The sequence below is a fragment of the Bos grunniens genome, chromosome 8 (genome assembly GCF_055505025.1).
Source record: "Bos grunniens cultivar Pamir isolate PY7600 chromosome 8, Bosgru_T2T1.0, whole genome shotgun sequence".
In the NCBI taxonomy this organism is placed as follows: Eukaryota; Metazoa; Chordata; class Mammalia; order Artiodactyla; family Bovidae; genus Bos; species Bos grunniens.
The window spans coordinates 6,398,205-6,520,100 of NC_141172.1; the positions used below are offsets into that span (position 1 = coordinate 6,398,205).

At 41.5% G+C, this 121,896-nt stretch overlaps 2 protein-coding genes and 1 long non-coding RNA gene across 3 annotated transcripts; 1 reads left to right on the plus strand and 2 right to left on the minus strand.

The window, feature by feature from the left end:
* Positions 1-5,728: 5,728 nt before the first annotated feature.
* LOC147366603 (L-threonine 3-dehydrogenase, mitochondrial) lies at positions 5,729-23,626 on the minus strand. Its single transcript, XM_086414219.1, has 9 exons — positions 23,430-23,626; positions 15,045-15,244; positions 13,104-13,146; positions 12,386-12,456; positions 10,069-10,218; positions 9,794-9,966; positions 8,790-8,880; positions 6,821-7,090; positions 5,729-6,223 (listed from the first exon to the last, which is right to left on the minus strand). The coding sequence occupies exons 2-9, from the start codon at positions 15,226-15,228 to the stop codon at positions 6,084-6,086; spliced, it is 1,122 nt and encodes a 373-aa protein (XP_086270345.1). The 5' UTR covers positions 15,229-15,244; positions 23,430-23,626; the 3' UTR covers positions 5,729-6,083.
* Positions 23,627-23,641: 15 nt separating this feature from the next.
* On the plus strand, positions 23,642-52,450 carry LOC147366604 (uncharacterized). The gene is made up of 3 exons (XR_015168863.1): positions 23,642-23,806; positions 40,855-40,962; positions 51,770-52,450. It is a non-coding gene; the product is annotated as an uncharacterized LOC147366604 (long non-coding RNA).
* On the minus strand, positions 47,249-115,844 carry MTMR9 (myotubularin related protein 9). The gene is made up of 10 exons (XM_086414218.1): positions 115,270-115,844; positions 87,334-87,442; positions 83,145-83,270; positions 61,484-61,657; positions 59,587-59,804; positions 58,624-58,785; positions 56,278-56,419; positions 53,574-53,794; positions 51,237-51,388; positions 47,249-48,134 (listed from the first exon to the last, which is right to left on the minus strand). Exons 1-10 carry the CDS (start codon positions 115,449-115,451, stop codon positions 47,971-47,973), a joined length of 1,650 nt encoding a protein of 549 aa, XP_086270344.1. The 5' UTR covers positions 115,452-115,844; the 3' UTR covers positions 47,249-47,970.
* Between the last annotated feature and the right edge of the window lie 6,052 nt (positions 115,845-121,896).

Sequence of the window (121,896 nt, forward strand, 5' to 3'; positions counted from 1 at the left end):
GTTTCCCTGATAGCTCAGTTGGTAAAGAATCCACCTGCAATGCAGGAGACCCTGGTTTGATTCCTGGGTTGGGAAGATCCCCTGGAGAAGGGATAGGCTACCCACTCCAGTATTCTTGGGCTTCCCTTGTGCTGCAGCCAGCACAGCAGGTAGGGATCAAGAGTGGTTGATGCACAGTTTGGGGGAAAAAAAACTAGAGACAGAATTAAAGTTTTAAAGATAGGACCAGAGGACTCAAGACCTCTTGGATCAAGAGCCCTGTTCCTCAGAGCCACATCACTTTTATTTAGTGTCTTGGCAAGCAGAGAGTATCTGTTGTGCTATGATGAAGTCAGCCTGCTATGATGTGTCCCCAGTCACATCTCCCATTTTATTGATTCAGTTCAGTTCAGTTGCTCAGTCGTGTCTAACTCTTTGCGATCCCATGGACTGCAGCATGCCAGGCCTCCCTGTCCATCACCAACTCCTGGAGTTTACTCAAGCTCATGTCCATTGAGTCAGTGATGCCATCCAACCATCTCATCCTCTGTCATGCCCTTCTCCTGCCTTCAATCTTTCCCAGCATCAGGGTCCTTTCAAATGAGTCAGTTCTTCGCATCAGGTGGCTAAAGTATTGGAGTTTTAGTTTTAACATCAGTGCTTCCAATGAATATGCAGGACTGATCTCCCCTAGGATGGACTGGTTGGATCTCCTTGCAGTCCAAGGGACTCTCAAGAGTCTTCTCCAATACCACAGTTCAAAAGCATCAATTCTTTGGCACTCAGCTTTCTTTAGTCAAACTCTCACATCTATACATGACGACTAGAAAAACCATAGCTTTAACTAGATGGACGTTTGTTGGCGAAGTAATGTCTCTGCTTTTTAATATGCTGTCTAGGCTGATCATAACTTTTCTTCCAAGGAGCAAGCATCTTTTAATTTCATGGCTGCAATCACCATCTGCAGTGATTTTGGAGCCCCCCAAAATAAATCTGTCATGGTTTCCAATGTTTCCCCATCTATTTTCCATGAAGTGATGGGACCAGATTCCATGATCTTAGTTTTCTGAATGCTGAGTTTTAAGACAACTTTTTCACTCTACTCTTTCACTTTCATCAAGAGGCTCTTTAGTTCTTCTTCACTTTCTGCCATAAGGGTGGTGTCATCTGCATATCTGAGGTTATTGATATTTCTCCTGGCAATCTGGATTCCATCTTGTGGTTCATCTAGTCAGGCATTTCTCATGATGTACTCTGCATAGAAGTTAAGTAAGCAGGGTAACAATGTTCAGCCTTGACAATATACTCCTTTCCTGATTTGGAACTAGTCTGTTGTTCCATGTCCAGTTCTAACTCTTGCTTCTTGAACTGCATACAGATTTCTCAGGAGGCAGTTCAGGTGGTCTGGTATCCCCATCTGTTGAATAATCTTCCACAGTTTGCTGTGATCCACACAGTCAAAGGTTTTGGCATAGCAATAAAGCAGAAGTAGAGGTCTTTTTGGAATTCTCTTGCTTTCTTGATGATCCAACGGATGTTGGCAATTTGATCTCTGGTTATTGATTACTTTAAACTATTTTTGTTATTTTCTTGTACAAGGGCTCTCACCTAGCTGGAGGTCATAGACCCGCATATGCCTTGGGAAAACATCTTAGTGTGTGCACAAGCAGTGTTATGAACTTGCACTGACCCAGCGTTCCGAGGTCCACACTATGTTTCTCCTTAGCCTACAGGGAATGACAACCCCAACTGTTCAACCCAGTGTGCTTTTATTTGGGTTATGCTGTATTGCTATTATTTTGCTTTTATTCTTTTCCCATGGTGATTTTCTCATGGCTTAGCCAGAGCAACAGGTGGCTGACTATTAATCCTTGTACCCTTGTGGCTCACCTGGTAAAGAATCCACCTGCAATGTGGGAGACCGGGTTTGATCCCTGGTTTGGAAGATCCCCTGGAGAAGGGAATGGCTACCCACTCCAGTACTCTGGCCTGGAAAATTCCATGGACTGTATAGTCCATGGGGTTGCAAAGAGATGGACATGAGTGAGCAATTTTCACTTTTCACTTTATCTGTGCATATGACAATTCCATTGTCCTATTAACCTAGGAAAGGCCTTCCCTGGTGGCTCAGTGATTTAAAAAAAAAAAAAAAAAATCTGCCTGCAATGCAGGAGACAGTTTCCATCCCTGGGTTAGGAAGATCCCCTGGAAGAGGAAATGGCAACCCACTCCAGTATTCTTGTCTGGGAAATCCCATGGACCGGACTGAGGAGCCTGGTGGGCTACAGTCCATGGTGTTGCAAAAGAGTCATAACTTAACAACAGTAAGCCAGGAACTTCTGAAAGAGTACCTTGGATCAGGGAAAAAAAGATAGTAAACATGCACCCAACTTTTAAGGGAAAAGGGGGAAAAATGCTAAAATAAGTGTTTTAAAATTTCTACTGGGGATAGGAGAGGTATAAGTGATATATGTTTTTAATTATGAAGTCAGTCTGGGTTCCCTGATATTTGTTGTGAAAAATGGTATTAAATAGCAAAAAAGAAACACTCACTAAAATAAGTATTATTATTATTATTATTAATCAGTGCAAAGGAATCTTCCCAGGGAGTTGCAAACCATCTTTAAACAGAAGTGTTGAAAGCAGTTTGCATACAATTATACAAAATTCAGTATGAACAAGGACATTTTTAAAATCTTTTACTAAAACAGAAAGATTCTTAAAAATCATTTCTCCCTTTCAAACAGAATCCCATCTGTTTCAAGACTGAATAAATACATCAGCACAGCAGTTCATTTCCAGAGTTTATTTCCAAACATTGCAAAATTAGTATCAAAGCATATGGAAGATACTTAGCAAAAGTTTCCCGCACCCCCAAACTCAATGACTTAAGCAGAAAACTAGAAATTGTCAAACTGTTACAATATTTATATTCTACCTCTTTCACTGACTGGAAATGTGCAATTCAGCTTTACATAGTCCTCAGCGAGACAACCAAATAATTTTGCTTTAATATGAATGTGCTGAATAATTTTAAGCAAAGTATTCTTTAATTAAGGTATTTTGATAATATACCTTATCAAAGGTATATCAAAGGTATATTCTCCAGAGGAGAAGGACTGGAAATATTGATTCATCTTTCACTAGAGCCTTAATGTCTCACCAGTGACACTTAATGTCTTAAGTGTGGACAGGGAGGGAGGCGGCCTGTGAGAATGGGTGGTCCCTGAGCACAGTTGTGGGGTTGTGGCAGTTTTGTTTTTATAATTTTTGTTGGAGTATAGTTGATTTACAATGTTGTGTTAATTTCAGGTATAGAGCAAAATGAATCAGTTATATATATATATATATATATATATATATATATATATTCACTCTTTTTAAGGTTCTTTTCCCATATAGGTCATTACAGAGTACTGAGTAGGGTTCCCTGTGCTGTATTATAGGTCCTTATTAGTTCCTACTTTGGAGAAGGCAATGGCACCCCACTCCAGTACTCTTGCCTGGAAAATCCCATGGATGGAGGATCCTGGCAGGCTGCAGTCCATGGGGTTGCTAGGAGTCGGACACGACTGAGCGACTTCACTTTCACTTTTCACTTTCATGCATTGGAGAAGGAAATGGCAACCCACTCCAGTGTTCTTGCCTGGAGAATCCCAGGGACAGGGGAGCCTGGTGGGCTGCCGTCCATGGGGTCGCACAGAGTCGGACACGACTGAAGTGACTTAGCAGCAGCCGCCGCAGCAGTTCCTACTTATATATAGTAGTGTGTATATGTCAATCCCAATCTCCCAATTTATCCCTCCTCCTCTTATCCCCCAGTGGGTTTTCTTATACCCCATAAATTACATGTTTACAGATATGCTTTCAAACATACCCAATGTTACTTTTTCAGGAAATGTTTAACTATGGTCTTGTTTCTAGTCCCCTGATTGAAGCCACAGCCTTGGAAGTCAGGAAGCTGCAGCCAGGCTCACGCCATTTCTCACAGGTGAGGAAGCGGAGACTCAAGACAGGAAGTGACTCGGCCAAGATCCACAACCTCAGGGAAAGTGACAGCCAGAATTCATTTCTCCTCCAGGTGCAAAGCTTTTCCCCCAAATCAGACGCCCCTCAAAAATCAGATTTTCACATTTTGTACTTATTTGGAAGACTTGTGGATTTCCAGTGTGCCAGATAGGCTCATGTTCAAGTTCAAAAGTGTCACGAAGGAAAGACGGGAAACATTTAAAGTGTCACTGCCTATTGGCTAGGCAATCGGTCTCCTTTAGGTCCTTGGATTATGAATCCTGCAGACCTAGCACTGTCGGCAGGCTTCAGTGCACTAGGGGTCAGGGGAGGGGGCACAGCATAGACCCCCCTCCCCGCAATGGGCGAGTGAGTATCTCTGAACAGCAAGTGAATGCCCCTGTAGAGTGATGATGGGAACACAGGCCTCCTGCCCTTTCCATCTTCCATTTGCATTTAAGTGTTTGTTTGTTGCTTAATCACTAAGTCACGTCCAACTCTTACAACCTGCCAGGCTCCTCTGTCCATGGCATTTCCCAGGACAGAATTTCCCAGGAAGAATACCGGAGTAGGTGGCCATTTCCTTCTCCAGGGGGTTTTCCAGGGATTGACTCAGGGATCAAACCCACGTCTCCTGCATTGCAGGCAGCTTGTTTACTGCTGAGCCACCCGAGAAGCCCTTCAGAGGATTAGTGGAGCTCTTTCGAAAGCTCATCTAAGAGTGCATAGAAAGGCTGTTGTAAGGAAGTCCTCTTTAGAAAATCATGTTTGGAATTGGTCTAAATTTGGGGGCCCAGTGCTAGAAAAGAATAACCCATGGTCCTCTGAGATTCCCATCTCCAACAATTGAGTCCACCTGAAGGCATGGAGCCCCCAAACCTGTACATTTAGACAAGCTCCAGGAGAGTCTGATGTGGCAGGTAAGGGATCAAAGTCCCGGTCATCAACCCCCAGCTCACCAGTAGGAAGGCAATCAAAGTAAGAGATGCTCCTCTTGACCAGTTACTACTACTACTACTACTAAGTCACTTCAGTCGTGTCCGACTCTGTGTGACCCCATAGACGGCAGCCCACCAGGCCCCGCCATCCCTGGGATTCTCCAGGCAAGAACACTGGAGTGGGTTGCCATTTCCTCCTCCAATGCATGAAAGTGAAAAGTGAAAGTGAAGTCGCTCAGTCGTATCCGACGCTTAGCGACCCCCTTGACCAGTTAGATCATCTCTAATATTCTTAGTTTCCTACCACTATCGTATCTTCGAAGAGAAGGCGATGGCACCCCACTCCAGTACTCTCGCCTGGAAAAATCCCATGGACGGAGTGCCTCGTGGGGTGCAGTCCATGGGGTCACTAAGAGTCAGACACGACTGAGCGACTTCACTTTCACTTTTCACTTTCATGCATTGGAGAAGGAAATGGCAACCCACTCCAGTGTTCTTGCCTGGAGAATCCCAGGGACAGGGGAGCCTGGTGGGCTACCTTCTATGGGATTGCACAGAGTCGGACACGACTGAAGTGACCTAGCAGCAGTAGCAGCAGTGTATCTTCTTAGAAAAATAAATTGGAAGTGATCATTTTTGACAGGTTAAAATCTGTTGAACATTGTGAACATGGGATTAACACACAGACATTTTTTTAGACTCTGATGGGATGTAAAGAATTCTTTTAAATTTGGAGATTATCTTTGATGGTCTTTAAAAAGTAATCTTTGGTCTTAGTCAAGGGAATGATGGAGTCTTAGGAGTGATATTTAAATTAAGTTTAATTTAATACAAATGTCACATATCTTCCTGAAAGTGGTCACTTCATCTTAATTAAGGAAACGGAAATGATTGTGACTTAAGTCTTCATTCTGTGATTTGGACAAGTTTAGGCAAACAGCAAAGATTCAGAAGGGCTACCACCAAACCTACAGCATTGAGAAGACACTACAGCCAAGTCATTTCTCCATGTGGCAGTTCAATATGAGCTGCGAAAATTCAATCCAATTAGTCCTTCAGCCCCACGTCATCTAAATTCCTTGGGGTCTGGAACCTCACGGTTGTTATAGCTTTCCCTGGACAGCCACCCAGGACTCATGAGCTCTTCCTCCGGCCCCTTCAGTTAGCCTGGGCAACTCTGCTCTCAGGACCGTGGAAGTTCAACATCGTTGTCACCAGCTCTGGGAGGTCAAAATTGTGCCTCCATCCCCAGTCCTTCCGAGCGTTGCTATCATCAAAGTTCATTGGCCAACTATCCGCTAGGATAAGACATAGAAAAGAAGCTTAAGTTATTCAGGCTGTAGGTGTGCAAAAAGGTCTAGAACACTTTACATAAAGGTCAACATCCCATGAGAGAAACGTTCTATTTGAAATCTCCCTTGAGCAGAGCAGAGCAGCCATTACAGGCACACACAGTCACCTTCTCAGACTAGAAGCCTGTATCTACTGCCAGGCACTGTGAGTTACCACCTGCTAGGAGAGTCCCCTGCAGGCTTGTAAGGTGGGACTGCCATGCTCAGATGGCATGGCACTCACACAGGGGCACAGTCACAGCCTCTGAGAACCCAGGGCTGCTCTCATACTATGTCTGTTTGTTTGATATTTAAACTGGCAAATGGTGAAATGCTGACAAGCGGTTTATTTGGACAGCTCGAGTCCACCCATTTTGGACATCATTTCCCAAAACTGTGCCACCTGCCAGCTCTGGTGCGATAGCAGCTCCTTCTTCAGAAGGTGTCGGGCCCCTGGGAAAGGCACTGCACTCTCCTTCTCCTCCACGGTTTATGTCCTCAAGGACTCGTGTGGCGGACTGCAGCTTGACTTTGGTTCTGAGGGAGAGGCAGCGGTCTACCCACCTATGGCCTGTCGGACAGGATCCACACTGTAGGTGACCTGGAGCTCCGGGACATGCTTGAGCACCTCCTGGGCCAGCTCCTCGGGGGTGAAGCTCATGGCGCTGATGTTGTAGGTTCTCATGGACAGGGACTCTGCTGGGGCCTCCATGACCTCCAGGGTGGCCCGGAGGCAGTCGTCAATGTACATCATTGGGAGCCTCGTGTCGGGTTTCAGGTTGCACTCAAATCTGCCATTCTTGACAGCTTCATGGAAAATCTGGACCGCATAGTCTGAAAGAGAAGCTTGTCTGAGGGACATCTTATAACAAAAATTATGAGTGAGCCTCTCGAATTAAGGCAGTGGTTCTCAGATGTCTTAGTCTCAGAAACTCTTTGTGGGCTTAAAAATCACCAAGGACCCCAAAAAAGGTTTTATTAAGGTGAGTTATAGGAGCCTGGAGGGCTACAGTTCATGGGGTTGCAAAGAGTCAGACATGATGAGCAACTGAGCACATATACACACACAGCAACATCTACTGTATCAGAAATTAGTAACATCTACCATATCAGAAATTAACTGGGAACTTTTAAAAAATATTTTTATGCTTAAAAATGATAATAAGCCCACACATTCATATGTATGATATTATATGTGAAAAAAAGAACATAGATTCCAAGTAAGAGAAAATTTAGTGAGAAGAATGGTATGTTTTTCATTTTGAAAATCTCCTTATTCCCTGGCTTAATTGGAAACAGTAAGAATCTCTGCTTCTGTGTTCAGTCTGCTATGCTACATACATCAGGCAGCCTGTGAGAAACTCCACGGTATACTTGAAAAGGACGTTGAAGAGGGCAAATAATATCTTAGTATTAATATGAAAATTGTTTTGACCTCCTGGATCCCTTGAGAAGGCCTGACTCAAGGATCCCCAGGGATTCCTCATGCCTTCCTGGAGAAGCACTACATTAGGCAATTTTTTTTTTAAGTAACTAAACCCAAAGGCTCTTTGAAAATCTCTTAAAAAAATGTCCTCAAATTTCAATTGAAGATATTCAAAGAAATGGAAAGAAAGCCCATGCTTTTGATTGAAAGAATTACAATAGTATTGTTAAAATGGCCATACTACCCAAAGCACTCTACAGATTTAATGTGATCCCTGTAAAATTACCTATGACATTTTTCACAGAACTAGAACAAATAATTCTAAAATTCATATGGAACCACAAGAGACCCAGAATTGCCAAAGCTATCCTGAGGAAAAAGAACAAAGCTAGAGTATAAGCCTCTCAGACTTCAGACAATAGTACAAAGCTATAGTAAAAATCCCTCGGATGTTGTCAAGTATCTTTTATGTTATATCTCAGAACCCCTCATAAGGGAAGGATCTCTGATGTGAGAGTTACTGAACATAATGCACACTCAAGTCCAAAATGATAACAATGTGGAAAACTATATGGAGGTTCCTCAAAAAACTAAATATAGAACTACATATGACCCTGCAATTCCACTCCTGGGTACATACTCAGAGAAAAATAAAACACTACTTTGAAAAGATACACTCAGTCCAACATTCACTGCAGCCTTATTTACTATAACTAAGACATGGAAGCAATGGAAATGTCCATCAACAGATGAATGGATAAAGAGTTGGCTAATGTACACACTGGAATACTACTCACTCATAAAAAAGAATAAAATTTTGCAATTTACGACAACATGGATGAACTTGGAAGGTAATATGCTTAGTGAAATTAGTCCGTTTGATTCTGGCACTGTGGGTGGTAAATTCCATTGGATTTACAGCACTGGTTGAGCTGCCCTGAACAAATTTAAGTCAATAGAGTTCAATGAGCTTCTCAGATGCACTTTTCAGAAAGGATACAAAGACTCCAGCCAGCATATGGCTGAAATGACAGCAGATCCATCCCCACTGCACCAGGCAAATAGAAAGCTAATTTTACATAAAAAAGAAATAAAAAACAACCCTACCAGTTGTTCCTCCTCCAGGCTGGGAGTCAGCAGAAATGATTCCAGGATATCTCAGGCATCGAAAGTCTAATCCATACCGGTAATAATAATACTACGAGAAAGAGAAAACTTAACTTTAAAAAGAATCTTTTAAATCAGGTAGAGCAATGCAAAGAATTAACAGCCTTTTCCTCAAACATCTCCCCGTACAGTCATCTTAAAATCCTCCTCGAGGAAATGAAGACCCTAGAATTGCCATTTTTCTTTAACAAATAACCCTGAAGTTTGTTATCATCAAATAATTGCCATTCTGGTGATAACATCGTCAGACAACACAGTAAATAACAGATCAGCTGACAGTGGGGAGTTTCTGCCTTTCTTTGGAAGGAAGACCCTGCTCATTGTGCTGAACAAATCTCCATGATCCTGACCTAGGAGGTAGTGTTGGGACAGCACAGGGAAAGATGGTCACTGTGATACGTCAGTTGAAGGGTCAGACACTGACTAAAATGCCCTTTTATGGACATTTTAGTCAAGTAGTTAGGACTCTGCACTTTCAATGCTGAGAACCCAGGTTCAATCCCTGGTTGGAAAACTAAAATCCCATAAGCATAAGCTACGAGTCATGACAAAAAAAAAAAAAGATGTGCTATGCAGAGATACAGTATAAAGACAAAGTGTATTAAAGAAGAAAACCAAAAGGGCACTTGAAGTTATTTTAAAGTTAGCTCTTATAATAGTAATATCAGGAGCCTGAAAGAATAGTGCAGTACAAGCAAGATGCGCAGCAAATGAAGGAGGGGTGCCACTCGAGGGGCATGATTGAAGTGTTGAATGTTAGCACAGGGCTGAGGATTCTGTTGGAGCTATGGGTACAGGGCACCTGGCAAACACAATCAGTCCCCAAGCATTTCTGGGGGCAGGGATTGGAGGAGGGAAGAAGTCCTCTCCAAGGATGAATTAGCAGGTGTTTGAGACAAAAACAGAAAAGGAAACACTGAGTCACCGTGCCAAGTGATGCCTACCTCGCCCATAAGCTCAGCGTGGACCTTGGACACCCCATAGATGGTCCTGGGTCTCTGGATGCAGAGGTCAGGGGTTGGGTTCCGTGGAGAAGTAGGTCCAAACGCCCCGATGGTGCTTGGCACAAACAATCGCAGACCGTGCTCTGCGGCAACGTCCAGGACATTGTGCAGTCCTGAAACGAGCAGCCCTCGTAACCTGGGAAACCTCTTTCCAGGATTCCCCAGGAAGGGCAATCCGGCAAACAGGGCATCCGGGGCACGACTCAGAGACTCACCAGTGATGTTCACGGCTCTGGCCAGGGACACGTTTGCTTCTCCCACTGCGCTGAGCAGGGCGCTGTAATGGAACAGCCACGTGATGCGGTTGTTCACCACAATCTCCCGAAGATTCTTGTAATCCAGGATGTCGGAATAAATAAACGGGCCTGCAAGGAGCAGTGAATCAGGCAAGTGAAGGAGTTCAGGGCTTGAAAACTTCAACAGGTTTTCCCATTGATTTTGAATTCCATTGCTACCAACTTGGTAACAACTATTCAGACACAACTCAGCATTTTTCTTATGCAGAATACAAAGCCCAACCCCCAGGTGATTCCCTGGTAGCTCAAATGGTAAAGAATCTGCCTGTAATGCAAGGGACCTAGGTTGGATCCCTGGGTCGGGAAGAGTCCCTGGAGAAGGGAATGGCTACCCACTCCAGTATTCTTGCCTGGAGAATCCCATGCACAGAGGAGCCTGGCGGGCTACAGTCCATGGGTCACAGAGTCGGACATGACTGAGCTACTAACACATACACTCCGTGGTTAACAATACTTTAAGTCTTACACAGGACTTATACCTGCTGAGTGCTATTCTAAGGGCTTCCTGTACAGGAAATACCCTACATAGGAACAAGTTCATCCTGAGAGCACGTGCATAAGTCCATTTGTTCATGTGTATCCAACTCTTTGCAACCCCACGGACTGTAGCCCACCAGACTTCTCAGTCCATGGAATTCTCCAGGGAAGAATACTGGAGTGGATTGCCATTCCCTTCTCCAGAGGAACTTCCAAACCCAGGGATAAGTCCAACAAAGTTAGCCTAGGTACCCAACTAACACAATCGGCTATATAGTACTATACTGCAATAGGTTTATAGAATTTTTAATGCAAATCATACATACATAAAAACACAAACAAAAAATCAAACATTTTTAATCTGACAGTCTAGCACCTTGAACAGTACAATAGTACAGAACAACAGCTGGCATACAGAGGCTCGCATGCACGTTCACACCTTTGAAAGTTTGCAACTTGAAAGTAGGGGACTTACTGTATATTTAACTCTCAAACAAACTTTGAGGTGAGTATTTTGTTGAGGAGGAAACTGAGGCCAAGAGAGGTTAAGTAACTTGCCAGAATCAAACAGAATTAAGATTAAGAACTGGGATCAAAACCAGGCAGCTGGCTTGAGCCGATGCTGTTCACGCCACACTGCAGGCACCTGGTGATTTCACTCTGCTTAAATAAGCTGCATATTTTAAAGGAATAGATAACATGGGTTTACAAAAGCCAGAAACCCACCATGATATAAATAACCCACAAGTTGTGGGTTCAACACACTTGGTTAGGCTAGGGGTAGAGCCAGATTTCTGCAATGCCAATTTCCCCTACTCAGCACATTAATGCTCTTCCCCAAGGTGAACCACGAAAGACTGACATGGAACCAGGAGGGCCTAGGAGATGTCATAAAGATATTTTTGATGAGGAAGTGATCTAGGAAGCCAGCGCCATCTTCCCTGAAGTGTCTTGAGGGATCCAGCTCTCCCAGACATCTTGTGTTCAACCCAATGAAATGAGTTTTAATTTCTGACCTGACCTCTAGAACTTTAATTTCTTAAGTCACTATTTTATGTAGGTTCGAGCAACAATAAGAATGCAATGCACATATTTATCCAATAAAATATGTTCACGGGAACTTCAAAAAAATAAAAAGTACGTAAAAACATCTTTGAGGTGGTAAGCAGCTCGACTACAGGAGTCTGAGATCCATGTGCATGCACAGGTGTTTAAGAGCAAGTCCATGCTGAAATAGGAGGATTAATTTCTCCAAAACTTAAAGTTCCTTTTCCTCACTTCAGAACTTGATTTTTGTGTGCTTTCTGAGTTAAGTTCACTAAAAACTCTGAAAGGTAGAACCCAAATTTTTATTCCACAGATATGGCTGCAGATTATATCCGAAGATATTACTCCACAACTTCACATCAAGGGCTAATGAACTCCCCTGTCCTTGGATCACCTGAACAAGCAGTGACTACACCAATGACATTTTACAGAATGAATGAGGACAAAAACACGAAACGTCTTTTCCTTTTTTGGCCACACCCCCACAGTATGTGGGATCTTAGTTCCCTGACCAGGGATTGAACCCATGCTCCCTGCACTGGAAACATGGAGTCTTAACCACCTAATGACCGGGAAATCCAAATGCAGGAAACATTTTTAAGTAGCACAAGTGTGCCTCAAACACTCCTCCTCCTTTAATTCACAAGCCTGGTTATGAGTGATGATACGAATCCTACAAGCTGCCTCTCCGACTGCTCTGAGAGCCTCTTACCACTAAGAAAGACGTGTTCCGGGGGCTTCCGAATGTCAGATAGAATCACATTGTCCTTCCCAAATCGTTTCCTAAAGGGAAAATTAAACATACGAGACGGTACATTTGAGGACACACCAGGTCCTATGAAAACCATCCTGCCCAGAGAAACTGCCATGTACTGCCTGCCTCCAAATCCCACCTTTACACATGAGCCCTTCTTCCTCTCCATCCTCAACCAGCATCCCTGCGGTTCCAGCCGCACTTGGGGCTGCATCTCCTGCTTATGCCTTACCCCATCATTGTCCGTGCCTGTCACCAATGTCCTCCCAGGGCCCCGGAGTCCTTCCCTCTTCCCCCCTGTTCTTCTCTCTTTATCTTTTATCCCGCTTTCTCTAAATCCCACCTTGTTCCCTTTCAGTTTCTACATGTTCTTCTCTCAGTCCCCAAACATCAAAAAACTGACTGACCCATTTGGAGGCAGGTCTTACTTTGCCTAACCTAGAACAGGCAGAGGGCAAAGGACCAGGACGGGGGACACTGAGTCAAGGACCTGAGACAAAGTCTGTGATTCTAAGAGGCACAATGAAATGCATTCCAAACGGTCATTTAGATACAATATCGTAAAAGACTCAGGAGCAAGAGGGGAGAGGACAGATTTAGGGGTTAAACAGGAGCAAAGATAAGCTTCACATACCCCCAAACTCAGATTTTAAATTTCAACTTCGAGAGCTCTTACCTCAGAAAGCTAGCAAGACCCACTCCAAGCTGGCCAAGACCCCCTGGATAAAGAAGAAAAAAGTGAAACTTTAATTTAAATTGAACCAGTTCAATTATTCCCAGGATGTAGTAACAGAATAAAACTCCACTGGTAATCTTAGCTAATTAGGTGAAGCCCCAGGATGGCCTGATGGAACTGAATCACCTTCTCCGAGCTAGGTCAGAGATCAGATCAGATGAGTTTCAGAGACAAAACATTCTCCAGCAGAAGGGTGGCTAAGGGGAAGCCAGGGAACAGGAAGAGAACAGTCACAGGAGAGCAAGAACATCGCCCAGCCAGGAACTCACTAGCAGCTTTGGCTTTGTTATTTGACGGGCTATGAAGCTTATCTCCTATGGGTACCAGAACACTTAAAGTCACATGTAATTTTTTTTTTTTTTTTTTAAGAAACTTTTTATTTTGTATTGGGGTATAGCTGATTAGCAATGTTGTGATAGTTCCAGGTGAGCAGCAAGGGGACTCAGCCATACATATACATGTATCCATTCTCCCCCAAACTGCCCTCCCATCCAGGCTGCCACACAACATTGAGCAGAGTTCCCTGTGTCATACAGTAGGCCCTTGTTGGTTATCCATTTTAAATATAGCAGTGTGAACACGTTGATCCCAAACTGTCCCTTCCCCTCATCCTTCCCACCCTACCCTGATAACCATAAGTTTGTTATCTAAGTCTATGAGTCTGTTTCTGTTTAGTAAATAAGTTTATTTGCAGATACAATAGCTGGATATCAGCCTCTGGTGGGATTATCCAGAGCACCCTCCTCCATTAGACCTGCAGTGGAATAGGAATGGAGAAAGAAGGCAAAAACCAAAAAGTCACCCAAAAAAGAGTAGATAACTGGGTGGGTTAGGAGGTGCTAAGAACATTAAAAAAATGATTACGGCATCTTAATCTGAATGCTTACAAATGCCATTGCTGGACATGGGAGAGCTGGGGGTCTAGGAACACATTTAGGGGAATACAACCCTAAATTCCATTTTGGGAGAAAGTAATCAGGCAGGAAGATGCAGACCATGGGATTTCCTGTAAACTCGTGTAAACATGTGACTGAAACCAGCGCACTGACAGTAGCACCTGGAGGGTGCTTTGTTGGTGGCGGGAGGAGGGAATCAGAGACACGGACAAGATGCTGGGAGAGTCAGGGAGGGAAGTGCTGAGGGAGCAGACCTCACTTGAAACCCATTTACAGTGGAGGAGGAGGTGGTAGTGAGAGAAATATGCACACACTGAAGAATGTAAGATGGATAATGACGTGAAGTCAAGGCACGAAATTCTGGCAAATTGAAGACAATAAAAATGTGCTAATCAATCAGCGGTGGGCTTGGGTCAGCTGGAAGGACTTGTGGGCAGACGGTCAAATTTGCAGTGAGCAGATGCAGAACTGGATGTTGGGTGGACACGAGGTGAGAGGGGTTGGCGAGCCAGTCTGTGGACAATGAGACACAGACTCCATGAGGTCATGGCGAGAAGTTCCCTGAGCCCCGGGCAGGCCCTGCCTATCTGCTCTGTCTCCAAGACACAAATATGCAGTAACTGCCTGGCCGGAGGAGCCTGGCCAAGGAAAGATGCGCCAGACTCCATGGTCCACGTTTTGTCCACACACCTTGGATCTCGAGCAGGAAAGGGGAACCAAGCCCCAGAGTAGCTTTTTCATCCCCAGGTTCCCAGGTCCTTTCTTCAGATGATAGAAGATTTGGGCAGGGAAACCAAGCCCTGTCAACATCGACAAAATAAGCACCAGGGATTTGCACAATTCAGGAGGAAGCCAAGAGTGGAAAGGGAGTTTCTGAAGAATACATGTTACCTGGTGGTATGTTAGACATTCCAAAAATGAATATACAGCCACACAAAGAAAATAATGAAGCCACAAAGGTGGGAGAAAGAAAAAAAAACCCAACCTGTAATTAAGACACGTTGCTGGTCTGCTTCTGAGAATGAAGTTGAGTGGAAGTTGGCATCCGTTGGAATCTGCCGAGGAGAGGTCCCCAGAAACCGGCTGGGTAGGACAGGAGCCCGGCAGCCACAGGCTGGGCTCTGCAGCATCCAGCAGGCGACCCGCCGCAGCACCCGAACAACTGGCATGGTCTCTGTGGCACACCTATAACACAAAAGGAGCGGAGTTCAGAAAAGACACATGCATCCCAATGTTCATGCAGCACTATTTACAGTAACCAAGACATGGATGCAAGCCAAGTGCCCATCAACAGATGAATGGATAAAGAAGATGCGGTTCATATATATACAATGGAATATTACTCAGCCATAAAAAAGAACGAAGGGCTTCCTGGGTGGCGCTAGTAGTAAAGAAGCCACTTCCCAATGCAGGAGACTGAAGAGATGCAGGTTTGATCCCCGTATCAGGAAGATCCCCGGAGAAGGGCATGGCAACCCACTCCGGTATTCTTGCCTAGAGAATTGACAGAGGACAGAGGAGCCTGGTGGGCTACAGTCCATAGGGTCACACAGAATCGGACACGACTGACGTGACTTAGCGCTCAGAAAAGAATGAAACAATGCCATTTGCAGAAACATGGATGGACCTAGAGATTATCATACTATGTGAAGTCAGTCAAAAAAAGAAAGACAAATATTGTATGATATCATATGCAAATCTAAAATATGATACAAAAAAACATACCTACAAAACAAAGACAGATTCACAGATATAGAGAAAAGACTTCAAGTTGTCAAGGAAGAGCCGGTAGGGAAGGGAAGGAATGGGAGTTTGGGATTAGCATAGGAAAACATCTTACAGAAAAACCGGAATGAATTTTTTGGCCAACGTGATATTCTATATAGGACAGATAAACAACAAGCTCCTTCTGTATAGCAGGAACTATATTCAATATTTTGTGACAAACCATAATAAAAATGAATATATATATATGTATATATATATTACGTATGTATAACTGAGTCACTTGCTATATAGCAGAAATTAACACATTATAAATCAACTATACTTCAATAAAATTTTAATAAACAAACAAAAAAGCAGAGGTCAGCATGTAACTGCTTACCTTCCAGACCCCTCAAAACACAAACAATTTAACCACAACTAACACTAAGATCGCCAGCTCCCAAGCAAAGCCATGCCCTGGATTCATGAACCAAACTAAAGAGACTGCTGAGCGCGGGGACAGGGAGCCAATCTAGAGACGACCGTGAGCCCAGCCCGGTGAAAAGGGATAAACGTTGCTCATGCAAAGTTCAGGCAAACAAAGGCTGGCTGAGATTTAGAACTGGAGCCACACAGTGCTGATGACAACGGGCTTTAAAGTCTCAGTGGAGGTTACTGTGTACAGAGCCGTCCATGCCAGGAACACCAAGTCACGGATCCAAGTGAAAGCCTCCAGTCTTCACAACCACTACCATCTGTCCACGTACCACTGAAGCGCAAATAGGCTCCGGGCTAAATAACACAGCACCCTATGAAACTAACTCAGACTTATCTTAAGGCTGATCCAGACTAGAAAAGCAGATCGTTAAGGTAAAAAGGCCCCCAGCAATACTGAGTAAGCCGTGACTAATTTCCGTTTCACTGCCACCTCTTAAGAGAGGATAATTAGAAAGCCATTTTCTCCCCTCTTCCCAGATCATGTATATTTTACTGCAGTCCAGCTCTTCTTCCTCGCCAACTTTACCCAAGGTGAGCATGTCACAAGAGTAGATCAGAGTGCAGGGCTTACTCTGCTGGTTGGAACAGCAACCTTCCTGCCCATCCTCCCCAAGGTCAGGTCTTTGCTCTCTGCACACTGCCCTGTGGCCTCCACCTTGGTCAGCTGTCAGATTTCCAACAGCACTGGTAGATGAAACTTCAGACACTGTATGTTAGTTTAGCAATGTGGACAATTCATGACTGAGTTGGTTCTTATTCTACAACTATTACTAGCTAACATTTAACGCTCAATACAGGCCACAGGCCCATGAATGCCCTCCTGTATTACAGCATTTAACCATCGCAACCACCACCTGTCTCAGGGAACCCAGTTCTTAACCATCAAGCAGCACTACGGTCCCTATTATGGGATGGCTTTGACTAACAATGCATATACATTAAAAACAAAACCCAAAAGCCCTCCACCCATCTACAGCATGTAGCTTTTCCAAGTCAAGATTATTATCTTGCCATTTCCAAGTTCAGTTGAATGCTTTTAAGGTAGCAGCTCTCACATTTTCTGGTCTCAGAACTCCTTTTGCTGTTGTTCAAGTTGCTAAGTCGTGTCCGACTTTCTGACCCACGCACTATAGCACACCAGGCTCCTCTGTCTAGTGTTAACATAAACGTATTTTATGAAAATATATTTTCCAAAACAAAAAGCATACTGCCACTGTTTTACATTTACTCATCTCTTTGATGTTTTCCTTAATAGAAAAACAACTGGATTTTTGCACCTGCTTCTAACTCAATCTGTGGCTTTGATTGAAGTAAATGAAGAAAATCCAGACTCACAAAGCAAAGCAGTGAGGAAAAGGGAGCAGTATCTTTAAAGCCTTCTCAGATAATTCTGGATACTTGCCTTTGATATCCAGAACTCAACACATGCTAGTTTCTTTAAAAGTTAGCTGCAACACAGAATCTGAAGACATTATCATGAAACTGTTGTACCTGTAACATTAGAACCCACTAGTATATCTAATGCTTTGAACAGGTGTTTTATTCCTGTATGATTTTACAATTCTATGCATTGGTCTTTTGGAAAATTTCGTTCAGTGAGTAATGCAGAGCTTCTAACTGCCAACACACTTGACAGTACCATTCCTCAAAGTTATACTAGTTAACATCACTGATCTCATCAGAAAATTCCTAAGTACTGGGATGCGGTCAGGTTCACAATGGTGGATACATGTTAACCTGCATCAGATACCATTGGTTGTTTCCTTGACAGGCTCGCTAGGTTTATCTATTTTATTTTTTTTAAGAAAATGTTTGCCGATTGTCCAGGTATGAATAAGCATAGTTGGTCAGTCATTCTTTCAGGTAAAACTAGTACTCTATGAAAAAAAAAAATGACCAGTGCAGCTCACAATTCAATCAAAAAAATGCTTAATCTCAAAACAACCATCATATTTTGATACACAACAAATACATCCATTTACCAATGATACACTAAAAAGATACATCTCAAGGCTCAAGGTTTAATAAAAATTAATCACTTTTTACTGTTTGATACTTTTGAACGGTGGTGTTGGAAAAGACTCTTGAGAGTCCCTTGGACTGCAAGGAGATCCAACCAGTCCATTCTGAAGGAGATCAGCCCTGGGATTTCTTTGGAAGGAACGATGCTAAAGCTGAAACTCCAGTCCTTTGGCCACCTCACTCGAAGAGCTGACTCATTGGAAAAGACTCTGATGCTGGGAGGGATTGGGGGCAGGAGGAGAAGGGGACGACAGAGGATGAGATGGCTGGATGGCATCACTGACTCGATGGACGTTGAGTCTGAGTGAACTCCGGGAGTTGGTGATGGACAGGGAGGCTTGGCGTGCTGTGATTCACAGGGTCGCAAAGAGTCGGACACGACTGAGCGACTGAACTAGACTGAACTGAAAGGGCATTCTTAAGTAAGGGGCTTCCCTGTGGCTCAGTGGTAAAGAATCTACCTGCCAACTCAGGAGACCTGGGTTGGATCCCTGGGTTGGGAAGATTCCCTGGAGAAGGAAATGACAACCCACTCCAGTATTCTTGCCTGAAAATCCCAAGGACAGAGGAGCCTGGTGGGCTACAGTCCACAGGATTGCAAAAGAGTCAGACACAAGTCAGGGACTAAACAACAAGAGTAACAACAGTCCTTAAGTTTTCTATTTTTTATTTTTTTACAGGAAAGCATATGGCAGTGAAGAATCCCGTGACTTCTAGTACCAAGTGGTGCCACTGCCTTGATTTCTGCAAAGGAACCAGTACTTTTAGCCACTGCGGCTGGTGCACTGTCAGTGAAAATTCAACAGTTGGTCCAGGATAAACCATGAAATTCAAAAAAATAATTCTATACCAAAGACTGGCACTATTTGTGTTTGCTGTCAAACCTTCACTAAAAAGCTAGTCTTTGATGATTGGTTTGGCATCGACAGTGCATGAAAACAAACAGAATGATCAGTCCGGCCATGACCACAGATTCTTCCACTTGCAAGATACACACTTCTGCTGTCAGTCTTCACGTCTGCAGCTAAGTCTTTGACAAGTTACTGTCACAGCGGCTGTGCTGAGTGTTTTCCATGCTTTTTCATCCAACCAAGGCTTTACTGTTTCTCCAGCCACTGCAACTTGATAACCTATCTTGTCATACTTCAATAGTTTTTTCTTTTCTAGTTTGGAAGGCTGTAACAAATAGCCTTGGCTTTTAAAGAGATCATCCTATCTACACTTCATTCATTTAGAATGGTTGGTCTCAGAATAATGGTATTGCCACCAAAATATTATTCAAAATGCTCTGTGGCGTCAGACACACAAGTTAAATTTCTAACATCTGTAAAACCTGAGGAAAGTGTTCATATTTTCATGTATTATTTAATTTTGTACATTTATCTGGAGAAAAATTCCTCTTTCCATGATTCAGAGGACTCTTGTGTCATTTCTTTTCAGGATTTATACACATAGATGCTAGAACTTTGAGTTGAAGAAAATCAAGTCCTCTAAGCCAATGATGTATCCTTAAATTAAAAAAAAAATTACAATAAACTTTTTGTTATTTTTCCATATAGGCAAAGGCTCAACTTAGAATTTCAAAGCAATGACATATTGATTTTAAAAGAAAATGGGCTCCAAAGATAATAGCAGATATAACAGCATGTAACTAATAAAAATGCACAGAAGTGGTAAGAACAAATGGAGTTTATCTCTGAAAATGAATATATTTATACTTTAAGCCTGCTATCCTTAGAAGATTCTAGAAACACAAGAGTACACAAGCACACACCCCATTAGGTCAGTGGAAAGCTCATTACAAGCCACGTGGCCTCTAGAAGATTCCACCACATATCTGAGAGAGAAACAATGAAAAAGGCAAAAAAAATTCTGAGTATTACTTTAAAAATAGCCTTGACTTCATGGACCTTACAAAGGTCTCAGGGAATCTCAGGGTTATCCCAGATTACACTTGAGAATAACTGTTCTAGAGTAAGACTTGCTTTGCCAAGCTAGTTGTCAAACTTAGAAATGGAAACCATCAAGGATGACTGGAGATCAGATAAAAGTCCACAGACTTTCTCCCCTATGCACTTTGCTTACTTTAGTTCCAAAGGATCAAAGAGAAACAGGCCAACAGACTTTCCTACTTAAATAATTGAGCATCTCCCCTGCGCAAGCCTTACTGGGGTGGTTGTTATACAAACCTTTCCATCTTTGGTATCTACCTTTCTGCCCCAACCATAGCAGAGCTCAGGAAAGCAGTGGCATCATGAAGGGAGTGACAGAAATGCAGACTCTGAGCCCAGCTGGCTGTGATTGTTGGGACACGGAGCAACTGGCGAGGAATGGAGAAGAATAACACGGACCTCTAATTTGGGCATGCGCTTCCTGGAGGAGCAGATCAGGTCAGAAGACAAACGAGCTTGGTTTTGGACATGTTGGTTTTACGTGCCAGGGGCCAGTAAGGCTGCCTCTCCCAGGGAGCTGTGAGTCCCACTGAACAGTTCTTGATGCATGTGAGAATTCAAACACTACGTCAAACAGGCAGGCAGGAAAGGGAAGTATCAGGGGTTTGTCTACACCACAATAAACAGAATGTCCTCTGTTTTCAGAGAACATTACTTCCATTTCTTGGGGAAAAAAACTTTAATTCAGTTGTGATTTCTCTGGAGACAGATAATCCTATTTCAAAAATATTAAAAGAAACTCTACTTTGGAATATTGAAAACCAAGAAAATAGACCTTTTTTTCTGAGGATGCATCATCAGTTTCCCTTAATCTTGTGATCTTCCCAAATCTCTAGCTCTCATCATTCTCAGCCACAGAGATAGTAAATAAGAATGTATTAGGTCATGTCTCTAGCACATTCAGTATGAAGCTACAAGTATCCAGCTCCCAACAGATGAATGGATAAAGAAAATGTGGTATATACATGTGATGGAATATTACTTAGCCTTGAAAAAGGAGTTCCTGTCAAATGCTACAACACGGATGAACCTGGAGAACATTATGCTGACTGAAATAAGCTGGCCACGAAAGGCCAAATACAGTATGATTCCATCCATATGAGTTACATGAGTTATCTAAAGCAGTCAAAAAGCATAGAAACAGGAAGTAGAAATTTAGTTGCCACGGGAAAAACGGAGAGGGGATAGGAGTGCTTAACTAACAGGCACAGCTTTCATTTCGCAGGATAAAAAAGTTTTAGAGATCCATTGCACAACACTGTGAATATACCTGACAGTATCGAATTGTACTCTTAAAAATGGTAAGAGGCTAAATTTAATGTTATGTGATTAAAAACCATAATTTACCAAATTTTTAAAAATCCAGGCCCAAGAAATGGTCAGTGCATACATATATTACTGGGGAGCTAGAAACTTCACCCAGTGTAGATCAATGCTGCCCCAGAGAGCCACGAAACCCCCAGCCAGTTCAAACTCCCAAGCCCTTGGTCCCACCAATCCCCTTAAATGGTTCTTTGCCCTCTGCTTATAAACCTGCTGAAACCTAGCATTCTCATCCAGCCTTCAACCTTTCCTTCCAGTCTCAGGGCTCTCCAGAGTGTTTATACTGCCCCAAACCACATCCCTGCCCCTCGGAGCAGGCCTTCTTGATCCACACTCAGTGAAACTGCTTTCACCAAAGGTCAGTCATTGCCCAGTTGACAATTTCCTGGCCCCAGGACCCTCTCCCAGGGCTGATCATGCCCACCTTCATCTCCCCTGAGTTTTCCCACTTCTCACTCTGATTTAAGGATCAATAACGCTTATAACTGCTTATTTGCAAGGTAGTCTTGGCTTTATATCCTCCCGTTCATTAAATCATAAAAAATTCATATAAATAAATGTGTCCTTTTTTTTTTTGGCTGCATCTTGTGGCATTCTGGATCTTAGTTCTCCCATCAAGGACTGAACCTGTGCCCTCGGCAGTGGAAACGGGGATGCTTAACAACCGGACCACCAGAGAAGTCCCCAAAGGTCTACTCTTCACAGTAATGATCCAACGGGAAAATGTGGCACCTCAACTACCGAGCACAGAGGAAGCATTTGCTCTCCTGAACTCTTATTTAAGCCTCACAGTAACTCTGAAGCTGGGATCTTTTCTCCATTTTGCAGACTGAATTGACCCGCCCAAGGTCAGGCACATAATTAATTACCAAAGGGAAAGGGGTTGCAAACCAGGTCCGTTGAGTTTCAAACCCTCCTGCCAGCACCCCCACTCTTCCCTGCCAAGAGAAAACATCGGGTACCTAAGAGAGGGGACAAGGAGGACGCATCCTCGTGGTGGCGAAGGGACCACCTTCCCCGCTGCCCCTCTCCCCTCCAGCTCGGCTCCTCCTCTTCGCGGCTCCCCAGAAGAAGAGTACCCACCAGCACCCGGGGTTCAAGGCCCTCCCTTGAACCTCACGCCCTCCCTCCGGCGTGAGCCGGCGTACACTACCTCGCCAACCTCAAGTTTCCCCATCCTTAGAAATGGGACACCACATGCTGACAGGATTTAATAAAAGCAATTTATAAAAGCAGTTAGCGAACTGCTGAAGACTCCATCAACCATCTGGTAAAGTCTGGACTTAAAGCGGGGATGATCTGAAAGCCAGGAAGGGTCGGGGGAAAAAATCCTGGAGCTCTCAGCGTGAGCCATAGAGGGTCTCAGAGACAGGCTTGGCCCTGCGGAGCGGGCGCCCCGCACCTTCCCCCCAGTGCACACTGGCCTAGGAGAGGGAACCCCAAAAGACGTGGAGACAAGGGCCGCTCGTGGATCTCCAGCCTTAGCCTTAGCCTCCCACTTTCCTATGGAAAAGTTGGGGGGGGGGGGGCGGTGCTCAAGCTCCAGGGAAGATGACTGGATAAACCGGTTTTATGAGGAAAACCGCTCCTGGCAGGGGGTGCCCTTTCGAAACTCAGGAAGGGCCAGAGCCGAGCCAGCCGATCCCAGCAGTACCCCGACCCTCCCTCGGCCTCCCAGGTCCGCAGCGACAGCAGGGGACACGCGATCGCTCCGGGGAGCTCTGAGTCTGGGGCGCCCGGCCTTGTCACACCTATCGGGCCAGTCGGGGGCAAAGGCGTCAGGCAATCGCGCGGCGTCAGCCTTCGTTTCAAAGAGGCTCAGTTCCCAGGATCAGCCGGGGGGGAACATCCGGTCCCACCGCACTGACCTTCCGAGGCAGCCGCCCAAAGATGCTGCGCCGCTGAGGCGCTGGAGAAGCACGTGGCACAGAGACAGCGCGCAGAGCAGAAAGCCCAGTTGGCCCTGGGCGCACCTCGCCTTTATCCTCTCTGCGCGCAAACCCGCCCCCAGACGCACCAATCTCCTTCTTCGGTCCTGGCAGCCTTACGTCAGCGTAGGGTTACCGCGAGGGAGGGCACCGGTTGCCATGGTAACCGACTGGGCGGCGTGAGCCCCTCTCGCGGGCTCCGCCTCCCACCTTTCTTTAGGAGAGGTCGCGCACTGCCAGCCGAGCTTTCGAATCCTGCGAGCCGCGTCCCGGCTGCAGCAGAGCTAGACCGCACGTCTTCGCGTCGGACTGTGCAGGTGAGGGTAGCTCAAGAGCCTCCCACCGCAAGGAACCTCGACCCTCCTGAGCCCCCGGGCACAAGCTCATTCTGGCGATTAGCCTAGGACTAAGGGAAGAATGGGGGACGCAGAAAGGACTGGCAGAGTACAGACCTGGGGACCAGAGTCAGGAGACAGGGAAGGAAGAGACCTTGAGCGACTCATTTCATCTTGGTTTCCCACGTGGGAAACTGATGCGAAACTGGATGACCTCCAAGGCCACGGGAGCAGCAGACTCAGCATCACCTAGGAGCTTGTTCAGTTCAGTGTGCGCATGGGCAGTTCTTCCTGCTCACCGGGTGGGAAAAGCCTTCCTGTGAAGTATGTCACTTTGTACCTCTCTCTTTTCGGATTGATCAAAGGGATTGTAACCGCCAATGAGACACTTGAGTGGTCATTTATAACGTAAGCTGTACATTTGGGATTATTGCCTGGCTCAATGTAATATTTGTTGAAAAAAGAGATAGTTTTCCTTTTAGACTTCGGATTAGACTTTTGCTGTTTGGGGGCTTCCCTCGTGGCTCAGTGGTAAAGATTCTGTCTGAAGTGCGGAGACCTGGGTTCCATCCCTGGGTTGGGAAGATCCCCTGGAAAAGGAACTGACAGCCCACTCTGGTATTCTTGCCTGGAGAATCCCATGGACAGAAGCCTGGCAGGCTATAGTCCATGGGGTCGCAAAGAGTCAGACACGACTGAAGCAACCTAGCACAACAACTTTGCTGTTTAGTATCTTAACTCTGATAATTTTTATTTTTAATTCAGTTTATGGACTGATACTTAGCAGCATCTACTGTGTATCATGGACTGTGCTTGTTGTTGAAGATGCAGGAGTCCTGGATAGGTTGCTGCCTAAATAGCCAGAAAACAACATTTCAGTTCAGTCGCTCAGTCGTGTCCAACTCTTTGTGACCCCATGGACTGTAGCACGCCAGGCCTCCTTGTCCATCACCAGTTCCCAGAGTTTACGCAAACTCATGTGCATTGAGTCGGTGATACCATCCAACCATCTCATCCTCTGTCATCCCCTTAAATCTCTCCCAGCATCAGGGTCTTTTCAAATGAGTCAGTTCCTCGCATCAGGTGGCCAAAGTATTAGAGTTTCAGCATCAGTCCTTCCAATGAATATTCAGAACTGATTTCCTTTAGGATTGACTGGTTGGGTCTCCTTGCTGCCCAGGGGATTCTCAAGAGTCTTCTCCAACACCACACCTCAAAAACATCCTTTCTTTAGCGCTCAGCTTTCTTTATAGTCCAACTGTCACATCCATACATGACTACTGGAAAAACCATAGCTTTAACTAGATGGAACTTTGTTGGCAAAATAATATCTCTGATTTTTAATATGCTGTCTAGGCTGGTCATAACTTTTCTTCCAATGAGCAAGCATCTTTTAATTTCATGGCTGCAGTCACCATCTGTAGTGATTTTGGAGCTCAAAAAAATAAAGTCTGTCACTGTTTCCACTGTTTCCCCATCTATTTGCCATCAAGGGATGGGACTAGATGCCATGATCTTCGTTTTCTGAAGGTTGAGTTTTAAGCCAACTTTTTCACTCTCCTCTTTCACTTTCATCAAGAGGCTCTTTAGTTCTTCTTTGCTTTCTGCCATGAGGGTGGTGTCATCTGCATATCTGAGGTTATTGATATTTCTCCCGGCAATGTTGATTCCAACTTGTGCTTCATCCAGCCTGACATTTCGTGTGATGTACTCTGCATATAAGTTAAATAAGCAGGGTGACAACATACAGCCTTGACATACTCCTTTCCTGATTTGGAACCAGTCTGCTGTTCCATGTCCAGTTCTAACTGTTGCTTCTTGACCTTGTTAGAAATGTACATTTGAGGCTGCATCTCAGATTTGCTGAGTCAGAATCTCTGCACTGGGGCTCTTTCGAGAACTGTGGTTTCACAAGCTCTCTAGATGATGATGATATGTGCTAAAGTTGAGAAGCACTGATCTGGGGCAGTGATTCTCACTTTGCTGCAGATTAGAATCAAGGGGGAGTGACTGAAATAAAGCAGTTACGTTGTAGTGGGGAGGGGGAGGGGCCGCAGGACATCCAGGCAGGAGTATTTTTTTTTTTTTTTTAACTTTACAATATTGTATTGGTTTTGCCAAATATCGAAATGAATCTGCCACAGGTATACATGTGCTCCCCATCCTGAACCCTCCTCCCTCCTCCCTCCTCATACCCTCCCTCTGGGTCGTCCCAGTGCACCAGCCCCAAATATCCAGTATCGTGCATCGAACCTGGACTGGCGACTCGTTTCATACATGATAGTATACATGTTTTAATGCCATTCTCCCAAATCTTCCCACCCTCTCCCTCTCCCACAGAGTCCAAAAGACTGTTCTGTACATCAGTGTCTCTTTTGCTGTCTCGTATACAGGGTTATTGTTACCATCTTTCTAAATTCCATATATATGTGTTAGTATACTGTATTGGTGTTTTTCTTTCTGGCTTACTTCACTCTGTATAGTAGGCTCCAGTTTCATCCATCTCATTAGAACTGATTCAAATGAATTCTTTTTAATGGCTGAGTAATACTCCATTATGTATATGTACCATAGCTTTCTTATCCATTCATCTGCTGATGGACATCTAGGTTGCTTCCATGTCCTGGCTATTATAAACAGTGCTGCGATGAACATTGGGGTACACGTGTCTCTTTCCCTTCTGGTTTCCTCAGTGTGTATGCCCAGCAGTGGGATTGCTGGATCATAAGGCAGTTCTATTTCCAGTTTTTTAAGGAATCTCCACAGTTCTCCATAGTGGCTGTCCTAGTTTGCATTCCCACCAACAGTGTAAGAGGGTTCCTTTTTCTCCACACCCTCTCCAGCATTTATTGCTTGTAGACTTTTGGATTGCAGCCATTCTGACTGGCGTGAAATGGTACCTCATAGTGGTTTTGATTTGCATTTCTCTGATAATGAGTGATGTTGAGCGTCTTTTCATGTGTTTGTTAGCCATCTGCATGTCTTCTTTGGAGAAATGTCTATTTAGTTCTTTGGCCCATTTTTTGATTGGGTCATTTATTTTTCTGAATTGAGCTGTAGGAGTTGCTTGTATATTTTTGAGATTAGTTGTTTGTCAGTTGCTTCATTTGCTATTATTTTCTCCCATTCTGAAGGCTGTCTTTTCACCTTGCTAATAGTTTCCTTTGTTGTGCAGAAGCTTTTAAGGTTAATTAGGTCCCATTTGTTTATTTTTGCTTTTATTTCCAATACTCTGGGAGGTGGGTCATAGAGGATCCTGCTGTGATGTATGTCGGAGAGTGTTTTGCCTATGTTCTCCTCTAGGAGTTTTATAGTTTCTGGTCTTACGTTCAGATCTTTAATCCATTTTGAGTTTATTTTTGTGTATGGTGTTAGAAAGTGTTCTAGTTTCATTCTTTTACAAGTGGTTGACCAGTTTTCCCAGCACCACTTATTAAAGAGATTGTCTTTTCTCCATTGTATATTCTTCCCTCCTTTGTCAAAGATAAGGTGTCCATAGGTGTGTGGATTTATCTCTGGGCTTTCTATTTTGTTCCACTGATCTATATTTCTGTCTTTGTGCCAGTACCATACTGTCTTGATGACTGTGGCTTTGTAGTAAAGCCTGAAGTCAGGTAGGTTGATTCCTCCAGTTCCATTCTTCTTTCTCAAGATAGCTTTGGCTATTCGAGGTTTTTTGTATTTCCATACAAATTGTGAAATTATTTGTTCTAGCTCTGTGAAGAATACTGTTGGTAGCCTGATAGGGATTGCATTGAATCTATAAATTGCTTTGGGTAGTATACTCATTTTCACTATATTGATTCTTCCAATCCATGAACATAGTATATTTCTTCATCTGTTAGTGTCCTCTTTGATTTCTTTCACCAGTGTTTTATAGTTTTCTATATATAGGTCTTTAGTTTCTTTAGGTAGATATATTCCTAAATATTTTATTCTTTCCATTGCAATGGTGAATGGAATTGTTTCCTTAATTTCTCTTTCTGTTTTCTCATTATTAGTGTATAGGAATGCAAGGGATTTCTGTGTGTTGATTTTATATCCTGCAACTTTACTATATTCATGGATTAGTTCTAGTAATTTTCTGGTGGAATCTTTAGGGTTTTCTATGTAGAGGATCATGTCACCTGCAAATAGTGAGAGTTTTATTTCTTCTTTTCCAATTTGGATTCCTTTTATTTCTTTTTCTGCTCTGATTGCTGTGGCCAAAACTTCCAAAACTATGTTGAATAGTAATGGTGAAAGTGGGCACCCTTGTCTTGTTCCTGACTTTAGAGGAAATGCTTTCAATTTTTCACCATTGAGGATAATGTTTGCTGTGGGTTTGTCATATATAGCTTTTATTATGTTGAGGTATGTTCCTTCTATTCCTGCTTTCTGGAGAGTTTTTATCATAAATGGATGTTGAATTTTGTTAAAGGCTTTCTCTGCATCTATTGAGATGATCATATGGTTTTTATTTTTCAATTTGTTAATGTGGCGTTTTACATAGATTGATTTGTGGATAGTGAAGAATCCTTGCATCCCTGGGATAAAGCCCACTTGGTCATGGTGTATGATCTTTTTAATGTGTTGTTGGATTCTGATTGCTAGAATTTTGTTAAGGATTTTTGCATCTATGTTCATCAGTGATATTGGCCTGTAGTTTTCTTTTTTTGTGGGATCTTTGTCAGGTTTTGGTATTAGGGTGATGGTGGCCTCATAGAATGAGTTTGGAAGTTTACCTTCCTCTGTAATTTTCTGGAAGAGTTTGAGTAGGATAGGTGTTAGCTCTTCTCTAAATTTTTGGTAGAATTCAGCTGTGAAGCTGTCTGGACCTAGGCTTTTGTTTGCTGGAAGATTTTTGATTACAGTTTCAATTTCCGTACTTGTGATGGGTCTGTTAAGATTTTCTATTTCTTCCTGGTCGAGTTTTGGAAAGTTGTACTTTTCTAAGAATTTGTCCATTTCTTCCACGTTGTCCATTTTATTGGCATATAATTGTTGATAGTAGTCTCTTATGATCCTTTGTATTTCTGTGTTGTCTGTTGTGATCTTGGCAGGAGTATTTTTTAAAGCTTCTTGAGTAATCCCCACATGCTGTCAAGGTGCTAACCACAGGTATACCCTAGAGATATACCTCCAAGTGTGGCCCCTGGAGAAAGCAGCCCCCAGCCAGACCTACTGAATCTCAGTCTGCATTTCTAAGGGGCTTTCCAAGTGGTTTTTATGCGTGTGAGGGTTTTGGAAAAACATCTGTAAGGCCTCCTCCAACATTAAGAATCTATGATTTTGTGGAGTATGTCTTTCTGTTTTACAGACTCTTAGAAGGCCCCATTTCTTCACCTTTTTCTCTTTGACATGATCTTCATTATGGGTCTTTAGTGCACTTGAAGTTTGAAATTTTCATTAGACTTTTGGCCTCTCAAGAGACCTAGGAGGTTATCAAGGGCACTGTACCTGTCTGACAGAGGTGCAGCCCCACCTAAACCGGTCAAGAATTCCCAAGAGACCATGGGAACCGTAAAAACTGACTCAGCCACTGGGTCACTGCCGTTTCTCATACACCAAATCATATCATGAGGAGTTACTTTTGGTTTTCCGCAAACGGTGGTGAGGTTGGAGATAATACTGAGCTTGCTTTGAGGGGGCTGGAGACAGGGATGTTTCAGAGTGGAGCAGCCCACTGAAGATGCTGCCAGTTGCTCCTGAGGACAGGGCAAGAAGAAAGGGTGATTCCCAAGGGACTGAAAGGTGAGTGGTTTCTGGTGTGGATGAAACGTTGTCTGCCATATCAGTCAATGAAGGATGTTGCAGTCACCAAGCCAGCAGCCACGGGCAGTTGCCTGGACTGTTCAGCGTGAGGGGACCCAAGATGGCGAAAAGCAGGATGCTGGTCCCAGATAGCTGATGTGCAAATCAAAGGAATGATTTCAATGAACCCAGACTCTCGGATCTTCCCATACTTAGAAAAGCACTAAATTCTTTAACTTGATGTTTGGCTTTTTTTTAAAGTAAACAGTAGTCTTTTGATGTTCTAACTACTGAACTTCTATATACCCTGGCTTCTCCCTCACCTCTTTGGAGCAGCCCCTCAGAGCAATCCGAGGCTGCCTTCTGAGCTTAAGTCCTCAGAAAATTTGCCAAATAAAACATGATGCTCAACTCTTAGGCTGTGCATTTCTTTTAGTCCAGGCTTCTGATGACTACGAAGGGACCCAAACAGACTTCTCTCCTTCATCTGAACTTGATGAGGACCTGGAGCTTGGTGCCAGCAGAGGCCTCTTGGGCCCGTCCACCTCTTCAGAGAGCCCAGAGGAATCTGGGTGAGGGTCTCCTGGTTCTTGAATCTCTTGTTATTGGCTGATGGTCCTAAGTTTTATTCAGTGGTATTTAAATTCTCTGGAGGACTCAGTTACCCTTGAAACTTAGATTCAAGAAGAGGCACATGGGTTATCCTCAGAGAAAGAAGCTGGGAAGATTTCTGCTCAGCTTAGACACCGAGTGGCTCATCCTCAGTTGAGAGACTGGGATGACCTCGCTCAACTGAAAGTCACTGGGCAGCACTGGACCAGGGAATTAAGTGGCATCATTTTCCCTTGAATTGGTAGTTGGAATAGTTTGAACAGAGTTTGTTGAAATAAAAGTGATCGCAACAAACCAACCCTGGAATGGGAAACAAAGCTTTCAAAAGGAAAAGGAACGACAGATTCAGTTTAGTTCAGTTCAGTCGCTCAGTCGTGTCCGACTCTTTGCGACCCCACGAACCACAGCACGCCAGGCCTCCCTGCCCATCGCCAACTCCCGGAGTTTATTCAAACTTAGGTCTATTGAGTCGGTGATACCATCCAACCATCTCATCCTCTGTCGTCCCCTTCTCCTCCCACCTTCAATCTTTCCCAGCATCAGGGTCTTTTCAAATGAGTCAGTTCTTTCCATCAGGTGGCCAAAGTATTGGCGTTTCGGCTTCAGCATCAGTCCTTCCAATGAATATTCAGGACTGATTTCCTTTAGGATGGACTGGTTGGATCTCCTTGCATGCAAGGGACTCTCAAGTCTTCTCCAACACCACAGTTCAAAAGCATCCATTCTTTGGCGCTCGGCTTTCTGTATAGTCCAATTCTCACATCCACACATAGAGTATCCAATCATAGAGTAGTCATCTCTTATTGGGAATCCCTCTTGGGATTATCTGAGTTTTTTTCCCCCACTCATTTTAGAAAATAGAAAACCGATGAAGTCAATTGTTCAAGGTCCTCCTAATCCAGTACTCTTTCTCTTGTACTATTTGTCATATATCAGAATTTTGTGCTGATATGAGTTGGTTTGACACTTTCATTTATTAAAATGAGTAAGATGAAAGGGCGATAGTGAAACCACGGCAGAACTTCATGCATCAGTGTTGTGGCTTCTTTGCTGAATTAGGTAACAGTTTCTGAATACTGGAAAAATGATTCCTTCATTTTTTGTTTGCTATTTATGGTGTAATGACTCAGACATGCACACTTTTAAGTCTGATTCTCTTATTAACACAATCTCTGTCAACATCGTAACCAGAAATTGGCACACTTTTCCTGTGAAGGGCAAGAGAGTAATATGTTAGGCATTATGGGTCTCATATAGTCTGTGTCACGTTTTCTTCATTTGTTTCTATAACCCTTTTAAAACATAACAACTCTTGATTTACAGCATTTGCCCATTTCCATGGTGTAAGTATTTAAACCATGACTGATGTCAGCCTACCAGCGTGCTGTCACACTGCATTTGGATTTGGGGAGAGATGTACTGTGCCACAGGGCAGTATGTCCTTAGGTAATATTTCTACCATAAAGATAAGGCTACAGTAACTAATCTCAAGAGCATACAGAGTAAAATAAAATCTAGTAAAATACATAGGAAGTGGTGAATTTGGTTATTAACTACCTTTGTAATTTTATGTATTTAATTCAGTTCATGTAATTTGATTTTTAATAATGCCTGTATTTAAGAAGCAGCTGACAAAATTCCTGGAAAGTTAATAGTCTGCTTCAGCCCTGGTAGGTTGGTTCAGACCAGCTCCAGCAATGACAGTTGATGATGTTTTTCCAAAGGGAGGCTTCTAGCAGATGGGTTCACGCCGTCATTGCTCTGTATTATAATACTCAAAATTAAGTGCATTATAATACTCAAAATGGATTAGAGTTCTGAAATGTCAAGGTAGAATAGGTTTCATGTCTTTTCTGCCCTTGTTCAAAAAAATATAACTTGAAAGGAATTTCCAGTGTTAGAAAAATACTTTGTTGAACGGCTTCCTGAAGTTCTGAGAAAGGGCATGTTCCTCTGGATCTTGAACTTAAACATAGAAGAGAGCTTTCTCATATTGCTCTAATGACTACGTAGTGATTCTGTTATATTTTGAGGTTTATTTTAAAACAAATCTGAATAGCCTGGTCACATAATCCGCCACTTAGTATGGTAAAGGTTAATTCTATGAATCCCAGCATTTTTTTTTAAGCTTGTGGTCAAATATGTAAACCATAAAATTCATCATTTTAAGCATTTTAAATGTACTCATAAAATATATTCTCACTGTTGTGCAAACATTGCCACCATCTGTCTCCAGAAGTTTATTGTCCCAAACTGAAACTCTGTGCCCATTAAATAGTAAGTTCTCATCACACCCCTCCAACACCCTGGCAACTATCATTCAGCAACTTTCTGTCTCTATGAATCTGACCACTGTAGGTGGCTGCTATAAGTGGAATCATACATCATTTGTCCTTTTGTGACTTACTTCACTTAGCAGGTTTTTGAGGTTTATCTGTGTGTGGCATGTCAGAATTTCTTTCCTTTTTTTAAGAATGAATAATATTCCATTATATGTGTCTATCATATATTATTTATCCATTTATTGAAGGAAATTAGGGTTGTTTCCACCTTTTAGCTCTTGTGAATAAAGCTATACTGTGAGAAGCACCAAGTTTAGTTAGAAAAATCCACCCATGAACATGGATACTGTATGGCACCATAAAAAATTCACTTATTGAAAGAGTGTATATGGATATTTTTCGCTTAGGGTCACTTAGATATTATAATAAAGCTTGGTTTGCATACACTGTGGAATTCCTTCTGTGTTTGAAAATGGAGCTATTTATCTTTTTTGTAAGATTTAAATACAATATGATCAATATTATAATGGCAGTCTAATCTCTCCCATGAGCTTCCCCAGTGGCTCAGCGATAAATAATCCACCTGCCAAGGCAGGAGACACAGACATCTGTTCGATCCCTGGGTCAGGGAGATCCCCTGAAGAAGGCAATGGTAACCCGCTTCAGTATTCCTGCCTGGAAATCTCATGGACAGAGGAGCCTGGCAGGCTACAGTCCATGGAGTCACAAAGAGTCGGACCTAACTTAGCTATTCAACAACGTTTTGGTTATGTCTTTCTAAAATAGTTTCTCCAGATGTTTGGTAACTTGAGTTTTGCTAAGTTAAATTAAATGATGGGAATTCATTGAATTATCCAAGTCAGTTCAAGTAAGATAAAATACCTGAATGTTATCTGCTAAACGAGTCTAAATTGACTTACCTTGTCTCCTTATGAGTGAGTGTGTGTGCTCAGCTGCTTCAGTTGTGTCCGACTCTTTGCAACGCTATGGACGGTAGCTCCTTAGGAAGGGGAAACTAAAGATGTGTGTGTTTGTTAGATACACATCTGGTACCACACTGAAGAAAGAAATTGGTATTTGTTTCTAGAGGTTGTGGAATATTCCAGTTGGGAAATGCTGGCATGGAGAAGACTACAATGACTTGGTGCTTGGCACTTTTTGCTAGAGATTAAGATTTTTAAGGGTTGGAATTGTAATATGTAATTGAAGCTACTAAAGATATTAATGGAAAGATTTCATTATGGAAAGAAAATAGGATGTGGCATTTTCAGCAAAATAAGGTATGAAGAATGGAAAAGCATTTTGTTAGGGGAAAACAATGAGCGTGCCCTAGACTCAGGTATGTGTTTGTTTTGGAGGTGGAAAAACAAACCAATAAGGACACGAAAAGTTGTGACTAGTTCTAGAGAGAGAGCCCTATAAAGAAGTTTTGTAAATGGTCCAGCTGAGACTAGATTAAATGTAGTTAGATAAGTGGATTTTGTTAGAAAAGTAGGCTGATGCAAGACTAGATTTTTGTTCCTCTCTGTTAAGAGGACAAAGTTTTCTTGGAATATAGCTTTTGGTAACAGATCATGAGTTTGTTTGCCTTTAAGACACTTGTATTTGCTTTTTGAAATCTTTTGTCACTTTAAGTGACTAAGTTGCTTCGCAAGGACCTATGATCCTATTGGACCAAGTGTTTGAAAGCTATTTAATATTTTTTGACAAACTGCCTGCCTGAATAGCAAATTGTAACTAAGGTTCTTCTGACCTCCAGCTCACTCTGGGATGCTTCAGAGGAACCCTGGGGGCAACTCAGAGAGGAAAATTAAAATAATTAGGCTTATCTGATATGTTAAATTACTTGAGAAGAACTGTCAAGTGATTGGAGATTAACCTTATATTGTATGGATAATTAACATTAATAGAGATATTCTAAAATTTATATGGAATTCCTAAAAATGTGATATGTACTGATATAATGTTATCAGTCATGTTCCAGTTATCTTAAAATGTTGTATGTCACAGAAATATCCAAGATTCTTGTCAGTTGGCTTGTAATCAGATCTTTCACCATGCTATTTAAGACTTTTGTGGTCTATAGACAATCATTGTTTTACTCTTTTTATAAAATGAAGATCTTCAAGAAAATTCATAAAAGACTTCTTGATACATGTTTCTGATAACTTATGACCATACTGCTAAACTGTGTAAGAAATTACAAAACTCTGATAGAAACTTGACAGCTTCATCCAGATCAACAGGAATGAATTACATGGAACTGAATGAATTGATAAATATGATTTATAATTCTATGATTTTTTCTGAAATATACCAGCTTTTAATCTTTATTTTCCAGAAAAACCTTTACTCTTATGCTATGACTTACTACAAGATGATAAATTGCCCCTTGGTAAACAAAGATGGAACCCATTTTTTTTCTCTTTACCTGATCCTTCCAGAATTTGGCTTCTCCATCTGACTTGATGGTTTCTTGCAATCAGGTTACTTCTTATACTACCCATTGTTTTAACTGGCCCTTTATTTTCAGGGTGTTTATGGTTTGTCTCTCTCTCTACTGGCATATGACTTTATTAATGTAACCCATCTGTATTGCTTATATCCTGTCTGTTTTATAAGACTGTTGTCTCTTGCATTGCCCAGTGTGTATCCAGGGCTCCAACAAAAGAGATGTCATGATAGAGTTCATCATATATACATAGAATCATCGTAATTGTGAAACTCTAGGTATGAGAAAAAACCACAAGGGAGAACATTTCCTGAATCACAACAGCCTGATAAGACAGGCAATCAAGAGAATTTTAGATTATCGATTATCAATAAGGGCTGATCCAGCAAAGATCAGCACACCAGATGGCGTAGCAATAGAGTCTTCACCTGATTAGGAATAAAACTTCTTAGCACCGTCAACAAGATTGGTCATGAAATGCCTCTCAAATGTTAGTTGAATTAATGACCAATGTGAGGCGCTGTGGATGAAAAGTATTGCCTTCCTTATCAGTAAACAAAGGATGTTGGCAGCCACCAGCCCAGCAGCCACAGCAGCCGCCTGGACTGTTCACCTTGAGGGGATTCAGGCTGCAGACAAGCAGGATACTGGCCATAGATACTTAAGGTGCATAATGAAGGAATGATTTCAGAGAGGCCAGACTCTGGCACCTTACCAAACACAGATGCTGCTGCTGCTGCTGCTGCTGCGTCGCTTCAGTCGTGTCTGACTCTGTGCGACCCCATAGACATCGGACCAGCTGTGCTCCCTCGTCACTAGGATTCTCCAGGCAAGAACACTGGAGTGGGTTAACATTTCCTTCTCCAATGCATGAAAGTGAAAAGTGAAAGTGAAGTCGCTCAAATGTGTCTGACTCTTAGAGACCCCATGGACTGCAGCCCACCAGGCTCCTCCGTCCATGGGATTTTCCAGGCAAGAGTGCTGGAGTGGGGTGCCATTGCCTTCTTCCCAAACACAGCAAACCTCTAAATTCATTAACTTGAGATGTTTCCTTTTCTTTAACAGTAATCTTTTGATGTTCTGACTACCTACTTTTGGGCTTCCCTTGTGGCTCAGCTGGTAAAGAATCTGCCTGCAATGTGGGACACCTGGGTTCACTCCCTGGGTTGGATCCTCTGCAGAAGGGAACGGCTACCCACTCCAGTATTCTGGCCTGGAGAATTTCATCGGCCGGATAGTCCATGGGGTCACAGAGAGCTGGACACGACGGAGTGACTTTCACTTTCACTTTTAGGCTTCCCTGATAGCTGTTGGTAAAGAATCTGCCTGCAGTGCAGGAGACCCTGGTTCAATTCCTGGGTCAGGAAGATCTGCTGGAGAAGGGATAGGCTACTCACTCCAGTATTCTTGGGCTTCTCTGATGGCTCAGCTAGTAAAGAATCCGCCTGCAATGTGGGAGGATTTGATACCTAGGTTAGGAAGATCCCCTGCAGAAGGGAAAGGCTACCCACTCACGTATTCTGGCTTGGAAAATTCCTTGGAGTATATGGTTCCAAGGGGTCGCAAAGAGTCAGACATGACTGAGTGACTTTCAATTCACTTCACCTAGTTATTGTTGCAAACCCCCTGTATCCTGGCTCTTTTTTTAACTCTTCAGCACAGTCCTGCATACCAATTTCCTTGTTTTAACTATTTTCCATGACTTGCCCCTTTAAATTTTTGGAGGACAGGCACGATTTCAAGGCCAGGAGTGCTTGTGAATATGATGCTGCCCTGAAGCCACAGTTTCAGGTTGTTGTTGGGACATGTGGCTAGAAGGTGTGAGGAATTCTTGATGCCCAACTCTGGTTTCTGCAGCCAGAGCTTTAGTGGAAGTCCTGTTTAGGCATTGTGAACGAGGGTGGAGTGTGCCATAAGAAACACCAAATGCTTGGGTCTCGTTTGGTCTGTTTCATTCAGTGACTTTTTATCTGGGATGGGAGAGGCCTTGGTACAGTATTGTGTGTCCAGAGTCCTTATCTGTTTCACATACAGAGACAGCAACTCATCTTTCGACTCTGTTCTCATGTCGGTCATTACCGAGTGTTGAGAGAACTGGCCAGACGTGCCTACTGCTACTGCTACTGCTGCTGAGTTGCTTCAGTCGTGTCCGACTCTGTGCGACCCCATAGACTGCAGCCCACTAGGCTCTTCTTTCCCTGGGATAGTGCTTGTCTATTAGCTACTGTACGTGTGGTAGTTTGATACTGTTCATCTCAACATCCTAATTTATTCCTGGCCCGCTTCACTCTCCGCTGGGAAACAGAAGCTTGTTTTTCTGTGGCTCAGTCCGTTTATTGCTTCTTTCCTGAACCAGTTGACGTGTGCATTTTTAGATACATGGATTGCTTCTGACACTGTTCTTTCTGATCTGACTGATTTCACTCAGTGGGATTCTCTGGATTTAGCGATGTTCCTGTCAAGGGCACGCTCTCATTCTTTTACATGGCTGTCATCCTCCATCGTCTTCCTAGACGGCTTCTTTCTGCATTCATCTCTCCATGGACGCTCCGTGTGCTGCCACATCCTCTGTCGTAAGTGGTGCTCGTGGTCCACGTGGGTCATTTGTCTCTTTGAAAACTGGGTTTCTGCAAATACGCCCCTAGAGGTGGGTCTGCCCCCCAGGAACTTGTGTCCCATTTTTTCACGTGGAACACACAGTCCTTGTGATGGGATGTTTGTTTCCAGTGCCCCGTCGGCTGCAGGTGTACAGCATCTTCCCCCACCTCCACCTACATGTCTCTTCTTCTTGGCTCTCTGGCCGTGTAGGTTATCCCAGAGTGCCTGGCTCACCACCCTTGCTCTGCAGGAGGGCCCTGTTTTCTCTGTATTAGTGGCTATGAGTCTCTCCCCGCTGTCTCCTCCATGTCCGCAGCCCCCCTTTTCCATTGTTGACAACCATCCGTTTTGTGTTCTAAGTCTGTGCGTCACTTTCACTTTTGGAACACAGTCGTTGGTGGGTGTGGACGTCTCTCCATTTCACCTGTGATAGTGTGCTGTCAGTGTTCGTCTTGCTGACCTCCCTGAGGTCATTGTTAGGTACAGAAGTTCCTGTGGATAGCATGATGTCCTTCCTTTCCTCCACCACAACAGATTCCCTCTTGTGTGTGCATCACTTCTGTCTCCATTCATCTGGCCATGCCCATCTGGTTTGCTTCCAATTTTGGGATATTATAAATACTGCTGTGGTGTCTGCTTCAGTGCACAGGTCCTCTGGAATTCTTGTTTTCAAACCATACATTCTGAAGAGGGGGACTGCCCGATCACACGGTAGCTCATTGTCTGAATTTCTTTTAAAGGCCGCTGCATCCCACTGTCTTCCCCACTACACCCTGGGAGGGTCCCCTCTCCCTTCACCTCTCTCAGCTTTTCACCTTTGTTGATGTTCTGATGATGGCTGTTTCAGTGGGGCCTCTGACCCCTCCTCCCAGTTTGCTTTGAATGTCTCTAATAAATTGCCATCCTGAACATCATTTTAGGTGGTTTTTTTTTTTTTTGGTTTGTTTCTTTAAATGGTGGGAGTGGCAGTTGCCTGGTGATCATTTCTTCTTCCTACTTTCCCCTGTTTATAATTCTTTTCCATGACTAATCCCTTGAAATGTTGGGAGGACAGGTATTATTTCAGGCTCAGTAGCCCTCATGAATATTAAGTTCTGAGAATCAGTATTGTTCAGGTTGTTGTTGGGCCATAGGGCTAGAAGGCAGAAGGATTTCTTCATCCCTGGCTCTGGTTTCTAAAGCAGTCAGAGCTTCTGGAAGTCATGTTTTGGGATTGTGAAGGATGGTGTAATGTGCCAGACTGAACACCAAATGCGTGGGTCTCGTTCCTCTGTTTTATGCCTCCACCCCCCCGCCCCCAGAGTTGGAGTAACATTGGTATATGGTACTGTGGGACTCCAGAGTCTTTCTCAATTTCACAGTTCCACGAGACAGCTGCTGAACTACTCACTGATTCTTTTCTCAAGTATGTTATTGCTGAGTCTTGTCAGAATTAGCTTTGTGTCCGTAGGTCCTGGTTGATTATCTACAGTATATGTCATGGTTTGTTTCTTCATCTCAACCTGCATGGTGGACCCCTCGGCCCCTTCATTCTCCTTTGTTAATCAGAAGTTTTTCTGTTTCTGTGTCTGTCTGTCATTTCCTGCATGTATTGACGATGTGCATTTCAGATTCATGGGATAGCTTATGATATTGTTCTTTGATTTTGACTGACTTCACTGGAAAAGGTCAGTTTTCATTCCAATCCCAAAGGCAATGCCAAAGAATGCTCAAACTACCGCTCAATTGCACTCATCTCACACACTAGTAAAGTAATGCCCAAAATTCTCCAAGCCAGGCTTCAGCAATACATGAACCGTGAACTTCCTGATGTTCATGCTGGTTTTAGAAAAGGCAGAGGAACCAGAGAATTGCCAACATCCACTGGATCATCGAAAAAGCAAAAGAGTTCCAGAAAAACATCTACTTTTGCTTTATTGACTATGCCAAAGCCTTTGACTGTGTGGATCACAACAAACTGGAAAATAAGAGATGGGAATACCAGACCACCTGACCTACCTCTTGAGAAATTTGTATGCAGGTCAGGAAGCAACAGTTAGAACTGGACATGGAACAACAGACTGGTTCCAAATAGAGAAAGGAGTACATTAAGGCTGTCACCCTGCTTATTTAACTTATATGCAGAGTACATCAGTACTCTTGCCTGGAAAATCCCATGGATGTAGGAGCCTGGTAGGCTGCAGTCCATGGGGTCGCTAAGAGTCGGGCACGACTGAGTGACTTCACTTTCACTTTTCATTTTTATGCATTGGAGAAGGAAATGGCAACCCACTCCAGTGTTCTTGCCTGGAGAATCCCAGGGACGGGGGAGCCTGGTGGGCTGCCGTCTATGGGGTCGCACAGAGTCAGACACAACTGAAGGGACTTAGCAGCAGCAGCAGCAGAGTACATCATGAGAAATGCCAGGCTGGATGAAGCACAAGCTGGAATTAAGACTGCCAGGAGAAATATCAATAACCTCAGATATTCAGATGACACCACTCTTATGTCAGAAAGCAAAGAACTAAAGAGCCTCTTGATGAAAGTGAAAGAGGAGACTGAAAAAGTTGGTTTAAAACTCAACATTCAGAAAACGAAGACCATGGCATCTGGTCCCATCCCTTCATGGCAAATAGATGGGGAAACAGTGGAAATAGTGGCAGACTTTATTTTCTTGGGCTCCCAAATCACTGCATATGGTGACTGGAGCCATGAAATAAAAATGAAAATAAAAATAAAAAGATGCTTGAAATAAAAAGACGCTTACTCCTTGGAAGGAAAGTTATGACCAACCTAGACAGCATATTCAAAAGCAGAGACATTACTTTGCCAACAAAGGTCCATCTAGTCAAAGCTATGGTTTTTCCAGTGGTCATGTATGGATGTGAGAGTTGGACGGTAAAGAAAGCTGAGCACCGAAGAACTGATGCTTTTGAACTGTGGTGTTGAAGAAGACTCTTGAGAGTCCCTTGCACTGCAAGGACTAGTCGATCCTAAAGGAAATCAGGCCTGAATATTCATGGGAAGGACTGATGCTGAAGCTGAAACTCCAATACTTTGGCCACCTGATGCAAAGAGCTGACTCACTAGAAAAGACCCTGACTGAAGATTGAAGGCAGGAGGAGAAGGGGACGACAGAGGATGAGATGGCTGGATGGCATCACTGACTCGATGGACATGAGTTTGGATAAACTCCGGGAGTTGGTGATGGACAGGGAGCCTGGCGTGCTGCGATTCATGGGGTCAAAAAGAGTCGGACACGACTGAGTGACTGAACTGACTTCACATCACATGAGTAGCTGTGGGTATAACTGTGTTCCTGCTGGTGGCATTCTCTCCTTCTTCATGGCTGCGTCATCTTCGGTTGTTCACAGGTCACTTCCTGCCTCTGGACTCGCCTGTCCGTGGACACTGTGTGTGCTGCCACGTGTTCTCTGTTGTCCACGGTGCTGTTTGGGTTTCTCCCAGGACACTCTTAAGAGGTGAGCCTGCCCAATCACCCTGTGGCTGAAAATTGTCAGCTTTTCAGGGCACTTCTCTACTGTTCTTCATACTAGTTGTTACCTCCCAGCTGCCCCGTAAATTAGTTCCCTTTTTTCTCCACAGCCTCTCCACCATTTATTCTTTCCTCTTTTTTTTTTTTTTTGTATTGACTTTTTGATGATGGCTCTTCATATGGAACCGGTTTATTCCTTTTCAAATTAAATTTTCCTGTGTATGGATTCACAATATTGAGCATGTTTCATGGACGTTTTAAACTGTTAACAAGGAAACTAGCATTTACCAGTTGTAATTAGTTTCCAAGTCTTTTCCTTTTGCAAAAAATTATTTTTGATTAGTTGTATGAAAATTATTTGACAGCAGGTATCATTTACAGTCTAGTATTCCTTTTGAATCAAAAGGAATAGGCTTTAGGTTCCGGGTGTTGGAAACAGCCACAAGATGGCAGCACTTCTTCATGCTCCACTCTGGTACTATGCTAATGAAACCTTAGGGTCAGTTTGACTATCTGACTCTACCTTAGGTTGAATATACCAGCTGGAACCACTGTCAGCTTATGTCTTATTACTTTTTTTTTTTTAGTTTTTATATTTCTTGTAGTACATTTGATTTATTGTTGTGGAGGTTGTAGGTATACAGGATCTCATTTAGTTATACACATATACATATCTGTTCAACTGTTGCCTTCTTTTCACATGTGTTACACAGTGTTCTGTTACCTGCTTTCCTATGTAGCTGTTGGTTCCTTGTTGACAGTCTTATATATCAGTGTGATACATCACTCCCAACCTCCTGATGAATCCCATCTTGCCTTCCCCCTTGGTAACCATGCGCTTGTTTTCTAAGTCTGTGCATCTCTTTCACTTTCATAAATTAGTGGATTGGTATCAATTTTTCCATTTCACATACAACTGATATATGATGTTTGTCTTTTTCTGACTTACCTTAGTACTGTATCCCATATTGTCTCCCAATTCATAGGTTACTACAAATGGCATTATTTCTTTTTCATGGCAGAATCCTATTATACTGTGGAAATGTGTCACTTCCTTATCCATTCATTTGTCGACAGACATTTGGTTTGCTTTTATGTTTGGGTATTGTAAATAGTGCTACAGTGCATGCTTGGGTGCATTTGTTTTTGAATTCTTATTTTCTCCTCTTATTCTCTTAGGAATGTGCCTGTCTGATCATATGAGAGCTCTATTTTCACCATTTAGACACACTTTCATAATGTTCTCTATAGTGTTTGTTACCAATTACATCCCACCAGCATTATAGGAGGGTTCCCTTTTCCCAAGCTCCCCACTATACCATTTACTGTCAGCAGCCTTTTTACAGAGAAGGCAGTGGCACCCCACTCCAGTACTCTTGCTTGGAAAATCCCATGGACAGAGAAGCCTGTTAGGCTGCAATCCAAGGGGTTGCTAAGAGTCGGGCACGACTGAGTGACTTCACTTTCACTTTTCACTTTCATGCATTGGAGAAGGAAACGGCAACCCACTCCAGTGTTCTTGCCTGGAGAATCCCAGGGACGGGGGGAGCCTGGTGGGCTGCCGTCTATAGGGTCACACAGAGTCAAACACGACTGAAGCGACTTAGCAGCAGCAGCAGCCTTTTTTATAATTGCTATTTTGACTGGTGTGAGGTGATATGTGTAATTTTCATTTTGCTATTTCACCATAATTGAGTGCCTTTCATGGAATTTCTTTTCACTACATACTGAATAAATAGTATTTTCAATATCTACTCCTCCTTCTTAGGAGATACCTGTGAAGTTTAGGTGGAAAGGTCATGATGTCTGCACATACCTGCAGATGTTTCACCAAAACAACAGTGATGCTACACACACTCTCTCTCTCACACACACACACACACATACTCAAGGGTGTTCAAGCCCATGTTGATTTATAAAGTATTCCACCTGGGTGAACAGTATGTGGGAGATCACTGCACTATTTGCAACTTTTCTACTGATGTGAATGTTTTCAAAACATAAAGTCCAAAAACACATGAAGTGTCAAGTGCTAGTCACTCAGTTGTGACCAGCTCTTTGCAACCCCAGGGACTGTAGCCCGCCAGGTTCCTCTGTCTTTGGGATTCTCCAGGCAAGAATACTGGAGTGGGCTGCCATTCCCTTCTCCAGGGGATGTTCCCCACCCAGGAATCGAACCCAGGTCTCCTGCATTTCAGGCAGATTCTTTACCATCTGAGCTACCCATGTATACAGCAATTTTAATTAAGACACTGCAAAAACCTTTATAAATATTTTGGGAAAAGTCAGCCTATAGATTTAATTTCTTGCATTTGAATGTATTCAAATTTTATTACCATTGTCTATGGATATTTAACACTAGCATTTGTGCAACAGCCCTCTTAGGCAGAGGGGGATCTTAACACACAAATCTTACACACTAAAAATAACTGTACCGTGTTCAACAAGACTGTTTTTTGATTCCGTAAACCAAGCTTGACAGAGCAGCCAATTCAAGAGAAATGATTCCAGGACATACGTGAACTTACCACTTAAGGGAACATTACAGATTATACTAAAATGTTACACAGACTTAGCGAAAGCTCATCATTTTCTCCTAGACGCAGACAGGTTCACCATGTAGACACCTGTACATTACAGCACTCTGAGGTTTTTGCAAAGCGTACATTATAGATACATTTTCCATACAGTGCAATTTTTATTGTCTAAGACATGAGTAATAGTGCACTTAAATCCAACAGTCACATTCAAATATATCAAGAGTAAACTTCAAGTACCTGGTTATTGAAGAAATACATACTGTTATTATTTTTTTAAATAATTTGTGCAAGTACAAGATTTTCAGTGTAGATGGTAATATATCTATAAGGATTCTAAACAAGAGAACGCGAGGAGTATTTGTATAGAATAAACCACCTCTCTAAAAATATGTGCATTTGGAAAATTGAAGCAAATGTCTTGGGCTGACAGGCAGGCAGTGTTACACAACTTTTTATCAGAAATCACACATATAATATGTATACTCACAGACGGTTAAAGAGAACTGCTCTAGAAGACAGTGAGCTCTCATCAGGAACCATTTTCCAGGACAATGTAGTGTCCACACTGAGTCCTGTTATCTTTCATTAATTAAACACCAATGACAGTTCTGCACTGTGGTTCAATTATAGGACATTAGTTTTTGTTTTGTTTTGTTTTTTTGAGGGGATTTAGATAACAAGTTCAGACTTTCTAAAACCTAGCATAGAGTTTCAGAAGGTCTCTTTTGGGCTTCTAGTTGAAAGGAAGAAAATGCTGTGGATGGCAGACTGTAAGGACTAGTGAAAAAAGAAGTTGTTTTTATTTAAGAAACCAAAAATTAGAAAATAACCATTTCCTACTACCTGAGACGAAATATGAGTGTAGCAACCAGTCTTTTACAGTTTTTTGTTGAGATGGTGAATTACACAAAAATACTACTTATAATAACTTAGTGTACATGCTCGGGGGGTGGGGGTGGGTGGGTGGAGTCTGTGTCATGTTTAAGAATAAGAAATGATTCATCTATGTTGTCCTGAGGTATAGGATAACCTGGATCAGATGGACTGAATGACTTCATTCTCTGGAAAATTTCAAAGCTTCCAGAACAGAGGATTAACGATTCCAAATATTGCCCATTTTTTTTGGTCCAGGAAATACCTCTGTGATTAAGGGTGCTCATAATAGACTTGTATCATTTTAATTCATAAAACCTGGATATGGGTAGACACCAAAACTGTGTCTCAGGTGAAGGTCTGACAGTCAGTGAACCTGATGCCCTAGCTAGGACTGACCCTTAAAGCAGCTACCCTTGAAACCCAACAACTACAAGAGTCACATCTTTAAGCGGTTTTCTTTGTAATGCAGCACAAGGTCCCTCTTGTTTTTCGGCTTCAAGTGACAATTACTGGTCAGATCTTTTCCATGATACTAATTTTTTTTTAACTTAAGAAGGACTGAATCAAAGACTAAAATCTCACTTTTATCCTTTAAAATGAAAAGCAGTGACTTATCTATCACCTCTACAAAATCATGCTGTGGAGTTCAAAGAAAAGTTTTAAAATAAGATACATACAAAAGTAAGTATGTATCTTAAATGATTATTGTCTTCCAAAGTTTTCCCCAGAATCACTTTAAAATCTTGCTTCAAAGACCTAATTTTTCTTAGGTTTAAAACAAGCTATAAAATTATCTTATTTCTATTGGGTTTTATAATTTCTGCTTATTTTCTTCCCATTTAATAAAATCAAAACAAAAAATTTGAAACAATTACTGACAAGTCTTAAACCACCCAAAAAGTTTCAGCATTTTGATATAACCAAATTGTTTCTTCTGATTAAAAAAAAATTATTAATTTAAATCTAAAGATCACTGTATTGCAGCAGTCCTTTGTATTAAAATATTCTTTGTGGGGGACTTACTTTTTTTTCACTCCAAAAATGGAAACCAGCCTTCACAACGAATAAATACAGAAGATGCACAATGTACATGAACATGATTATACCTCACTTAAAGCTTGTATGGGGCAATCTGCATCCTCACTAATTGAGCCACTATTCTCTTCATTATGAAAGTTTTTAAAGCCGCCTTTATCAAAGACAGTTCTCCAAACTTAACCTTAAGTATCTTATTAATACATCCACTGTAATTATTCTTTTCATCCAAGGGATGAGTAATTTAATAGTATTACTAAAAACCCTCTTCAAAATTATATTGATAAAACACTTGTCTTTGTTAGAATTCTCAAGTTTGGGAAAACCTTAGTATTTACATTATTAGATGACCCCTTTGAAAGTGCATTGATACAAAAGTTTGTTTTTACGCCCTGTAAACAGAACTATAGTTTGGACAATCCCTAATTATAAATTAACACTAAAACACAAACTTGTCCAAACTGCTTATGATTGCTATCTCAGTAAGAGAAAGAAAAAGAAATGGAAACACTATGTTATCATCATACTCTGGCTCACATGTGAAATGTTCATCAGGAAGACAGGTATAAGCTGATGGCATACAGGTTCTCCATGACTAAGCCTAAAAAAAAAAGCCCTCTAATGTTTCCACCCACAGAAACCTTATGGCCAATGGCCAACCAACATTACTACTGAGAGTCACTTCTTTAAAAAAAAAAAAAAAAAAATCACTAAAAATTCTCTAGTTTTCCTTATGGGTCAGTTAACTGAGAAGAAAAAGGCTCCTTCAATTTTGAGGATCCATTAAAAAAGCTAGAGTGTTTCCTTTTTTAAAAAATTAACTGAGACATTTCACACAGCACACAAATACCTATAGCAAGAAAGTACATCTTTGCTCCTTCCCTCATTAGCCTTTCTTTAGGTGAGGACTTGAATGCCCCAAGATTCTTAACTATGATCAAGAAAACAGGCCAGGAGTAAAACTGAGCTTAGAGGAGAAAGACAAATTTACCAAAAGGAAAGCTCCGACTGTAGATTAGTTGTCTAGCCTTTTGCTCCTAGTCTGAGGAAACGGGGAAAAAGATGTCTTGGCAACTCTTTTGGAGATAGAAAGTGTTCACCGCTTTCTGCAGCTTCTGAATGTGGCCATAGATTTTGTTAGAGTTGATTTTGAAGAACTAAAATTTTAACTTGATACATAACTCTGAAGCTGGGTTCAGTTTTGGTGTGTTTTACAATGAAATGGTTATATATAGATGGGATTGAAATGATATTAAAGATTACCCTTCAACAGTCCTTTTAAGGGAAAACTACAATTGAAAGTATTTGTTAAAACGAGCAGCGCCACAAAGTAGAATGTACACGGAAAGCACCTAATCACGAACTGTTGGAGTTGCAGGCAAAAACCAGCCTATAGCATAAAGTCATCACTGTTTCTATAACACTAAAAACATTTCAAAGTGGCTTCTGAAGTTTAAAACATACCTGAGTCATGTTCATAAACTTCCACTTAAATTATATTTGCCTAATGGACAAACCAGCAGAGTCAAGATAAATTTTCAAAAGGCTCAAGGGAGTAAGAAAATCTTAACCTTAGTATTAGTAAACTTAGAATATTTACAAACAAAACAATCAAGCACACACTTCTGTACATAAACCAGTGCAGTAAGAACTTCAGACAAGGGCAGTGCATCTCTGGTTTAAGGTAACCGTATTTGTAGCTTAATTATAACAAATTAACATCTATTCTAAATGATGGTTTAATGTTACATCCAGCATTTGACACATTTAAAATGTATGACCAAAACCCTGAAGAACCAATTCGACACTACTGACACCTTATCAGTAACAAACTTCTCCTTTATTTCTAAATTGCACATACTTTTAGTGTCTATGGTTAAAATAAATTTACTACTTCTTAATGTAAATACCAGAGAACTTTAGCTGTTGCCATTGTAAAAATAATTTACCTTGAATAAATATTCAGCTTTTGCTTTCTTGACAAACCAGAATGAGGACACGAATTCAGCTCTTGTCAGTCCAAAACTGTTTTAAAAGAAGAAGGGCGATTTTATGTGGCAAAGATATTGGAAATAGCATGTTAAACACAAGTCTCGGTTTACCAGCAATTTCAGGTTTGAAAAATATTTCTATATTTGGAGTGCTTAAAAAGTCTGGTCCTTTTTTAAACTAACAAATATTCTCTAAAGAGATTAGTCATATCCTTGACTGGTCTGGAGCACTGTTTGCAAAGTAGAGGCAGAGAAAAGCTTACAATGAAATGGTGTATAACACAAATGGCATTAAATAGGTCACCTGTTTCACATAGAATGACTAGCACCTCCTTCCTGCTCCCAAAGTGAAGAGCCCCACCAGGCCACGTGGAACATGAGTAATTAGAGTAAGTTTCATTCATAAAGTATTGAGGAGCCCATTACATTAGAAGGTTCTCACTTCTAAAGCCTTACGTTCAAGGCTGAACATGTGATGGTGAACTGAGGGCACAGAAGACAGAGGTGGGCTACCAGTCTGCACGGTCCTGCGAGGGCTGCAGTGGGTAGGATTCAGGGGCTCTCCTGCACCCCATCCTCAGTCTCCAGTTCTGCCAACTGCCTCCTAAGGAGATTTACTTTCGCTTGCAATTCCTTGTTATATTCTATGATGTTAACCATTTCTTCATATGCTTCATCCAAATACTTGGAGGATCTGTTCCAGCGTAAAAAAATACCTATTGAATCCACGAAAGAACAGAAGGGAAAAAGATGCACACCATGGATTAGCATTATACTTGTTGAGGTTAATACATAATCCCATGTATTATAACCCTTTGCTTTTTTCACAGTTCACATCTGTGTTTTATTATACTCTAAAATGCACAGCAATCTGAGGTACTGAAAGAGTACAGCTGAAGAGTGCACAAGAAGTCACCATGTACATGCTTGGTATTCAAAAACCCCTGTAACATTATGAAACAGAACAAAATGCAGTTCTGGTTATATTCAGGAATACAAACTAATCATTTACAATGCCATAAACTTCACACTTCCACAATACAAATACTCTTTTTTTAAACAATTACAGAACTTTATCTGAACCTGTACGACCTCCTATAGGTGTGAAATCACTTCCAGTGGGAAAGTGGCAGTTAGAGCAAAAGCAGAGCCACACAAATTGTTGAAAAAGGCGGAACTTCAGCACTCTCTCCCCGCCTCTGTTTCTAACAGACCGTCTTCCAATTCTGTAGGCAACTGCTTTTTTCCCCAGATAACATTAATTATCCTTTTATTATGGATAAAAGACATTTTCTCCTGTACATACATATATGTTATTGATATCAGCTCAAAGTGATGGCTTAACAATATTCAAGTCAGGAGGTACAAATGCTTCCAGAATGCAGCATGCATGTACCAATAGCAACTTACCAGTAGCTGGTAAGTTCACAAAGATTTTATGAGTTATTAGAACACTTTCCATAAACCAAACTGCCATGCACCCTAGAGACTCCTTCTGTATGCATCCGAATACTACTTACATTCTTATCAGAGAAGGAAGATAGAAACACAGACTAAAGACCGACCTTGTTGATTTTTCTATTGCATGTATTTTTAAAATCCTGCTCTTCGATACAGGAATTACTTACTTTTAATGGTTAACTTCGGTGCAGATATAAACAGCAGAGAGACATTTTAAGGCCTCAGTGGGGTTTTTCTACAATCTATATACTTACCATGAGAATATTTTTATCCAACTTAGAATTTCATCCAGTTCTAAGCTGAGGAGGCACTAAACATACAGGGAAAACTTGTCCTTAATGGAGCAGCAGGAGCACATCCATATAAAAAAATCTTCTTTTATCACTTAATCCCTGAACTTTCAGTGATTTGTAAAAACCAGTTAAATTGTCCTTCAGGAGCCATCTGGCTCTCCAGTTTGCCTTTCCTCCCAAATAACTAGTTTCTCACTTCTGTTATTAAACATGACAGTGGCTATTAGGTAAACGGTCTCAGAATTCCTGAACAAGAAGTACAGCTGTTATCTCTCATTTAAGCAGTGCCTGTGCCTGACTGCACAAGTAAGGAGAAACACTGCGCTGAGGCTCAGAGCCCCAGGAGACTCTAAGGGTGAGGCCACTTTCCCACAGTGCTGAACATGGGACCCCTCGACCGATAAGATTAGAAGCCTAAGCTGAGCGGGAGGAGGCAGCTAATGACAGCTATCCCATGCAGAACAAGCCATGAGAGCTGACAGCCAGAGGAGTGACAGAAATAGGCTCCGTGTCAAACCCAGAAAGGAAAGCAACCTGAGACCCCCTCACACATAGACTTGCCCTTGAGAGTCTCACACAGGAGACCACAGTAAAATAACGGATGTGGAAGGTACTTGAGTTTACCAAACAGCTGCTATTCCTGTGTGTATGCCCTTGTTGTTTTACATAAAGATGACTACAAATGTACTTACCACCTTCAAATTGATTAAAAAGAAATTAAATGGTATGTTATACCCTTTGTGTAATGAATAGATTATATATTTTAGATAGGTTTTTGGTAATTTTTTAAAAAACAAGCTTTAGTATTTAAGGTATGCGAAGAACTGACTCATTGGAAAAGACCCTGATGCTGGGAAAGATTGAAGGCAGGAGGAGAAGGGGCAACAGAGTTGGATGAGATGGTTGGGTGGCATCACCGACTCGATGGACATGAGTTTGAGCAAGCGCCAGGAGTCGGTGATGGACAGGGAAGCCTGGCGTGCTGCTGTCCATGGGGTTGCAACGAGTCAGACACTACTGAGCGACTGAACTGACTGCATTCTCTACTTCAGGAGATAAGCTTCAGAATCTGAAAGCAATGCAGGTAAAAACTCTTCTTCAGATATGAAAATCAAGTCTGGATTATTCCACTTAAACAAGACATCTGCATTACTGCCTTGATGGATGACATTACGTACATTTTATGGAATCTTACTAAAATGGACTAGCTCATTAACCCTTCAACAGCATTTAACAGAACAATCTGTCCTAAAGACTAGCTGATAAAGGGAACAGAAACCATCTCCTAAGAGCTTACAATTTATTCCTGTCCCAACTACCTATCACTTTCTTACACAAAAAGTAATGTACTTTCCCTCACCCCCATTAGGATGACCTGTCAAAGATGGGGGAAAAACAGGAAATAAGTATTGAGGAAGATGTGAAGAATCTGTAACCCTTGTCCACTGCTGATGGGGTTGTAAAATGGTACAAGTGTTACGGAAAACAGTATGGCTGTTCTTCAAAACACTGAACATAGAATTACTGTATGATCCAGCAATTCCAGCATCAAAAGCAGGGTCCTACCTATGAATGAATAAGCAAAATGTATACACAAATGAAAAATCACTCAGCCTTAAAAAGGAAATCCCGTCACACGCTACTACATGGAAAGCCTTGAGCACAATAATTGCGTTCAGTGAAATGACGCAGTCACAAAAGGACAAATGCTGTATGGTTCCACTTAGGTGAGGCAGCAGGAGTAAGCAGAGCGGTGGCTGCCTGGGGCTGGACAGGAGCTCTGAGAAGCTGCTGTTCAATGGGTGCAGAGTCGTCAAGTTACACGAAGAAAAGCTCTGGAGACTGTTTCACAACAACGTGATATACTTGACCATCTCTGTGTACAATTAAGTATCACGTTGGTGAATTTTGTGTTTTTATCACAATAAAAAGAAGTAATGTACCTTCTTATCTTGAGATAATATCTGATATAAACAGCAGTATACACGTACTGTTGTACCCACAGGCAGTCAAGAGAACATCCTGGACTATCAATAAAGGGTTTGCAAAGGATGCATGACTTACCCTCCCACAGCTGAAGACTCTGTGGAGCAACAGATGGCCAGATGACAAGGTTGTTGGCTTCAAAGAGAGGGTTGGTGAACTTACTCAGTTCACTGGGCCGGTTGACCCAGGACCACAGGGACATCGTTTTCTGCTGCAGCTTCAACTTACATCTGATCAAGAAAGAAAACTGCCATTAAACCAATTAATTTATGGCAACCACTATTAAATGCTGCTTCTAATTTCTTTTCTCTGTACATTGGAAGGCAGAACAAAATGCTGTCAAATTGAAATATCTGTCAGCATTTTTCACTGTCAACAATTACCTAAATTGAAGAAACAGAAAATCTCAACAGACCTATAACAAGTAAATAAATCTGACTCCATATTGGATCTGTTTCTTTTACTTTAATTTTTGTATTCTATTCCTTTTGCTACAAGTTAATCACTAAAAGGATGTTGCTTATAGCTTGAGGTATACATAATGGTCCATCTCTGGGAACTCTGCCTCCATGTTTGAATGCTAAGCTAAAATATATTTGTTTTGCTCACAGGAAACATCCTTACCAGGCCCACCAATGAATGGCTGCAGAAAAGAAGTGAACACATCCCCTCCCAAATCTGGCTGGAACCAGGAAACATTTCAAACAAGTTCCTTTTTTTAACTTTACCTCCTTAGCTCCTCCCCTTCTTTGTTTTATAAAAAAAGTACCTAGCCATCCAATGGAGAAGGCAATGGCAATGGCACCCCACTCCAGTTCTCTTGCCTGGGAAATCCCATGGACAGAGGAGCCTAGTGGGCTACAGTTCACGGAGTCACTAAGAGTTGGACACAACTGAGCAACTTCACTTTCACTTTTCACTTTCATGCACTGGAGAAGGAAATGGCAACCCACTCCAGTGCTCTTGCCTGGAAAATCCCATGGACAGAGGAGCCTGGTGGGCTGCAGTCCATGGGGTCACTGAGGGTCGGACACGACTGAGCGACTTTACTTTCACTTTTCACTTTCATGCATTGGAGAAGGAAATGGCAACCCACTCCAGGGTTCTTGCCTGGAGAATCCCAGGGACAGGGGGAGCCTGGTGGGCTGCCATCTATGGGGTCACACAGAGTCGGACACGACTGAAGTGACTTAGCACTAGCATCCCAACCCAGGCAAGACACTTCTTTGGGACACTAATACACCATCTTCCTGCTCTGCTGGCTTTCCTAATAAAGTTGCTAGTCTTTGCCCTGACAACTTGTCTCAATTTATTGGCCTGTGGTGCAACAAGCAGTACAGTAAGACATTTCAACTGGAACAAGTTAATCCTATCTCAACTCCATTCTATCATCAAAGAAAACACTCAGAGCAAATACCCTTGGGATACAGAGCAGTATAAAATATAAACACACCAATTAATCAAACTGATCATGTGAATTATTGGCTATTGTGTATAGCCAAAACACAATGAGAAAAGTATGGTGACAGAATTTTCTAGAGCAAATAGTTCTAAGTTTTCCCCCACAAGAATCTATAAGAAAATCTAATGTTGAAATATTTGCCAATTCAGCTTTAAAGTAAAAAAAAAAAAGAAAAATGTATTGCTTGAATTTTAAATTGGTAAAGATTCAGTGATTCCATTCTTTTGTGAAGACTGTTAATTGTTTACATTTTTATTCAACTACCCGATGCCAGCTACCAGTCAAGAGACAAATCCTATCTCTCACCCAGAGGAAGCCCTTAGATTGTACCCAAATGAGAAGACGACCAGTTAAGCATCTTTTAATGATCATTCTGATATGAATCTTCTATCTAAACCTATACACCTGATGGCGTCTGGGTTGTGAAGCGAGACTTGCACTCTGGGCCTGAGGACAGTTTCTTGGTATGAGAGACACAATCGAGCACAGGAGCAGGAAGACCTGTACCACAGCCATACTTCTGGTGACCAAATGGCTGGGTGTCCCTGGACAATCATTAACTTCTCTGGATATCACCTTTTTACTCTATGAAACTGCATGGAAAGTAGAATTAGATTATATATTTAAGCTTCTTACAGGTGTCACATACTATGTTCTTATAAAAGGAAAGTAACATTTTAATGGTTCCTTAATTTACTCAAAGCTTTTTAATCAGTGTATGGACTCATTTTAATCTAACAGAACAAAATCTAGGCTATGCTCTCATCTAGCATGTGACAGGCTCAGAGTAAACATGCAGCACCTGGACTCATACAGAAGGACTCCCAGTTATACCAACAGTAACCACCACCATCTCTTAAATGTTGATAACGTGAACATAGAAGCAAATCCTCGTCTCTTTTAGGAAATAACCAAAACAACTGCAAATGGCCCCACGTGAGCAGTGGACCCACCTTTCACTTTCATTGTTGCCCAAGAAGGTTCCAAACTGTGAGGCGTAAGCATGCTCAAAGAGCATGATGAGGAAATTCTCATTAAATTCAAAAGAGCAAGGGAACTGACGGAGTATCTGCCACACACAGTCCAAGAAGAGAAGAAACACGGGTGACTCCCACTTCTGCTTGCTGTTGCAGTAGGCTGACTGTGCGCAGCGCTGCTGGAACGGGTGACCAGCCTAAGAGAGAAAGTGGACACATGGCAGTCATATCCTAGTGAGACCACATTTCGGCATGTTAGTAACAATTTCACACAGTTGCAACAAAACGATTGCATAGAACATCATATAATTTGGGTGACTGATCTTTAATGATTTCTTAGTTTAAGACAATCTTCAACTAAGGGAAAAGACAAGATTTCCAAATATCGGGCTGACCAAAAAGTTTGGAAAAACTCTAACTCTGTGGCCATCCCAGAACTTAACAAGGCTACATAGTTAGCCATAAGATCTGTGGTTGTTCTTGGAATATCAAATAGAATAATGGACCTCAGTAATAATAAACATAATATAAATCTTACTAGGTTGGTGAAATCTGGAGCAAAGTCAAAGAACGTTAAGTTCTGCAGGTATAAAACAAAGGTCAGCTCTCCCCTTCTATCCAGCCAGAGTGCTGTAGCCTGGAGTAAGCTCCATAAACCTCACCACTACATGGAGATAAATACGGGGTTCTCATAGACAGATTTCATTAGGTCACTCCTGATATTAATAAGTCTTCAGAAAGCTAAGATCATGGCATCTGCTCCCATCACTTCATGGCAAATAGATGGGGAAACAGTGGAAACCATGACAGACTTTATTTTGGGGGGCTCCAAAATTACTGCAGATGGTGACTGCAGCCATGAAATTAAAAGATGCTTGCTCCTTGGAAGGAAAGTTATGACCAACCTAGACAGCATGACAAAAAGCAGAGACATTACTCTGCCAACAAAGGTCCATCTAGTCAAAGCTACGGTTTTCTCAGTAGTCATGTACGTCGAAGAACTGATGCTTTTGAACTGTGGTGTTGGAGAAGACTCTTGAGAGTCCCTTGGACTGCAAGGAGATCGAACCAGTCCATCTTAAAGGAAATCAGTCCTGAATATTCATTGGAAAGACTGATGCTGAAGCTGAAACTCCAGTAATTTGGCCACCTGATGTGAGGAACTGACTCATTTGAAAAGACCCTGATGCTGGGAAAGACTGAAGGCAGGAGAAGGGGCCAACAGAGGATGAGATGGTTGGATGGCATCACGGACTCAATGGACATGAGTCTGAATAAACTCTGGCAGTTGGCGATGGATAGGGAGGGCTGGAGTGCTGCAGTCCATGGGGTCACAAACAGTCAGACACGACTAAGCGACTGAACTGAACTGAACATATGAAAACAAGTTCCTGTCATGAAGACATCTGTAGGAATACTTTTATATTAGAGACAAAGCTCTCCTTAGTTTCCCTCTCCTCAACAAAAGAACTGAAGAGTCTGCCATCTACTGACCAAAGGAAACTGTCAAATCATTTGGCTCTCTGGCCTACCCAGAACCTGAGTATTGATGTTATCCCCGCAATAACATCCTTCTAGGTATTTCACAGACTTGTTTTATCTTTGGCTCTTTAATGGCAGCCCACTCCAGTATTCTTTCCTGGGAAATCCCGTAGACAGAGAAGCCTGGCAAGTGGGCTACAGTCCATGGCATCACAAAGAACTGGACACAGATGAGCACATACACAAATCATATGCATTTGTCTGCTACGCTCACAAGGAATGTAGCTGTGTAAGATCACCAAATACTTAGGATGGTCTGACTTAAAGGACCGCTGTCAGGGTGGGTAGATGTGGTAAACATAACAGCGTTAACACATAATAAATATGAACTGTAGCTGGAAGGGCGAGAAGAAAGAGATAATTCTACTTTCAAGTTATGTCTAAACATTTGCTTTCAATCACAATTATATACTAAGTGACACAGTGCACAAACATTTGAATTAATCTCTAGCTTGGAGGATTTCCATCTATTTTACGAGACCTTTATTTTAGCTGCCCTTCAGCATTTCATAGGCCAGCACTGTGCTGTGTCCAAGGAGTAAAAGCTGAACTTGGCAAGGTTCTCTGAACTCAAAGATGTCACTATATTTGGGTCTAGCTGGGGAAACAGTGTGACAACAATGGATCAGTTTTATCTGTGGAGGAAGTTCAGGTCCCGAAGGCTTCATGAAAGCGACACTGAGCTGGATCTTACAGGATGAGAAGGACTTCACCCTGGCTGGGGAAGAAGTCAGGATGGAGCCAGGTGAGAAGACAGAAAGCGCTGAAGTACGCGCTCCCTACTTACAAGTCCCCACTCCTCCTCACACGCTTGTTTGTGTCTTTTACCTCTAACAAGACTAGGTTCTGTGACACAAGATGGTGCTTTACACTCTTTGTGTTTCCCTGTAGGTAACAACAGACAGCTAACAAGCGTTCATTAGGGGAATAAAGTGCCAAATGAACAATACGAGCAACGAGGGAGACAAAAAGGAGAGGCAGTAAAGATCACAGACATTTACTAAGAGGAAGATAGATGAACTGTCCCCCAGAAAAGTAAACATCTGAATCAATCAAAATTTCATATATCCATTCCCACAAACCAGGATCAAACATCAACTATGAGTAGTTCCTCTGTGGACAAAACAGCTTTTCTCACCTGCAGCCACTCTCTTTCTATTAAGGCCTCAAAGCCACGGATGGTCCTGCTTCTTGGTTCCAAGATGATCTGGGCCAGGGAGGTAACCTGGAGTGTGGAATCAGTTCCTTCTGTTCCATGGATCAGTATGGATGCTCCTTCCCTGTGAGGGAAATCCAGAGAACAAATGGGACACTCCCAACACTGTCAATTGACTGCTAATAATAAACATTTCTTAAGAGTAACAGTTGAAAGCCTTTTGCATTCTGCTCTGTCTGGTAGGTTCAGATCTATATAAGGTACATGAAGAGAGCTTCCCTTGGGGAAAATATGAAAGTATGGTAAGTCCCAAACTTCAATGGGCAAAAACTCTCTGAAACTTCTTTTCATTATTTTTCAGTTTAAGAAAATAGAAATTGTTAGATTCACAACTTAAGGATTTGTATAGAAAAAAATAGGTCCTTGAGTACTTAAAAAATCTGTCATGGATGACATGTGTATGTACAGTTCAGTTCAGTTCAGTTCAGTCACTCAGTCGTGTCCAACTCTTTGCGACCCCATGAATCGCAGCACGCCAGGCCTCCCTGTCCATCACCAACTCCTGGCGTTCACTCAGACTTGGGTCCATTGAGTCAGTGATGCCATCCAGCCATCTCATCCTGTGTCGTCCCCTTCTCCTCCTGCCCCCAATCCCTCCCAGCATCAGAGTCTTTTCCAATGAGTCAACTCTTTGCATGAGGTGGCCAAAGTACTGGAGTTTCAGCTTTAGCATCATTCCTTCCAAAGAAATCCCAGGGCTGATCTCCTTCAGAATGGACTGGTTGGATCTCCTTGCAGTCCAAGGGACTCTCAAGAGTCTTCTCCAACACCACAACTCAAAAGCATCAATTCTTCGGCGCTCAGCCTTCTTCACAGTCCAACTCTCACATCCATACATGACCAGTGGAAAAACCACAGCCTTGACTAGACGGACCTTTGTTGGTAAAGTAATGTCTCTGCTTTTCAATATGCTATCTAGGTTGGTCATAACTTTCCTTCCAAGGAGTAAGCGTCTTTTAATTTCATGGCTGCAGTCACCATCTGCAGTGACTCTGAAGCCCCAAAAAATAAAGTCTGACACTGTTTCCACTGTTTCCCCATCTATTTGCCATGAAGTGATGGGATCAGATGCCATGATCTTAGTTTTCTGAATGTTGAGCTTTAAGCCAACTTTTTCACTCTCCACTTTCACTTTCATCAAGAGGCTTTTGAGTTCCTCTTCACTTTCTGCCTTAAGGGTGGTGTCATGTCATCTGCATATTTGAGGTTTATTGATATGCAATCTTGATTCCATCTTGTGCTTCCTCCAGCCCAGTGTTTCTCATGATGTACTCTGCATAGAAGTTAAATAAGCAGGGTGACAATATACAGCCTTGACGTACTCCTTTTCCTATTTGGAACCAGTCTGTTGTTCCATGTCCAGTTCTAACTGTTGCTTCCTGACCTGCATACAAATTTCTCAAGAGGCAGGTCAGGTGGTCTGGTATTCCCATCTCTTTCAGAATTTTCCACAATTTATTGTGATCCACATAGTCAAAGGCTTTGGCATAGTCAATAAAGCAGAAATAGATGTTTTTCTGGAGCTCTCTTGCTTTTTCGATGATCCATCGGATGTTGGCAATTTGATCTCTGGTTCCTCTGCCTTTTCTAAAACCAGCTTGAACATCAGGAAGTTCATGGCTCACATATTGCTGAAGCCTGGCTTGGAGAATTTTGAGCATTACTTGAATTCCAGTTGAGCTATTTCAAATCCTGAAAGATGATGCTGTGAAAGTGCTGCACTCAAAATGCCAGCAAATTTGGAAAACTCAGAAGTGGCCACAGGACTGGAAAAGCTCAGTTTTCATTCCAATCTCAAAGAAAGGCAATGCCAAAGAATGCTCAAACTACCGCACGATTGCACTGTGTATGTACATCAACAATTAAATGCCAGACTTCTCACATACACTTCACAGATACTGAATGGCACTGACCATCTTACAAAATAATGTGAACATAAGATGGGCTTCCCTGGTGGTTCAGTGGTAAAGAGTCTGCCTGCAAAGGCAGGAGATGCAGGTTTGACCCTTGGGTCGGGAAGATCCCCTGGAGAAGGAAATGGCAACCCACCCCAGTATTCTTGCCTGGGAAATCCCACGAACAGAGGACTCTGGTGGGCTACAGTCCATGGGGTTGCAAAGGATTGGACATGACTTTAGCAACTAAACAACAATGAACGTAAGTTACAGAACAGACACAGATGGTAACCCGATACACAAGCACAGGTCTGGACAGGAGCAAGTCCAGTTGGCAGGAGCTCCCCACGCCAGAACCCTGATACTCACTCACCTGTCAAGACACTGCGCAGCCAGGCAGGCAGTTGTCAGAATCTCTTTGATGTGAGTCAGCCAGTTGGAGGCCTCCAATTTACTGAGCCATCGGTCCATGTTTTGTGTTTGGTCATTACAAGATTCCACGAGTTTGATTAAGCTCTCCTGAAGAATGTGATACCTTTAAGAAATAAGAAAAAGTAAATAAGAAGAAAAAATGATAAGAGAAGACAGAACAATGAAGGAAGAAACCAAATAAAAAACTCAGCCTCCAATATATCCAAGAGCAAGAGCAGCTCAAAATACTCTAAAAATATTTACCTAGCTTTGTAATAATTTACAGAGTTTAGGATTATAAAACTAATATTTAAAATTATCTGACTGGGGAGAGGGTCAGAGCCCTGCATTTTGTGAGCGGTCAGAGACAGCACCCCTGACGTCTGCACCCTACTCCCATGGGCTCACTCTGGACACCGATACTGTCAGCAGAGAACCCAAGGCCAGCTCAGATCACATTATTTCCTTAGTTCCAACTCCCACCCCTTCACCGTCCCAGAAGCAATTATAAACCATTAACTGCAAGCATAAATGAGATGATACAGGTGGAGGAAACAAGATGTGGAAGTTAAGTGGGTATGTGGGAAATTAACTAAGTGTTTTTGACTTAGGAAAATGCAGTTGGCCTGTAGCATCTCTTTTCAGTAACTCTGGTGACTGCTGATCTAAAGCAGAGGAGATCTCATGGTGATGAAATTTCAGGGCTAAGAGAGAAAAAAATGCTATTTGATTAAAATTCACTTGTGAGCATCTACCATGAGTTTTCTGCTTATCTTGCAGAACACAAGGGCAAGATACCTGGCCAATTTTTGACTCAAGCTAATATGAAGGTTCCTTTAAAAACTTGTGATCTCCAACAGCTAAGAGGTCACCCACTCTAATTAGCTTCAAATAAGAGTCCATTACTGTCTCCTGAATCTTTTACCTCTCAATGGACTTGTGAATGCGCCTCCACTGGGGATAATGAGCTTCTTGCTCAAAGCCGCCTCCCTTGGCTCTGGCCTGCTGAGCTACGTTTAGAGGTCGAGTGTCAATGATGTAGCCACGCTTTCCTGCCCTGAGGGTGGCATTTATCAGTTTCTCATCTTCTTTGCACCGTCTCCCATTTGTGCCGGTGAGTGGCTGACCACTTCGCATAATAACCTACAAGGACAACGGAGTCTAAAATTTAGTAGTAGCTGCTTTAAAGTTTCTGAAAACAGAAATGAATTAAGCTAGATTAAGAATGTCTCGAAAAACAATTGTGTGTCATTTCAGAGATGAATTTGATCCTGAAACAAAGAAATATTTCTATGTATTAACAACAGTTTAAAAATAGTAAAACAAAATTAAGACTTGGCATTCTTACATGATTTTTCTTTCCACTGTCTCAAAATACTTTCACATAATATAGTTCCTCTTAAAGATCAAATATTATAGTTCGTTTAGTCAGTGAATTAATCATCCAGTAGATCCAGGCCTGTAATTAAGACAATAATAATGGCCTAGACACCAGGAAACTTTTGCTTCAGCTACGTAAACTTAGAGTTGGCAGATTTTATCAAGAATTATAAAGAGAAAAGGAACCAGTGGTAAAATTAAAAAGGTTATACACTATTATTCCTGCTTTGGGAATCAATTTCAATGTCTTGAAAGCTACTTATCTATTCTTTATTCTCCAGTGGCTCTCTTTCAATATTCCAGGACTTAACCACTCATCTCCAAAGACTAAAAACTATATATGGGTTGGTCAGAAAGTTCCCTTGGGTTTTTCCATAAGATCTCACTTATTTGATACTTTTCTCAAGAAAGCAACATCTATTATACTGATCTCTTCCCTGGTGAATGGTCTGGAATTATTTTAACCTCATCCCATAATATATACTGTTATCTTAACTACTTTGAAATTTAACATAATCAAGGAAGGTCATCCAGAATGGCAAACTCTCTGACTGACTGCATTTACCATGTAACTGAACAATAACATATTTTGAGTTGTTAAAATCCTTTATGGTGAACCCTAGTGAAGAGAAATACTGCTCAGCAAGCAAGATAGGTGACCTAATTTAAAAAAATCTCTTTATCCTAAATAGCTACAATTCAGGGGAAAAAGGAAAATAGCTATAACTTATTCACTTATTTACTACTGGATGCAAAATGAGAAGCAGAGTTTACTGACTGAGAGAAAACATGAGGAGAAAAATAAATTTAGAAAATATTTAGGAAATGAATGCACAATGAGCACCCACCTATTCAATGCTTGACTCCTGTATTAAGTTGTGACTAATGATGTGTGTCACTCGTCTCCCTTTTGAAAATAAAAACGTCTGCTCAATTTGCCTTACACGGGGAATCTGGTGAGAATAATTAAAGTACCACAGGGCCTCTCCTGGTGGTCCAGTGGCCGGGACTCTGGGCATCCACAGCACAGGGTGCAGACTCAACCCCTGGTTGGGAGAATGGAGACCCCACGGGCCGCAAGGCATGGCCGGGGGTGTGGAAGAAACCTGTCATACCATTGTTCCAGTCAGAGAACTTTATTTTCTACCAAAGAGTGTCATTTTCAGTATCAGATAACATTAGTTCCCTTTGTCCTGAGTCCTGAAGATAAACCAGCCTGGGCTTTTCTAAGGCTAAGCAGCATTATGGAAAGAATTCAAAGTCATATCCTGATCACAGAAAACATTCTAGTCCTGATTCCCGAAAGTTTAAACAGAAGTAAAATTCCTGGCAGGAGAGACTAATCGCTTCAATGAACAGGTACACAGAAAAGGTGAACAGTTCTAAGAACCTCAAACCAAATCTTCCAGTTGACCACGGAGCGGTATTTACTGCTCACTTACCATTCCGTTCTTTTTATGATAATAGCTGAGGACTGGGAAGCGGCCTCCATGGCGAAATGTGGCTACCTTCCGCAGTGCATCGTCGTCGATGGCTTTGGGCACTATGACAGCTGGCGGGTAAGAGGGGCACACAGAAAACTCCTTATTGACATAGCTTAGCCTCCATTCGCTGATCTGAAAGACACAAATACTTCAAAGCTAAGCAGGTACCTCAATCTCACAAAATAATCTAAAAACTTCTATTAAAGGAGCTTAGAGATTCATTTTCATACAGTGAAGACACCATCTCACAGGAGTTTAACAGGAGGACACCTACTTCCTTAAACACTTTCAGAAAACACGAGCTCCATTCTTCAGAGCCAGCTTCTTACAGTGCTAAGTATCACTAGCTCCTAAAAAGTTCTTCCTCATATTGGGCAACATTTATTGATCTGTAATTTCTTCTATTTTTTTTTTTAATCATGATTGCAGTACAAGTTCCCTATTTCACAAGGCAGCCAATGGAATACATGAAAGATAGCTGATTCTCCTTTAGTTTTCTACTATCCAAATGAAATATATTAATTATATTCACGAACATCATCTCATTCATTCTTGTCTGGGTACCAATGGTACCCTTAAAGTATAGCAACAGGAACTGCAGCAACTATAGCAACAACTCCAGATAATGCTTAACCAGAACAGAACAGTGCTACTATCTACATCAAATCCCTTGCTCACTTCTGCTGTTTAACAAAGTAGAAGAAATGAGAAAAGACTGTTAACATCGTTCTTCAAGCAATAATAGCTTAATACTAAGAAAGATTATACTTATGAGTCAGTGAAATAATTTCAAACTCAGCAAGCTAAGGATCAAAAGCACACAATATAAAACTATCAAATGACAACTTATTTCTAACATGAAAAATGAAAACCACTTAAAGACTGTAAAAAGCTTTTGTGCACGAAAGTTTTGATATCTTCCTGTAAATCAGAGTTGGCCTAACATACTGGCCATGGGTTGTTGATGAGCCAAAGCATGTTTAATATACTATGCTCGTGGTCCTGCTCAGTTGTGTCTGACTCTCTGCAACCCTATGAACTGCTGCCCGCCAAGCTCCTCTGTCCATGGAAGAGAGGAACCTGTCAAGAGTGGGTACTTCCTACTCCAGGGGATCTTTCCAACCCTGGGATTGAACTTGAGTCTTCTATGTCTCCTGCATTGCAGGTGGATTCTTTACCGCTGAGCCAGTGAGGAAGCCCCTTGATATACTATAAATGTATCTGAAAAAACCTTTTAGAAGATGCAGTATCATTTTTAATTAAATGTTTTCTCTGTTCAAACTTATGCACATTATTAATTTAAAAGATACTTTATAAAAGAGTCAATTATTTTTCAAAAAAAAGAAGTATCCCTAGTTCCTGGAAAGTTCTTCCTCATATTGAGGAAAATTTATTGCTCAGTAACTTCCTGTATTTTATTTTTTAACCATGATTTCAGTACAAGTTCCCTATTTCACACAGCAGCCTATGGAATATATGAAAGATAGCTGATTCTCCCTTAGTTTTCTATTATCCAAATTAAACATATTAATTATTCTCATTCATTCTTGTCTGGGTACCATTCACTTTGTTAATGGTACTCTTAAAGTATAGCAACAAGAAGACTGCAACTCCAGATAATACTTAACCAGAACAGAATAATGCCACTATCTCCATTAAATCCCTTGTTTATTTCTGTTATTTAAAAATGGAGAAAAAATGAGGAAAGACTGTTAACATCATTCTTAAAGCAATAACAGCTTAATACTAAGAAAATATTCTGCTAATCTAATTCTCCTTCCCCAGAGTAACCACTTTCAACTCCTTTAGATTTTTATCAATTTTGAGTGTTTTTACTCTTAGGGATTACTTACTGGTTTCCTGCTCTAGAGAATGCCATGGTTCTTCACTGACCTGCAATACCACTTGTGTCAAATATTCTATTAAGTTTCCACACACGCTGGGGCCTGTATTTTGTCCCACTGGTCCGTCCAGCTGCAGTGAGTCTCTGGCTTTTAGAATAAGCCTGGCATTTAGTAGGCCAAGTCTCCTATATCATCTTCCCTCCTCCTTGTTCTTCAAGAGAATCTTGGTTTCCCTTGATCCTTTGCCCCTTTAATGTAACTTTTTATCAAATTCCATGTAAAATCCCACTGGGGTTTTACACTGACTATATAGACTGATTTAGAAACAATGACATCTTTATAATATCTAATTTCCTTGTCTATGGGCATAGTATCCTTCCACTTTTAAATCTTTCTTAATTTTTCTCAATAAAGTTATAAAATTCTCTCAATAAACATCCTGTATATCTTTTCCTAGGAACCTTATTTTTTAATGCATTTTAGATTATGTCTTCAAATATGTGTCTGGTATAGAGAAATGCATACAATTTCAAGATTTCCAGTTTCCTAAGTACAGAAACATATAATCAGCTAATAGCAATTTTGTTTCTTTCATTTCAATCCTTATACCTTTTATTTTCCCTTCTTGACTTCCTCAGCTAGGCATAGTGATGGTGAGCAAATCTTTGTCTCACTCTTGAACTTACAGGGAATAATGAAAGATTTGCTTTTTGTATGTTTTTACTTTTGTAGTTACCCTTTATTAGATTAAATAAATTCCCTTCACATTCAACTCTGCTAAGAGCTTTTATCATGAACAAATGCTTAATTTATTCAAACTGTTTTTTCTCTTCTAATTTTGTTTTACCATATATGTAATTTGTCTTTTCTCTTTGGTTAATTTTGTGATATCTCTTTGCCTTACTGTTCAATAGTAGAACTCAATATGTCTAAGATTTCCTTTTCACTATCCCATGTGGGGTTTGCAGGATACCTTAGGCTAGGGCTTTGTGACTTTCTGATTTTGAAGCTGATAGTCTCCACTATCATCTATTTCAATACTGCCTTTCCTACAACTTCTCTATTATCTTCTTGAATTTCCATTTACTAAACACTGAACCTTCTTCTTTTACTATCCGTGCACGCATCTACCTTCTCTATCATTTTTTCCATCTTCCTTCTTTCTCGGTGCTGTTTGAGTATCTATATTCCAGATCACTAGATTCTCATTTTTAGTTATCCATAATCAGCTACTTAACCTTTACATCAAGTTATTCTTTTCTCTTCTTTTAAGTCAACTTTACTGAGATTTTACTATTTTATATGAAAAATAAACTAGATCCATTTAGAGTACACGATTTCATGACTCTTGATGGCTGTACCCACCCATCAATCATCTTTCACAAAAATTCCTAGTACACTTTTACAGTCTATACCTCTCCATCCACACCCAATACTAGGAATCACCATCTGCTTTCCTTCACTTTTAGTGTTATACCTAAGAAATCTTTGCCTAGTCAGGGGTCATAAAGATTTTCTCCTGTACTTTCTTAAAGAAGTTTTACACCTTTAGCTCTTATGTTTTGGTCTATATTTTGAGTTATTTTTTGTGAAATAAAGGTTTAGATCTATCTTTTTTACATCCAAGTGTTCCAATGCCATTAGTTGAAAAAACTATCCTTTATCTAGAGAATTGTCTAAGCACCTTTGGCAAAAACTGATCACAGATGCAAGAGTTCTTTTTTAAACCTTCTATAAATGATAGGATACTGAAAGAGAAACTCCCCAGGTCAGTAAGTGCCCAATATGCTACTGGAGATCAGTGGAGAAATAACTCCAGAAAGAATGAAGGGATGGAGCCAAAGCAAAAAGAATACCCAGCTGTGGATGTGACTGGTGATAGAAGCAAGGTCCGATGCTGTAAAGAGCAATACTGCATAGGAACCTGGAATGTCAGGTCCATGAATCAAGGCAAATTGGAAGTGGTCAAACAAGAGATGGCAAGAGTGAATGTCGACATTCTAGGAATCAGTGAACTGAAATGGACTGGAATGGGTGAATTTAACTCAGATGACCATTATATCTACTACTGCGGGCAGGAATCCCTCAGAAGAAATGGAGTGGCCATCATGGTCAACAAAAGAGTCCGAAATGCAGTACTTGGATGCAATCTCAAAAACAACAGAATGATCTCTGTTCGTTTCCAAGGCAAACCATTCAATATCACAGTAATCCATGTCTATGCCCCAACCAGTAACGCTGAAGAAGCTGAAGTTGAACAGTTCTATGAAGACCTACAAGACCTTTTAGAACTAACACCCAAAAAAGATGTCCTTTTCATTACAGGGAACTGGAATGCAAAAGTAGGAAGTCAAGAAACACCTGGAGTAACAGGCAAATTTGGCCTTGGAATATGGAATGAAGCAGGGCAAAGACTAAGAGAGTTTTGCCAAGAAAATGCACTGGTCATAACAAACACCCTCTTCCAACAACACAAGAGAAGACTCTATACATGGACATCACCAGATGGTCAACACCGAAATCAGACTGATTATATTCTTTGCAGCCAAAGATGGAGAAGCTGTATACAGTCAGCAAAAACAAGACCAGGAGCTGACTGTGGCTCAGACCATGAACTCCTTATTGCCAAATTCAGACTTAAATTGAAGAAAGTAGGGAAAACCACTAGACCATTCAGGTATGACCTAAATCAAATCCCTTATGATTATACAGTGGAAGTGAGAAATAGATTTAAGGGCCTAGATCTGATAGAGTGCCTGATGAACTATGGAATGAGGTTCGTGACATTGTACAAGAGACAGGGATCAAGACCATTCCCATAGAAAAGAAATGCAAAAAAGCAAAATGGCTGTCTGGGGAGGCCTTACAAATAGCTGTGAAAAGAAGAGAAGCGAAAAGCAAAGGAGAAAAGGAAAGATATAAACATCTGAATGCAGAGTTCCAAAGAATAGCAAGAAGAGATAAGAAAGCCTTCCTCAGCGATCAATGCAAAGAAATAGAGGAAAACAACAGAATGGGAAAGACTAGGGATCTCTTCAAGAAAATCAGAGATACCAAAGGAACATTTCATGCAAAGATGAGCTCGAGAAAGGACAGAAATGGTATGGACCTAACAGAAGCAGAAGATATTAAGAAGAAATGGCAAGAATATACAGAAGAACTGTACAAAAAAGATCTTCACGACCCAGATAATCACGATGGTGTGATCACTGACCTAGAGCCAGACATCCTGGAATGCGAAGTCAAGTGGGCCTTAGAAAGCATCACTACGAACAAAGCTAGTGGAGATGATGGAATTCCAGTTGAGCTATTCCAAATCGTGAAAGATGATGCTGTGAAAGTGCTGCACTCAATATGCCAGCAAATTTGGAAAACTCAGCAGTGGCCACAGGACTGGAAAAGGTCAGTTTTCATTCCAATCCCAAAGAAAGGCAATGCCAAAGAATGCTCAAACTACCGCACAATTGCACTCATCTCACATGCTAGTAAAGTAATGCTCAAAATTCTCCAAGCCAGACTTCAGCAATATGTGAACCGTGAACTGCCTGATGTTCATGCTGGTTTTAGAGAAGGCAGAGGAACCAGAGATCAAATTGCCAACATCCGCTGGATCATCGAAAAAGCAAGAGAGTTCCAGAAAAGCATCTGTTTCTGCTTTATTGACTATGCCAAAGCCTTTGACTGTGTGGATCACAATAAACTGTGGAAAATTCTGAAAGAGATGAGAATACCAGACCACCTGACCTGCCTCTTGAGAAATTTGTATGCAGGTCAGGAAGCAACAGTTAGAATTGGACATGGAACAACAGACTGGTTCCAAATAGGAAAAGGAGTACATCAAGGCTGTATATTGTCACCCTGCTTATTTAACTTCTATGCAGAGTACATCATGAGAAACGCTGGACTGGAAGAAACATAAACTGGAATCAAGATTGCTGGGAGAAATATCAATAACCTCAGATATGCAGATGATACCACCCTTATGGCAGAAAGTGAAGAGGAACTCAAAAGCCTCTTGATGAAAGTGAAAGTAGAGAGTGAAAAAGTTGGCTTAAAGCTCAGCATTCAGAAAACGAAGATCATAGCATCCGGTCCCACCACTTCATGGGAACTAGATGGGGAAACAGAGGAAACAGTGTCAGACTTTATTTTTCTGGGCTCCAAAATCACTACAGATGGTGATTGCAGCCATGAAACTAAAAGACGCTTACTCCTTGGAAGGAAAGTTATGACCAACCTAGATAGCATATTCAAAAGCAGAGACATTACTTTGCCAACAAAGGTTCGTCTAGTCAAGGCTATGGTTTTTCCTGTGGTCATGTATGGATATGAGAGTTGGACTGTGAAGAAGGCTGAGCGCCGAAGAATTGATGCTTTTGAACTGTGGTGTTGGAGAAGACTCTTGAGAGTCCCTTGGACTGCAAAGAGATCCAACCAGTCCATTCTGAAGGAGATTAGCCCTGGGATTTCTTTGGAAGAAATGATGCTAAAGCTGAATGCTAAAACTCCAATACTTTGGCCACCTCATGCGAAGAGTTGACTCATTGGAAAAGACTCTGATTGGAAAATCCCTCTGGGAGGGATTGGGGGCAGGAGGAGAAGGGGACAACAGAGGATGGGATGGCTGGACGGCATCACTGACTCGATGGACGTGAGTGTGAGTGAACTCCGGGAGTTGGTAATGGACAGGGAGGCCTGGCGTGCTGTGATTCATGGGGTCGCAGAGTCGGACACGACTGAGCGACTGATCTGATCCGATTCTGTTCCATGTATCACTATATCTATCCTTATGCCAATATACCACATCTTCTTGATTACTGCAGCCTGATAGTAAGTTTTGTAAATCATTCAGATTTTTTTTTCCCCAAAAGCTGTTGTGGCTATTCTAGTAACTTTGCAGTTCCATAAAAATTTCAGGATAATTTTGACAATTTCCACAAAGACACCTACTGGAATTTTGATAGGAAGTTGCACTGGATCAATAAATCAGCTTGGAGAGAATCAGCAAACTACACTTACTGAGAGACCAGCAAACTACACTCCACAACCCAAATCCAGTCCTCTACTTGTTTTGTAAATGTAGGCATACCTTGGAGACAGTGCAGGCTTGGTTCCTGACCACTGCAACGAAGTGAGTAGTTCTCTAAAGTGAGTCACACATTTTTTTGCTTTCCCAATGCTTGTTTATACAAGCAAACTTATGTTATGTTTATACTATACTATAGTTTATTAAGTTTGCAACAGCATTATGTCTTTAAAAGTTAAAATGTAGCCAGGAGAAATATCAATAACCTCATATATGCAGATGATACCATCCTTAGGGCAGAAAGTGAAGAGGAACTAAAAAGCCTCTTGATGAAAGTGAAGGAGGAAAGTGAAAAAGTTGGCTTAAAGCTCAACATTCAGAAAATGAAGATCATGGCATCTGGTCCCATCATTTCATGGGAAATAGATAGGGAAACAGTGAAAACAGTGGCTGACTTTATTTTTCTGGGCTCCAAAATCACTGCAGATGGTGATTGCAGCCATGAAACTAAAAGATGCTTATTCCTTGGAAGGAAAGTTATGACCAACCTAGATAGCATATTCAAAAGCAGAGACATTACTTTGCCAACAAAGGTCCGTCTAGTCAAGGCTATGGTTTTTCCAGTGGTCATGTATGGATGTGAGAGTTGGACTGTGAAGAAAGCTGAGCACCGAAGAATTGATGCTTTTGAACTGTGGTGTTGGAGAAGACTCCTGAGAGTCTCTTGGACTGCAAAGAGATCCAACCAGTCCATTCTGAAGGAGATCAGTCCCGTGTGTTCACTGAAAGGACTGATGCTGAAGCTGAAACTCCAATACTTTGGCCACCTCATGCGAAGAGTTGACTCATTGGAAAAGACTCTGATGCTGGGAGGCATTAGGGGCAGGAGAGAAGGGGACGACTGAGGATGAGATGGCTGGATGGCATCACCAACTCAATAGACATGGGTTTGGGTGGACTCCGGGAGTTGGTGATGGACAGGGAGGCCTGGTGTGCTGCGATTCGTGGGGTTGCAAAGAGTCAGACACGACTGAGCAACTGAACTGAACTGTTCTTAATATTAACTATTTTATTGCTAAAAAATGCTAAACATCATCTGAGCCTTTAGTGAGTCATAATCTTTCTGCTGGTGAAGGATTCAAAATATTGAGAATTACCAAAATGCAAGAGAGATATGAAGTGACCAAAAGCTGTTGGAAAAAATGGCACTTACAGACTTGCTCGACATAGGATTGCCACAAACATTCAATCTGTAAACAAAATGCAGTATCTAGGAAATACAATAAGATGAAACACAATAAGTCAGGTATTCCTATACAATACTTTTGGAACACAGCACCACTCATTCACTGATGTATTATGTTTTCATGATACAACAGAGTGGAGTAACTGCAACAAAGACTTCATGCCCCACAAAGCCTAATACATTCACTGCTGGGTCCCTTACATAACTCAGTCCACTATTAACCATATTGTGTTCCCATCCATTAACATATATCTCCATTTATTTAGATGTCCTTTAACTTCTCTCAGCAATGCTTTGTGTTTCTCTGCCCTTTTGTTAATTTTCTTACTAAGTGTCTTATCCATTTTAAGGCTGTGCTGTGCAGTGCTGAGTCGCTTAGTCATGTCACTAATTAGTTTGTGAACGCTTATACCAAGCAATCTTGCTAACCTTACTAGTTCTAGTTATTTTATTGATTTCTGCTCTTATTTTTTATTATTTCATTCTCTCAAGTTACTTTGCTCATTTTTTCCCCAGTTTCTTAAGCTGGAGCTTAAGTTGGTGAATTTATTAGACCTTTTTTCCTATTTCACATAGGTGCTTTAACATTATGTCTCTCTAAAGACTGCTTTAGCTGTAGTCTACAAATTTTGATATTATCATTCAGCTAAAAATATTTCCTAATTTCCATTCTGATTTACAGACTATTTACAAGTATTTCCTTTAATCTAGAAATACTCTGGGTATTCCTCAATACCTTGTGTGTTAGTCACTCAGTTGTGTCCAACTCTGTGACCCCGTGGACTGTAGCTCTCCAGGCTTCTCTGTCCTCCGAATTCTCCAGGCAAGAATACTGAAATGGGTTGCCATTCCCTTCTCCAAGAGATCTTCCCAACCTAGGATCGAACCCAGGTCTCCTGCATTGTAGGCAGATTCTTTTATCATCAAAGCCACCAGTGCTAACTGATTTCTAATATAATTCCTCTGTGGTCAGAGACTATAATCTGTATGGTTTCAAGCCTTTGAAGTTTATGTAACAGCCCAGCATATGTTCTCTCTTGGATAACACAATGTGCTCTTGCATACTGTTCATTCTGCAGAAGTCAGGAGTGGTATTCAGTGAATATCAGATAGTGCTGTTCAGATTCCCTTTCTACTCATTTTGTTGTTTTGTTTTAGTCTAGTTGTTCTGTTACTTGCTGAGAGGGCAGTTTAAACAATCTACTATGACCACAGAACTTTCTTTATTTTCATCAGTTTAGGCTATAAAAATATATACCATTATATTGTCCTGATCAATTTCATCATTATGGAATGATCTCTTTATTTCATAATATTCTGTGTCTTGAAGTTTTTCATTTTAATCTGAAATTAATAAAGCAACTTCTTTTTTATACTCATTATTTTCATGGCAAATTTTCTCCACCTATTTATTTTCAATCTGTCTCTTTATATTCTAAATGCATCTCTTCCAAAAAACTGCAGAGGGAGGAACACTGCCAAATTCATTCTACAAGGCCACCTGATACCAAAACCAGACAAAAAGAGAAAATTAGAGGCCCAAATCACTGATGAACAGAGATGCAAAACTCTTCAACAAAATACTAGCAAACCAAACCAGACAACACATTAAAAGGATTATAGACCATGATTAAGTGGGATTTATCCTAGGGATGCAAGGATTCTTCAATATATGCCAGTCAAACAGGTGAACAGAAGAATAAAAAATCACACGATCATCCCAACAGATACAGAAAAGTCTTTCAACAAAATTCAACACCCATTTATGATAAAAAAAAAACTCTTCAGAAAGTAGGCATAGAGAGACCTACGTCAACATAATAAAGGCCATATATGGCAAACCCACAACAAATATTATTCTCAATGGTGAAAACTGAAAGCATTTCCTCTAAGATCCGGAACAAGACAAGAGTGTCCACTCTCACCGCTGTTTTTCAACATAGTCTTGGAAGTCCTAGCCACAGCAATCAGAGAAGAAAAATAAAAGGAATAAAAGTAGGAAAAGAACAAGTAAACTGTCAATGTTTGCAGAAGACATGACACTATACATAGGAAATCCTAAAGAGGCCACCAGAAAACCACTAGAGCTAAGCAATGAATTTAGTAAAGTTGTAGGATATAAAATTAATGCACAAAAATTCTTGCATTCCTATACACTAACAATAAAAGATCAGAGAGAGAAATTAAGGAAATAATCCCCTTTAACATTGCAACAAAAATTATAAAATACCTAGGAATAACCTACCTAAGGAGGCAAAACACCCATATGCAGAAAACTATAAGATATTAATGAAAGAAATCAAAGATGACACAAACGGAGAGACATATACCATGTTCTTAGACTGGAAGAATCAATATTTTTAACATGACTATACTACCCAAAGCAATCTAAAGATTCATTGCAATTCCTATCAAATTACCAATGGCATTTTTCACAGAACTATAACAGAAAGTTTTATAATTTGTATGGAAACACAAAAGACCCTGAATAGCCAAAGCAATCTTGAGAAAGAAAAACAGAGCTGGAGGAATCAGGCTTCCTGACATCAGTCTATACTACAAAGTTACAGTAATCAACAGGGTATGGTCTGGGCACAAAACCAGAAATATAAACCAATGGAACTCCAGGGACAGAAAGCCCAGAGATAAACCCATGTGCATCTGGTCACCTGATTTATGACAAAGGAGGCAAGAATATACAATGGAGAAAAAACAGCCTCTTCAAAAAGTGGTGCTGGGAAAACTGGACAGCTACATGTAAAAGAATGAAATTAGAACACTACCTAATACCATTCACAAAAATAAACTCAAAATGGATCAAAGACTTCAATGTAAGGCCGGACACTATAAAATTCTTAAAGGAAAATAGAGGCACAACACTCTCTGATATAATTTGCATCAGTATCTTTTTGGATTTATCTCTTATGGTAATAAAAAAAAAAGTAAACAAATGGGACCTAGTGAAACTTGGAAGTTTTTGCACAGCAAAGAAAACCATGAACAAGATGAAAAGACAGCCCTCAGAGCAGGAGAAAGTATTGCAAATGCAGCTCAATATAAAAAAAAATAAACAACCCAATCAAAAAATGGGCATAAGACCTAAACAGCTCTTTCTCCAAAGAAGACACACAGATGGCCAACCAACACACGAAAAGATACTCGACATCACTAGTTATCAGAGAAATGCAAATCCAAACTACAGTGAGATATTACCCCTTACCTATCAGAATGGCCATCATCTATAACTGATGATGAAGATGTGGAGAAAAGGAAACCCTCTTGCACTGTTGCTGGAAATAAAAACTGGTTCACCTGCTATGGAGAACAACGTGAAGGTTCCTTAAAAAACTAAAAAAACACTACCATATGACCCAGCAATCCCACTACTGGGCACATACCCTGAGAAAACCATAATTCAAGACACATACCCCAATGTTCACTGCACACAATTACAGTCACCAGCCACTTAGATGTCCATTGACAGATGAATGGATAAAGACGTTTGCCGGGGTCCAGCCCCGGCTGATCCAGGGTATTTGAAGGAGAGACGGCGTAGGCGAGGATCAGGAAACAATTGCTTAATTAAACGTTAATTAAGGATATAAAGAGTAATAGGATGAGGATAGCTCAGTGAGGAAATTCAGTGGAGAAAAGAGGCTGAGTAGCTTGGTTTACGCGGGAGACCAATAAAACTTCAAGACAAGAAGTTTGCATCACTTACGTAGGCTGCAGGCATCCTTCCGTTCTCCCGAAGGAGAGGAGACACTGAGGCCTCCCCGGTCGGATCTTAGAAGCCCAGGCATAATTAGTAAGCATGGCGGGTTCCGCGCTCCAGATGGACACTCAGCCAGAGTGAGAGAGAGAGCGACATGGGGAGACCAAGTTTCGGTGAACAAGGCACGCACTTTATTTTCCAAAGTAGTTTTTATACCTTAAGTTGTGCATAGAGGATAATGGGGGAAGGGGTGGAGTCATGCAGGGACAGCAGTTCCTGGTCCTAATCGAAACCAGGCTTTCAAACTTATCATATGCAAAAGTTCAGGTGATTTACATCATCTTCTGGCCAGGAGGCCTGTTAACATTTTAAGAAACTTATTTTTTCTAAAGGTGATTATTCTAAAGTCAGGCACCAGCCTCCAAAAAAAGCACTGGACAAAGCTGCATTCCTATAGGGCAAAGGTGAGGTGGGCTCAATCAAGAAAAGAATTAACTCAAGGGTCCAAGGTTACAAACACTGAGGCTACTACTTACATTTCTATACACCCATTATATCAATCAATACACTGCCAAGGACACAGTAGGTAAGGAGTATGGAGACTTAGCAGCAAACATTGGCCCAATAAGTGAAAAACCCTTCACCAATATAATTTCTAATCAATCTTTTAACTACTCAAAAGAATCTGTGTTTAGATAGTTTAGAACATCTCCTGCCTCTCACAGTTGGGAGGCTCTGAACAATCACATGTGGCCGGAAAAACCTATTCAGGCAGGCTAGAGGATTTCCAAAGGAGTTTGTAGGTTGAAACACTGTCACACCCAGGAATTATTAACTGGAGCTGTAAGCTAACTCTTTTTTCAGAGAGAGGTAGTGGGGGACAGCCCCCCATAAAGTCAGAGGTGTAGGTGAAAGCACAAAGCAGAAAGTAGGCAGACTCTGGTTTTGGGGGTAGATGCTCGAGAATTTCCAGGGGGACTCCTGAGGCTCGATCCCACCTTTGAGTATGCTGAGCCTCCTTCCTCATGAAGGGCGGAGTTCCTCACACTGGCTCCCGGCAGTGATAGACTTCTAGTTGAGCTATTCCAGATCCTGAAAGATGATGCTGTGGAAAGTGTTGCACTCAATATGCAATATGCACTCAATATGCAATATGCTGACTCCCGGCAGACGTTGTGATATATACATATATATATGTACACAATGGAATATCAGTCATTAAAAGGAATGAATTTGAGTCAATTGAAACAAGGTGGATGAACCTCTTTCTCATATGGAAAGAGAAAACAACTGCAGTATGGTACTGTGTATACATGGCATCTAGAAAAACGGCACTGATGAACTAACTGCAGGGCAGGAATAGACACACAGACGGTCTTGTGGATGCAGAGGAGGAAATGAATCAAGAGAGCAGCACTGACAGATACACACCACCACGTGCAAAAACAGCTGATGGGAAGCTGCCACGTAACACAGGGGCCAAGCCCGGCGCTCTGTGACACACGCTCTGTGACACACGCTCTGTGACACGTGCTCTGTGACACACGCTCTATGACACGTGCTCTGTGACAGCCTGGGAGGGGATGCTGGGGGAGAGAGCCTCAGGAGGGAGGGCATGTATATACACACTTACGCCTGATTTGTGTTGTTGTATAGCAGAAACCAACACAATATTGTAAAGCAATTATTCTCCAATTAAAAAAATTAAGTTAAAAAAAAGAATGAATGTGCAAATAAACAGATAAAACTACCACCTTAAAAAAGAAAAGAAAATGTGAGTTGTCTTTATAACAACAGGCTCTCTAGAGTTTATAACTCACGGCAAAAGTTATCTAGTTAGGGCCTTCTGAATATAGCCTCCAAATAAAAATAGGACAAGCTGGAAAAAAAAAAAAAAGTGGTACCTAGATACAACGGAATATTCCTCAGCTGTAAGAAGGAACGAAACTGGCTCCCTGGACACTAAGGGGCGAGTGGGGGAAGCATGAACTGGGGGACTGGGGCTGACACGCACACACTACTGACACTACGTGGAAACAGGTGACCAGTGAGAACCTACTGTGCGGCCCAGGGAGCCTCACTCAGGCTCTACGGCGACATAAACGGGAAGGCTGCCCAGAAAGGGGTGCACATACAGGAACAGCTGACGCACTCTGCTGTACAGCGGAGACTAACACAACGTAGAGAACCTATACTCCAATAAAAACTATTTAAAAATAAGAACACAAAATGCACCTCTGTACACAGCATATATTTCAATTTTACTTTTTCTTTCTTTAGCTGCGTCAACAGCTTGCAGAACCTCAGTCCTCTGATCAGGGACTGAACCCAGGCCCTCAGCAGTGAAAGCCTGGAATCTTAAATACCAGGCTACCAGGGAACTCCCTTGCTTTTTTCCTTTAATTCATTCTGACAATCTCTGTGTTTTACTTGGGGTGTTAAGCTCAGTAATACTAAATATTGATATTGCTGGATTTTAGTCTAGCATTTATTTTGTTTGCCCCTTCATTTTTTTATTGCTATTTCTTCTTTCCCACTTTCTTTTGAACTACTTTTTAGAACTCCACTTTAATATATTAACTTTAAATAACATCTCTTAACATTTTTAAGTGATTGCTCAGACCACCTTTCCTGCCTCCTGAGAAATCTGTATACAGGTCACGAAGCAACAGTTAGAACTGGACACGGAATAACAGAGTGGTTCCAAATTGGGAAAGGAGTACGTCAAGGCTATATATTGTCACCCTGTTTATTTAACTTATATGCAGAATACATCATGCAAAATGCCAGGCTGGATGAAGCACAAGCTGGAATCAAGATTTCCGGGAGAGATATCAATAACCTCAGATATACAGATGACACCACCCTTGTGACATAAAGCGAAGAAGAACTAAAGTGCCTTTTGATGAAAGTGAAAAGAGGAGAGTGAAAAAGCTGGCTTAAAAAACTCAACATTCAAAAAACAAAGATCATGGCATCTGGTCCCATCATTTCATGGCAAATAGGTGGGGAAATAATGGAAAGAGTGACAGACTTTATTTTCTTGGGCTCCAAAATCACTGTAGATGGTGACTGCCGCCATGAAATTAAACAACGCTTGATCCTTGGAAGAAAAGCTATGAACAACCTAGACAGCATATTAAAAAGCAGGGACATTACTTTGCCAAGAAAGGTCCGTCTAGTCAAAGCTTTGGCTTTTCCAGTAGTCACATATGGATGTGAGAGTTGGACCATAAAGAAAGCTGAGAACCAGAATTGATGCTCTTGAACTGTGAGAATGAGAAGACTCTTGAGAGTTCATTGGACTGCAAGGAGATCCAACCAGTCAATCCTAAAGGAAATAAACCCTGAATATTCACCGGAAGGACTGATGCTGAAGCTGAAACTCCAATACTTTGGCCACCTGATGTGAAGAGCCGACTCACTAGAAAAGACCCTGATGCTGGGAAAGACTGAAGGTAGGAGGAGAAGGGAATGACAGAGGATGAGATGGTTGGATCGCCTCACACACTTGATGGACATGAGTTTGAGCAAGCTCCGGGAGTTGGTGATGGACATGGAAGCCTGGCATGCTGCAGTCCATAGAGTCGCAAACAGTCGGACACAACTGAGCCAATGAACTGAACTGACTCTATGATTACTTTTACTGAGCTGAAGTGACAAGGACAATCGTTCTCAACTAGGGGTGATTTTGCCTCGAGGGAACATTTGTTAATGAGTGGAGACAATTGGGGGTTGGAGAAGACCACTGCTGACATCTAGTGGTAGACCAGGGATACTGCCAAACACCCTACAATGCACAGGACAGCTTCTCACAACAAAGAATTATACAGCCCACAGGTCAACAGTGCCAAGTTTGAGAAACTGCTCCAGGGATTATAATATATACTGTTAACTTAAACATTAGCCCATGTTACATAACATGTAAAAACTCTGAAACTGTATAGGTCTATGTATCCATTCAGAGAGACAGGCATACCAGACCACCTGACCTACCTCTTGAGAAACCTGTATGCAGGTCAGGAAGCAACAGTTAGAATTGGACATGGAACAACAGACTGGTTCCAAATAGGAAAAGGAGTACGTCAAGGCTGTATACAGTCACCCTGCTTATTTAACTTATATGCAGAGTACATCATGAGAAATGCTGGGCTGGAGGAAGCACAAGCTGGAATCAAGATTGCAGGGAGAAATATCAGTAACCTCAGATATGCAGATGACACCACTCTTATGGCAGAAAGTGAAGAGAAATTAAAGAGCCTCTTGATGAAAGTGAAAGAGGAGAGTGAAAAAGTTGGCTTAAAGCTCAACATTCAGAAAACTAAGATCATGGCATCTGGTCCCATCACTTCATGGCAGATAGATGGGGAAACAGTGCAAACAGTGGCTGACTGTATTTTTCTGGGCTCCAAAATCACTGCAAATGGTGACTGCAGCCATGAAATTAAAAGACGCTTACTCCTTGGAAGGAAAGTTATGACCAACCTAGACAGCATATTAAAAAGCAGAGACATTATTTTGCCAACAAAGGTCCGTCTGGTCAAGGCTATGGTTTTTCCAGTGGTCATGTATGGATGTAAAGGTTGGACTATAAAGAAAGCTGAGCGCCGAAGGATTGATGCTTTTGAACTGTGGTGTTGGAGAAGACTCTTGAGAGTCCCTTGGACTGCAAGGAGATCCAACCAGTCCATCCTAAAGGAGATCAGTCCTAGGTGTTCATTGGAAGGACTGATGTTGAAGCTGTAGCTCCAATACTTTGGCCACCTGATGTGAAGAGCTGACTCATTGGAAAAGACCCTGATGCTGGGAAAGATTGAGGGCAGGAGGAGAAGGGGACAACAGAGGATGAGATGGTTGGATGGCATCATTGACTTGATGGACATGGGTTTGGGTGGACTCTGGGAACTGGTGATGGACAGGGAGGTCTGGTGTGCTGCGGTTCACAGGGTTGCGAAGAGTCGGACACGACTGACCCGCTCAGCCACCCCACACCCATGTTTAACGACATCGTTTCTGTGTAACACGTCTACATACCATAAATACCACAGAGGCAGTGCTATAGTTCTTGTTTTAGTCATACATATTTTAAAGACATTAAAAAGAAAAAATAGCTGGTTATATTTAATTATACCATTTCCAATATTCTTCAATTATTTTGAATATTCAGGTTTCCCTCTGGTATTATTTCCCTTTAGTCTGAATAACTTCTTTTAACATTTCTTATAGAGAAAGGAAAGTCTCTTAGTGATAAGTTCTTAGTTTCTTTTTATCTGAAAATGTTGTCTCACCTTCTTCCTTGTGAGATATTTTCACCAGATACAGAATTCAGGGTTGATAGGCTTTTTACCTTTCAGCACTTTTTAATAGAAGTTTTGTTGGGACTTCCGTGGTGGTCCAGTGGTTAAGAATCTGCCCTGTGATGACGCAGGCATCAAGGGTTTGATCCCTGGTCAGGGAAGAAGTTGCAGAGCAACTAAGCTGGACCACTGTAACTACTCAGCCTACATTTTTGGAGCCCATGCGCCACACCTAGAGAGCCCGTGGCCCACAGCAAAAGACTGCACACGGTGCAATAAAGGTCCCGTGTGCCACAACCAAGACCCGACACAACTAAATATACTCTTTAAAAATAAATAAAATTTAAAATATAAAAGTTTTACCATGTCGTCTCCATAAATTCTGATAAAGAGTACATGGTCATCTGAATTATCTCTGTATGTAATGTGTTGTTATTAACTGGCAACTTTCAAGATCTTCATTTGACCATTGCTCTTTGACAATTTGACAATCATGTGCCTAGCCTGATTTTTCTCATACTCATCCTGTTTGGGGCTTGCTGAACTTTTTGAACTTATAAAATTGACCAAATTTTTAGCTTCTGAACATGATTTCTTTAAATGTTTTTCCTACCTATTGTCTATTCTCTCTTGGGTCTGTAATTACACACACGCTAGCCATTTTGCTCCACAGGTTTCTGAGGCTCTTTTTTCCATAATTTCCCATCTCCTTTATTTCTCCAAATAATTTCTATTGCTCTAGCTTCAATTTCACTGATTCTGTCCTGTCATCTCCTCTCTGCTATTTAACCAGGTGAACATTTTATTTCAGATATATATTTTCAAAAAATGCTGAGGGTTCATTTGACTCTTTTTAGCATTTCTATTTCTCTGTTAAGACTTCCTGTCTTGTCTCTCATTTGAAACATATTTACCTTTATGGAAAATCGAGCAATTTAAACAGCTGCTCTAAAGACCTTGAATGATCAAACATTTCAACATCTGAGGCATCTTGGGACTGGTACTTGTTGACTGTGTTTTTTCTTTTTTTGATAGACTCTTTTTCTCAAGAATGGGTCATAATATGAGTCATAATATCCAACTTTGGATTATATCCTATATTCACTGTGAATTTTATGTTGCAGAAAATCTGCATTCTGTTAAACACCTTTGAAGAGTGTTTTACAAGGAATTAGCTTCTTCAGACAAACCACAAACTTCGTAACATCTGAGATGCACGGCAACTCAGATCTTACTTCTGACTGCCCCCGGTCTGCCCCAAGCAATGGTTCAGGAGTCAGCCAGAGATTCAGGATTCCACACAGAATCAAGGTTCCCCTCTTGTGGCTCTCTGGTTCCTCCCACCAGAGAGAAAGTGGGCTTTCCATTAGGCTGTTAGCTGTCCAGCACCATCAGTGCTGTTAACTCTGCGAACTTCAGGACAAAGCCCCAAAAAAGGAAATTTACTCTGCCATTCACTTCCTCTAAGTTTTTCCTCCCCTCCCTCTAAAATACGCTGCTTTCTGTTCACTCACCAGAGCTTCAAGTTTTTCTGCTTTATTCATAGTTTGTCACTGATATCTGCAGGAGATCTTGTCAGACAGGGGCTACTCAACCATTACCTGACCATCATCTTTTTTGTATATAATTTCTAAAGTGGTAGACTGGGGAAGTACCGATATATACTGTATATGTGCATTTCAGCAAAGTATCCGAAATAGTATTTTATTATATCCTAGAATAAAAGTATGTTAAAAGGGGAGGAACTCTTACATTTGTCATGTGTCCAACACTTTGATTTTATAGACATGGAAACAAAGTCCCAGAAAGTCAAGCAGTCAACATTAACATCTGGGATGCAATGTAAATGATTTGAGAGATAGTTTGAGCACTCTGTCTTCTCAATACCACATATCTCTTTTGGATATAACAGAGAAGTAGGGACTGGCTAATACTACTCAAAAAGTTTTTTAGACAATCAAAAAAACCTTCCTTAAGGAATACCAATGAAGTGATATGTGTCTACCTGATGGAGGATTTCAGTGATATAAAGACTTGTCATACCTTTGTCCTGTCCTGCACAAATGCACACATTCCTATATTTATTGACTTGACAAATACCTACTGATTGCAAACCATGTACTAGGAATGCAGCAGGGAACAAGAACGGCATGGTCCCCAGCCTCCGAAAGTTTGTATTCTAGCAGCTTGTATTCTAGCTCAGGAGACAATAAACACTGAAAAGAAGCTTTCACACTGGTGACCCCCTCCTACTTGAAACTCGCTCTTCCCTTGGCTTTTTCCTCCACTCGTCCCTACACGGTTAGTCCTTGGTCCCTACTGACATTAGATGTTTTCCCTCAGTAATCTCAACTTCTGCCTGTGATTCTCACAATGTACACAATGTACACACTGATGACTCTCAATTTTTCATTTTTAACAGAGATCTCTCAAGCTCTAAACTATCTCTTTTACATATTCAATGATGTGCACCACACAGGCCCTTCGAATTTGCCGTCTTCAAAACTGAACTCCACTCACTCCCTGTCGTGCACATTTCTGTCTTTCCCATCTCAGTAGTAAAACCTAGACGCCTCTGCCTGTTTTACCTCTCGTGTCCAGTGAGTGGGTCGCCAACTCCTTTTAATTTCACTTCCTGAAACTTTCTGCACTACAACCCCTCTGTTACTGATCCAATCATTACTTCAGTAGTCTCCTAAGCAGTTTCCCAGCATTTTGCATCAGAATTGCTTTGCTCTAACACAAATCTAATAATGTCATTTCCTCCGTGCCTTCATAAGTAATTTAATTCTGAAAGAGGCCAATGGAACTTTGGGCTACCTTAAAGTATCAGCAATAGTTCCAATCTACACTAAATGTTATGAGTGTTATCTTTTATGAGAATCAGTGACAAACTGAAGGTCTTGCCGAGAAAAGCAATCAAGACAGGGTGTGGCCCTGAGTTCAGTGGTATGAGAAAAGGCTGAAGTAAATACTCATATTTAATCTAGAGAAAAGAAAACTTAGTGGGGACATAAAACTTAATTTGAAGAACTATTTACAGTAGAGGAATAAGACAACCTGAGTACCACAGGCCACGTCAGAAACACGGGGTCTGAGTGCAGGGATGTCAGCTCAGTACCAGGACGGTGACACCGACTGGGACGCTGTGTGATGCTGCAAATCCTCTCACACTAGAGACTCTGCAAGCAGGAGCCGGACAAGCACATCATGGATGCTGTCAGCACACAGGACTTCTGAGCACAACAGGAGACTGATCTGAACGTCGGCTTGCTGAATGTAGACTTAGAGTGATTCACTTATGGCACCTAACCACAAGAGGAATAATTTACACTGATATTTTCTGGATAACCAGGAAAATCATCCAGACATCTTCCTTCCTGATCAAATTCGGACTGCCGTTTTCCACCTAGGAAGTAACTACGGATTCCTCTAAGGTAGCCATCAGGTAGTAGTCAATTGATATGAAAGAAAAGCAGCATGCATTTGAGAATGTTTACTATGTAGTTTTTAATGCTATAAAGACCTTGAAAATAAATGTAAATACAGGCAGCACAAGCTATATAAAAATGCTCTATACGCAAGAATATAAAATTCCCCTTCCTTTTTCACTTTGCTGCTATGGACATCTTTGTTCTTCAAATTTCATGGCACCTGGTCGCTACTTCTTGATCTCTCAGGACCCATTTACAGAGGTATAGAAGAAAAAGTTAAAAAAAAATTTTTTTTTGCAGACCAAAAGCATCTACTTATTGGACAACTCTAGGTTCTTTCTTAATAAGATACAGCCATTTCTTTTTTGAGGTATCTGCATATTTTGGCCAGCCAAGAGTGAAGGGGAAGGCACACTCAATGCAAGACACAAATGTTTCTCTTTTGGTTCAATCAAAAAACCTTTGTAAGTAGCATCCCACGCAGGGATTGGTTCAAGATGGCACAGTAAGAGGACATGCACTCAGCTCCTCCTGAGAGAGCACTGAAATCACAGTTACTGAACAACCATCAAGAGGAGAACGCTGGAATCCACCAAAACAGATACCCCATGTCCAAAGACAAAGGAGAAGTACACCGGTCTTAGTAACCCAAATCATGAAATCACAAGAACTATCCCACAGGAAGAAATCGATACACATGGTTTTCTGATGCTCTCCGGGGTACAGAGTGAGTTCAACAGACTTCTGGGGGGATGGCTCAGAACCTAATTACTATATATAAAACTGCTTCTATGGAACACTTTTAAAACACCCCCAAATTAAAACAGGTCAGGACTATCTTTATGAAGATCTTAATGCTTTATCAGCAAGTCTACTAGAAGGAAAATTACTTAAGCTGTAGCACTGAGAACAATTATGCAAATCTTTGAATGGCAGAGGCTGCAGCACTAATAGCTATTAGCTACTTCTTTTACTTGTCAAAAGGAAGCGATCATTTTCACCAGTAAAGTGCTGCGTTATTTCTCATTACCCATTAATTCTCTCAAAAGTTACTCACAGCTGAAGAGTAGAGTTCAAACTCTTGCTCAGGGAGGAAAGAATGCCAGCCATCTTCTATCACTTCAAACATGGGCCGGTAAAAGAAAGGATACATCAGAGTGATGGAGTCCAGGGTAGATAACGCCTAAGGGAAAAAAGAAGTAAAGAAAGAAAAAAGGAACGTGTCACAATTCCAAGCATTTTCTAATTTCCAAATTGATATTCATCAAATATGGCCTAAAATGATGGACACCTAATACACTTCTCTAACATTATATTTATCACTAGATACAATTATACCTTATTTTCAGCCTCTAACACGGTATCTGGCACATAACACTCAATTAGCATTTGCTGAATTAACAAAATAACAAAACAATGTGCACACCTATTCTAGAAGAAAAATGGAAAAAACTTCTTCTTGAGACCATGTAATAAGGCCTAATGAAAAGGTCCAAATGTTTCTGGGGATTAGAGAACAGGCTGCAGTTAATCAGTAAGGCCTTGGCTCAAAATCCAGTTATTAACTACATATGTAAGTTACTTAAAACCAGAGTTTCTGAGCAACTGTAAAAAAAGCTTAGTAGGCAAAGAGTCAGACTGCTGGACTCAAATTCCAGATGCCAGCGCCAACAGTGGTATTGTGTGACGCGGCCACTCCGGGCCCCAGCTGTCAATGGAGGAAATAACTCCAGAGGGCCGCGCCTAGGGCTGCCGAGGCATTAAGAGAATGTGTGCAGCAGGGCTAGGACGGTACCGGACACACAGCAAGCTCTAATTTCAGCTACGGTATGCTCCACGTAGCCTCCATCAACGTGAAACTCCCTCCATTCCTGGAGTGAGCAGATGCCCTCACACCTTCATGCTACGCTAACCCCTCTCAAACCGGGGCAGTAACTCTGTGGTCCCAAAGTGAGCCTAGAGGCCATCTGAAGTACAAGGCCAAGGAATCCTGACTAGATGAGGAGCTGAGAGACGGAACGTCCCCTGTCACCTGGCAGTTTCATCCTCCTGACAGGGGAGTTTTAGAAAGCATTTCTATGGCTAGAAAAAACAAAGGCACCAAAATCAATTAGCACAATTCAAACTGCTGTAATTTTGGAGACACTCAGCTGGAGGGGCGTGAGGGGGCCAACATCATGCTAACATCCCCAAGCTCTCAGAGAAAAGCTACCTCCTTCTAAGTCACAGAAAGATCAGGTCAGTAGAACCTTTATTTAATTTTTAAATTTTATTATTTTACTACTTAAAAAATATTCTTTGCAGTATTAAAAAATTTTTTCAGCTTTACTGTGGTATAAATTGATAAATAAAATGTAAAACATTTCTAACGTACAATGTGATTATTTGATACACAAACACACTGTAAAAGAGTTCCCCCCTTGAGTTAATTAACACATCCATCACTTCACATATTTACCCTCTGTTGTTGCTTTTGAGAACATTTAAGTTGTACTCTCTTGGCAAATTTCAGTTACATAATACAGTGTTATCAACTATAGTCTATGTTATACATTAGATTCCCAGGTCTGTAACTTTGACCAGCCTCTCCCTATTTCACCCACCCCTAGCCCCGGGAAACCACTTTTCTACTCCCTGTTTCTGTGTGTTTCCCTTTTCTGTTTTTGAGATTCCACATATAAGTGATACCATGCAATATCTGTCTCTGTCTGGCTTGCTTCACTCAGCACGACGCCCTCCAGTCTCACCCACTGTTTGTTCAGGCCATTCTCCGTGTGGCTGTTCCCACTGGCAGGACTGCTTTCCTTTTGATGGCTGAGTACTATTCCACTGTGTGTGTACATGTGTGCACGCATTGTGTGTATAATCTTCTTTATTCATCCATCCATCAACAGACACTTAAGTTTTTATATTCTTTGAATATTATGAATAATGCTGCAATGAACATGGGAGTACAGATATCTCTTTAAAACAATCATTTTGTTTCCTTCAGATATACACCAAGAAGTGGGATTGCTAGATCAAAGATCCTTTTTCAATTTCTTGAGGAACCTCCATACTATATTAATAGTGACTGGTACAATCATTATTTTAAATCCATGTTCACAAACATTCCAGCAGGCAATAAGCACTCAGACTTGTCATGATTACATTTCATGTAGCTAGAGACAGAACTTTTCCTTTAAACACATTAATGCTCAAAGAAATAAAGTCATTTCAACCCTAAAAGACAACCGAAACTACACATAAAAAAATGGTTCATCAGACTTCCTACTATAATTTAGAAAACTGAGCACTTGCCAGTTATTCTTCCAATGGGATTCTACTTAGGGTAGCAGATTTTGATTATATGAATTTTGATAACAAAGAATAGCTCAACTATGCTTTATAAGAATTCACTTATTACTACCAAATTATATCAAGCTGTGTGGAGGGACAGAGGAAAACTGGACGCCAGGACAAGGCCAGAGGCCAAGCACACCGTGTGCATGCACTCTGCTGGGAAAACAATCAACAGAGCGTTCATTTTCTAAGGTCAAATCACAAGAGTGGCTCAGCATTTGCAGCTTCTTCTCAGCCATAAGGGCTTCTCTGTAGTCAGTCAGTTTCTACAGAGTTTTACAATAATATTTAATATGTATAGCTAAATAAGCAACTGATTAGTGTCAAATGCTAACAAAGCTAAATGCCATCAGAGTGGGGTAATAGGCTTTTTTGCCCTGTTTCTTCACCACAGGCAATTTCACTAACATCCACCTGCTATCTTACAAGTTATAAAAGGGATAAGAAAAAAAAAAAATGTGCATGGGTCAGTGAAAATCCAACCCCACAACTGAAAAAAAAATAACATGCTCAACTGAAGTGGGTGAGTGGCACTACCTGGCCCAAAGAGCAAGACAGCATTTCCCTTCAACAGCCTAGAACGCACAGTGTGATTCTCACTCACGTCAACAAATTCAGCCAAGTCAGCATTCCTATGTTATTTCCAATGATGAATATGTAACACAAAGAGTTCAGCTTATCTTCTTGTTTTCATAAGAAAAATTTAGCAAAAGCAGAAAGAAAAATACTACATGCCATTTTCTCAGTACCATAACAGTTCTTCTATTTCTGTTTTTTTTTGTTTAAAAGCCAAAGGAAATCCTAGTTACAGGTTTAAGCCTTTCTGCCTCCTTTTAATAGTTGAGCCAATAGCATTTATTCTGCACACAAAGCCCATATTAGGCACTCAAAGATAGAAGGAAAAAAAACCTCAATGTGTCTCTATAATTATCTAGAAAATACTATAAACGTAAAGTTAACTGCTATAATTTAGTGGTAATGATGTAAAATAAAGCAATTTTAAAAATGAGTATATACCAAAAGAGTTGGTTAAAGTGAGAAAGAAAATAGTGTGTCCCTTGGACTGCAAGGAGATCCAACCAGTCCGTCCTAAAGGAGATCAGTCCTGGGTGTTCATTGGAAGGACTGATGCTGAAGCTGAAACTCCAATACTTTGGCCACCTCATGCGAAGAGTTGACTCATTGGAAAAGACTCTGATGCTGGGAAGGATTGGGGGCAGGAGGGAAAGGGGACGACAGAGGATGAGATGGCTGGATGGCATCACTGACTCGATGGACGTGAGTCTCAGTGAACTCCGGAGTTGGTGATGGACAGGGAGGCCTGGCGTGCTGCGATTCATGGGGTCACAAAGAGACGGACACAACTGAGCAACTGAACTGAACTGAACTGATTCAATTTAAACACTAAATTATCCAAGTAAAATTTCTATTATTTCTAATCTGGACATATGTTCGCTATCATTTCTATAAACATAAAATGAACACATCCTATCTCAAACAAACAGGATATACAGAAATTCAAATTTACTAAAAACAAACAAAAGACTACAATCATTAGTGATAATTACTTGCTTTACAAAAGAAATAAGATTTTCAAAAAGTCTCAACATTTAGAAACACACAATGGAATATTATTCACCCTTAAAAGGGAAGGAGATCCTGTCACATGCTACAACATAGATGAACCCAGAAGAATAAGTAACATTAATAACTTCTCTAAGTCAATAAAATCTTTTTACACTCCTGTAACAATGATTCAGGGTAAGGCTTTGCGTTCAGTCTTCCAGATTTGAGCCACAGAACATGACTCAAATGATATTTATCTAAAAGAGAAACATAAGAGTCACAGTGAATCCGAAAATAAAGTTCCTTCTTTTATCACATGTTGTTTCCAAAACACGTACCTCAATGGAACTGGCTATATTCAAACATTCTTCCATTCCAGGAATATCCAACTGAATAATTCGAAAATCCTTACATTTTATGATGATGGTACCCAGTGGTCCCACAAATCTATAAAAAAAATCATAAATTATGCTTAAGGACATATATACTCCCAACGCAAAGTATATGATTATTTCTTCAAAAAGAGGTGGTTAGTCGTAATCACCAGCTATACAGGCAGACCTCGTTTTATTGTGCTCACTTTACTGAGCTTCCCAGATGGTGTGTTTTTTAAAGACTGAATGTTTGCTGCAACTTTGTGTCCAGCAAGTCTGTTGGCACCATTTTTCTAATAGCATTTGCTCACTTCTCTCTGCATCACATTTTGGTAATTGTTACATTACCCAAGCCTTATTATTGTTGTTGCTATTGTGTTATACTTGTCACTGTGCCTTATCATCAGTGATCTTTGATATTACTACTGTAACTGTTTTGCGGCCCCAGTAACCTGCCCATATATGACAGCAAACTTAACTGATAAATAAGTGTCTTCTGACTGCTTGACCAACTGGCTGTTTCCCCATCTCTCTCCCTTTCCTCAGGCCTCCCTATTTCCTTAAACACAACAATATTGAAATTAAGCCAATTAATAACTCTATAATGCCCTCTAAGAGCTCAAAGGAAAGGAAGAGTCACACATCTCACTTTTTTACATCAAAAGCTAAAAAAGATTAAGCTTAGTAAGGAAGCCATGTCAGTTGAAATAGGCCAAAAGTTAGGCCTCTTATTAGCCAAATAGTTAGCAAGTTGTGAATGCAAAGGGAAGTCCTTGAAGGAAATTAAAACTGCTACTCCAGTGAAAATAAGAATGATAAGAAAACAAAAAAAGCCTAAGTGCTGATAGAAAGTTTTAAGATCAGTCAGCCATAACATTACCTTAAGTCAAAGCCTAATCCAGAGCAAGGCCCCTACTCTAATTCTCTAAAGATGGAGACAGGAAAGAAACCTATTAGAGAAAAGTCTGAAGCAAGCAGAGGTTTGTTCATGAGATTTAAGGAAAGAAGCTGTCTCTATCACATAAAAGAAAGCAGCAAGTGCTGATGTAGAAGCAGCAGCAAGTTATCCAGATACAGTTAAGGTAATTCATGAAGGTGGTTGCATCAAACAACAGATTTTCAATGTAGACAAAACAGCCTAGGGCTTTCCTATTGGCCCAGTGGTAAAGAATCCACCTGCCAATGCAGGAGACACGGGTTCCATACCTGGTCCAGGAAGATCCCACATGCTATGAAGCAACTACGCCCATGCACCACAACCACTGACCCTGTGCTCTAGAGCCCGGGAGCCACAACTACCGAAGCTCGTGCACCCTAGAGCCCGGCTCCACGGCGAGAGCGGTCAGCGCAACGAGAAGCCCACGCACGGCAGTGAAGAGAAGCCCCCGCTCGCCGCAGCTAGAGAAAAGCGCAGCCCAACAGGGAAGACCCAGCGCAGCCAAAAATAAACAAAACCTTTTAAAAAAGCAGCCTTATATTGGAAGAAGATGGCATCTAGGACTTCAACAGCTAGAAAGAAGTCAATGCCTGGCTTCCAGGATTTTAAGGGCAGATATACTCTCTTCTGAGGGGATAATGTGGGTGGTGAATTAAAGCTGATGCCAGTGCTCATTTACCATTACCAAAGTCCGAGGGCCCTGAAAAATTATGTTAAATCTACTGTGCCTGTGCTCTATAAACGGAACGACAAAGCCTGGATGACAGCACATCTGTTTATAACAGGGTTAACTGAGTATGTTAAGCTCTCTGTTGAGAGCCACTGTTCAGAAAGAAAGATTCTTTTCAAAACACTACTACTCACTGAGGAGGCACCTGGTCACCTCCTATCTGAAGGAGACATACGATGACATACACGTTGTTTTCATGCCGATCAACACAATGCCCATTCTGGAGACTGTGGATCCGACTTTGAAAACCTCTGGAAAGGATTCACCATTCTAGATGCCATTAAGAATATTTGTGCTTCACGGGAAGAGGTCAAAATATTAACATTACCAGGAGTGTGGAAGAAGTTGACTCTAACTCTGATGGATGATGTTGAGGAGTTCAAGAGTTCAGTGGAGGAAGTCACTGCAGATGTGGTGGAAATAGCAAGAGAAATAGAAGTAGCATGTGAAGATGTGAATGAACTGCTGTAGTCTCATGATAAAACTTTAATGGATAAGGGTTAGGGTTAGGGTTAGAGTTGAACCAAGTGTTTTCTTGAAATGGAGTCTACCCCTGGTAAAGATTGTTGAAATGACAACAAAGAAATCTGAATATTACGTAAGCTTAGCTGATAAAGCAGCAAGAAGGTTTGAGAAGACTGATTCTAATTTTGAGGAAAGTTCTATTGTGGGGAAAAATGCTATCAAACAGCACTGCATGCTTCAGACAGATTGTTCATGAAAGGAAAGAGTCAATCAATGTGGCAAACTTCATTCTTGTCTTATTTTAAGAAATTGTCAGAGCCATCTCAACCTTCAGCACCCACCATTCTGATCAGTCAGGGTTAATCAGCATTGAGGCAAGACCCGCCACTGGCAAAACGGTTACAACTCACTGAAGGCTCAGATGATGACTGGCATTTTGTTTAGCAATAAAGTATTTTTAAATTACAATATATATTTTTTTCAGATATAATGCTATTGCACAGTTAACAGACTACAGCACAGTGTATCACAACTTTTATATACAGTTGGAAACCAAAATATTGACGTGATTTATTGAGGTAGTCTCCAGACTACCAAACACACAACACCTCTGCTGTGTGCCTGTATTCGACTTCCTTCTTCTCCCTTACTAGTTTAATGAAGGAAGAACCTCATGCTTCCATCATTAAAATCTGAGCCATGAATTACTTAAAATACATATATTAAAAATTTTTAATATATAAAGTCATTCACACTAGGCCAATTCATTTAGTGGAGATTATTAGGAGTCTCACTTCAAAGAATAGGAAAAATAAAACTGTAGTTGATGAATTAAGTGTTTGTATAGAGATATGTCTGAAGCATAGGAAAAACTGTTCATTTCAGATTTCACTTCCCCCCAAATTTGCAAGAGTTGATTTGAAAAATAAGTATCTTTTTTTCCCAGTCTTTAAAACCTATTAACTTGCAATATCTATTCTAAGTCAAGGAAAACTTCAGAGTAAATGCCATATCTAATCATAAATTTTGTTATCACTAAGTTTTGAATAAATTTATCTTACCTTAGTTGGGACTTTTGTCTTCCTTCTCCTGATGTTTTCTTTTGTCTATACTTGTTGATAGCTCTGATTTTCCTTTTGCTTTGCCACACATTGCCCCAGTTCTTTCACATTAATACTTGTGAATATTCCCTAAACTATGACTTCTTGTACTGATCCAGAACTGGTAATTGTATTTATACTGTGCCTAGTTTAGGAAGAAGACTCCTACAGCTACTCTTCCTGAATTCTGTAAATACCCCCATCCCCAACATCACTGCGGATTTGGATAAGCGAAAGTTATCAACATGGGTCAAATCCTAGCAAGAAAATTCCATCAGATATCCATAACTGGTCAATACAGTGGAATGCCTCTTATAAAGTATATTTTGAAAAGTCATATTCTTGTCACTTCCACTTCTGGCAAAGTTTGAATTTCAGGGACCATGTTTACCCTACTACCCGAAACAACTAAAATAAGGAGGCAAAATATAAGGAAGAACCGTTTTCAAGACGCTGAACATCAAACAACAATTTTTAAGACATGGAACAAAGATCTCTGGGAGATGAGAAACAAGATGAGTCTGATGACTGCCCCAGTGCACTGTTTTGAGATTTTCCGAGTTATAGTGAAGGGAGGGAAGAATTGGGTGGGGCTGATAGTCTGAGAAGACCATCTATATTACAAAAGAAGGAAATTAATGAAGAAAATTTGGGTCTCAAATTAGTGACCTCAGATTCCACTATACTAGAAATATACCAGCAAGTTGAATCCAAAGCAGAGACTATTAAATAACAAAGATAAGAGAGGAAAAAATTAATTTAAAAAAGAGACAAGAGAAGATTGTAGGGAAAAACAAAGCAAAAATGACTGCTTCAAAAGATCATTTAAGAGTGATAATCTTCTAGGCAGACATTAGGAAAACAGAAAGTCACAATCTAACAATGTCAGAAATGAGAGAGGTTACAACCATATAGACTTCACAGACACTAAAAAATACTAAGGGAATATTAGGAACAATTTTATGCCAATAAATTCAACAATGTAAATGATACGGACAAATTTCAAAGAAGACACAAACTACTAAAGATCATTCAAGAACAAATAACTTGGTTAATTCTTTATCTGATAAATAAACTGAAATTTTCATTAAAATGTTTCCCACAAAGAAAACTCCAGTCCTGGGTGGCTTCACTGATGAATTCCATAAAATATTTAAGGAAAAAATACTATCAACTCAAGAAAAATTCTTCCAGAAAACTGAAAAAGAGACATTTACTTCTCAATTCACACCTAAAGCCTGGCATTTTCCTAATACAAAAACCAAAGACACGACAAGACAACTACAGAGCAACAGCCCTCATAAACTAGATATAAAATTTCTAAACAAAACATTAGCAAGTTAAATCCAACAATACATAAAAGGATAATCATGAGTAACTCAGGTTTACTGCAGAAATGCATGGCAGTTTTAACAAAGTACGTTACTGTGTTAAACTGAAAAAGAAAAACCATACTCTCATCTCAACAAATATACAAAATGCATGACAAAATCCCACAGCCATTCAAGACTCTAAAATGAAACAAAACAACCCAACTCTCAGCCAACTAAGAACAGAAGTGAACTTCTTCAACCTGAAAAACAGCACTTACCAAAAGCAACTCTACCACTAAGAGTATGCTGCTGCTGCTAAGTCGCTTCAGTCGTGTCCGACTCTGTGTGACCCCATAGACGGCAGCCCACCAGGCTCCCCTGTCCCTGGGATTCTCCAGGCAAGAACAGTGGAGTGGGTTGCCATTTCCTTCTCCGATGCATGAAAGTGAAAGTGAAGTCGCTCAGTCGTGTCCGACTCTTAGTGACCCCATGGACTGCAGCCCACCAGGCTCCTCTGTCCATGGGATTTTCCAGTTAAGAGTACTGGAGTGGGGTGCCATCGCCTTCTCTGGCCACTAAGAGTATACTTAATGGTAAAAGGCTGAATGCTTTCTCACCAGGAATAATGCTGAGATCTCACTCTCAACACTTCTACTCAACACTGTGGAGCCAGGGGCTTCCATGGTGGTCCAGTGGTTAAGAATCTTCCTTGCAGTGCAGGGGACACTAGTTCGATCCCTGGTCTGGGAAGATCACGCGTGCTGTGGAACAACTAAGCCCGTGCACCACAACTAGTGAGCCCACGCCCTACAGCCTGTGAGCCACGACTGCGGAGCCCAAGTGATGCAGCTACTGAAGCCCGAGTGCCCTGGAGCCTCGAGTTCTGCAAAAAGAGAGGCCACCACGATGAGCAGCCTGTGCACTGCAATGAAGAGTAGGCCCGTCTAGCTGCAACTAGAGAAAGCCCATGAGCAGCAACCAAGACCCAAGACAGCCAAAAAGAATTTTTTTAAGATTTTTTACAATAAAAACGTTGTACTACCAGTTACACCCAGTGCTACATGGCAAGAAAACAAGATAAGTGACATCTAGGTTGAAATGGAAGAAATAACACTGTTTTTAGTTGTTTGGAAAAGATTCTGATGCTGGGAGGGATTGGGGGCAGGAGAAGGGGACGACAGAGAATGAGATGGCTGGATGGCATCACTGACTTGATGGACGTGAGTCTGGGTGAACTCCGGGAGTTGGTGATGGACAGGGAGGCCTGGCGTGCTGCGATTCATGGGGTGACAAAGAGTCGGACACAACTGAGTGACTGAACTAAACTGAACAACTGCCTATTTAGAAAATCTGAAGAACATTATTTTTTAAAAAGCTATTTGAGTAAATGAATTTAGTAAAGCTGAAGGATACAAAAATATACAAAAATCAATAGCTTGCATATCAATGGCAGGCCAGTAAGCAAATTATTCACTCTCTCTAGAAATAAGCTGGCTTCCCAAGTGGCTCAGTAGTAAAGAATTGACCTGCCAAGAAGGAGACTCAAGATCAACCTCTGGGTCAGGAAGATCCCTTGGAGAAGGAAATGGCAACCCACTCCAGTATTCTTGCCTGGAGAATTCCATGGGCAGAGGAGCCTGGTGGGCTACAGTTCACGGGGTTGCAAGAGTGGGACACGACTAAACAACAACAAAACAACAATAACAAAGGAAATTAGCTAACCTTGAGAGTGGCAAGCCCTAAGATGACAATGTGTCATAAAATACAGAAAGTTAAAAACTTGATTGATACAAATAAGGAATAGGAAGTTGAAATTTTAGAAATACCACTTGAAATAGAATCAAAATATGAAATACATAGGAGAAATCCTAACAAACGATGTAAAAGACCTAGAGTGAAAAATATAATACACAGCTGAAAAAATATTTGAGACCTAAATAAGACAACTTCCCTCATAGCTCAGTCGGTAAAGAACCTGCCTGAAATGCAGGAGACCTGGGTTTGATTCCTGGGTTGGGAAGATCCCCTGGAGAAGGAACTGGCACTCCACTCCAGTATTCTTGCCTGGAAAATCCCATGGACAGAGGAGCCTGGTGAGCTACAGTCCATGTGGTCGAAAGAGTCAGACTCGACCTAGCGACTAAAGCACCAAATAAGATACATGGAGTAATAGATTTGTTCATAAGTCACAATACTCAATATTAAGATGTCAGATGTTAGTTCTCACCAAGTTCATTTATCAACAGATTCACCACAATCTGGATCAAAATCACAACTGGCTGGGACTTCCCTAGTAATCCAGTGGTTAAGAATCTGCCTGCCAGTGCAGGGGTGATGAGTTCAATCTTGGTCCAGGAAGATCCTCACATGCCACGGAACAGCTAGGCCAGTGTGCCACAACTACTTAAGTGAACAGTAACTGCAGCCACGGAGTCAAAAGATGCTTGCTTCTTGGAAGGAAAGCTATGACGAGCCTAGTCAACATATTAAAAAGCAGAGACATCACTTTGCTGACAAAGGAACGTATACTCAAAGCTATGGTTTTTTTTTTCATGTACAGATGTGACAGCTAGCTGTAAAGAAGGCTGAGTACTGAAGAATTGAGACTTTCAAACTGTGGTGCTGGAGAAGACTCTTGAGAGTCCTTTGGTGAGCAAGATCAATCCAGTCAATCCTAAAGGAAATCAGTCCTGAATATTCATTGGAAGGCCTGATGCTGAAGCTGAAGCACCAATACTTTGGCCACCTGATGTGAACAGCTGACTCATTGGAAAAGTCTCTGATGCTGGGAAAGAATGAAGGCAAAAGGAGAAGGGGGTGATAAAGGATGAGATGGTTAGATAGCATCATTGACTCAACGGACATGAATTTGAGCAAACTCTGGGAGATACTGAAGGACAGGGGAATCTGGCATGCTGCAGTGTATGGGGTCCCAAAGAGATGAACATGACTTAAGGACAGAACAACAGCAACAAACTATCCAGCAACACATTAAAGGATCACACACCACGTTCAGGTGATCACACACCATACTCAGGTGAAGTTTATCCCAAGAATGCACACATGCTTCAAAATACACAAATCAATCAATTTGACATACCATGTTAACAAATGAAAGAATAAAAATCATATGGTCATTTCAATAGACCCAAAAAAAGCTTTTTGACAAAATTTAACACCCATTTATGACTAAAAACTCCAGAAAATGGGCACAGAGGGAATCTACCTCAACACAATAAAGACCATATATGACAAACCCACAGCAAACATCATTCTCAATGGTGAAAAACAGAAATGAAAGCATTTTCCCTAAGATCAGGAACAAGACAAGGATGCCCACTCTCACCACTCTTATTCAACACAGTTTTGGAAGTCCTGGCTCTGGCAATCAGAGAAGAAAAAGAAATAAAAGGAATACAAATTGGAAAAGAAGAAGTAAAACTGTCACTGTTTGCAAATGACATGTTACTATACACAGAAAATCCGGAAGATTCCACCAGAAAACTACTGGACATCAATGAGTTTGATAGTTTCAAGACACAAAATTAATGCACAGGGCTTCCCTGGTGGTCCAGTGGTTAGGAATCCGCCTGCAATGCAGGTGCCACAGGTTCAATCCCTGGTCCAGGAAGACCCCATGTATCATGGAGCAACTAAGCCTGTGCACCACAACTACCAAGCCAGCACTCTAGAGACCGCAAGCCACAGCACCTGAGTCCATGCAGTGCATCAACTGAACCCCATGAGCCTAGAGCTTAAGCTCCAAAACAAGAGAGGCCACCGCAATGAGAAGCCATGCCCTGCAATTAGAGAGAGCCCACGCGCAGCAACAAAGACCCAGTGCAGACAAAAGCAAATAACGAATGCATGGAAAGTGAGATTAAGGAAACAATCCCATTTACCATCCCAACAAAGGAATAAAATACCCACGAGTGAATCCACCTAAGGAAAGAAAAGACCTGTGCTCAGAAAGCCATAGAATACTGATGAAAGAAATGAAAGAGGACACAAACAGGTGAAAAAACATACCATGACCGATGCCAAAGAACTGATGCTTTTGAACTGTGATGCTGAAAACTCTTGAGAGTCCCTTAGACTGCAAGGAGATCAAACCAGTCAAGCCTGAAGGAAATCAGTCCTGAATATTCATTGGAAGGACTGATGCTGAAGCTCCAATTCTTTGGCCACCTGAGGTGAAGAACTGACTCACTGGAAAAGACCCGATGCTGGGAAAGACTGAGGGCAAGAGGAGAAGGGGACAACAGAGGATGAGATGGTTGGATGGCATCACCGACTCAATGGACATGAGTTTGAGCAAGCTCTGGGAGTTGGTGCCGGACAGGGAAGTCTGGTGTGCTGCAGTCCATGGGGTCACAGAGTCGGACTCAACTGAGTGACTGAACTGAACTGATACCACACAAAGCCATCTACAGGTTCAATGCAATTTCTAGCAAAATTAATGGCAGGCTTCAGAGAATTAGAACAAAAAAATTTACAATTTGTAAGACCCCGAATAGCCAAAGCAAAGTTGAGAAAGAAAAACAGAGGTGGAGGAATCAGGCTCTGCAATTTCAAACTATGTTACAAAGCTACAGTAATCAACAGTACGGTCCTGGCACAAAATCAGAAATACAGACCAATGGAACAAGACAGAAAGCTCAGAGATAAACCCAAGCTCCTGGGATCACCTGATCTACAACAAAGGAAGCAAGAATATACAATGGAGAAAAAACAGCCTCTTCAATAAGTGGTGCTGGGAAATCTGGACAGCGGTAATGAAATTAGAACATTACCTAACACCATACACAAAAGTAAACTTAAAATGGACTAAAGACCTGAATGTAAGATCAGAAACTACAAGACTCTTAGCTGAAAACAGGAAAAAAATCACTCTCTGACATAAATCACAGCAAGATCTTTTTTTACCCACCTTCTAGAATAATGAAAATAAAAACAAAAAATAAATAATTAAGACCTAATTAAACTTAAAAGCTTTGGCACAACAAAAAGAAACCATAAACAAGAAGAAAAGACAACCCTCAAAATGCGAGAAAGTTTTTGCAAACAAAGCACTGACAAAGGATTAAGCTCCTTATATACAAACAGCTAATGGAGTGCGCGCGCGCGCGCGCGCTCTCTCTCTCTCTCTCTCTCTATATATATATAAAATAATCCAATCAAAATGGGCAGAAGACCTAAACAGACATCTCTCCAAAGAAGACATATTGATAGCTAACAAACACAAGAAAAGATGCTCAACATCACTAATTATTAGAGAAACAGAAATCAAAACTACAATAAGCTATCACACCTCACATCAGCCAAAATGGCCATCTTCAAAAAAATCTACCAACAATAATGCTGGAGAAGGTGTGGAGAAAAGGAACCCCCTTACAGTGTTGGTGGGAATGTAAACTGGCACAGCCACTGTACAGAACAGCATGGAGGCTCCTTAGGAAACTAAATACAGATCCACCATACGACCCACGAATCCCACTATTAGGCATACAGCCTGAGAAGAACATAACCCCCAAAAACGTAAGTATCCCAAGGTTCATGCAGATGCAGCGCTGTTTACAATAGCCAGGACATGAAAGCAACCAAGATGGCCATCGAGAGATAAATGGATAAAGATGATGTGATACAAATAAACAAGGGAACATTACTCAGCCATAAGATGGAATGAAATTGAGTCAGTTCTATTAAGGTGGAGGAACCTAGAGCCTGTCATACAGAGTGACCCGAGCCAGAAACAGAAGAACAAACACTGTATATTAATGCATATATAGGGAATCTGGAAAAACGGTACTGCTGAACTATCTGCAGGGCAGAGAATGGCCTTGCAGACACAGCCGGGACGGGTAAAAGGGGGGACAAATGGAGAGAGTAGCACTGACGTATATATGCTATCGTGTGTAAAACTAGCCAGCAGGAAGCTGCCCTAAAGCTCAGGGCTGCTCAGCGATGAGCCTGGGTGGGGGGTGGGGTGGGTGAGAGGGGAGGGGAGGGGAGGGGTGGGGCGGGAGGGGAGGGGCGGGGCCGGAGGGTCCAACAGTGAGGGGCACAGGTATACATATGGCTGACTCACGCTGTACAGCAGAAACTAACACAACACTGTAAAGCAATTATATTCCAATAAACAAAATAATAAATACAAAACAAACAAACAATAAAATTCACATGGAGGAATTCTCTGGTGGCCAGTGGTCAGGATGTTGTGCCTTCAATGCAGCAAGTGCAGGTTGAATCCCCGGTTGGGGAACTAAGATCCTACCAGCTGCACTGCGTACCCAAAAATAAATAAGTAAATTTAAAAAAATCCACAAGGAAATGCAAATGACTTCAAATAACCAAAACAAGTATGAGTAAGAATAGAACTGGATATCTAACACTGTATAATTTAAAGATCCTTTAACATTGTGGCAGCAATGGCATCAAACAGACCAACACAATAGAGAAGAAAGTCTAGGAATATATTCACTCACATATGGACAAAGGAGTGCAAAACAATTCACTGGAGAAAGGGCAGACTTTTCACAAAATGGTGCCACAACAGTGAGATAGCTATACAGAAAAAACGACTTTGGATCTTTATAAATCCATACACAAAACCGACTAAAAATGGATCATATATCCAAAACCCTAAAACTATAAAACTTCTAAAAGAAAACATGGAGAAAATCTTTGTGACCTTTGGTTAGGCAAAGATTTCTTAGGTAAGATATTGTGAGCCCAGTCTACAAAAGAACTACAAATTGTATGTCTTTAAATGTTTGCTCTCTGAAAGACACAGTTAAAGAGAATAAAAAGACAAACCACAGATTGAGAGAAAACATTTGTGAATCTTGTATTTGATAAAGGACTTGTACCACAATACACTTAAAAACAAACAAAAACCTTATAACTCAGTAAAAGCAAAGGACTCTGGAAGACAGTAGAATCAGAAGAAGTAAGAATCTCTCTTCCCACCTGCTAACAATTGCACTGCCAGAATCTGTCTGATATAACTACTTTGGAACTCTCATGTCTATTAAACTTCTAGGGAAAGACTGGGATAATAAATTGCAGTTCAGTTCAGTTCAGTCGCTCAGTCACGTCCGACTCTTTGGGACCCCATGAATTGCAGCACGCCAGGCCTCCCTGTCCATCACCAACCCCCAGAGTTCACTCACACTCACGTCCATCGAGTCAGTGATGCCATCCAGCCATCTCATCCTCTGTCGTTCCCTTCTCCTCCAGCCCCGAATCCCTCCCAGCATCAGAGTCTTTTCCAATGAGTCAACTCTTTGCATGAGGTGGCCAAAGTACTGGAATTTCAGCTTTAGCATCATTCCTTCCAAAGAATCCCAGGGCTGATCTCCTTCAGAATGGACTGGTTGGATCTCCTTGCAGTCCAAGGGACTCTCAAGAGTCTTCTCTAACACCACAGTTCAAAAGCATCAATTCTTCGGCGCTCAGCCTTCTTCACAGTCCAACTCTCACATCCATACATGACCACAGGGAAAACCATAGCCTCGACTAGATGAACCTTTGTTGGCAAAGTAATGTCTCTGCTTTTTAATATGCTATCTAGGTTGGTCATAACTTTCCTTCCAAAGAGTAAGCATCTTTTAATTTCATGGCTGCAGTCACCATCTGCAGTGACTCTGGAGCCCCCCAAAATAAAGTCTGACACTGTTTCCACTGTTTCCCCATTTATTTGCCATGAAGTGATGGGATCAGATGCCACGATCTTCGTTTTCTGAATGTTGAGTTTTAAGCCAACTTTTTCATTCTCCACTTTCACTTTCATCAAGAGGCTTTTGAGTTCCTCTTCACTTTCTGCCATAAGGGTGGTGTCATCTGCATATCTGATATTATTGATATTTCTCCTGGCAATCTTGATTCCAGTTTGTGTTTCTTCCAGTCCAGCGTTTCTCATGATGTACTCTGCACATAAGTTAAATAAGCAGGGTGACAATATACAGCCTTGAGGTACTCCTTTTCCTATTTGGAACCAGTCTGTTGTTCCATGTCCAGTTCTAACTGTTGCTTCCTGACCTGCATACAGATTTCTCAAAAGGCAGGTCAGGTGGTGTGGTATTCCCATCTCTTGAAGAATTTTCCACAGTTTATTGTGATCCACACAGTCAAAGGCTTTGGCATAGTCAAGAAAGCAGAAATAGATGTTTTTCTGGAACTCTCTTGCTTTTTCCATGATCCAGCGGATGTTGGCGATTTGATCTCCGGTTCCTCTGCCTTTTCTAAAACCAGCTTGAACATCTGGAAGTTCACAGTTCACATATTGCTGAAGCCTGGCTTGGAGAATTTTGAGCATTACTTTACTAGAGTGTGAGATGAGTGCAATTGTGAGGTAGTTTGAGCATTCTTTGGCATTTCCTGTCTTTGGGATTGGAATGAAAACTAACCTTTTCCAGTCCTGTGGCCACTGCTGAGTTTTCAAATTTGCTGGCATATTGAGTGCAGCACTTTCACAGCATCATCTTTCCGGATTTGGAATAGCTCAACTGGAATTCCATCACCTCCACTAGCTTTGTTCATAGTGATGCTTTCAAGGCCCACTTGACTTCACATTCCAGGATGTCTGGCTCTAGGTCAGTGATCACACCATCGTGATTATCTGGGTCGTGAAGATCTTTTTTGTACAGTTCTTCTGTGTATTCTTGCCATCTCTTCTTAATATCTTCTGCTTCTGTTAGGTCCATACCATTTCTGTCCTTTATTGAGCCTATCTTTGCATGAAATGTTCCCTCGGTACCTCTAATTTTCTTGAAGAGATCTCCAGTCTTTCCCATTCTGTTGTTTTCCTCTATTTCTTTGCACTGATCGCTGAAGAAGGCTTTCTTATCTCTTCTTGCTATTCTTTGGAACTCTGCATTCAGATGCTTATATCTTTCCTTTGCTCCTTTGCTTTTTGCTTCTCTTCTTTTCACAGCTATTTGTAAGGCCTCCCCAGACAGCCATTTTGCTTTTTTGCATTTCTTTTCCACGGGGATGGTCTTGATCCCTGTCTCCTGTACAATGTAGTTTTGGATAAATTCAGCTCTTAACAAAAGAGCAGCTACCCATTCCCAGCCCTACCCAAGTGGCAGGCAGCTGTGTACATTTTCCTAGAGCAACACTTTATAGGAGCCAAGATGGGAAGAGAGGACCCTGTTCTTCAAACACCAAAGATCTGTGCTATGATCGGTTATTGCTGATTCTGATCACAGAGGTGCAAAGAGGCAGGCAGCCACTGTTGTTGCAGTTTCTGCCATTGTTGTAAGCTGCCCCCACCTCCAATCGATGACTTCCAGTGGATTTAGACAGTCGGCTCTGTCCTCACTTCTCTTCATTCTTCACTTTCCTCTTTCAGGAACCAGACATTAAAGATCGGGACATTCGAAAACTACAGTACATTTAGGGAAAATTAAGAAGTAACTGTGACTGAACAAACCCAGGCTCAGAAAAGACCTGAGAAAATCTTAACTTTATACCTCAGGCTGATCTTTGGCATAGAGACATCCCGTAACAGTCAAAAAAACCAAAACAGTAAACAAGAGAAACCCCCCAAAACAAAAAACATCAAATCCCAAGGAAGAGGGAAAATCTGATCTCCAGAGTTACCACATTATTAGGTTCAAATGTCCAGTGTTGAGCAGAAGAAAAAAAAATCACAAAGCAGAGAAATAAACAGGAGAGCACAGCTCGTTCAAAAGGTAAATATAAATCAACAGAAACTGTCTCTGAAAAAGACTTGATGGAAGATGATGTATTAGACAAAGACTAAAATAACAGTCTTAAAGATGCTCAAAAAGCTAGAGGAAAATGTGGGTAAAGTCAAGAATATAATGTGTGAACAAAACGGAAACATTGATAAAGAGATAGAAAACCTAAAAAGAAACCAAAAAATTCTGGAGCTTAAAAGTTTTAAGAACTGAAATGAAAAGTTCACAAGAGGGATTCAAAAGCAGATTCCCAAGAGGCAGAAGACAAAAACTAGCAAACTTGAAGGTTAGAAGACAAGACAATGGAAATCACCAAGTGTGAAGAACAGAAAGAAAAAAGATTAAAGAAAAATGAACAGAACCTAAGGGACCTATGAGATACCAACAGGCCGACCAACACACACATAGTGGGAGTCACAGAGAGAAAAGTCAGAGAAGGGCAGAGAGAATATCTGCAAAACAATGGCTGAAAATTTCTCAAATCTGATGAAAGACGTGAATATAAACAAGAAGCTCAATGCAGTCCAAGTAAGATTAACTCAGACCCACAACAAGAACTCAAGAACTTGGGACCCAGAAGACAGTTGGCTGATATATTCAAAGTATTAAAGGAAAAACTGTCAACTACATATCTGATAGCCTGCAAAACTGTCCTTCAAAAGTGAGGGAGAAGTTAAGGCATTCCCAGATAAAGAAAAGCTGTGGGAGTCTCTGACCACCAGACTTGCTCTACAAGAAACGCTCATGGGAGTCCGGCAAAGTGAGATGAAAGGGCACCAGGCAGTAACTTGAAGCTGTATGAAGAAATAAGGTTTCCAAAGGTAAATACATGGGCAGTTATAAAGGCAGTATTACTCTAACTACGGCCTGTAACTGCACGTTTTATTTTATACATGATTTAAGAGACTAATAACATTTTAAAGAAATAGATTACACCCTCAGGCTCAAAGCATAAAGATATAACTTTATGACATCCATGGAAAGGGATGGGGACAGAGCTATAAAGGAGCAGACTTTTTGTATTTTTTGAAGTGAAGTTGGTATAGATTCAAATTAAGAGTATTTTAACTGTAGGATGTTAAGTTTATCCCCCATGGTAACCATAAAGAAAACAGCTACAGAATAAACACAAAAGTAAATGAAAAAATTTTAAACATTTCATCACCATAAAATCAACTATACACAATAAAAGACATTAACGTAGGAGATGAGGAACCAAAAAAGCTTTAAGGCATATACAGAAGAAATAGCACAATGACAAATAATTAACCTAAATACAAGAGGATTAAACTCTTCAATGAAAAGACAGATATTGACAGAATGGATAAAAACATATGATCCGACTATATACTCTCATATGAGACACATTTGTGATCCAAAGATATAGACAAGCTGAAACTGAAGGGATGGTGGAAAAAGATATTCCAAGCAAACAACAACCAAAAGACAGCGAGGAAAGACTTTACTAATATTAGAAAGAATAGTTTACACATAAAAAATGATTATAAGAGACAAGGGACATTATCTACTAATAAAAGGTTCAATACAACAGGAAAGTATAACAATTATAAACATTTACACATCCAATGAAAATCAAATCTATGAAGCAAAATCTGACAGAAGTAAATGGAGAAGTAGTTCTACAATAATAGATACCTTAATACCTCACAATAATGGACAGAACAAACAGATATATATAAGGAAACAGAGGATTTAATACAATGAACTAACTTTAAACTAACTAGACCTGGCAGATAGACACATGCTACCCAACAGGACACACACACACACACAGAAAATTTTCCAGGACAGACTGTATATTAGGCCACAAACCAAGTCTCAAGATATTGAAAAAGACAGATATGGGGGCTTTCCTGGCAGTCCAATGGTTAAGACTTTGTCCTTCCATTGCAGGGGGCAGGGGTTCAATCCCTGGTGGGGGAACTAAGATCCTGCATGCCACAGAGCATGGTCAAAAAAAAGGTAGACATTATACAAAGTGTCTTCTCTGACCATACGCGATGAACTCAGAAATCAGTAACAAAACCCAAACCTCAGTAAATTTAAGAAAACTGAAATCATATCAAGCATCTTTCCCAACCACAATGCTATGAGATTAGGTATCGATTACAGAAAAAAAAAAAAAAACTGTAAAAAAAACAAACAAACATATGAAGCCTAAACAATATCCTTGTAAATAACCAAGAGATCACTGATGAAATCAAAGAGGAAATAAAAAAGTACTGAGAAACAAATGACAACAAAAACACGACGACCCAAAACCTATGGGCTGCAGGAAAAGCAGTTTTAAGAGCGAATTTTATAGAATACAACCCTACCTCGATAAAAATATCAAATAAACATCCTTACACCTAAAGCAATCAGAAAAGGAAGAACCCCCAGCAAAAAATAGTAGAAGGAAAGAAATCACAAAGATTATGGCAGAAATAAATGGAAAAGAAATGAAGAAAACAATAGCAAAGATCAATAAAACTGAAAGCTGTTTTTCTGAGAAGATAAAATAGATAAACCATCAGCTAGACACATTAAGAAAAAAAGCAATAAGACTCAAATCAGTAAACTTAGAAAAATGAAAAAGGAGACTACAACTGACACTGCAAAATACAAAGCCTCCTAAGAGACTACTTTGAGCAATCATATGCCAATATGGACAACTTGGAAGAAGTGTATAAATTCTTAGAAAAGTACAACCTTCTAAGACTGAACCAGAAAGAGAAAATATGAACAAATCAATCATAAGCACTGAAATCAAAACTATGATCAGGACTTCCCTGGTGATCCAGGGGTTAAGACTCGCACTCCCAATGCAGGCAGCCAGGGGTTCGATCCCTTATCAAGAACTAGATCCCACATGCTGCAACTAAGATGCAACTGAGGCAAATTAATAATTAAAAAAAAACTATGACAAAAAATCTTCCAACAAACAAAAGCACAAGGCCAGATTGCTTCCCAGGAGAATTCTCTCACTATCAAACATTTAAAGAACAGCTAACACCTATCCTTCTTAAACTCTTCCCAAAAACTGCAGACAAAAGTAAACTTCCAAACTCATTCTAGTAGGCCACCATTCCCCTGATACAGAAACCAAAGATATCACACACAAAAAAGAAAATTACAGGCCAATATCACTGATGAACACAGATGCAAAAATTTTCAACAAAATTCTAGCAAACAGAATCCAACATCACATTAAAAAGGATCATACACCATGATCAAGTGGGGTTTATCTCAGGGTTGCAAGGATTCTTCAATACACATGAATCAATCCAAGTGACATACTATATTAACAAACTGAAAGATAAAAACCATATGATAATATTTTGATAGATGCAGGGAAAAACATTAAAATTAAAACCATTAATTAAATACCCAGTTACGATTAAAACTCTCTAGAAAGTGGGCATAGAGGGCGTCTACCTCAACATAACAAAGGCCATATACAACAAATCCACAGCAAACAATGGTGAAAAACTGAGAGCATTTCCTTTAAGATGAGGAAAGACAAAAGAGTGCGGCTTCTTGCCACTATTATCACATAGTCTTGGAAGTCCTAGCCATGGAAATCAAAGAGAAATGAAAAGAATACAAACTGAAAAAGAAGAAGTAAAACTGTCATTGTTTGCAAATGACATGATACTATACAAAGAAAATCGTAAAGATGCCACCAGAAAACTACTAGAGCTAATCAACGAATTTAATACAGTCACAGGATACAAAATTGATACATAGAAATCCCTTGCATTCTTATACACTAACAATGAAAGCTCACAAAGAGAAATTAAGGAAACAATCCCATTTATTATTGCAACAAAAAGAATAAAATATCTAGGAATAAACCTACCTAAGGAAAAGAGATGCAAAAAACCAAAATTGCTGTCTGGGGAGGCCTTACAAATAGCTGTGAAAAGAAGAGAAGCGAAAAGCAAAGGAGAAAAGGAAAGATATAAACATCTGAATGCAGAGTTCCAAAGAATACCAAGAAGAGATAAGAAAGCCTTCTTCAGCGATCAATGCAAAGAAATAGAGGAAAACAACAGAATAGGAAAGACTAGAGATCTCTTCAAGAAAATCAGAGATACCAAAGGAACATTTCATGCAAAGATAGGCTTGATAAAGGACAGAAATGGTATGGACCTAACAGAAGCAGAAGATATTAAGAAGAGATGGCAAGAATACACAGAAGAACTGTACAAAAAAGATCTTCACGACCCAGATAATCACGATGGTGTGATCACTGACCTAGAGCCAGACATCCTGGAATGTGAAGTCAAGTGGGCCTTGGAAAGCATCACTATGAACAAAGCTAGTGGAGGTGATAGAATTCCAGTTGAGCTATTTCAAATCGTGAAAGATGATGCTGTGAAAGTGCTGCACTCAATATGCCAGCAAATTTGGAAAACTCAGCAGTGGCCACAGGACTGTTTGAAAAGGTCAGTTTTCATTCCAATCCCAAAGAAAGGCGATGCCAAAGAATGCTCAAACTACCTCACAATTGCACTCGTCTCACACGCTAGTAAAGTAATGCTCTAAGTTCTCCAAGCCAGGCTTCAGCAATACATGAACTGTGAACTTCCAGATGTTCAAGCTGGTTTTAGAAAAGGCAGAGGAACCAGAGATCAAATTGCCAACATCCGCTGGATCATGGAAAAAGCAAGAGAGTTCCAGAAAAACATCTATTTCTGCTTTATTGACTATGCCAAAGCCTTTGACTGTGTGGATCACAGCAAACTGTGGAAAATTCTTAAACAGATGGCAATACCAGACCATCTGACCTGTCTCTTGAAAAATTTGTATGCAGGTCAGGAAGCAACAGTTAGAACTGGACATGGAACAACAGACTGGTTCCAAATAGGAAAAGGAGTACGTCAAGGCTGTATATTGTCACCCTGTTTATTTAACTTATATGCAGAGTACATCATGAGAAACGCTGGACTGGAAGAAACACAAGCTGGAATCAAGACTGCCGGGAGAAATATCAATCACCTCAGATATGCAGATGACACCACCCTTATGGCAGAAAGTGAAGAGGAACTAAGAAGCCTCTTGATGAAGGTGAAAGTGGAGAGTGAAAAAGTTGGCTTAAAACTCAACATTCAGAAAATGAAGATCATGGCATCTGGTCCCATCACTTCACGGGAAATAGATGGGGAAACAGTGGAAACAGTGTCAGACTTTATTTTTCTGGGCTCGAAAATCACTGCAGATGGTGATTGCAGCCATGAAATTAAAAGACGATTACTCCTTGGAAGGAAAGTTATGACCAACCTAGATAGATATCTAGATAGATATTGAAAAGCAGAGACATTACTTTGCCAACAAAGGTTCGTCTAGTCAAGGCTATTGTTTTTCCTGTGGTCATGTATGGATGTGAGAGTTGGACTGTGAAGAAGGCTGAGCGCCGAAGAATTGATGCTTTTGAATTGTGGTGTTGGAGAAGACTCTTGAGAGTCCCTTGGACTGCAAGGAGATACAACCAGTCCATCCTAAAGGAGATCAGCCCTGGGATTTCTTTGGGAGGAATGATGCTAAAGCTGAAACTCCAGTATTTTGGCCACCTCATGCGAAGAGTTGACTCATTGGAAAAGACTCTGATGCTGGGAGGGATTGGGGGCAATAGGAGAAGGGGATGACAGAGGATGAGATGGCTGGATGGCATCACTGACTCGATGGACATGAGTCTGAGTGAACTCTGGGAGTTGGTGATGGACAGGGAGGCCTGGCGTGCTGCGATTCATGGGGTCACAAAGAGTTGGACACGACTGAGCGACTGATCTGATCTGATCTGATCTGAAGGAGACAAAAGCCTGTACACAAAAAAGTATAAGACACTCATGAAAGAAATCAAAGATGACACAAACAGATGGAGACACAGCACATGTTCTTGGATTAGAAGAATAATGTGAAAATAACTATACTACTCAAAGCAATCTACACATTCAATTCAATCACTATCAAATTACCAATGGTATTTTTCACAGATCTAGAACAGAAAATTTTACAGTTTGTATGGAAACCCTGAAGAGCCAAAGCAATCTTGAGAGAGAAAAACAGAGCTAGAGTAATCAAGCTTGCTGACTTCAGACTATACTACAAAGCTATAGTAATCAACAGAGTATAGTAATAGCACAAAAACGGAAATATCAGTGTAGATAAATAGGAAGCCCAGAGATAAACCCATGCACCTATGGGCACCTTATCTTTGACAAAGGAGGCAAAAATATACAATGGAGGAAAGACCTTCTCTTCAATAAATGGTGTTGGGAAAACCGGACAGCTAGATGTAAAAGAATGAAATGAGAACACTTTCTAAAACCCTACTCAAAAATAAAGTGAAAATGGATTAAAGAACTAAATGTAAGGCCAGACACTAAAACTCTAAAGGAAAACTCTAAACTCTAAAACACTAAAACTCTAAAACTCTTAGAGGAAAAAAAAAAAGGCAGAACACTCTTTGACATAAATCACAGCAAGATCCCCTTGACACATACCTTCTAGAGTAATGAAAATAAAAACAAAAATAAACAAATAGGATCTAATTAAACTTAAAAGCTTTTGCACAGCAAAGGAAACCATAAATAAGACAAAAAGACAATTCTCAGAATGGGAGAAAATAACTGCAAACAAAGCAACTGACAAAGGCTTAATCCCCAAAATATATAAGCAGCTTATAAAGCTCAGTTTCAAAAAAAACAACCCAATAAAAAAATGGACAAAAAATTTAAATAGATGTCTCTTCAAAGAAGACATATAGATGGCCAACAAACACATGAAAAGATGCTCAGCATCACTCATTATTAGAGAAAAGCAAATCAAAACTGTAATGAGGTATTACCACAGACCAGTGAGAATGGCCATTATCAAAAAATCTACTAACCATAAATGGGGAGGATGTAGATGCCCTGTTGATGGGAATGTAAATTGATAAAACCACTATGGAAAACAGTATGGAGGTTCTTTAAGAAACTAGGAATAAAACTACCATATGACCCAGCAATCCCACTACTGGGCATATACCCTGAGAAAATCATAATTCAAAAAAACACACGTACCCCAGTGTCCACTGCAGCACTATGTGCAATAGTGGGACCCAGAAGCAACCTAGACGTCCACCAACAGGGCAATGCACAAAGACGTGTGCATATGTGCAGTGGAGTGTTACTCAGCCATCAAAAGGAACGGAACTGGGTCATTCGTAGTGATGCGGATGAGCCTAGAGTCTGTCATACTGAGTGAAGCAGGTCAGAAAAGAGAAAAACAAATTCTGCATGTTAATGCATATCTGCAGAATCTAGAAAAATGGTACCTATTCGCAGGCAGGGATAGAGATGCTGATGTAGAGACTGAAGATTTGGACACAGCAGGGGGAAAGAGAGGGTGGGACAAACTGAGAGTCCAACCGACACACGTGCCGCCAGTGCAGAGCAGACAGCTGGTAGGAAGCCGCCCGAAACACAAGAGGCTCAGCTTGGTGCGCTGCGAGACCTAGAGGCTAGGGTGGGGGCGGAGGAAGACTCAAGAGGTAGGGGACACACGGATGCTTATAGCTGCAATTCATGGGGTCGCAAAGAGTCGGACACGACTGGGCGAATGAACTGAACTGATAGCTGATTTATGTTGTTGTTCAGCAGTAATTAACACAATATTGTAAAGCAATTATACTCCAATTAAAAACTCCCAAATTGTGAAAATTAATACATTTTTAAATAACCAACAGAGCAAAGAACAAATCACAAGGGAAATTATAAAGTACAGACAGAAATGTGAAAACAAAAACACAATATTACAAAACTTATGGGATGAAGCCAAAGCTTTATATATTACATATACTTATATGCATAAAGGCACATGATGTATGAAAAAATCAGTCAAGGATAGGTTGTTAGATGATGGTTTTAGGAAAACTGGCTTGCTGGATGGAGGGAAAACACAAAGTTGGATCCTTATCACACTTGAAATGAATATAGAATCCAAATGGATTAAAGATCTAAAAATGAAGGGTAAAACTATAAAGCTAATACGGAAGAAAATCTAGGAGAATATCCTAGTAATCCTGAAATAAGGAAGGACTTAAGTAACACTTAGAAAGCACAAACCACAAAATATTGAAAAATTTTGCATCAAAATCAGACTTGTCTTTAACAAAGGGCACCACCCAAGAGTCAACAAATGGGTGAGATATGTGGAGAGGATATTTGTAATGTCTAAGTGAAAAATTAATATCTACAGAATATATAAGGAACTGGCTGAAAAAAAAAAAAAAAAAAGAAAACCCAGTTTTTAAAACTGGGCCAAGGAAATTCACAGGCAGTCCACAGAAAGGCAAAAAAAATTTAATGATTTGCTAACAAATCATTGCCCTTCTACAATCTATTTTCTGCCAGCAACCAGAATCATCTTCTAGAAGTCCATCAACTGCTACACTTTCAAGGTTTCAGCTCTCCAAGGCTCCCCATGAAAACCATCCCGGGGGCGTATCAGGCCCTGCACAACCTGGCCGCTGCTGATCCCACCAACCACAGTTTCTGCGGTCTCCCTGTGCGCACTGCCCTCCTGCCACACTGGCCTTCCTTCTTCCTCCAACATGCCAGCCATGCTCCTGTCTCAAGTCTCTGCATGCACACTCTACTAAGAAATACTTACTCACTGGTAATGAGAGAAGCACAAATTAAAACAAAAGAGAAACCATTTCCCAGTCATCATATTGGCAAAAACTTGAAGAACAACAATACCAAATGTTGGTAGGAACACGGTAGAAATAAGAATCATGGTGGGAGAACAAAGTGGAGCAGGCATTTTGGAGAGCCATCTGGCATCCTCTGTGAGGTCACCCGCGCATCAGCTTTCTGGCTGAGCCCACCCTAGGCAGGTCTCAGGGAAACTCAGCTGAAGACTCTAAAGGGACCTGAGTGAGGACGTTTACCAGAGCTGTCAGACTGTAGGGAGCTGGAGATTAGCTGGGGGTGAGGCAAGTGAACCACCGCAGGCACGCTGAATGGCGGGCTACATCCGTGGGGTCACAGTCAGACACAACTGAGCACAGCACAGCACAAGCACTCTGGCATTTAACACTGCGATCAGAAGCAGTGAGACAGGTGTACATACAGCAATATGAAGAGAACTTGGAAAAAGAGTAGAATTAAAATGCTGAGAAACAGAACAAGATCCTACTAATCCTACTTCGGTAAATTAAACTCACATACACACACATGTGCACACCTACCCACAACAGTGCTCTACAGTTTATAGCGATATGTGTATCTGAGGGCAAGTTGCAACACTTGACATAGTTGCCTGTGGTGCTCGAGGACAAGGTGGAAAGAGAGAAAATTAGGGCAGAAGAAGACCAACAAAAACAAAAAGACTTTGTAATGAGCCAATCATGAAAATGACGAGTCATCAACCGAGTAGGACTAACTCAACTTTCTACCATAAAAATAAAAGATAACTATAACTGTAAACCTTGTGTACAACCTTGTCTGCAGAAGGGATTAAACAAAATTCTGTGAGCACTGTACACGAACATATTCTACAAGCATGTCAAACGTTCAAATATACTGGATATGAGAGGGGCTTTCTCCCTCGCGTGAAGGCACTGAGGTTTGGGGAGTTAAGCAGTTGGCCAAGGACACCTAACTAATGAGAGGCAGAACTGAAGGAGTCAGTTTCACTCCTGCTCTTCCTCTAGCATCCCATTTACAAATTCCCAGCGGCTAAACCTTCGAAATACACCCAGGACTTCCCTGGTGGTCCAGTGGGTAAGAAGCGGCCTTCCACTGCAGGGGACACGGTTTCCACACCTGGTCTGGGGAGATTCCAAGCGCCACAGAGCAACTAACCCTAAGCGCTGCAGCAGCTGAAGCCTGTGTGCCTGAGAGCCCATGCTGCACAACAGGGGGAGCCACGGAGAGGAGGAGCCAGGGCACCGCAACCAGGAGAAGCCCATGGGCAACAGTGAAGACCCAGTACAGCCCAAAATTAACAAATTAGTTAAAATACACCTCAACCCTGACCACAGTTGATCACACTACTTCTGCTTCCACTCGTAAGTCACCACCATCTTTTGCCTGAAGTACCCAACAGTCTACCTGGGCCTTCTGCTTCCACTCTTGCTCTTCTACCATCCGTTTTCTGCCAATGACCAGAATCATCTTCTAGAATTCTATCAACTGCTACACTTTCTTGCTTTCAGCTCTGCAACGCTTCCCATGAAAACCATCACAGTGGCATCTCAGCCTGCACATGATCTGGCCACTGCTGATGCCTCCAACCACAGCTTCTGTGGTCGCCCAGTGCCCCTCGTGCCCTACCCCGTGCTCACTGCCCTCCTGCCACATGGCCTCTTTGTTCTTCCGCCCACACGCCAGGCGTGCTCCTGTCTCAAGTCTCTGTATTTGCATTCTCTTTGGCTGGAGCTTGGCTGGAACGCGCCTTCCTCCGATATTCAGTACAGGCTTCCTCCCTTCGTTAATTCAAAATCACTTGTCCTCTCGAACACTCCTTCTAAACACACTGCCTCCAGGCATTCTCCATCCTCACATCTTCCTTTTTTTCCTTCCTGGCACTTATTACCTGATGCTGTTACATATTTATTTGTTGATTTATTTGAATGTCCATCTCCTCCCCAGTATACAAGCTCCTCGTCTGTCTCAGCCACCACTGCACATCCACAGCCCAGGCAGCGCTCACCATACAGAAGACACAAGGAAGTAAATAACTCTTTTCTGAAAGCAACAACTCAACAAACTCGGCTCTTACCATCTAGCTCACGCTCTTTCCATTACATCATGCTGCTTCCCAGGTAAAAAGTGTGTACAATCTGTCTTTTCTCTAAGGATTAAAAGGTCCTTATCTTAAACATTCATTTAAGCCCAACCAGGCCCAGCATGTGGTAAATGGTAGGTAAATATGAAATGACAAAACAGAAAACAAACCACAGGAAGAGATAAAAAAGAAAGAAAAGAGTTGATGGCATAGAGAAACTCTAATTTGTATTCTGTGTCACCACTCTCCACTCAGTGGTTAAGTCTTTTATTTCCTAAGTGCCTATCTGCCCATGCCACAGATAGGAGCTTTGATGGAGATAAATATTAACCAAATTCCTGCCCTGGCTTCAAGGAGCCAACACATAACATAACTATCAAAACACAAATTTTAACAAATATTTATGAAAGAGGTATAAAGAGCTATAGGATTTCAAGGGGAGGAGGATTACTTTTAGTTGTGTGAAACGGGTGGCAGATTGAAATGGTTAAACTGAATACTGATAGATGAATAACGGCTGGATGATAGCCTGTAAACCTCCTGCAAGGCAAGAGCGATATTTTATTCATCGTGCTGTCTTTAATGTTTTACAAAATGTCGGAAACATAAGGCAGTCAATGAATGTTTAACAAATTTGGGAGGTGCAAGCATTCCAGGCAGAAGGAAGAGCGTCAGTAAAATACAGACGTGAGAGAATGCAGGACATGGATGAACCAAAATGGCATTAAAACATGTATAATATCATATAAAAAAAGAAAAAGAAAAATAGGAGAAAAGTCTTTGTGACCTTGGATTAGACAAAGATTTCTTAGTTACAACATCAAAATACCAACCCAGAAAAGAAACATTTGATAAATTGGATTTTATCAAAATTAAGAACATTTGCTCTTTGAAAAGCATTGTGAGAATGCAAACAAAATATCTGCAAATCAAAAATATCTGATAAAGGGCTTGTATGCAGAATGAAGAATTCTCAAAACCCAATACAAAAACAAACTCCAAAAAAAAAAAAAAAAAGTGAGGACTGACTGGTAAAACGAGTTCAGGAAAGAGAATGGCAAGAACTGAACAGGGAAAAGTAGATTAGGACCGGAACAAGGACTGCCATACACAACAGACTAAGGGGTCTGCCCTGGGGGCTCAGCTATAAAGAACCTGCCTGCAATGCAGGAGATGAGGGCTCCATCCCTGGGTAGGCAAGATCCCAGGAGAAGGAAATGGCAATCCACTCCAGTATTCTTGTCTGAGAAATCTCATGGACAGAGGAGCCTGTGGCTACAGTCCACGGGGTTGTAAGAGTCGGACTTGATTAACTAAACCACCACCACCACGAAGGCAAAAAGGGAACACTGAAAACTTTTACACAGGAGAAGGTGATCTCAGGAGTCAAACAGGAGTCTGCTGCTTGAAAATAAATCTATCATCACTTCACTCATATTGTTTAACTTTTCCTATTAGAAATAATTTTCTTTTAAGGCATAACCACTTTGGGAATGTTCTTCACCTCCAAATTCTCCTGAGAGCTAACTGAAAAACTTTTGTCATTCATTTTCACTTTAGTGTAAGTTGGATGACCAAATTACCTTCTGGCTAAAGTACACAAAACCATTGGGGAAATGGTAATTTTGACTACAGATGAACTATAACTTTTAGCCTCTTGAGACACTACCCTGGAAAGAGAGCCTGCGGTGCAAAAAAAAAAAAAAGTCAATTAATTAATACCTTTGTTTAAGAGCCTATTCTGTTCTTTGCAAAAGCACAGGAGAGTGAAGAAAATAAAACACATTCTAATCTTCCAAAAGACACTTATTCCTTGGAAGGAAAGTTATGACCAACACAGATAGCATATTCAAAAGCAGAGACATTACTTTGCCAACAAAAGTCTGTCTAGTCAAGGCTATGGTTTTTCCAGTGGTCATGTATGGATGTGAGAGTTGGACTGTGAAGAAAGCTGAGTGCGGAAGAATTGATGCTTTTGAACTGTGGTATTGCAGAAGACTCTTGAGAGTTCCTTGGACTGCAAGGAGATCCAACCAGTCCATTCTAAAGGAGATCAGTCCTGGGTGTTCATTGGAAGGACTGATGTTGAAGCTGAAACTCCAATACTTTGGCCACCTCATGCGAAGAGTTGACTCATTGGAAAAGACCCTGATGCTGGGAGGGATTGGGGGCAGAAGGAGAAAAGGACGACAGAGGATGAGATGGCTGGATGGCATCACCGACTCGATGGACATGAGTTTGAGCGAACTCTGGGTGATGGACAGGGAGGCCTGGTGTGCTGTGAATCATGGGGTCGCAAAGAGTCGGACACGACTGAGCCACTGAACTGAACTGACTGAATCTTCCAAAATGGGAAGTCTTAAATTGATGATCCAGAAGGTAAGAAACAAGGAGAAATATGATAAACTGAACATTTCCGAGAGGAGGGGAGAAGGGTTTGTGGAATTTAGACACTATATACTGAATTTTTTCAGTTTTCCTCAAAAGTTGCAAGTAAAGACTTTGTAATCACATTCACTCACAACTTCATGAACTATGATGGGCAATTAACATTCAAGGAATATGATGATGCAAGGAAAAGAAATTTAAAATGAAAACGTTGCAAATCCATCCAAACAGTGTTATGTACCAAAAATGATAATCACGGTAACAACCATACAGTAACCCAATCAGACTGAATGGAAACCCGGTATCTCAACTGGATGGTTTCAGCTTTCTAAAACTCAAACCCTCAATCTAGGCCAGAGCGAGGGTCGTTCTGCTGACTGGTTGGGCGAGGGGACACAAGGAAAACGCTAGGACGGGTTTCCGCAGACAAGCATCTGAGTTGCGCGCAGAACAGGGGATGGATGGGACCAGCACTCACCTCTTGTCGATGGCGTCAATGTTTGAATGGAGAAGCCACAGCTCCTCTGTGTTGTCCTGCCGGGAGGAGAGGATCAGGTGGTGGCCAGTCAGACACAAGGTCCCCTCGACGGCCGGATAGAAAGGTCGGTGCAGCACCACATTATCCACCCGAGGGGTCTTGATCAGCTCAGCAAATTCCATGTTCTCCAGCGGCCGGAGCCAGGGGACTGCGGAGTCCCAGAGGTGCAAAACGGTTCCACCGCTCCTGGGCTGAAGACACTGATCCCGCGCCCAGCAGGCAGTAGGGGCGGGACCCGGGATCGGAGGCCGCGCCCCGCCCCGGGCTGGGGTGGGCGCGGCGAGGCCTCTGGCCACTGTCACTGGCCCGGGGAAGGCCCGGGCTGGGCCAGGCTGGGCGCCTCTCCCGCACCTCTAAGTAACCTCAGGCCCAGGACTTGGGCAAAAAGAACGCTCTGCGACAGGCCCAGCCGCTGCCGCCTCCACCTTGAGATCTGGCTTCGGGTAGCCAGGCTGAAAGAAGGAGAAGGCCGCCCAGGGCCACTTTCCAAGTCCAAGACGCTAAGGACTCCTGGCGGAAGTAGCTACTCACAGCGGGAACTTATAGCAACTCCGGGCGGAAGCGACGGACTGAAAACAGGAAAGACGGGACAGTCCGACCCAGAAATTGGTCCCCACCTAGGTGCGAAGAGAATGTCTCCGGAAGGACAGCAGGAGTCGAATATTTGTGTTCCTACCAGAAAAAGCTCTGCCTGCATGCCCACTGCTGCGCCTGCTTCTCCTACAAATATTCCATAGGAGAAAATGCAGGAGAAAAAGGAACGACGAGAAGAGGTCCCTGACCTGCCTGCCTCCACTTGAGCAGTAATCCCTATTCGGCGAGTGGGATTGCCGTAAATTTTGGCGATTTTCATACTTTCGCCGTGAAGAGAGAACATTTGGGATCGAAGGCGGTGACTGTGACCACAAAGAAGGGACCAGACGTAAAGGAGGAGCCGGCTGGACACGCACAATCACAGAGGGCGAGAGCGAAAGTGCTGTGACCTTGAACAAGAAAGAGGAAAAGCATACAAACGCCTATGAGAACACCTAGATAAAAATATATAAAATGCTCAGAAAAGGAAGTGATTAATCCTCAATTCAGTTCAGTCGCTCAGTCGTGTCCGACTCTTTGCGACCGCATGGACTGCAGCACGCCAGGCCTCCCTGTCCATCACCAACTCCCGGAGTTTACTCAAACTCATGTCCATTGAGTCCGTGATGCCATCCAACCGTCTCATCCTCTGTCGTCCCCTTCTCCTCCTGTCTTCAATCTTTCCCAGCATCAGGGTCTTTTCAAATGAGTCAGCTCTTCTCATTAGGTGGCCAAAGTATTGCAGTTTCAGCTTCAACATCATTCCTTCCAAAGAACACTCGGGACTGATTTCTTTTAGGATGGACTGGTTGGATCTCTTTGTAGTCAAGGGACTCTCAAGAGTCTTCTCCAACACCACAGATCAAAAGCATCAGTTCCTCGGTGCTCAGCTTTCTTATCGTCCAACTCTCACATCCATACATGACTACTGGAAAAACCATGGCCTTTACTACACGGACCTTTGTTGGCAAAGTAATGTCTCTGCTTTTTAATATGCTGTCTAGGTTGGTCATAACTTTCCTTCCAAGGAGTAAGTGTCTTTTAATTTCATGGCTGCAGTGATTTTGGAGCCCCCAAAATAAAGTCCGTCACTGTTTCCACTGTTTCCCCATCTATTTGCCATGAAGTGATGGGATCAGATGCCATGATCTTTGTTTTCTGAATGTTGAGCTTTAAGCCAACTTTTTCACTCTCCTCTTTCACTTTCATCAAGAGGCTTTTTAGTTCTTCTTCATTTTCTGCCATAAGGGTGGTGTCATCTGCATATCTGAGGTTATTGATATTTCTCCCGGCAATCTTGATTGTGCTTCTTCCAGCCCAGCATTTCTCATGATGTACTCTGCATAGAAGTTAAATAAGCAGGGTGACAATATACAGCCTTGAGGTACTCCTTTTCCTATTTGGAACCAGTCTGTTGTTCCATGTCCAGTTCTAACTGTTGCTTCCTGACCTGCATACAGGTTTCTCAAGAGGCAGGTCAGGTGGTCTGGTATTCCCATCTCTTTCAGAATTGTCCACAGTTTATTGTGATCCACACAGTCAAAGGCTTTGGCATAGTCAATAAAGCAGAAATAGATGTTTTTCTGGAACTCTCTTGCTTTTTCCATGATCCAGCAGATGTTGGCAATTTGATCTCTTGTTCCTCTGCCTTTTCTAAAACCAACTTGAACATCAGGAAGTTCACGGTTCACATATTACTGAAGCCTGGATTGGAGAATTTTGAGCATTACTTTACCAGCGTGTGAGATGAGTACAGTTGTGCAGTAGTTTGAGCATTCTTTGGCATTGCCTTTCTTAGGGATTGGAATGAAAACTGACCTTTTCAAACAGTCCTGTGGCCACTGCTGAGTTTTCAGAATTTGCTGGCATATTGAATACAGCACTTTCATAGCATCATCTTTCAGGATTTGAAATAGATCAACTAGAATTCATCACTGGCACTAGCTTTGTTCATAGTGATGCTTCCAAAGGCCCACTTGACTTCACATTCCAGGATGTCTGGCCCTAAGTGAGTGATCACACCATTGTGATTATCTGGATCATGAATTAATCCTATTCCATGCATAAACTCAAGTGACTTCCTAAAACACTGTTAATCTGTAGCAGAAGTGACTTCAGTCTGCTGCTGCTGCTGCTAAGTCGATTCAGTCGTGTCCAACTCTGCACGACCCCATAGACAGCAGCCCACCAGGCTCCCCCATCCTTGGGATTCTCAAGGCAAGAATACTGGAGCGGGTTGCCATTTCCTTCTCCAGACTTCAGTCTAGGTCTATTAAATTCAAGGCATTGGGCTTTGGTCACTACTCCTTTGGTCCTCATTAAATACAATCTAACTGAACTACTTTAGGACACCTAAAGTCTGCCAGAAATTTGCTCCAGTAATTTCTCCATGCCTGGTGTCTCCTTCTATTTTTAAACTAACATTTTCATGCTAAATAGGGAATTAGAGGGAATATATTCAAGGCTTTAAGTCCGTTTCAGTCTACTGTCACTTCATTAAGCTTTGAACTCCTCACCATGTAGTACCTAAGAACAGTGAGTTGGCTTTAATCTCAGAGCAGTCAAAGACAAAATAAACTGCCTGAATTCTTATCAGATCACTCAACACTTATCCTTGCCCTCCCTAAAATGTTCACTACCTAAAACTCTGCTTAAGACAAAGCCCTTTATGATAGCTAAAGCTGCAAGTCCAGTTTTTGTTGCTCGTCTACAATAGAAAAGTAGGAACCAACAGACAAAAGAGCATAAGGGGAAATGATTTATCGTCTTTTTTCAAACTGGCAACTTTTGTTGTCCTTTCACCGTGTGGTTCATTATAAAAACTACCAACTGAAGAAGGGAAAATTATCCTCAAGAGCAAAGAATTGGGAAAGGTTTTATGGAGAAGGTATCATTTGAGAGGGGTGTAGCCTAGACACCTGTCCAGTTTAAGGAGGTCCTTTAGGTAGGGAAAAATTCTTCACAGAAGGCATGACCTTTTTCTTTCAGTTTTCCTGAGGGGGAAGCCTATGAAAAGACCGTTCTGAAATTACATTTAAAAATGTTTAGCATTCCATAAAGGTATAAAACCTTCTTCCTGATGAACAAAAAACTGTGAAAATCATCTTGTGTTGTTATTATGAAATACTAGAAACTATTAGAAAATTACATCTTCTCTGGGTTGAACTCCAAGCATGGAAAGAATTTTAGATCTGAACCGCTGGTCCTCTAAGGGTCAAATCTAAAAGGGAAAGTGGTGTCTACTATATTCCACTGCAACCTTGGGACCCTGGGCTATTTTCATATCTCTCAAGCCTGATAAGGCTGGGAGACAAGACTGGAGTGATCTGGCACCGAAGGACCTAAAAGGGATGTACCAGGAAATGATTCCCTCTTTGACTATAGTGCTCAGCCCCTTCTGATTGGCAAAACAACCTCAAGATCACGGTGGGCCGTCATGAACCTAGAGCACACCAGTGCACCTAAAGAATGTGAAAATCTGTGTGGAAACAGGTCTGAAAAGCTTCCAACTTGTGAAACTGTGCTTCAGGGTGCTTCAAACTCACAAGACCTCTGGGGATGTAAAAATACACCCGCCCTCAAAAAACCAGCCCCACCTAGGTCAGGGATAAAAATTCCAAACGGGGCCCACTTTCAGGAAGCCGATTTCCAACCTACACTTTACTCACACTCTTTCAAACAAAGCACAGGGAGACAAGTTCTATATCCCCAATGATTACAGGAAGGCAAATCAAAACTGCAATGAGGTCGCCTCTGACAGCTGCCAGAAGGGTCATCATGAACAAGTTTCCAAGGGGAAAATCCTGGACACAGCCTGGAGCAAAGGGAACCCTCCTACACCGCTGGGGGAAACGTAAATTGGTAGAGCCGGATGGAGAAGAGCACAGAGGTTGGTTAATAAACCAGAAAGAGTGCCACCAGACCATCTAGACATACCACCTCTGGGCACCGTCCTCCAGAAATCCGAATTGGAAAATATGCTTGCACAGCAACGTTCATGGCACCACTATTTACAATGGCAAAATGGTCAAACAACCAAATGACCAATGACAGATGAAGGGATAAGACTCCTGGTATCAAAATAGAATGGAATTATTCTCAGCTACGAAAACGAATGGCATAATGCCATTTGCAGCAATGTGGATAAAGCTAGAGATGTCCAGCTGGAATCTAAAAATACTGAGCAATGAACTAATGTTCAGAAGGGAGAGACTCTAGACCAAAAATCCAAAACTTTAGGATTAGGGAAGGGCAAATTCAGGGGCCATATAAAACTTTGGACTGAAGATATACAAACCCATATTTATAAAATAAAGAATCAACAAGAACCTACTTAGATCAGAGGGAACTCTACTGAACACTCTGTCAAAAGCTATCTGGGAAGAGAATCTAAAAGAGAATAAGTATATGTGTGTAGGTGCATCCTCTTGCTGTACAAATGTAATTGAAACAACATAAAAAAGCGACACTTTTTTTTTTTTACTCTCCAAGTTGAGTGTGGGCTCTGTTGTGATCCCCTTCACCATAGCCTGCCTGGATCCTCTGTCCATTGGATTTTCGCCACAAGAATACTGCAGTGAGTTGCCATTTCCTTCTCTGTGGGATCTCCCCGACCCAAGGATTGAACCCGGGACAATATCCCCTCAAAAATAAAAAGGAAATAAAAACACTCCAAACAGACAGAAGTGCCTACTATGTTCTGCTGCAAACTCAGGAGCCTAAACTGTTGTCATATCTCTGGAGCCTGGGAAGACTCGAGGGAAAGCCTGTGGGGCTGAGGGAGCTGGGATGAATGTATCAGCAAATAATCCCCTTCTTTGATTTGGAATGCCTGGTCTTATCTGAAAAGTGGGAAAGTGTTAGTCGTTCAGTCATGTCCAACTGTGCGACCCCATGGACTGTAGCCCACCAGGTTCCTCTGTCTATGGGGTTCTTCAGGCAAGAGTACTGGAGTGGGTTGCCATTCCCTTCTCCAGGGGTCTTGTCTGAATGGCACCACAATCTCCAGATCTGGGGGTCCATCCTGCACCTAAAACATACCTGATGCACCCAAAAGGATGTGAACGTCTGCGCTCAAAGAGGTCTGAAAAGACCCCAGGTCTCCAGTTCAGCAGGGGTGGGCGTCCCACCCTGCATCCAGCCTCTTTCCTTAGAGTCACCCCCTTCTCAGAATAGCATCCTCAGGACCTTGAATTTACAGTAGCTGAGATTAATCTAGGGTTGAAGTGTAAGGAGGAAGAACGAATGAGATGGACGCCCTTGGGTGACTGTGCTGCCACATTCCAGTCTCATTCACAGCCCAGGAGCCCCGCTTTCCCTAAGCCCTCGAGGCAGGCGGAACCACAGCTGGCCATGAGTAAGTGCTGCCGCCTTGTGGCCACTTGGCATAAAACAGCAGCTTTAGAACCTGTGCTTCAGGACACTTCAAACTGGGGATGTCAAAGACACCTGCCCTCAAGAAATGGGCCCAGGTAGGTCAAGGATAAAGAAATACCATGGGGCTCACATTCAGGAAGCCAGTTTCCAACCTACACTTTCAGTTCAGTTCAGTCACTCAGTCGTGTCTGACTCTTTGCAACCCCATGGACTGCAGCACGCCAGGCTTCCCTGTCCATCACCAACTCATGGAGCTTACTCAAACTCATGTGCATTGAGTCGATGATGCCATCCAGCCATCTCATCCTCTGTCCCCTTCTCCTCCCGCCTTCAATCTTTCCCAGCACCAGGGTCTTTTCCAATGACTCAGTTCTTCGCATCAGGTGGCCAAAGTATTGGAGTTTCAGCTTCAACATCAGTCCTTCCACTGAATATTCAGGACTGATTTCCTTCAGGATTGACTGGTTTAATCTCCTTGCAGTCCAAGGGACTCTCAAGAGTCTTCTCCAGCACCACAATTCAAAACCATCAATTCTTTGCTGCTTAGCTTTTTTATAGTCCAACTCTCACATCCATACATGACCACTGGAAAAACCATAGCCTTGACTACATGGACCT

Coding starts and splice junctions, on each gene's coding strand:
- LOC147366603 (XM_086414219.1), bottom strand. CDS start 15,228: ATGCCAGTTGTTCGGGTGCTGCGGCGGGTCGCCTGCTGGATGCTGCAG. Junction 7,091..8,789: donor GCCTGGAGGAGGAACAACTG/GTAGGGTTGTTT, acceptor CTTCTCTTTCAG/ACTATGCGGTCCAGATTTTC. Junction 6,224..6,820: donor TCCTGTCCGACAGGCCATAG/GTGGGTAGACCG, acceptor GTCTTATCCTAG/CGGATAGTTGGCCAATGAAC.
- MTMR9 (XM_086414218.1), bottom strand. CDS start 115,451: ATGGAATTTGCTGAGCTGATCAAGACCCCTCGGGTGGATAATGTGGTG. Junction 61,658..83,144: donor TTGAACTCTACTCTTCAGCT/GTGAGTAACTTT, acceptor TGTGTCTTTCAG/ATCAGCGAATGGAGGCTAAG. Junction 53,795..56,277: donor TAGAAAGAGAGTGGCTGCAG/GTGAGAAAAGCT, acceptor TTTCTCTCTTAG/GCTGGTCACCCGTTCCAGCA.